The sequence below is a fragment of the Adiantum capillus-veneris genome, chromosome 26, assembly GCF_014529385.1.
Source record: "Adiantum capillus-veneris isolate H3 chromosome 26, ASM1452938v2, whole genome shotgun sequence".
NCBI classification, from domain to species: domain Eukaryota; kingdom Viridiplantae; phylum Streptophyta; class Polypodiopsida; order Polypodiales; family Pteridaceae; genus Adiantum; species Adiantum capillus-veneris.
In genome coordinates, this window is record NC_140956.1 from 29,981,110 (window position 1) to 30,125,288 (window position 144,179).

Genomic DNA, 144,179 nt, shown 5'->3' on the forward strand with positions numbered 1-144,179 from the left:
TCATGTTGCATCGGTAATTCTATCCACTTTCAATCATCACATCGGGTTGACATAGTTCTTTTCATCTATATATAGAGTAGGCCACTAGATTCTTGCAAGGAGTATCACCTTTGCGGTTTTGTCAGCCAAAAAGTGACCTCATGCCAGTCCAACATGTGCTTGCTCAAGAATCAGTAAGTACTCAATATCTGCGGCACAGATTCTCAAGTTGCATTCACCCCTCTCTTATAAAGGTTATTTTCAACGATGACATAGTTTTTTGCTTCTCTCTAGATTGAGCATAGTCTGGATCTACTCAAGTTTCCTGGCAAGACTCCCTGTTCAATATAATGAGTAAGGAGATATTGCAACAACTATGAAAAGGTTTTTGAAAAGGGATAGGGAGCTAGACTAGGAAAGTTGATGTTGCACATCAAGAAAGAGGTTATGGAAATCAAAAGAGATATGCAAGCTTGGGAAGAGAGCAAAAGTGAACTGGGGAACCTTGATCAAGGAAGAAGATGTTTGAGCTATGAGACAAAAGTTGTAGATCTAGAATGAGATGATGGAGCTATGGAGAAAGAGATTGTAGATCTAAAAGAGAAGATGTTGGAGATTTGGAGAAAGAGGTTGCAGATCTGGAAGGAAATGTTGGATCTATGGAGAAAGAGGTTGCAGATCTAAAAGGAGATGTTGTAGCTATGGCAAAAGAGATTGCATGTTTAAAAGGACATGTTGTAGCTATGGAGGAAGAGGTTGCAGATCTAAAAGGAGATATTACAGAGGTAGAATGATTTGTGGTAGGCTACTTTACAAAAAGATTACCTAGCATGAGAAGAGGAGGAGAGAGAGAGATGTCAGGGCGTTTTAGAGAGAGAATGGGGATAAATATTGTAGATCCACACTTTTTAGTATCTGAGGGGAGAGAAAGAGAGCTTAGGATACTTTTGGAGGGAGAGAAAGAAGAATAGAGAGAAGACAAAGAGGGGACAAGAGAGGGAAACTTTTAATATTCGAAAATTGAAAAGGTGCTTTTGGGGGGAGAGTAACTCCAACTAGAGCTAGTAAAATATGCATATATTCTCTAAGAAAATAAGCAAAATTACTTTTATATAGGCATGTATAATCTATCTACCCCACTATACAAATCCCTTCTCAGATGATTATGACACCATAGCACAATCAAATAAACAACCATGGCCTAACCCTCAAAACTCACAAACATCTCCACTATCGTTTCAAGCATGGCTAGAGAAGTTTGCAACACCAGACCTAAACACAAAAGGGGGTGGATATCAAGCCATGCCACGGCAAGAAGCACCCCCAAAACCACCACTCCATTTGCAATACCAGGATGAGAATAGAACGAGAATGCTAAATCTGACAAGGACTGAAGACCACATCAAGAATGAGAACGAGAAGAAACAAGCCGAGTAGAGAAACGATCACTTGCTAGACCAATCAAGAATTATTGATCAACAGCACCACTAGGGAAGGAACATGTACCGTATCCTAGGCCAGAAAGGGCTCATAGAGGAGGAATAGGCGATCCTATGTTTAGAATGATAGATCACAGGGGGATCAGACCTTCTCAAGTCCAAAAATGGGCTAACAAGAAATATTCTAGAAATAGGGATCCAAGGGATCACGTTGGTAGCCTTTGTGGGTGTCATTAGGGTTGAGGAAGTACTAAACTTTCCCACAAAATTTATAGGATTTGGATTAATTCTAGAGGAGGATTCTGCCACCTGGTTTGACTCTGTTGAACGTAGAGATTTTGAGTTAATGGAGGAGAAATTTGAAAATTTTATCGAGGAATTCTCTCAAACAGGGATAACTCATAATACGATCTCACAAATCTATAAGTTCAAGCAAAAAGAGGGAGGAGAATCCGTTAGAAAAGCAGCCTTAAGGTTGAAGCACTACGTAAAATTCTGCACTTTGAAAGAGCTACCAACTCAATCTTTGAACAACAAAAAATTGGCAGGTAAGTGACTCAAATTGAATCTGAATTTGGCAAGACCTTTAGACAGGCTTTAAAACTCTTTGTATTGCAATTTTGTGTCACGAAAAGTAGAAAAAATTGTGATTCTGGTCAAGAAGATAATAATCGTGATTATCATCTCCTAGCATGAAAGTGCACTATTCTCATTCAGTGACCATACCACAACCTACAACATAATGCAATTAGACACTGATTCAAGTTTGAGGTCAGTTGGACCTATAAGTTATCAATTAGCCCTAGATTTCATTGAAGTTTAGAAATAGACACAAAACTAGGCCTATAAAATTGAAAACCAAACCAAACTTCATGAAACTTGGCAAGTGACTTGTTTAAGGGGTAAACATCCAGTACCAGTTCAAAAAGTGGGACAAATCCTTGATTTTGACCTCAAAGATAATAATCACGATTATTATCTCCCCACCTTAGAAAATCGAGTGTTAAGGAAAACAATGTTACGCACTTGATCTGGATTGTTCATGCCAAATCAGGATAATTGGCACCCTAAAAAATCATGTATATTTTCAAGATAAGGGAGAAGGGCTTAACAGACCTTTCCATCCATCTCTTCAGGGATCGTTATAACAATAGCTTTGCTATGATGATTCCAAAGGAGATTGAACAAACAAAATACTAAGGATATTCTCTTTGAGAAGTCATTATGGGAATAATACCTGAAATAGAACAAAATTTGGGGCCAAACAAGAGAGAATTTGGTAGCATGGCTAATCAGTGGGGAAGTATGATCCACAGTAGTCACTTCAATGATGGAAATTGGGGTAGAGATGTGGAAACCACCTTTAGCTAGAGAAGAACAAGTGACACTAGGACAAGAAGAGGTCCACACAAGTCACACCTACCAAGCAACTGTTTTGAAGGCTTAATGGGAGAAACACCAGAAAGGAGACAAGATGCAAAACATCATCATAGAGTCAGACCAGCTAATTTCTAGAAATGGGTCAAAAAATACAACAGGTTAGAGGATCCGCATGACCATTTAGAAAGCTTTAGACAAGTTTTAAGAGCTGAACATATAAAAGACTTCCATACACAACTTAAGGGGTTTGAGATGACTTTAGAAGGAAAAGCTTTGACTTGGTTCCAGACCATACGTCTTGGAACAATAACCAATCTACCAAATTTGGCTACTAGGAGATTTGTTGCTATTTGCTTGAAAATAGGAATCAAGCATAGCACCGTGGCACAAATCTATAGCTTCAAAAAAAAACAAGGAGAAACTGGTAAGGGATTTCATGAGGCAGATGAACAACCACACCTTTGTCAGCTCAAAGAAACAGTGTGTTTGAGAGTGATGTGCCACGCACTCAGTGGGCCTTGAAGAGAATGCCCACACTACAAGAGGTACTTCACATTAGTGACGCTGGCAGTGCGATGCTCAAAAGTGAAAACCCACAGCGTCGCTATGAGCATCGCTAGTTTACTTGTAACTTAGCGACGCTCATAGCGACGCTGACAGGGGTAAAAAAATAACCGAGAACGTCCGAAAACTTAGATCTCAGATCTGAGTTTTTGGCGCTCAAGCAAGCAAAGGTAATCCGCACTCTCCCCCTCTCTCTCTTTCTTCTCAACACACACACACACACACACACACACACACACACACACACACACACACACACACACACACACACACACACACACACACACACACACACGAGGAGAGGAAGGAGAGCCGGGTATGCTCCTTCCCTCTCCTCTCTCTCATGTTCCCTTCCCCTCTCTCTCTTTCTCCCTCTCTCTCTCTCTCACACACACACACACACACATTGTGTTTTTGAGAGAGAGAGAGAGAGAGAGAGAGAGAGAGAGAGAGAGAGAGAGAGAGAGAGAGCATATGCATAAACAAAACACACACACACACACACACACACACACACACACACACACACACACATGCATAAACAAAGAATGCATACACACACATTGAGAGAGAGAGAGAGAGAGAGAGAGAGAGAGAGAGAGAGAGAGAAGAAGAAGAAGAAGAAGAAGAGAGTTTTAACATCGTAGGAAACTATCCCAAGAAACCTTAAAGATCTAGTTGACGAGGAGTTGAACTCAAGAGCTGTTATTCAAGAGGGAAATGGCATAACCAATCTACCACGTGCACACTTGGGTGATAGAAAGGTTATACCATTTTCCTCTTTTTATTGGCGCACACACACACTCGAGAAGATGAGAGTTTTAACGTCGTAGGAAAATATCCCAAGAGACCTTAAAGATATAGCTGACGAGGAGTTGAACTCAAGACCTGTTATTCAAGAGGGAAATGGCATAACCAATCTACCACACTTGGGTGATAGAAAGGTTTATACCATTTTTCTCTTTTTACTGGCACACACACACACACACACACCCAAGAAGAAGAAAGTTTTAACATCGTAGGAAACTATCCCAAGAGACCTTAAAGATCTAACCAACGAGGAGTTGAACTCAAGACCTGTTATTCAAGAGGGAAATGGCATAACCAATCTACCACACTTGGGTGATAGAAAGGTTATACCATTTTCCTCTTTTTATTGTCACACACCCACACCCACACACACCTGAGAAGAAGAAAGTTTTAACGTCGTAGGAAACTATCCCAAGAGACCTTAAAGATCTAGCCGACAAGGAGTTGAACTCAAGACCTGTTATTCAAGAGGGAAATGGCATAACCAATCTACCACACTTGGGTGATAGAAAGGTTATACAATTTTCCTCTTTTTATTGTTTAAGATTAGGTTAGATTTAGATTTACGTTAGATTAGATTTAGGTTTATTAAGGTTAGATTAGATTAGATTTAGGTTTATTTTGAGTTAGATTTATGTTAGATTAGTTTAGGTTTATTTACGCGCGTTAGATTTAGATTTACGTTAGATTACATTGAATTTAGGTTTATTTTGAGTTTAAGATTAAATTAAATAGATTTATGTTCGATGGACCATGCGGACCAGCAATTCCATGACAGTGTAGCGGTGGTGGTTGTTGTGGCGAGGAGCACGTTGTTTCTGGAGCTCATGTGTTGCAGAGTCCCTAGGACACACCGAGGAGTGTCCTTGCTTGTGAGACTGCTCAGACTACACCGAAGGATTATACTGCCTACACATTTGAGAGTGGTGTCCCGGCCACTGCGTTGGAGATGCTGAGGAATGACCCGAACACTCCATCGGGGTCGCCTAGATGCCTGAATGATGAGCATTCATCGGATAGGGTTGCTATAGTTCACGGGAGGGACATGCCAAAGGGATACGCCTACCTCATCAATCGTATGTCCGATGAGATCATTATGACCCCTGAGGGGAAGCAGGTCACGGGCCTCATACGACAGTTGTGTAGATAGGTTTTTTGACACACTGTATTCTGTCATGGTCTCTTGGAGGGCTCGGGATAAAGCCTCCAAGGATTATCTTATTGCTACGCTGCATCGAGAGTTTCCAGTTCCCTCTCTGGAGAATACATTTGACAATGCTTGGATGAGGAGACGCATGCGCGACTACATGAAGCATCGGAGGTTAGATGCACAGATGCCAGACCTGACTGGCTTGAAAGAGAGGAGTGGAGGGGTACCAGGGAGAAGAGGACGACCAATCTAGACAGATGGTGGCTACAACTAGAGAAGAGGCAAAGGGGTTTTGTCCACTACATGCACTATCATGTAGACGTGGGTGTGTAGATTTCTTGTACCCACAAATATAGGCATTGACCAATAAAGATGAGATTATAACCCGATGGTTTTGATCTCTGTGCACCTCTAGACCGAGGTGTGTGGAGATTGGACATGACTAGAGAATGTGAGGTAGTTTACAGTGTGAACAGAGAGAGAGAGAGAGAGAGAGAGAGAGAGAGAGAGAGAGAGAGAGAGAGAGAGAGAGAGAGAGAGAGAGGACAAAGAATGCCAATACAAGATTAAATTTTTTGTCCAGGTTATAAGGTTTTTACCCTCATTATGAGTAGTGACGAGGATGTGGGGCCGTCCAACCGAAACACCTATCTCTCAACGAGGATCTTCTGTCCTTGTAATCAATGCAAGCATGCTGTGTGACAGACAAGAAGTGTTTCTTTGCAGCACGTTCATGAATTTTGCGAGTTCGATCCATCTATTATAGATCGAGTTGTTGCTAATTATAACTCATCGACTCTGACGCTGGCCAACAGGTAGCAATCTTGCAACCCAATAGACGTGTTCGTAGGCACTTTGGTCAAGCAGCATATGTGAGGCCACAAGATGTAGCCTCTGATAGCTTGGGGGATGATCATGCACATCACATTCCCAATGAGGAAATGTTTGAGCCCGAGATCGATGAAATGATCGAGACGATCATGGATTCAGAAAGGCTTATCTATGATGATATGAAAAGTGAAGCCGATACGCCATTGTATGATGGAGCACGTGTGTCTAGATTGAAGGCGCTCCTGGTTCTTCTCAACATGCCAAGACAAAGTTTGGATGGAGTGACACTAGCGTCACAACGCTTTTTAGGTGATCTATTACAATGTGTTACTTTAATAAAAAAACTCTAGATGTATAATGATCTGATAGATTTTTACACAATTGTACCGTATTTTTTTCATTGTGTAGATTGCTCAAAGAGTGTGCTGCCAGCTGATAATGTGATGCCAGATTCCAGAGAGGAAGCAAGAAAGATTTTGTGAAACTTGGGGATGGATTACAATTCGATCCACGCTTGTCCTAATGACTGCATTCTTTTCAGAGAGGAATACATAGACATGGAGAAGTGTCCGAAATGTGATTCGAGTAGATCTCCACGGAACAAAAATTCCACAAAAGGTTTTGCCATATTTTCCTCTGCTTCCTCGCATCAAGCATTTCTTCGAATGTAAGTCCATGGCCGCCCTAGCATCATGGCATGATGAGAATAAATCTTCGGATGGTGTGCTACGGATTCCTGCAGACTGTGCAGCCTAGAAACATATAGAGGAAACATGGTTGGATTTTGCTAGGGAAGCTCAAGATTTGCGCCTAGGCCTGGCTATGGATGGCGTAAATCCATTTGGTCAAAGATCAACATCTTACAGTGTATGGCCCGTTGTCATCGTCAACTACAACATTCCCCCGTGGTTGACTACGAAGAAGGGGCACCTATGGCTAAGCTTGATTGTGCCGGGGCGGTATAAAGTGAAGAATATGGATGTGTATCTTCATCCACTATTGGAAGAGCTACAACAATTGTGGATTAGCATAGAAGTGGTGGATATGAGCCGACACACAGGTCAACAAAATGCTTTGATCAGAGGCATTCTAATGTGGACCATGCATGACTATCCCGGACTAACAGAATGCTCAGGTGATTTCGACTTAAACTCAAGCACTGTAAATCTTGGTTTTTCTCAAGCTTATCTATTATCACGTGTATACATGAAGGGCTTCAAACAAGCGGATACAGAGCATGTGTCACATGTGGACCTAGACTGAATGCACGTTGGGCGCCCTCATTGAAGAAGCAAATCTACGAAGGTCATCAAGCGTATCTTCCAGAGAATCATGTGTTACGCAATGGCTTTTTGGAAAGAGAGCCACCGAGGATGTCTGCACAAGCATGGTTAGAGCAGAAGGAGATGTGTGTGTCAGAAGGCACGTCCGGAGGGTAGCATGGCAGAAGGTTGGCTGGTATCAGAGTCCCTAGTGTACATTGGAGAGTGGCTAGATGGATTTGATAAAGCCCGGGACACGCTATGGAGAACCATAGATGATGAGCGTATATCTGGGATTGTCAAGTGCAATCTCGATGTTGAGAAGAAGATGATGGAAGATCTAGAGGCTAAAATCAACCGATTTTGCATGCTTCACAATCCAGTGATGCAAAAGTAGATTTCACAATATGAGGATGCAAAGCAACAACGACAAAGGGCACGGATCAAGTGGAGACGGGGAAGACGACCACCGATGCACTATCTGACGGGTCTAGAGAGTCTACCAACATTCATGAGCTTAAGATGGTTGCACAACCAATTGAAAAGCGCACAACAGTGCGGTGAAGAAGTGACTCAGGAGGAGTGGGAGTACTCTCAGGGTTGCGCGACCAAGATAAGTTTGCAATGTTCGACTAGTGACTTTCTAGATGTTTGAACGGCCACTCATAATCTTTGTTGGTTGTAGTATAAGTCATACACAGTAGCATGGTGTAAAGGTCGACATTTTAGGGTGGTACGGATTGACAAAAAGCGTTTTACTCAAGATTGTGGAATCATGGCAAAATTTGAATAGTCTAGTCGACGAGGGTCCTCTGATGCAGATCCTGTGGTGGCGGAACTCAATTACTTTGGCACGCTACAAGAGAATTTGAGGATCGATTATAGAGGATTTTTTGTTGACTTGTTGAACGTGCATTGGTTCAAGATAATTATGGAGGGTTGCAACGCCAGTGTGCGTAGAGGAGAGTCTGGTTTTCTTGAGGTGGATTCAACTAAGAAATGGACTGACCTAAGAGACACTTTCGTACTACCCGAGCATTGTGAACAAGTAAGTATGTAAATAGTTAACATCCAATTTTAGAAGTTATGTGCTTGGAAGCTCTCATGTAAGTTATGTGGCTCTGACAGGTGATTATTCATCCTACAAAGTCTACATCAAACTAGTGGTACGTCATAGAGGTAGCCCCGCGTAGTGCACAGACGTATGAAGGTTGCCAGTGCCAATCACAGTGCCATCAATGGAGGATATCGGAGAAGATGCTCAGTCAGAAGCCGTTGAGGTGGTGCCAGATGAGCATCAAGCTGCTGCTACTCTCTATGGGGTGCATGCAAAGGATCTACAAAATGAAACGGAGGACATCTATTTAAATGGAGAGCTCTATATAGATATAGGAAGTTATGATGAGCTTTGCGAGGATGAGAGAGAGACCTCTTAAAGCCATAAATATTGTATTTGAACAATCTAGCTCCGTTTTATAATGTTTATTGTATTCACGTGGCTTTTTGTCCATTTTTGTCTATATGCGTTGTCAGGAGTTTTTTGGAGCAAGGGATTGCGCATATGTACATATACATGCATGGTGCATCAAATAAAGAATTGCCCATTTTTCAGAGCCAGGTGGTTACGTGGGGCCCACATGTGTACAGGTAGGACAAGGTGTACGTAGTGCATCGATTTTCACTATTACCAGTACCACTGTGTTTTTTCTACAATAAGGAGGAGTTGGTAGCGCGTAAAACTTCTCGAGGAAGCTATCCGTGGGCCGACGACATGAGGTAAGCAAGTGCGTCAGATGGCATCGAGTGGCGTCAGGAGGTCGAACGGGGTCAATACTTTCACGCGGAAAAGTATGGACACGACGTGGGTGTTTTCTTGTGATACTTATGCGGAAAGGTCATCATGAGGACTACTTTTTGGGGCCACTTCACGTGGTTGCGGGATGCATTATTTGGAAAAACTGAGTGCCAGATGTGCGGTGGATGCAAAAAGGTGACAACTATGCACTGCGAGGTCAGTTTTTGGCCTGTTCGGGGTCCGTTTGGGGTCATCTAAAAGGCCACGGGTGCCCAAATAATAAAGCTAAGTGTGGGAACTGAAAAACAAGAGAGAAGACCAGAAAAAACGTGGAGAAGAGAGGAGGAACAGCCGCAACTGTGTTTTTGGGGTTTTTGGAGCCTAATTTGGCCGTAAATTGCTCATCCGAGGTCGGATTTGAGCACTTTGACATTGTAGACTGGGGTTTTGGGCCGTTCCGGACGCGATGGAGCTGTCCATTTTGCCGAATTCCTCACTCTTTTTCTGATGTTTTGGCCGTGTAAGTTTCTCCTATTGAGCGAAGCTTCTTCTCCAATTTGTGATTGTATCTGGTATATTTTACCCATTTTGTGTGAGCAATTTGCCCTTGGTGTTGGCCCAAGCTCATTTGTATCTAATTATCAAAAGTTCCCCTCTTTTGAGTTGAGTTTTTTGGGTGTGTGTGTGTATGTGTGTGTCTCTGTGTGGAGTGGGCAAGTGGATAGTCTCTCTCCTCTCACTCCATAGGTGTGTTTCCTGTCTCGGCCAGGTGTGTTGTGTAAGCCGAGTGGTGCCCCGTAGTGTGTGTGTGTATCTTCCCAAGAGTGTGTGTCGGGTAGTTATAGAGGCGCTTTGTGTGTTTTCATCCTGCTCACATTCTTTTGGCGCCCCCACGGAGGATCTTCTTTGAGTACCTTCTGCTTCGAGCTTCAAGCTTCGAGATTCGGGATTACAGGTTGCAGGTTACAGGTTACAGGTTACAGGGACAGGTGCATGTATAGGTACAGGTGATTCACACAGTTACAGGTAGCTGGAGTACAGTGATATACTAGCGATGATGTCACTTGCAGTTGTTGTGGGTATGCATCACTTGGCGCCTGTTTGAGCGCATTGTCTGCTGGATTGTACATTACTTGTGGGAATTGCCATTGTACACCTTTGTGGAGCCATATTTGGTTTTATTTGGCAGTCCCAGCCATTTCTGAGACTTGTTCTGGAAGATAGTCATTTCTGAGACTTGACTATACGCGATTTGCATTAGTCTTCGTGTGAGGGTCGATAGCATGAGGTTTTTATTGAGCTAGGGGATTCTCAAATGTGGAGATCCTTTCGGTGATACAGGTAGATGGAGCACCCTTTTTGTGACCTCACCATAGGCTATGTACTAGTGATTCCTACTTGATGCTCGAGTTCTATTGTTGGCAGTCTATGCTTACACATACAGTCTATATTTTGGGTTCTTACTGCTCTACTTCTGGGGAAACTCCGTCTAAATTTTCCCATGTTATGATGGCTAGTTTTTTGGTCTTTTGAGCCATTTATGCTGTTATGCTGCTGAAATTTTGGCAAAATCAGAGGTTAAGTCAGGTATGCCTTCTTGGGAGCTTCATGGTTGGCTTTAATGGATGATCAAAATGGCCCTCAATTCACTCCATTTCATTTAACTCAAAGAATCTAGATAAATGTTCATGTGTCCAGGAAGAATTTTTTCTAGCAGCGCATAGTCTTTATGTTCGGGCCAAGAAGATTACGAGAGATCTTGGAATGTCCTTTGCCTGTTGTAATTCCGATGATCAACTATGAAAACTCATTTGATGTGCATGTGTTTGTCCTTATCTAAAGTTGGGCTCCATTGAAGTTTCTGGGGATTGGGTAGTCAAAAGTTTTGGGTTCTTGCACGTGTGTTCAAAGGGGTTCTCAAAGCATTGAAACTTGGGTAGCCATGGCTTTCTCTTATCCGGAGTTTCATGGAAGAAGTGATGAAGATGTGGAAGAATTTTTGGAAAAGATGGAGGTTGCCTGCATTAGCAACCAGATTCATGACCCTGCGCAGATGTTACGCCTTCTCCAAATTTGTTTGAAGAGTGATGCACGAGTCTGGTCCAAAACATTTGAAGAGGAGTTGCGTGCAGCGGATCCACCTGTAAGATTGAGTTGGGCCAATCTAAGGCATGGGTTGGAAGTGGAGTTTGTGAAGACAGAAGATCCTGACAAAGTGTGGCAAGAAGTACAAGGTTTGGTGCAAAAGGAATGTGAGCCAGTAGATGCGTACATACGTAAGTTCTCATTGGCATGGGAGCGGATGTGCAAGGCCTTAGCACCACAGGTACCCCCGCCTGACATGATGAAGAAGGACAGTTTCTTGGCTGGTCTTTGGGAGAATATACGTTGGAGAGTGGAGCTAAAGAAGCCTAGGACATATGAAGATGCACTAGAGGTAGCAAGGAACAAAGAGTGGAAGTTGAGGAAAATGAGCCAGTTAGGGGTGGAGTCTTTGCCCATGAGGTCTGAATTTCAGCCTATAGAGTCTTTACAAGGTCGCATGTCAGGGGTTCATCATGAACCAGTGGTTCCTGTTACTACTCAGGTTATGCCAACAGTGGTCACTACATCGGTGCAAGATGATGGGCTAAGGCAAGACATGAGGCAAGTGGTAGATTTGATGAAGAATCTCAGCCTAAACATGCTAGGTCAAGTGGGAAATAATCGAGGTCGAGGGAGGTTTGCAAATCAGCCAGGAGGTGAAGAAAGGCCTAGGAATGGTGTTGGACAAAGCAATGGTAGGTTTTGGAGGCAGACGCCCACATGTTATAATTATGGAGAGTTGGGTCACATCAGCCCGCAATGTGATAAGCCACCAAGGATGGGGGGAGACATGTATCCATTGCCAAGACAGGTGCTAACTAGGTCAAATGATTATGGCATTGAAATTAAGGGAGACGAAGGAACTAGTGGACTGACCCAGGAGGAAAAGGGAAAGACAAAAGTGCTAAGTGTAGTCACCTTGGAGAAGGCATCAAAGCTAGAGGATACATTAGTGATGCCTATTGGGAAGAGGACCACAGAGGATAAGGAAGGAAGAAGTGCCCCAGGTCCTAGTAAGAAGAAAGGAAAGAGCCATGAAGGCAAGGATGTCAAGGCCAAGAGGAAAAGGAGAGCTCGTCGAAAGTTTCATGTTTCAGATTTTCCACTAGAGGATGGGCAATTAAGCTATGACTTGAAGGAGGATTTGACGAGCAGGAAGGAAGATGTTACTTTTGGGCAGCTTATAGAGATGGTGCCTAAGCTAAAGCGACAGTGGAAGAGGACGGTTAACCCAATGGAGAAAGAGCCAGAGAGAGGTTCAGTAAAGGTGTTGGCAATGGATGAGCTACCGGACATTTGTCCAATAGTAGATGTGTGGCATAAAAGGAAAAATTTGGGACAAGGTTATGTGGATGGCGGAGCCCAAATATGCGTCATAACACACTCATGCGTTGAGAAGATGGGTCTCACAGTGGCTGGGGTGTCAGGTTTTCGGATCAGATTGGCAAACCATCAAAAAGTAAAATGCTTGGGTGTTGGAAAGAGCTAAGAAGTGGAGGCATATGATGCAAAGGCAGTGGTTGATTTTCATGTGATGCCAGCAGGGTTGGGAGCATATCCTATTATACTGGGCAGACCATGGTTACGTGCAGTGGGAGTTGTTCAAGATTGGCGACATGGTACGATTAGCCTCTATGGAAAGATAGGTACCAAGAAGCTTTATAATATGGACACAAGGAAACGATTAGAGGAGCTTTATGAAGATGAGGATGAGTCTAGTGATGAAGACTCTTCCACGGTGACAGATGAGGACAGTGATAGCACTACCAGCAGTGATGAGGATGCTGATGTTGCATTTCTTTTGATGGACAAAGAAATCCAGGAGTTTGGTTTAGTTGCATTTGCGAATGAGGTTGAAGATGAAAGTGAAGGGCCTTATGAAGTGATTGAAGGGCTGATGCAAACCAAGGTTGAGTTGTCAAAGAAGCAGGAATTGTTGACACAAATGATCAGTGGAGACCTCTCAGCTATGGAGAAGGATATATATTTGCACATGCTGGCTAGTTTTCTTGATTTGCTCATTACTTCATATGAAGAGATCAGAGGGTTCAAGGGCGAAGAGATGCATATAGAGCTGAAAGAAGGTGCTAAGCCAGTGCGGCAAAGGCTAAGAAGGATGGGTCAAGAGAAAATGGAAGCCTTGCGAGAAGAGGTGGACAAGTTATTGAAGGCAGGGTTCATAGTCCCTGTGGAGACCACAGAATGGGTGAGTCCAGTTGTAGTTAGTCCAAAGAAGGATGGGAAGTGGAGAATTTGTGTAGATTTTAAACCCTTAAATGCAGCCACTAAGAAGAACCCATATCCTCTTCCATTCATCGATCAGATCTTGGATTCAGTGGCAGGTTATGAGAGGTATAGTGTGTGTGATGGTTTTTCAGGCTATTTTCAATTGAAGATTGCTCTTAAAGACCGCACAAAGACCACTTTTATTACGCCATGGGGCTGCTATTGCTACACAGTATTGCCATTTGGGTTGTCAAATGGACCTTCTTCTATCAAGAGAGAGCAAATTGGGTGTTGGAACCATTCATTGGTAGTTGTGTTAAAGCTTTTATGGATGACTTCTGTGTTTATAGCAGTAGGGCTGAACACCATGAGAAGCTGGATGGTGTTGGCTCGATATGATGAATGTGGAGGACAACTAAATCCAAAGAAATGTCATCTAGCATTGGTAGCGGAGAGAAAGTTCTCGGAAGTAGAGCTAGTGATGGCCAGTGTAATATTTGCTTGTCGACGATTTCGTCATTACTTGCTACCACGGCCTTTTGTTTTCTTGACGAGTTATGCCTTTTTTCCACAGTTAATTAATGGTACTAACATGTCAAATGTGGTGAAGAAATGGGTAATTGAGCTGCACGAGTTTGAGTTCTCTTTTCTAGTGGAAGATAGTACAAGGGCTACCCTAGCTGATTTGTTGACCTACAAGGAGAATCCCCTTATTGTTAAGGAAGAGGTGGTGAGAAAGGTAGTTGAAGAAGTGCCACAGATCAGCAATGCACATGTGTTGTTCTTTGATGGTTCATACAGAAAGAGCCATGATGCAGCTTCAGGGGGTATAGCACTTTATGATCCAGAGGGGAAGCTAGTATGCAAGAGAGGGTTCAAATTGGATGCTCATAGTAACAATGAGGCTGAATATGCTACTCTGGAAGCCGGATTACACATTTTTTTGAAGCATGGGGTTCGAAGGTTGAGCATAAAAGGTGATGCCTTGTTAGTGGTGAAGCAAGTGCTGGGTGTGTGGAAGAGCAAGAACACCTCATTGAAGGAAATGTGCTTCAGAATTAAAGGCCTATTAAAAAAGTTCGAATCATGGATCATCAGACACATTGAACGTGCTCTAAATGGAGAGGCACATGAAGCAGCTCAAGGCATGATTGGGGAGCTATTTGTGTTGAGGACCACTTTACCTCTTTATCATGGCCGGGAAAGTTTGGCTCAAGAAGAGGAGTTTTTGCTAACAGGAATCATACCAAAGGAGTTTTAGAAGTCTAAGAAGTATGGCTTTGTGCGTAGAGCATACATGTAAAAATTGATTGGTGATGTCTTACACATGAAAGGGGCTGATCTCGTGTTGAGATGTGTACCTTGGCGGGAGGAGCTTTACAGAGTATTGAAAGAGAATCATGAAGGCGCATGTGGTGGCCATTTTGCTCTAAAGATCACCTTGCATAAGATTTTGCAAGAGGGGTATGTATGGCCTACTTTGCACAAGGATGTTCACCATTGGTGTAGGTCTTGCAATAGGTGTCAAGCATTTGGGAAGAGAGTGTTGAAGCCAGAGCTACGAAAAACCATTTTGGCGTTTGATGTGTTTGAAAAGTGGGGGATTGATGCAATAGGCCCGTTACCTATCACAAGCAGGGGCAAAAGCTATATCTTGACGGCAATGGACTATCTCTCTAGATGGGCAGAGGCTATAGCAGTAAAACAGATCACTGCAAAGGATGTGGCAAAATTTGTGTATGATGAAATATGTTGCAAGTTTGGGGTGCCATTAGAGCTACTTTCAGATAAGAGGCCAGGATTTAGAGCTAAACTGCTAGACTTCTTATGCACAAAGATGAAGATTAGGCACCAACATACCACTCCTTATTACCCGCAGTGTAATGGCTTAAATGAAAGATTCAATGGTGAGTTGGTACAGATTCTTTCGAAAGTGACAGAGCACCAAGGAAAGAATTGGGATTTGGAATTGCCTAGTGCATTATGGGCTTACCGTACTTCGGTGAAGACAGGTACAGGGTTTACTCCATTTCATTTGGTATATGGAAAGGAAGCACTATTGCCTGTGGAAGTAGAGTTGCCTGTAGTAAAGATGCTAGAGAAGCTACTTGGGCCGTCTAGTAATGCATTCAAAGAGAGGCTCTTACAGTTACAGGAGGTTCAGTTGGATAGGATGAGCGCATTGGAGCATTATGGGCAGATGCAGAATAAGGCTTTGGCAAAGATAAATGAAAAGGTCAAAAGTAAGGGTATCAAGAAGCATGACTTAGTTTTGCGTTACAACAGTAAGCTGGACAACACCTTCCAAAAGAAGTTTTAGATTAAGTGGGAAGGCCCTTTCAAGGTAGTGGAGTGTTTTCCAAATGGTACATATCAGTTGGCTAACCTGGATGGGATTCTACATAAGTCAAGGGTAAATGGATTGCGTCTTAAATTATATCATGCCAGGTTAATGATGGTGAAGCAAGATGAGCTGTCTGTGGAGCAAGCAATGTTGGTGAGGGATGAGGAGACCTGTGATGCGGCGAGTCTCATATCTCTCTTTGCTGCTGCTGATCATGAATGATCTAGCAGGCTAGGGGATGGGCAAATTATGTCAGGAGTTTTTTGGAGCAAGGGATTGCGCATATGTACATATACATGCATGGTGCATCAAATAAAGAATTGCCCAGTTTTTAGAGCCAGGTGGTTACGTGGGGCCCACATGTGTACAGGTAGGACAAGGTGTACATAGTGCATCAATTTTCACTATTACCAGTACCACTGTGTTTTTTCTACAATAAGGAGGAGTTGGTAGCGTGTAAAACTTCTCGAGAAAGCTATCCACGGGCCGACGACATGAGGTAAGCAAGTGCGTCGGATGGCATTGAGTGGCGTCAGGAGGTCGAACGGGGTCAATACTTGCACGCGGAGAAGTATGGACACGACGTGGGTGTTTTCTTGTGATACTTATGCAGAAAGGTCATCATGAGGACTAATTTTTGGGGCCACTTCACGTGGTTGCGGGATGCATTATTTGGAAAAACTGAGTGCCAGGTGTGTGGATGATACAAAAAGGTGACAACTATGCACTGCGAGGTCAGGTTTTGGCCTGTTCCGGGTCTGTTTGGGGTCATCTAAAAGGCCACGGGTGCCCAACTAATAAAGCTAAGTGTGGGAACTGAAAAACACGAGAGAGAAGACCAGAAAAAACGTGGAGAAGAGAGGAGGAACAGCCATAACTGTGTTTTTGGGGTTTTTGGAGCCTGTTTTGGCTGTAAACTGCTCATCCGAGGTCGGATTTGAGCACTTTGACATTGTAGATTGGGGTTTTGGGCCGTTCCGGACGCGATGGCGCTGTCCATTTTGCCAAATTCCTCACTCGTTTTCTGCTGTTTTGGCTGTGTAAGTTTCTCCTATTGAGCGAAGCTTCTTCTCCAATTTGTGATTGTATCTGGTATATTTTACCCATTTTGTGTGAGCTATTTGCCCTTGGTGTTGGCCCAAGCTCATTTGTATCTAATTATCAGAAGTTCTCCTCTTTTGAGCTGAGTTTTTTGGGTGTGTTTGTGTGTGTGTGTGTCTCTGTGTGGAGTGGGCAAGTGGATAGTCTCTCTCCTCTCACTCCATAGGTGTGTTCCCTGTCTCATCCAGGTGTGTTGTGTAAGCCGAGTGGTGCCCCATAGTGTGTGTGTGTATCTTCCCAAGAGTGTGTGTTGGGTAGTTATAGAGGCGTTGTGTGTGTTTTCATCCTGCTCACATTCTTTTGGCGCCCCCACGGAGGATCTTCTTCGAGTACCTTCTGCTTCGAGCTTCAAGCTTCGAGATTCGGGATTACAGGTTGCAGGTTACATGTACAGGTACAGGTGATTCACACAGGTACAGGTAGTTGGAGTACAGTGATATACTAGCGGTGATGTCACTTGCAGTTGTTGTGGGTATGCATCACTTGGCACCTGTTTGAGCGCATTGTCTGTTGGATTGTACGTTACTTGTGGGATCTGCCATTGTACGCCTTTGTGGAGCCATATTTGGTTTTATTTGGCAGTCCCAGCCATTTCTGAGACTTGTTCTGGAAGATAGTCATTTCTGAGACTTGACTATACGCGATTTGCATTAGCCTTCGTGTGAGGTTCGATAGCGTGAGGTTTTTATTGAGCTGGGGGATTCTCAAATGTGGAGATCCTTTCGGTGATACAGGTAGCTGGAGCACCCTTTTCGTGACCTCGCCATAGGCTATGTACTAGTGATTCCTACTTGATGCTCGAGTTCTATTGTTGGCAGTCTATGCTTACACATACATTCTATATTTTGGGTTCTTGCTGCTCTACTTCTGGGGAAACTCCGTCGAAAGTTTCCCAAGTTTCTTTCTTCTTTATCACCCCAGTAGAGATAGTGGTATGTGGAGCGTCATCGCTTTGGCGCACCATCGCGCGTTCCTACTCCGATCGCGTCTCCCTCTGTTTCGGAGCATTCAACGCGCTCCGAAGCTTCGGTGTCGACCGGACGATCTTCCTACTCATCTAGGCAGCGACGCTCTAGTGGTGGCGGTGGCGGTTGTTGTGGGGATGCTGCCGCCGATGCCTCGACACTGCCTCGTGTTCGACCAGGCTCTTTACCCTCCCCTTCTTTGCCCACCATGACACTAGCCACGACATCGCCATCTACACCAGGTTTTGTGCGACTGACAACCATTCCTAGCAGCTACACACTACTAGCTACTCCTCCAGGAGTCACTCCAGTCGACACTCCTCGCTTCGGGGCCCAGACTCCAGTGGAGACACCTGACGTTCGTACCCCCATCGACACGCCGCTAGAGACCCCTTCCGGGACACCCAGGTTCACGTGTCACTGGAGAGAGGGCTTGCCTTACTCCGACGACTTCAGCGGCGGCATCTGGGATGATGAAGGCAAGAAGGCGATCTTGCACATGCGTGATCTTTGATCTCAAGTGTTTAGGCACTACATACTAAAAACCTGGAGTGAAGTACCAAGTGATTTAAAAGACAGAGTCATCAGCATGCTTCATGACGAGTTTCCCATTCCAACACGGGATGACCACTTCAATGAAGACGTGATGAAGGTTCCAATGCGCGAATACTGCAAGCACAAGTGTTTCGAAGTGCAAAAAGCACTTAAGCATGGGTGGAATAGACCAGATTGGCTGGCCAAAGAAGATTGGAAGAATGCGAAGAAAGCAGCACGCAAGAATCCCGACAAGTGGAAGCAACAAAAGGAGGCAGCCAGAGCGCGAGTAGGGGCAGGGAGCTCGCACCACTTGGGGAGTGGCGGGTGGGCATCATTTGGGGCCGATTTTGTAAATGTTTTTGTATTTCTCTTTAGATTTGATAGTTTAGGGGTTTTTAAATTCTAACATAATGGATTCTATGTATGTTTTGACAGTGGTCGATGAGAGGACGTGACCCCACACCGTACGAGCACGAGTACGCAGGCAAGAAGGGCTTAAACACCCTGATGGACATTCTGAGTTCTCGCGGCGGCATGGTTAGTATTAGGGTTTACTCTTTTCTATATGTTGTATTGTTTTATAAATTATATGTTTATACTTACAGAAAGCTGTCTTATTGTTTTTTTTTGCAGAATCCGATAGATACGCCGCTTGGACGCGATGAGACGTCTGATTAGACAACGTCAGTCTAGCCGTTGCTAGATAACATTAGTTTCCTTTTGTCATAGCATATGTATCATGAGATGACGTTTATACGTCTTTTTGAAAACCATGTATATTTTTTCAATAATGACAATGGTGTTGTAACTATTACATTTGCAAAGTTTAACAATCAAGTGATTTTGCCTATGATGTGTACAATTGTCATTGATTTACTTTCATCAATTTACTTTTGTCAGTTTTGTATCTTTATTCTGCAAACAATACTATGGATGATGGAGTTAATGGTTATATTGTCTTGTGGGTGACTACTTTGGGTCTATATTTAAGCTTGCACTTTCTTTCAAAGGTGAATCAGTCATTGAAACATTCAATATGGTTGATGGGTTGAATGTCCTGCCACTAAATTTTTTTTCTCTCCGGCATCGCTATGACCGTCGCTATATAAGGCTCTGCAGCATTGCTATAAATGTCGCTATAGGTGGCATGTAAACGTCTCTATGATTGTCGCTATAGGCGTCGCTATATAGCGACGCCTATAGCGACGATCATAGAGACTGTTATAGCAATGCTCATAACGACATTCCTGTATTGATGTTCTTAGCGACGGTCTTAGCGACGCCAGGGAGTATAAAAACCCAATGTATTTCCGTCGCTAACAGTGTCACAAGTGCACACAACCTCTTGTAGTGCCATTCAAAGTCAAAGAAAGTGTTTTGGAATTGTAGGGAAAAACAATTGTGACAATATCTTACATAGTCACTCTATTGGTCTTGTTGCTCCATGTATATGGTTCGAAAGAATGTTCAAGGGTAAAACAATTGAGCAATGGTTATGGTTTTGTAATCATGATATTTTGCATACTCGATCAATCAAAAGACAAGTCAAAGATTTACCTCCTGCTCTGAATGTTTGGCAAGTAGCAAGAGGGACATATATCTCCACACAGGAACTTGCAGCACTGCATTAGAGTGGATTTAGGACAGAGAATGCAATGCTAAATACGCAACCTCTGGGTAGCGACTACAAAGAAGGGGTGGTAGCTCGCGGAAGATAAAGTGGAGGCATGTAATTTCTAAAGAGGCCATGAAGAAATTGGAAGCATGTAATAGTATGACAATTATATTTTTGGATGAAGTGAAAGGTCTCAAGAGCATGTAGTTTCCAAGTTCTCACTGAAAATAGTTATGAGATTCATATAAAAGGGAGTCCATCATGCACGTGTCTGGATTTTTAAAAGCGAGAGAAGACAAAGAAACCCTTTTTGGCATGCAAACATATGTACTATGTGTACACGAAAGTGCTCGGACTTGAACGTAAGGAGCACATGTTTATTCATCAGCCAACTCTCTCACCAATGGACATCGCCTTTATTCTTGGACAACCAAGGAGGATTTCTCCCCCATTTAATTACTATTGGTTTGGTATGCATCTTTCACTAAACTAGATAGTTGTCCTATGATATTAAAGTGTTTTTTTGCATTTATTTTAGTTTATTTCACTTGTGATTATTTATCTTGGAAAAACATTGTTTATGCAGCACAAGATTTCAAATTTCAAGCAAAAGACAGAAGTAACTTATAAGCTATTTGGAGAAAATTACTTGCCTTTTAGAGTGACCATTACATTTATGGAATTTATGCCTTTTTTGTACTCTAATTTTGGTCCTATCCTCTGGTAGTTAAGTGAATATACTTACATTCTCAAACTTACGTTATTTCAAAAAGCTCAAGCTTGGGAAAAATAGTATTGTCTCTATTTGGCATGATTTTTGACTTTATTGCATGTATATTATGCTGCGGATTATTTGACTTTGATGACATGCGTTGCGAACATATTTGACTCTAATGGCATGAGTTGTGGAATGGTGATTTTTTTGGTTTACATTTTCACGTCGTTATGCCCTCTCGGTCTCTCTCTCTCTCTCTCTTTGCATAGTGATATACAACTCTAGAATTTTACTTTGTCTCTCTAAAGATTTTAGAAGAGAAGTCACTCTCTCTCAAGGATAAATGATCTCTACTTCCAATGGTAACGCGCATGGATACTATCTCTCTAGAATTTATACTCTCTCTTCGTCAACCACACATATATGGAGTCTTATGATGATTGAAAATTACATTAAATAGATACTTTATGCTATGACACATGTTTGGTTAAAAAAACTCTAAAGATTGCTAAAATTGTAAAAAAAAACTTGAAATGAAAAACTCTCAAATGTTAAATCCCCGGACCAACTGTGGCATCTCCTATCAATGCTATGGAGTACATGCTTAAGCGCATGAATGACATTATGAATAGCATGCAAAGGATGCCTATAAGAGGGTCGAGACAAGGTCCACCATATGGGCAACCTATGAGAAAACAAAGATCATTGAAATGGTGTGACATTGAAGGGCAATCTGTGGGAAAACACAGATCATTGAAATGGTGTGACATTGAAGGGAAGTGGACAAACAATGGAACGAATGAGCGTTATTAAAAGCCTAAATATGACAAAAATGTCCAGTATGTACCGATGAGACAACAAGGACAATCCATGTATAGATATCCACCTAATATGTCACCAATCTAGAAACCACCTATGGCTTTAAAAAGATCACAACCCGTATTAGCAAGCAACCACCACTACCAGAGAACAATGATGTACCAGTAAAGTACATACTACCTAAAGGGAAAGTGCATGAGAAGGCTCTAGTATTGATCACACAATATAATGAAGTGAGTTCTACAACAGTGGAAGTAGAGGGCGAGTGGCACTCATTCAACTTCCTCCATGGTAGAACAAGTGTATCAGGAACCACCTGATGTAGCACCTATTTACTTCATTGCAAACCAGATAGCTAGACCACCCATGATAAAACCAATGCCTAGGCCAAGAACCAGAAATTTCCATAACATCAAAGCAAATGACCATTGGAAAAATGATTGCCCTAAGTTAAATAAGAATGTTCTAAGTGCATTGTATGTTATACAGTGTACATATAATACACTTTAAACGGGCGTATTATACAACACATATCTTTTTTTGGCCATATTATACGGTGCCACATCAGCAAAAACACCGTATCGTACAATTTCTTAGAATTTTGATCCAAATATTTATTTCAATACATTTATATACCGTGAAAGCGGATTGTTTTCCTCATTCTATTGATCTCTCTTCTCCCTTATCTCAGCTATAGGTGAGCTTTACAACATAAAAAACTATATTAAAATAACCATTTTAAATTTATTAATATATTCTTTTTAGTAAAAAGTTAGAGCGTAGGATAAAAAGTTAAATTAGTTGAATGTAGTTTTTTTTAGGCTATGGAGTTTTGAGTTTAAAATTTATCTGCTATGTGTGAAGTATATCTTACACTGTGAGGTAAATTAAGTAAAGTGGTTAGTGATTACTTGCCTTGTGTAGAGGAAAGTCACACTTGGAAGTGATTTAAGATAGTTAGAGTTAGCAGTTATTTTCTTTGTGTTGAACTATGTTCACACTTGGAAGTAACTTAAGTTAGATAGTTAAAGTTAGGAGTTACTTGTTGTGTGTTGAAATATGTTTACACCTAGAACTAACTTATGCTAGATTTATCTAATGATTGTCTGTCATGTGCAGAGTAATACTCACACTGCAGACAATTTAGGTAGATTAAATAATAATCTCTTGCTTTGTGTAGAGGTATTCTCACACCTAGAAGAGATTTAGATAAGTAGTGAATTTTGATTGCTTGCCATGCGTGGAGTTACACTCACACTTGGAGGTAATTTAGGTAGGATTTTTAAAGATATCTTAATTTGTGTAGAGTTTACTCACACTTGGAAGTTATTGAGATAGATTAAGCGATTTATTTATCATGATTCATGTATAGAGTGAAAGCTCACACTTGAAAAAAAAAATATTTTTGGTATTTAGAATTTAAAGAGGTTGAAAATTTATGTTTTTTTGAAAACAATGGCGAATAAGGTAATGTAAATGGTATGAGAGTTTGATTTTAGATTATAATAAGTAGTGTTGTTTGAGTTTGTAGATCTTAAGAAGATGGTGAAAAGATATGAGTAGAACTATGTAGATGAATTGGTCAGTGGAAAGACTACCTCAAAGTTGAAGTGTAAGACCTGCGGCCATAATTTTAGCGAAAATGCTCACAGGATAAAAGAACATGTGTTCAAAATTCCTGGAAACGTGACAACTTGCAAAACCCCCCCAAGAGGTATTGAAGAAAAATTTACTGAGTGGGCACTCAGGGCAAAGAGAGCACATGTTGAGGGCAAAAAAAGGGTGGTCCCAAAATGATGGCTCCATCTATGGCTAGGGACATGGGTGACACTCAAGTATGATCAAAACCGTCCCTCAACCCCTGCTTATAATCAAGGAGGGTGTCATTCATCCTTTGCCGGGGCTTGTAACTCTAATCCTATGGCAAGCTCTGCTAACATAAGCCGAAGTGAAGCATGGACTGGAGGATAACCTGCACCACGTGGTTCTACTTTGCATCAGGCATTTGATAAACAATGGCTGCTTAAACTCCATCTTAAGTGGACGCAAGCATTTGTTGCATGTAGAATTCCTTTTAATGTCATTTGAAATCCTATCTTCAAAGATGCTTTAATGAGCACAGCGAAGAAGGGTTTTGTGGTACTTGATTATAATAAGATGCATACACAATATTTAGATGAATTGAAAACTACATCAGAGAATATTTTAAAGTGCACAACTCTTGATTATGTGCCACAATATGGATGCACAATCGCTGTAGATGGTTGGACAAATTGTCAAAAGAAACCATTGATTAATGTGACATTGATTCGTCCAAGAGGTTCCATCTTTCTTGAAGCGATCGACACATCCTTGAAAGAGAAAACTAGTGGATATCTTTCTGGTGTATCTGACTGTTCGATCAGAAGAGTGGGGGGACCTAAAAATGTGATAGCCATTGTCACAGATAAAGCACCTAACTACAAAGAAAATGGAAAAGCAATCGAAGCAAAGTATCCAAAATTACATGGGTTCCATGTGTTGCTCACACTTTGAATCTGCTCTTAAAGGACTTTGAAAAAGTTTCTTCTATTAAGCAAACTCTTCTAGATGCAAACCACTTGGTGAAGTTTATAAGAGAGCATTCATTTTCTTACATTTTATTTAGAACAAAGTCCCCAACAAAAAATTTACAGATTTTTTGTGTGACCCATTTTGCGACAGCGTGTTCTGTTCTCTCTACACTACAGCAGGTTAAAGTAGTCCTTATTGAAACAGTGGTAGATAGAAGATGGGACATTTGGCTTGACAGATATCCCAAGTATGAACCCGCTACTTCCAAATGCTATCAGCTTGTAAACTCTCCTGTTTTTTGGAGAAATGTAGACAAAATTGTTACTGTCACAAAACCTACACTCATCTGATATGATTAGTGGACAAAGAAGCCTCTATCTTTGGATGGGTTTATTGGTATATGCATGAAGCATCTCGCAAGTTAAAAGATTCTACATCTTATGCAAGAAAAGAGAAATCCATGATGATGTCATTTGTCAAAAGATGATGGGAGTAGTTGCATACTCATTTACATGGAGCAGAGTTAGTCTTAGATCCCAGGTTCCAGATGAATGATCAATCTTCAAACAATGAAGTGATTAGTGATTTCAAGAAAGTATGTGACCAACTATTAGGCAATGTGGCATACACACAGAAGACAGTCTATACTAGCAGAGAAGGAATGTTTGGGGATTCTTAGCATATAGATGTTGAGAGGCGGAAGTGCAAAAGAGACCCGGTGGCCTCTACACCAAGACTATGCACAATGGCCTCATCATGTGAGATACACAATAGGGGCACCACCTAGCAAGATATATGGCTAGGACACATACATATACACAATCAAACATGCCATGGAAAACAACTTCAATATCCACACCCAAGTGTGGGATGGGGTGGTTGGAAAACAAGATGAGAGGAATGGTGAGTGAGTGAGAATGGGTTTTCTACTCGTGCATGTAGTAAGGAATATAATGAAGTAAGGGAGACATGCAAGTATGCTCACTTCTTATACCAGAGGTGGCGAATCCGCACACCTTAAGATAAAAGTAGCAAGATGATAGGAATATTTGCAGTCCATTATGTCAACTCCTATCCAATGCACTATCACATTGGGTGAGTTTCTTAAGAGAAAAACACATCTATGGAGAGATCTGCGACACCCATGGAAAAGATGGGCTTAAAGAGGGTAGCCTAGGAAAACCTAGAAGAATTGCATAGAGAAGAATCGCAGGCAAAGATTGTTAAATCCATGCCCATGAACAAAGTTAGAGATTATTGTGAGGGAAACGAAGGAAACACGACCCTTCCAATACAATACAATGATGTAACAACCATGGTTTTTCTGGGTAGTGGGGATGGTATAGCCATAGCAACAAAATCAATCTGGTAAGCCTCGGGAAAACTAGTAATTAGACAAACATGAATGAAACTGCAATTGGCAGACGGCTTATTGAGAAGCCAATGGGCCTACTAGAAACCATGATAGTTAGCTCCTATGGAATTGATTACCAGCACACTTTTGCTATTGTAGATTTTGGGAAAAAATTGAATTATGAAATCATTCTGGGAAGACCTTTCATGAGACAATTACAATTGATTCAAGATTGGGGAAACCATTATCTTTACCTAAAACAAGTAGGGTTGATTACACATGTAAAATTGAAGGTGCATTCCTATACGGATGTTTTGAGGATACCAATCCAAGATTTAGATTCAAAAACCTCAACAAAACCTCAACTGCCATCATGGATACATAAAGACACTCCAATCTGGATGTGTGGAGCTTCAGAATGTGGTAGTTTACAAAGAGAAAGTTGCATATTAGACCGAGAGGTAAATGATGCAAAATATGTGCCTGAACCCTTTTTAGAACATTTTTATGAATCGTTTGAGTGGACTATGATCTTGGCCGCTATGGATGTACGAATCCATCCTCATTCATTTTTGTGATGAGGAGGGATACGATATAATTCCTATTCAGATGATATCCATAAAATTGATTGAGAAGAAAAAAGTTTTTTCTGATCATTACTATGATACCACAAATGATTTAGAAAAAGAGAAATTTACCACGGAGGAGTCGGACTCTAAAAAGAAACATGTTAGGGCCAAATTGCTACCCACAAGAAGAGACAAAACATTTTTTGAGTTTTCCAATCAGCATCGTAGATCCCAATAGAGATATCACAAATAACAAGAAAATAAATTGAAAAGAAAATGGTCAATACCACAAATAGAGGGCAAAACTCAATTCTTGATGATGATAGATTTAACATATTGCATCAAGGACAAGGTAACTAGGAGATATCTAGCCATGAAAAATCCGGATCGATGGGAAAAACAAAAACAAAAACTGAGCAATTTGGATGAGACCAAAGGGAAAGAATCTCCAATGACTAAAACAGAATGAAACTAAATTATAAGGAGTTGAAACAAACCTTCAAAGAAGTCTGGACCACTGAGATGGAGTCATAGAGTGATAAATCACGAGTAATCAGTGTTCCTTTGCACTACAAAAAGTACACTTTGTAAGATTGATGGATCATAGTAGAACAACCAATGTGACAGCCTCAAGGAATAAGGGAAATCCTATGAGGGTCCTGAAAAGGCCAAACAAATTGAACTCGCAGTTCCGAGAGAAGACTGAAAGCTAGCATACATAGCTACGGATTTGTCTCAAGAAGAGGAAGAGATTCTCATTCGAACATTAAAAGAGTACAAGAATGTCTTTGCTTGGTCTTACAAAGATCTCAAGGGAGTGGATTTTGAAATATATAAGCATACTATCCCTAAGAGAGATAATGATAAGCCAGGTAGACAATGACCATACATCTATAACAAGACATTTGCTAAGAAGATCAAGGAAGAGATTGAGAAGCTCAAGGAATTTGAGTTCATCTATGAAATTAAAGACACTGATTGGGTATCACCTATTGTGATAGTTCCAAAAAAGAGTGGTAAAGTCAAAGTGTGTATGAACCTTAAGAAGTGAATGCAGCTACTATACGAGATAATTATCCTCTTCCTATCACTGATCCCATTCAAGTTGCTAGAAAGGAGGCTTATAGGTTTTTGAAAGGATTCTTGGGTTACAATCAGCTAGTCATAGATCCTAGAGATCAACAAAAAATGTATTTTGCCACAGAATGAGGAATTTTTGCTTACTGGGTCATACCTTGTGGATTGACCAATGCACTAGCAACATTCCAGCCGCTAATGAGCCATGCATTCAAATAATATCTTACAAAATTTCTTACAAGTTCACATGGATGATATTTGTGTGCATTCGACTAAATGAGAGAGCCATTTTGAACACTTAAAGTGCATCTTTGAGAAATGCCGTATATATAAGATTTTCTTAAATCGGGAGAAGTGTATATTTATGGTTAGATAGGAAAAAATTCTTAGATATATTGTATTCGAAAATGGTATTTCTATAGATGTGGAGAAAGTAGCACCAATTGTTGAAATGCCAAGACCAACCAATGTCAAGAAGGTTTTGGAATTTATGGGGCATTGCATACCGTGGATTCATCTACATGCATGCGGTCATTGTAAAACCCATCTATGGACTTATCACTCATTTTGAATGGATGGAGTGTGAAGAAGCATTTAAAGGTTTAAACAAGCCTTGACATTAGCACCAATATTGAAGAATCCAAACTGGAACAAAGTTTTCCATGTACATATTGATGCTTCAAAATTTTCTATTGGTTGCATATTAGCTTATCTGAAAGATGGTCCAATGGATTTTCCTATCTCTTATGCCAGTAGACAGCTAAACCTAGGGGAGAAGAACTACACCACCACCGAAAGGGAAGGCCTTGGAATGGTGTATGCAATTAAGAAATTTTGACACTACTTGTTAGCCACTAGCATACAAGACTCAGGCACAATACATCATCATGACCACGGATTACTTGACCAAATCAGCTAAGGCAAGAGCCACTAGGAAGAACAATGCTCAAATTACTACAACATTCCTGTATGAGTGCATATTTACATGGTATTGACTTCCTAATGAGCTTAAGCTCTACGTGATTACGGAATTCCTTTCCTCAATAAGGTGACTGACCGAGTTTATCGTGATCCATAATAAATATGAACCCTATCATCCTCAAGCAAATGGTCAAGCCAAACACACAAATAAGATGTTGAGCTCAGGAAGAGCTGATTGTTAGCTCGGGAAGAGCTGATTGGAAAATGCATCTTCATTCAAGATACATTTCCCAATATTCATTTAAGATTGTGGGCTTATAGATTGTCATTCAAAACATCTTTGAATGCCACTCCCTTGAACTTGGTCTATGGACTAGATGCCATATTGCCCATGGAATTCTTACACTCTTAGAGTTGTGGAAAAATTAAAATGGAAAGGTCATGAGTTGTCAGAACGACTAGAGGAATTAAAATGGTTAGATGAATAGAGATTAACGGCCATAGCACATATATATGCACAAAAGAGAAAACAAAAATAATTCTTTGTTTCACATTTGCTAATAAAAGTCTTCAAACAGGGCGATCTGGTATTGTTTTACTCTATGAAATAACACATTCCAAAATTCAAGAAAAAGAGACACGGTCCCTTTTTGATTGAGAATGTTTTAACCAGCAGAGCCGTTAGACTAGCTACAATAGATGGAGAAGTTATGGAAAATTGGATTAGTGGATGTTGACTTCGAAAATACCATCTACCATTAACTAATGATCTCTTGCAAAGAATGCACGCAAAAAATGACGTAAGCTCAAATGATAATAGGAGATTGAAGAAGCTTAAGAGGAAGCACTAATTTGAATTCTAAAGAGAAAATATGCAATGCAACCAGTCCGTGAAGTTATGCCAATCAATACTCTTTAGATTCACCGTCACTACTTTACTCAATCTTTAGTCGAAGATGAAGTGGAAGCAAATGATGAATGATTGGATAGATTAGATATATGAATAACAGTCTCCCAAAAATATGGATTCAAGGTCAAAGAATTAGCTGACACAAGTGCACGACTCAATGCTGTCAACTATTCAACGTACAAAAGTGTGACAACCCAACCCCTGGAACATTGTCAAGCTAAAGTCAAGGAATGCCACAAAGAATACACATGAACATTGGGTTTGATTAATCTCAACATCTTTGTGCATGGATTCCTATGCCTCCACACATTCATTTGCATTCCTAATGAGAATATGAACGAAGATATTGTACTAGGAGTTCCATGGATGAGAACTTATAGAGCTGTCCAAGATTGGGATGCTAAAGTTCTCGAGCTAACACTCAAAGGTGGATAGTTGCGTGTACCTTTTCTCATAAACGTAAAGAGTGAAAAGTTTCTATCAAAACTCCACAACTAGCAAAAACCACGGGTAGCTCAAACCCAATGTCCTCTATTCTAGACCGAATCCATCCTCATAATACCATTATGCATGGAACCAAGCAATTTTGGGTACCAAAAACCCAACTCACCAACAATCCTAAGCAAATTTGGGTGCCTAAACACTGATGAACACTCAGAAAAAGTCCTCAGTTACACCTCCCTATTAACCACAACACTGGACACCAAATTCACAGTCAGCTCAATGGGTATGGAAACCCAAGTAGCAATCGGAACCTAGGCCCAAACCAAAGACTGTATGCAAATGGAAAATCAAGGCAAAGCCACATGTAGTCATGTACCAATGGCTACCAAAGCTATCGCCATTACCAACAAAATCATTATCTACAATGCCGCATGATTTGGGAGCCATTGAAACTACGGATTGTACGTACAACATAATCAAGAAAAGAGCACAATTACTTCATGATCTACTCTTCGAGAGTCAACCAACAAGATGCTTTGTGTCATAAAATCTAATATCTAACTAACCCAAATGATTTTCTCATATTAAATTGATCACTTAATGTGGGAGAATAAACGGGAACAAGTGTTAAGATATAGGTATGTGCTTATAGATCTATCTCAACACGGGGCCAATGGTAAAGGGGCCCAAAAGGGAGATGGTCTATCAAAGAGCAAGGCTAACCAATGGAGCATAAGACCTTAGGGTTAGCTTCATTGAAGACCTCCAATAAATGTGTGTAAAAGTCCTTTGACCTTAAGTAAGCTAGGGCTGAGCTTGAGGTGGGAACCCGGCCCAAGCTCGAGGTGGTTGTCATGCTTGAGGTGCTTGTCATGCTTGAGGTGTTTTTCATGCTTGAGGTGTTTTTCATGCTTGAGGTGCTTGATTAAGATGCTTGAGGTGCTTGATTAAGATGCTTGAGGTGCTTGACTGGCTCCATGCTTGAGGTGCTTGACTTGCTGCATGATTAAAGTACTTGAGGTGCCTTGAGAAGCTTGCCTGAGATGCTTGTGGGAACACCCCCTAGTTCAAGTGCTTTGTCATGCTTGGTGAGTAAGGTGCTTGATCACCTAAAAGTCAAAAGCATTCCTACAAGAGGGGGGGCGAGCCCTTTTCCTAGGGGCTAGAGAGAGAACACCCACTCACACACACAAGGGAAACCCAACTTGAAGAGGCAGCAAGGACACATGTCAGGCCCCTACCCATGTTACCTTCATGTGTTGCTTGAAGCCTATTGGCTAGGCTTCAAAGGGGTCCAATGATAAATTACATGAATTATCTAATTGTTTTAGCATTTATCAAGTCCTCTCTCTCAAAGGGGAAAGGGGGACACTTGTCCCAAGGCTACCCATGTTGCTTGTAATGGCTCTTGCTTGTGATTGGCTAGGCCTGGAAGGGTCCAATGAGCTTCAGGCATGAGCTACAAGGGGGGGTCGACCCAAGCAAGCTAGGGGGGTGCCTAGGGGGTATACTCACCCACACACACTCACAAGCACTCTCATTGTGTAATATGCAAAGTGCAAGAGCTCCCTCTCCAAGCAAGTAGAGGTTGAGAGCCTACACCAACACTCTTGGCTATGGAGTGCAAATCCAACCAAGAGCCATGCTTCAATGCTTAAGCTTGCCATATCCTTCTTCTTCATTACTATGCTATTATGTATGCTAGCAACAAGAGTATGATAAGTGAGGAACTAATTCTTTCTCCTACGAAATGTTTCTTCTTCCTCTTCCCTACCCTCATTCCCTGCTAGCTCTCTCCACCTTCGAAGGTGTTTGAGGTCTTGGGACTGAGGCTTGGGATAGTTAAAGCTTTCTTCAAGTTTATGTTATGTTTGTGGTGCATGAAGCCTTCCATCTTCATGGCATCACCTAGGTCACAAGGAACACAAAGACTGTATTGTAACAAGTCTCTCTTTATGGGAGAAATCATAATACAAATGCCTATTGGAGGGGGGACCGGCTCCACATAAATCCGGTCCTCAATTGTTGTCATGTTCTCTAAACTCTCTCTCTTGCAAAAGTATTGTCTATGCCAAGTTAACTAATTGCTGTGATTATGTTGCTATCTTCAATTATGTCTACCCGCTATGCTCACAAAATCATTTCTTGAAAGTACTCTCATTAAATTCCGCTATTCTCAAATTGAATAGGCAAATTCCATTACACTTTGTCATCGAAAATCCTTGAGTATATTGCTCAAGACCCACCTCTTATACCGCATAATGTTTCAAATTGCATTGACCTCAACAACATGATAGGGCCAATCTCGGCCATGCATAGCCATGACTTTGCCACCCATGCACTACACAACCTGGGATACACTCTATCCTCTCGGAGAACTCATGCAAGGAGGGGGGAAGTGTTAACCCTCACGGACACCCTATCACCTTCGACGGACGTATATTATTTATTTGATTGAGTCATGGACCAGGCTTGTTGGTCCAATAGGTGTGTAGGTGATCGCCGATGAGAGGCGCGCCACTTATCTTATTTTTACAGTAGTTTTGCAATGACTGGCCACTATGGGCACCCATGTGTGAATGGGTCAAAATCTTATAAAAGATCCATTTGACCTAAAAATTCTCATTCTTTGAGGTGTAAGCTAAGAAGTGCTCTTGCTCCATCTCTGTCTCCTTCTCCTTCGTGTATATGTGTGTGTGTGTGTGTGTGTATGCTTGAGAGAGAGAGAGAGAGAGAGAGAGAGAGAGAGAGAGAGAGAGAGAGAGAGAGAGAGAGAGAGAGAGAGAGAGCATTGCAGCGGCATCGGTGGCGGCGAGGCAGTTGAGCGTGGCATCGGCGGTGGCTCCTTCTTCTTTGTAGCACATGATCCTTCATGATGGAAGCATTGAGCGGTGAGTGACACACCATTGTTTCTTTGAGCTTGCTAGGACTGTCTAGTTGTGTGCTTGTAGCCTTTCGAGGCTCGCACACAATGCACAGGCAAGTTCCCAACCTTCGACACGTGCGGGAAAGCACACATTTTTGGCACCACTGTCGGGGACTGCCTTGCACGAAGCTTGATGAGAACTCAATGCTACCCCAGGAAGCCTTCACTTCTGCCATTTCAGTGTTTTTTGCTGAGTTTGTGTAATCTGCTAAGTGGCTGTAATGGGCAAGTTTGTTAGAAGCTGTTAGTGTTGAAATTTGTAGGTTTTCTATTAGATTTACCAAGATATGCAATGTGCAGATGTTAGTAGATCTGTTAGACGGTGTAAATATGTAATGTGCTCTATGAGTGAGCAGTTTTGTTGTGTTAGTTAGTGTAGACAGTGAGAAGGTTGACTGTCTGTGAGTGTGTAGCTCTGTGTTAGACAGTGTGTAAGCAGAGGTAATTAGTGTTAATTAAGTGTGTTAGCTGCAAGGAGGGTAGACAGAGTTACACAGAGCTGCTGTGTGGACGTGTGAGCTCGGCGTCCACGCGCATCATTATCCACTGAAAAAAAGTGTTTTATGATTTTTTTTAATTTTCTTAGAAAAGAGAGAAAAAAACGCTCAGGATATCTAGGACTAAAAAAAACCTCAAAACAAAAAGAAAATTAAAAAAAACTTATCTTAAAAGGAAGGATTGGGATCATTTCACCGATCCCGAGCCCGAGCCGAGGCTCAAGCCTCAGTCCTCAGTCTAATGATATACTATACACACTACTTTATATATAAAGACTAAGACCTCAAGTGAAGGGAGGTCATGTAGGACAAGTTCCTCAAGTCCTCCACCACTCTCTTCACACTCACCCTTTGGACTTACTAATTCTAGTCCCCTTTCCACCTAAGAAAAAACTAATTTTAGGATTCTGAGGGCTTTACATAGCCAAATCGAGGGCTGTAAAGCACAACACGTCCCCCTAGCCAAGACGCTCTTTTTGAGGTATCACACGCCATATTTCATGGATCGGTTAAAAGAAGGGACCAAAATTTAAAAAAAATTTGGGTTGTAAACACCTAAAAAACTAGGTGAGCGGCCTTCACGGGCACTCACCAATGCTTCTAGAGTGTTGAGGTCACATGCACCTACTCTCTGGGCGTATGCTAGAGGACAATCACATAGAGAGTGTCTCCATTTACACGGGCACTCATTATTCCTCCACCTTAGGCTCTAGGCCCTCAGCGGGAACCCAAGATAGTACCACTCAGGACCCACATATTACGTTTAGTGAATCCTCCTCTGACTACGACGTCATGGAAGGTTACCCGATGCCTAATCTCGATAATTTGAGCCAAGACATGCATGCCATGGGCCCACGGTCCGGGCCAAGCGTGCTTAACCTCTTGAAGGAAGCTTTTAGTAGAACCACTCACTCTGAACATGGAGCTAACGAGGTAAATGAAGGAGGTGGGGAAGTAAATTTTCCATTCATGACCAACGTAGACCCCATGCTCCTGGAGAGTGTGCACGTGAATACTCTATTCAGTGCACCCCCTAACTCTTCAGAGATATTCCTCTCTGAGGTTATATTACTGGATGGTAGAAGCCTTGCCGAAGTTCAAGAGGTTGAGCGGTATATCCTTGAGGCTAGGGAAAAGAAAATCGAGAGCCACGAAGAGACCTAAAGGTGAAGGCCCCTATGTCAACATCCATGCTAGGCGAGCAATCGAGTGCTTCTGAATTAGCAACCACTAAGGGTCAACCCATAGAGAGACACATTGCATCTAGTTGAAAGGACACCCCTAGCACCTCAATCCTAGATGGAGTGTTCCTAAATGAGAACTGGGAGTATGAACTTCAAACGGAAACTCTAACCAACCTATACATAGGTCACACCTATCACGTGGGTTGGTTAGATATCCTACAATCCACAACGGGTGCTACTAGTGTAGGGGATCAACAACAAAGAGTTTGTGATGTCATCCATAGGCTTATTGAGCTGGAGAGGAGAACAAAGGGATCCACATGCCTTCAACGGGTCTCATGAGATTCTTGGATACAGGGAAGGCTAAGCAACCAAACTTATTGCAAATGGAGACTCTCTCGGTAAGTCCGATGGATCCTCCATATGTTGTTTCTCCAGGGGTCTCTGTACAATCTAAGCCCACAAGTGAGAGTTTTACCTTTTCAAGTCTAGCTCATCTCTCTCTTGATGACACCATGGCTACCATGCCTACCCTAGTGATGGGCATGACAAAAAACACGCCATTGACCTCATTTGTTAGTAAAGCACCACTACATAGTAGCCCAATGCCTACAACAGTACCTATAAGTGTGTATCAATCATATGCACCTATGGGTCCTCATGCTCATGTAGACCCTACCATTCCCATTGTTTCATCAACTAATGCTCCACAACCACAACACCCAAGCTCTTATTTCAATGGGACCATACCGGCTAGCATTAGCATATCACATCCGACGTCTGCTACGCCTAGGGCTACACATATGAACTTTGGGCCACCACATGGCACAACACTGTAACAAATTTGAAACCCAAAGGATTCCTATACGCCAAACCCAATGCCAACCCCCATTCCACATGCAGTCCCAAGAGCACCTGTCCACACTATACATGCTCACTTAAGTGACTTGGCAATCTTAGCTTTACTTAAATCAAAAATCATATATAGGAGTTATGAAAGGTAAAAAATCATAAAGTTGTCCATCCTCTTTTTTGGGGGAAAAAGTGCATCCTTTGACCACTCTTACACCTCTCTTACACACCCACCATTCTTGGACACATTGCGTGTATCTATTTTTCAAAATGTTAATCGCCTCCATAATCTCATGGCAAATGAAGAGGCCCTCCTACGCCCCATCCTCTTCCTAGTCATTAGAAACAAAAGCAACCATGATGATCAAGAAGCAGAGATGGATAACCACATCAAATCTTGTTTGATTCCGAGGATGGTGACGGAAAGCCTTTAGGCCCACAATGTTGTTAGATTCTGCAAAACCTTCAAAAATGGAGAAATTAGAATCCAAATAAAGAAATGTTTGAAAGGAAAGTATATTTCATGACCTAGTAGGACTAGCTGGGTGTTTCAAGAGGAAATGAGTCGGGAAGCCCGGGTATGTGTAGTCAACGTAGAATAAAAGTACTCTCATTTTTACGTGCCTACTTTGGGAGAGAGCTCTTGGAGACCTTTTTGCATGCAACTTCTGTAGCTTCTAGCGACCACCACAGTACACCGTCTTGCACAAGACATGAGGGGTGAGTTCTTAACCTACTAATGAATGTTTCTAATCATGTCTTTGAGATCAGGGAATCCCAAAAAAACCCTAGGTTAGCAGAATATTCTCGAGGAAAAGCGAGTGCAAAATGATTGTATCGACCTGCTCATCCCACCAAAAGTTACCAAACATAACAAGGGGCATAACAATGACCTATAAAAGATTCCCATGTGACTAGATGACCATTTGACTAGGGTCAGTGGGGTTCTATATATAATCTCAATTTTGGCTCGAGGTCAAAATTCAATTTGGACTTTGCAAGGAGCTTCCCCACAAGTAAACTAGCCAATGTACTATAGTGGGACCGTAAGGAATCATCACTTGATACCTATGGTAACCAAAAAGGGGTCGATGGACGACAAAGCATCATTTTTGAACTACAACCACAAATCAACTCCAAAATGGACAAAACTTCACAGAGTACATCTAGATGACCTCTGGGATGTAGCCATATGCTTGGAGTGAAGAAAACAAACACCCCTCATTAGTAAAAATATGAACCCCAAAGGGACTTTGTAAGAGCAAGGAATCAAATTTTAGTCAACAGTAGGACATAAAGGGGGCGGGGGGGGGGGGGGGGGGGGGGGGATGGATGTCCCATATCTACATACCTCGAAACTGTATCATGTAACATATTTGTGGAAAGAGCTCGGCAATGCCATCCAAATACACTATTGTTTGACAAATTTGAAGTTTAAATGCTCAAGTTATGGCCATTTGGAAAAATGCAAAAACTCATGGGACCGTGGCCACAAGCCCATTCTCATTGGTGTAGAGAGTATATTCCAAAAGCATCTTTGACCCTAAAGGGCCCTTTTGGGGTTCATATATGTGCCAAAGTTAGAGTAGCAAGTCTCAAAATCGTGTCAGCAGCTCAGAAAAAGACCAAGCAAGAGCTACGTATTACTTACTAAGGGTATAGGACAAGTGTGGGTCATGAAAAAGCTAACTAGGTAAAAATTTATATGACTAGATAATAATCTTGATTATTATCTCTAAGGTTAAAATTGGCACCTGCTTGTACTTTTTCACTTTAGCACCCTTCCACATATTGTATTTAGGCCAAAAACCCATATGATGCACAAAATTTATTTGATCGATGACTATAGGATTAAAAAACACATTCACTTTGCACAAAGCCAAAATCTGACACCAAATAACACCCATGTGTCCAAAACGTTAGAAAACCACATTCAGGGCATGGGGACACAATGACCAAATACCCAACAACTTCAAAATTCCAAAAAGTCCAACAAATCCATACTAGGATAATAATCGCAATTATTATCTCTAGGGGAAAAAGGGACTTGACTTGGCAAATTTTGGTCACCACCAACTCAAGCACACTTTGGCAAGTGCACACCAAATTTCCAGCCAACTGGACATTTCAAGAATGTGCATCATCACTTTATTACTTTTAGAATCATTCTAGCAAAAAACTAGTCAGAATCTGGTGTTTTTGCATCCAAATATTTCCAAAAGTGGAATCCTACTAATGTCCTTCACCCAAATGCACACTCAAAACACAAAAAATGAAGCCAGAATGGTGGTCAAGATAATAATCGTGATTATTATTTATGGATGAAAAATTTGCCTGAAGTTGTTTTTGTGTGGTCACATTTTGTTTCCATAGGTTTTGGTAGTAGTATTTTGGATTTCAACTTGAAAATGATCAGTCACAAATCAAACGGGAGAAAATACCATATTTCGACTTTAAAATGCACCTAATCATGGAATTTTGTATGATTGCACCCAGGTTCAATGCAGAATTTGGTGGCTGCACAAAAAAGAAGTCAATGGAGAAAAGATTGTAGGAGCTACCCCCCTACCATCTACAATAGGAATTTAGAGGGGTAGGGAAGAAGATTTATGCGGAAGAATATCTCCTAGAGAAGCACCATGTAGCCATCTTTCATGGGAAGTTCAAGACACCTGATGAAAAAATGGTGGAAATGCAAATGATGCCGAGGGAAATTTATGATGTGGCAAAGGAATCCGCCTTGGTAGAAGCACACAAATGGCTAGGTCTAATGGCTTTTTATGAGGTGGTGGCATGTGGAGTTGATCTACAGAGAGCATATAAACTGTAGAGCTCTATCCAAGAAGATGGCACAACCAGGCTCTCTGACCCAACAGGTAAGGCAGTAGAAGTGCAAATCACCAAAGGGATAATTTTTGAAGCTCTAAAGTCTCCCACAATAGGTGAATCCATGAGATCAAAACATAAGAAAAGAGTGGGTATATCTACAAGGAACACGATGGAAACTACGTTTTTTTATATGATGCACAAACCAACTACAGATATGTCTCCCTGTTCCACCAACACGTCCACTTCACTACGAAGAAGCCCAGCTACTATACCACCCCTGACCATGCAGTAGCATCAGCCTTTACAATAGCCTTAAAAACCTCTACCTATGCCACTCAACCATGCCCAATATGTGCTCAACACACTCAAGAGCACAAAGAAGAGCACATGCATCTCATACTTGGAAGCACCATAAGTTCTTACCCGCATTGCTTATCATGTGGTAGGGATGGCAGACAACGTACCACCTGCCCCCGACCAAAATACCTGGCTCATCACTGGAGTCAAAAATGAGGAGGAAGAGGAAGAAGAACATTTACTAGCACCAAGAACGAGAGGGTCTACAAGACGGAAGGTATTACCTTCTAAAGAGAACAATGAAGAAAGTGATGAAGGGCCAATGGATTACTCTGAAGAGGAAAAACCTTCTGAAAGTGCCTCTGAGCCCTCATATAGCGAGGAAAAAAAGAAAAGAAAATCTAAAGGCAATCAAAAAATAGGAGAACCTACTGCTAATAAATGAAGAAGGGTGCCAACATCTGTTATCATTGAAGAGCCAACACAAAGGGCAGCCCGACTAGAAAGAGAAAGGGAAGCTATTAAGAGGGAAAGATGCATGGTAGGGGATTTTGAAGATTTTTGGAAGTCAAAGCTAGCCAGGCTACGTACTTAAAATCCATGTACCAATCTGGGCAAGATTCCCTTGTTGATCTTGAATGACTCTATGGTGAAGAAGAAAGTGAATACGAAGAAGGAGGAGCCAAAATAGACAATGTTCCCTCTCCTCCACCAAAGTTCAATAGGCTACAAAAATACCTTCGCCCATCTCGGAGGACCAGGAACATAGAGAATCACCTATAGAGAATGTCCAAGAGCCAGAACCTCAGTGAGGGTCACCGAATAATTTTGTGACTATCACGTGAGTGCACTAGAAGGGGTTATTGTTGAAGGAGTACGAGCGAAAGTGCGACGCGAGAGAGAGTGCGAGAAGAAGAGCACGACGATATGGTGAACTGGCTCTACTGTAATGTGTAGAGCATAGTGAGTTCTTATTAAGTTTTAACAAAAGAATATGTGTACATACCTGGCGGCCCGCCCACTTACCTGGGCGACCACATTGGGCTTTATACCCCAACAACCTCCCACTTAAAGTCCAATGTGGTACTTTAAGTGTGAGAGAAGCTACTATACAAGCTAATATACAAGAGATGTAGAGAAGTGATGTACTACCCTACACCTAACTGCTTGCGAAAATGCGCAAAGCTCTCTGAGGGAAGTCCTTTTGTAAGTAGATCAGCAGGATTTTCTGTGGTGTGAACTTTGACAAGCTGAAGTTGCTTATCCTCGAGCATTTCCCTGATGAAATGATACTTCACATCCACATGCTTTGTCTTTGAGTGAGAAACTGGATTGCGAGCCAATTGTATAGCACTTTGACTATCACAATATAACAAAGGCATCTCTTCTTTAATTCCCAAATCTGTTACTAGTCGATTAAGCCAAATTGATTCTTTGCATGCCTCTGATGCTGCAACATATTCAGCCTCTGTAGTAGACTGAGTAACACAATCTTGTAATCTAGAACGCCATGATACTGCTCCACCAGCCAATGTAAAGACATACCCTGACATAGACCTTCGGTTGTCTAAGTCACCTGCATAATCTGAGTCTGTAAAACCCTTTACACTTAGCTCCTGACTCCCATAGCATATACGCATACTCTTTGTAGCTTTCAGGTATCTCAATATTCCTTTCACTGCCTCCCAATGTTTCTTGCCTGGGTTTGACATGTATCGACTTACTACTCCCACTGCAAATGCAATGTCTGGGCGAGTAGCAATCATTGCATACATCAAACTACCCACTGCAGACGCATATGGAATCGTATCCATTTCAGCCTGTTCTTCCTCAGACACAGGACAATCTTGTTTGCTAAGTTTCACATATGGTGGCAATGGAACACTCAGTGCCTTTCCCTTCTCCATATTGAAACGTTGCAAAACCTTGTCAATATACTCTGTTTGAGATAACAAAATCAACTTCTTTGATCTGTCTCTCTCAATGCACATACCAAGTATATGACTTGCCTCACCCATGTCTTTCATGTCAAACGATTTTGCCATCTTTGACTTCAAAGCTGAAATTTCTTCCAAGTGCTTGCCAGCAATCAACATGTCATCCACATACAAAATAAGGATCAGCCAACTACCATCCTTAGCCTTCTTTGTATATAGACAGTGATCGAACTCACTACGCTTGTAGCCTTGAGAAAGCATAAACTTGTGGAATTTATGGTACCATGCTCTCGGCGATTCTTTTAAGCCATTCTTTAACAACTGGCATACCCAATCTTCCTTGACTTTCTCAACAAACCCTTCTGGCTGCTGCATGTAAATTTCCACATCTAAATCACCATGCAAGAACGCTGTCTTGACATCCATTTGGTGCAACACCAAATCTAATATGGCAACCAATGCAAGAAAGCATCTCAATGTAGTCATCTTGACCACCGGAGAGAAGACTCCATCAAAGTCAATGCCTTGTTCTTGCTTAAAGCCCTTGGCAACAAGCCTTGCTTTCTACTTTGGCTGACTATCATGAGCGGTGATCTTATACCCGTAAACCCATTTACAAGGTAGAGCCTTTTTGCCCTGTGGTAATTTAACTAGCTTCCATGTCTTGTTTTTATGCAGAGCTGTCATCTCTGACTGCATGGCCAATTGCCAATTCTCGGAGTCCTTCATTTGCACTGCTTCCTTGTAACATGAAGGCTCATTGCAATCAGTCAACATGATATAGTTCATAGATGGAACAAACCTATCAGGAGGTCGCATGACACGTCCAGATCTACGCACAATAGGTGGCTCAGGCTCAGCCACAACCTGTGGTTCCAATCTATCCTGTCCTTGCTCCTCTTGAGCCCTGACATTTTGTCTTGCTCGTGCAGGTCCATCTTCTTGGAAGACAACTCTTCTAATCTCGTCAACCCTCTCTGGTTTAGAATGATATTTGGATTCATTAAAGTGAACATCATTGTTGCGGACAACCTTTCTAGATTCGGGATCCCAAAGTCTGTACCCCATCTCACCAGAATTACCATAGCCTAGAAAGATGCACTTTCTACTCTTTGGCTCAAGTTTGTTCCTAAATTCCTTTGGAACGTGAGTATATGCCTCACAGCCAAAGACTCTGAGATGCTTGTATGTGGGCATTTTGCCTGACCATACCATCTCTGGCACGGAATCCTTTTGCAAAACCTTGCTAGGAGATCTATTTACAAGATGAACAGCTGTTGATACAGCTTCAGCCCAAAACCCATTTGGCAGCTGTGCATTAGAAAACATACTTCTGACCTTCTCTTGTATGGTCCTATTCATCCTCTCAGCAACACCATTTTGAGGAGGATTGTAAGGAGTAGTAAGTTCATGTTTTATACCATTTGACTCACAAAAGTCCTGAAAGGCCTTTGAAACATACTCTCCACCATTGTCAGTGCGTAAGCATTTAAGCTTCTTGCCACTCTGATTCTCCACAAGTGTCACAAACGTTTTGAAAACACTAAACACTTCATCCTTGTGCTTGAGAAAGTAAACCCATACTTTCCTCGAGTAATCATCTATAAATGTCATAAAGTAAGAAGCTCCCCCTAGAGATAGGTTAGGCATAGGTCCACACAAATCACTATGAACAAGTGCCAATTGTGTATCTCTTCTACTGCTTCTATGCTTATGTGGCTGCTGTGTTTGCTTACCATACAGACAATGTTCACAGAATTCAAAATCATTAAATGAAAAGCCAGGAAAATAACCAGAATGAGACAAGATTTCCATTCCCTTCTTGGACATATGTCCTAACCAACTATGCCACAAAGAAACGTTCGGCTGCTCGGTTACATTGATTACATTTTTAGAGACATTTGATACATAAATCATGTAAAGTCCTCCAGACTTTACTCCATGTGCTACTGTCATAGAACCCTTGGATATCTTCCACATGTTCTGTCCAAAAGTGGTGACATAGCCAGCATCATCAAGTAAACCTGTGCTGATCAAGCTCTTTGTAATTGCGGGAACATGTGTCACATTATTCAGTGTGAAAGAAGAGCCATTTTGAAACTTCAATTGAACATATCCAACACCTAAGATCTCACATGTCTGCCCATTGCCTAGCCGAACATGATCTTTAGTGGTCACATAAGAAGTAAACCACTCCTTGTTTGGAGACACATGAAGTGATGCCCCTGAGTCTATAATCCAGTCACTCAGTGCATTTCCATCAGATGCTGTAAGAAGAGATGAGTCCATTGTATTCTTCAAGAAGTAGATGTCTCCTGACACTAGATTGTCATCCTCTGCAACAGTGTTTGTCACATTTATTTCTTGAATCTTCACTGAGGACTTGTTCTTCTCACCATGGTCTTTAGCTTTCTCTTTGCCTTTTTCTGCTTTCCATTCTCTGCAGTCTCTTTTCATGTGACCCTTTATGCCACAATGGTAGCATTCTATGTCACTCTTGCCTTTAGCAATGCGGGACTTGCTACGAGACAAATTCCTCTTTCCACCTTTATACTTTTCTTTGGTCCTTCCCCTGACAACTAAGGTTGTTCCTTTGCCTTTGTCCATTGTCTTTCTATTGGTTTCTTCACTAAGCAGACTTCCTTCTACACCTGCTATGTTCAAACCATCTGGAGGTGCAGAATTACTCAAAGCTGTGCGAAAAGTGTCCCAGCTTTCCGGCAATGTGATCAACAGGAACATAGCTCTAACAGGTTCATCAAACTTGACACCTTGAGCTGACAACTGACTATAGATTGTGTTGAATTCATTCAGATGATTGGACATAGGTGTCCCTTCTTTCATCTTCAAGTCAACAAGATTCTTAAGCCAGTATACCTGTGAAGCTGCACTCTGCTCCTCATAAAGATCACTCAGCTTTAACCATGCTTGATAAGCCGACATCTCGTATGCTACATTGAAGTAAACGCTTTCTGCCAAAGTCAACATAATGGTAGAAAGTGCCAATTCATCCATTTCGCTCCATTCATCTTCGTCCATATCTTGTGGTTTTATCCCCTTGAGATTTATAGGTTTTATCTGCTTCTTTTGTACCAACACGTGCCAAATCTGCTTCTTCCACAATGGGAAATTGGTTCCATCCGGCTTCTTGATATTGTAAAGAGCAGTGTCCTGTGATCCAGCCATAGGTACGCTTCACAGTGGTCTACTTTCCTGGGAAAAATTCGGCAGAGTTTCCCCTATAAACTGACCTCTGAACCAATATCAACCTGTCAAATGAACCAAGAAAGCTTCAGATTCTGCATAAATTTCGGCAGAGTCTCCTTTGTAAAATGGCTCTGGTGTAGACTCACAGCCAGCAAACCCTCAACAAACATACATCATCTCTGACAATACATCCCATGTGGAAGTACCTGCAATGTCAGGATGAAATCTGGAATATCAAGCAGCAAACACAAGCTACCTGATGAACTGGTGGATGTCGCCTACAGTCTGTGTGTAGATACGCCCGTGTCGTATGTGACACGCCTCCAAGAACTGTGAGCCGTCCTTCGATGTGTAGACAGCCACAAATCAACACTCTGGGAGTGTCGATATCCTCAGCACCTGCAGTCGTAGGCCAAAAACCCCCAATTTGCAGAGTTGGATCTGCACCCGTCGAGACCACGTAGTCGAAAATGGCCTGCGCAGACCTTTGTCGAAGCCGAACGGTGGCCGAGATGACCTCAGAATGAAATTCTGAGCACACCAAGCCCTACGATCGCTCCCACAAGATTTGGGGCCATGTCTTTGCCTGTCGAATTTCACTCCAATCTGAGTTGGTGACTCTAGCCTCCTGCAGTGCTGCCCCGAGCCTCGATCTGAGCTCTGATACATGTTGAAGGAGTACGAGCGGAAGTGCGACGCGAGAGAGAGTGCGAGAAGAAGAGCACGACGATATGGTGAACTCGCTCTACTGTAATGTGTAGAGCATAGTGAGTTCTTATTAGGTTTTTACAAAAGAATATGTGTACATACCTGGCGGCCCGCCCACTTACCTGGGCGACCACATTGGGCTTTATACCCCAACAGTTATTAAATTTCTTTTTTTCTCACATTTTCACATACAGAAGGGTACTATAAAATGGAATTGGGGGAAAAAATTACAGATTGAATAATAAAATGGTGTACTAGTTTATATTTGTCAAAAATTCATAGATAATGAGTTTTAAAAATAGTTCTTGAATGCACATGATATACACAATTTATGCATAGTGACCCCTCGAGGCCAGAACCAGCTGTTCATGAAGAAAACACCAATAAGGCGACAACTACAAAATTAGCACAAGATGGCCAAATGGAAGCAAAGATAGAAGTTGCAACACAAGTTGCTGAAGAATTACAAATAATTTTAGAACAAACACAGAAAGAAGTTGAAGTGGGGCCAAGTACAAGACCGACAACAAAATAAACCATGGAAGAAGCTAATAGAGTTGAAGCAAGAGAGAAAGCAAAAGCTTCCACTTCTGGAATGGTGGACATAGCAGAGATTGTTGAGTACATGCAATATGCTCATCAAATATTGGAAAAGCTAAAAAGTGAAGTATATCATTGCCATAAGCAAGTCGAACGCACTGAAGTCACTCAAAAAACATTGGAAGAGTGATTACAAGTGGTAGATACATTTTTAGAGGAGTACAAAGCTCTTCATGAAACTTCACAAGTGGAAATTCAAAGACTCAAAGAGTTGAATACTAAGCAGCTTGTGGATCTCTCGGAAACGACAAGGTTAATGCAGCAATTGTTAGCTACAAGATAAGGACAAGAAAAGAAAATCAAGGAATTAGATACCACTATCCTTGATACCAACGCACATGCCTAGTGTTTGCAAATGAACTTGACATTGCCAACATGCAAGTGTCACAAGCAGAGGTTTGACTTAAAGATCAAAGTGAGCTGCTAGGTAAGTTAAAGGCAAATCCCATAGTGCTTACACTCCAAGACTTTGACCTCGCCTATCAGAGGTAATGGAAAAACAACACTTGCAAGGATCTCAAAACAAAACTGAAATTGGAGTGGATGCAAAGGAGAGAGCTGTCACTCATCTTCATGAAAAAAAAAGACGACTATCAAAAGAAAATGGCTAAACTCTAAGATGAGCTGCAAGCTATAAAAGTGTATTCTAAAGAAAAATCACTCACCTTTGAAGAAGGAACAGTTGAGCCAGCAGTACATGAAATGGAAGCTATCCAATTCTTGCAAAGCAGGGATTCACTAGGGACCTCCACATCTATCCAAGAGGAAGAAATAGTATATGCAATGACTAAAGGGCCATTGGATAGTTTTACTTCTGAATTTAAAAAAGAATTAAAGGTTCAAATAGATTGGTCATCTGGAAAGAAGCTATGGAGTGGGAAGAAAGGATTTTGCATTCAGCTAATGTAGCTCAACACCCGTCTCAACATATCATAGCTACATGGCATCAACAGCCTTTACCCTATCCTATGATCAAATATGAAATGCTCAAGGTAAAAGAGAGACTTGTCAAGGATCAAAGTGCTAATACTATGGATCCACATCCATTGTGGAGGAAGACTTGTCTCAAGTGGCATCCTTGGTATACGATCCTGTATACTTAAGCTCCGCTGTAGATCCAAAAGGATCAAAACTTTTTCCCAATACCTAAGACCAAAATTTGGGACAGTGAGCAAAAAAATTCAAAAGAAACATCCTACTTAGCTCAACTACCCCAGGCTTGCTCCACCCAAAGGCCAAACAGCTAAAGACTATATGCTAAAGAGGCTCAGTGAAGCGGTGGAGATCTTCAAGTGTATCCCAGATTTGGCATGCATAATGTTCATCAAGATCACCAAAATGATCCTTACATGTATACAGATTTTTCATCATGTAGAGCAAAACAATGCACTATGGATGACATTGTTGGAGGGCAACCAAGGATTATGCTACGACCTATCATATTAGCCTAGTGATGAAGCTATCTATGGACTCTTTGCAAGAGTCATGTTTTTGCCATCACATTATATGAAAACCTTTGAGGAGGCATTCTACACCGGCTTCTTTACATTTCGCTCTTGCATTTTTTGTCCCATGGTGGAAAATCTACGAGCGCAATTTGTGGCATACACAGCCATGAAGCTCAATCATTCCATCAACATACAATTTTTGATAGAGGTATATAAGAAGCTATGTATTAAGTGCTATGATGCCCTTAAAGCTCTTAAGAAGTGACAAAAAGCACAAAATCCCAAGCATTACCCTATTCTTTGAAGCGGTGTCACGAATGACCCAGATTAGGAGGGGGAATGTTAGCATCATAGCTAACAAAGATGCTCTACAGACCAATCTATGATGCAATATTTCATTTTTTCACTCAATATAGACAATTATATCCATGAGGCTTTGTATTTTTTTGGTTCTCAAAGCAAGTGACTATGTAATTATGAGTCTATTCCAATGGGGCTATAAGCTTCCAGATTGTACCACTTAATCTTTAGACTGAGACATAGTTGGCACATCTCTTTATTGATCTAAAACCTTAAGGCAAGATATAAAAGACAAATTTTGTATTATTTTTGTAAGTTCACTTTGGATAATGAAGCTACGTGCAATTAAAGAGAGCTTTGTGTGTTCTGCCTCTTTCTTCTAAAGCTTGCAACTCTCTCACGGATGGTCTGTTTGGAGTATCGTTTCTTCCATTGCACATGCAGGTGAAAGCTTTACATGATATTGTAAGTTTCTCGCAATGATTCTGAGATTTTATAGTGTCTAACCTCCTTCTAAATCTACTCATAATTCACATTTTGTGTTCAAAAGGGAGATTTGAGACCATAGGCACATTCTTTAAACGATTTCCTATCCTATCTATAAGTTTTGTCACGTTTGGACTTTGTTTGCTTGGTGAATTGATGAGATTTTCTTGTGGTGTCGAGTATTTCTTTTTGTAAGTAGGTATAGAATGTATTTTTCAAGAGACTAACAATCTCTTGTAACCTCCATGCGCTAGTCGCATTGACTCCATACCATGGTATGCCATTTATGTCCATGGTTTGCACTATCTCTACAATAAGATAGTTAGGCTTGGCAAGCAAAGGGCCCAATAGAAACTTGGCGGATTGACCTTCTTGTTCATGACCACATCTCCATTTGGGTTGAGCAATAGCACACATACATGTATTCACTGCACAATAAGTTTATCTCTCCTAGTCATCATCGTCAAAGAAGAGGCATCATCACCTTGGCCACCATGTTAACTTCATCAGTGCAATGGGCCAGTATACATCATCGCTACAAGCCAGGACCATTATTTTAAACAGATTCTCAAAGGAGTAAAAGGAGTTTATCCTCTACTAATGGGATTCACCTTCATCAATGTCAACAAGATCTACTGTAAATACCCCTCTTTCTCCCTCTTCCATGTCAATAATGTAGCATTCTTGCTACAAATCCATTGTAATCTTCCTACTTTCCCTCTACCCTACCACCTCTCTTCCCTTGCAAGTCCATTGTAATTTTCCTATTTTCCATCTACCCTACCACCTCTCTTCCCTTGAAACTACTTGTGATCATCATGTTTTTCCCTAAAATAATGTTAGCCCACATGGCTAGTACAACGATGGCCTAGCCATCATAGCATCCCATCATCACCACAAGGCAGAGAATGGAGGAGCACCATAATCATTGCATCATCTTAGTCTAAGTAGAGGTTAGTAGGCCAATAATCTCCTCCCTTGCACCTATAGTAGAAGTCCATCACTATCACTTGAGAACATAAGACACCAAACAATACATTGGACCCAATAGATTAGGCACTCAAGGCTACTAAAGTTATGGCATCTCAAGTGAACTATACACTGTGATCGTGGGATTTATTTGGATTTTAAGTATTTATTCAAATTATTTGTCAAAGTTTGAGTAGAGAAATTCACTGAGGTGGAAATATATTCAACCCATCGTCTCCATTGTATTATGCATCAATCATTTATTGCCAAGGTTGTCTAGTTCAAAATTCTCTCTCTCTCTCTCTCTCTCTCTCTCTCTCTCTCTCGCATTCTCTCCTTGGTCTCTATGAATTTGTATCGTTGACTTTGACATGATATTAGAGCCTTGGTAGGGGAGATCTTCTCACCTTTGCAAGTGGTGCTGCCCTCATCCCTCCTACAATCAAAATTATAAACCATTGGAAGATATCTGCCTATAGTAGCCTATCAAAGCCGCTACCTATTGCCTCACCATTTTGAAAAGCTACTAGAGCTTGAGGGTGTGTACCTAATGCTGCTAGTTGGTTGAGGGCGTTGCATGATGCCATCAATAACATTTTAAAATGCTAGAAGGGCGAGGGCGAGCATCCAATGGCAACCCACCACCATCTCTACCCGTGAGTATCTTGCTACGCTCTCTTGTAGCCCTACATAGTGTCACACCTCACCACCTCCCCTTTGGCAACAAAGAAAAAAATATTCATCTATTTTTTAATATGATTTAGTAAAAAAAAGGCCCTTGACAGTGACACGATAGCATGTCCTCCTACCATTGACCATAAGAAACCTCACCATCCTTGCCATAACATTAACACTACCTGGCAAAGGAATTTGAGTCCTCCCCCTTTGGGCATTGGAGGTGACCCCCCTTGGCAAATTATCTTGGAGTTTTTCTTTGTAGTGTGAATTCACAAAGAAGTGATCCTTCCCCCCTTGAGAAAATCTTGGTTTTTGAGGCAACCCCTTGGAGTGCAAGAAGGAACCCATTACATCCAGATCTAGAAACTTCAATACGCTCCCCCCCCCCCCCAATTTCCTGGAGAGCCAGCAACAATGATGACCAACACGAACTATTAGCTATGGAAAACAAATCGACCAATTCCCAATTAGCGACCTATTCATGAACAAAGTTCTCAACAAAGTAATGAATTTGTTTGACGGACAGAGGCAAAGGAAACCTTAACAAGGATGCTAGTACTAGGACTCAATCAACTGCCTCCTTTGTACCCATGAGGTTTGAAAACCATTGTCATAAATGTGACATGATGTTTTATTTGTCTCTAGAATTTGAAGCCAAAGAAGAAAAAAGTAGGAGCTCACAAAAAGACAAAGACAAAGGCAAGCTAGAAAAACATTACGCGGTGATAAATATTTGACAAAAGTGGTCAACATGGCACACATGGTGGTGACCATAGGGCCATGATGCTAGATTTCTAGTCAAGAGGTAGTTTCCGCCCCTAGCTTTGGAGGAGAGAGAGAGAGAGAGAGAGAGAGAGAGAGAGAGAGAGAGAGAGAGAGAGAGAGAGAGAGAGAGAGAGAGAGAGAGAGAGAGAGGCTTGTGAGTGGCATAGAGGGGTAAGCAGTGTGCTCCCTATAAATAACTGGGACTCTTGTGCCAGAGTTCAAGTTACCAATGTTTGAAACCATGGGGCAGAGTTCAAGGCACATGCATTTGGTAGGAAACTAATAAGGCATATCTAAAACACTATGGATTAGTGCACCAATCTAGTGTTGTTGGCCAAATTATTGACAATGTGTATTTCAAAGTTCATTATCTAGGATTATTTGAACGTGATCTGTTCACAATTTATGAATGGGGATTCTTGGACGTAGAGTGGTCTACAGTTTAATTTTGTGCTTGAGGCAGCCAATGCTCGAGATGACATTCTTCTAAGGTAAAAAATTGAGGGTAGCAAAAACGAGGTATACCCGATGGAAGGTACCTCTACTAGGGTGTCCATGGTAGCTCCTTCATTGTCTTTAAAGGAGAAATTGGCAAAGGCACATGATGAACTAGTATCTCAAAAGGAAGAATATGCTTTGGAGCTACAGAAGAAAGATCTAGCAATCAGTGCCATCCAAGCCCAAGCAATTGTGCTAGATCAACCACCATTGGCAACAAAGATAGAGCACACAAGGATAGACCTACCTCCAATAGAGATTCCAAGAACTTCTACTAAGGGAGGTTTCCATGACTTTGACACCACAAAAGAGACACCAAATGCCAAGGTTGAAATCAAAAAGTGGATCTCAGAGGTGCAAGATCCTTCTCACCGGGAATACATGCAATACAAACTCAAGGCACTGGAATCAGCATCCCTCTTGATGATCAAGCTAGATGAATTGGTAAAGACCTTCGGCCATGTCATGATTCCACTACCACTTATGAAACAAGAGGATCTCTTGTGGAAGAGGAAGTTATTGCCCACTCTCGAGCCAAATCAAAAGGGGGATTACAAAGGTGTGCCTATGATAGTGGACCAGGTACTGGAAATACTAGAGAATCAACCCCTATAGGAGAAGAGATGGCTTGACATGCAACCTCAAGATGAGACAATGTGCAGTAGTGCACCTCAACATCTCAGAATCAACCCCACATATTAACCTATTCAACGAAGGCGATCATGGGAAAACTATCGGTGCTAAATTACCCTGTCTTATCTAAACCGCCAACAACTTTCCGCCATCAAAGAGATAAATGGTGAATACATTACAAGGGATAATCACACACATGCAAGATGTCCTAGATTTCACATGTCAGATGCTGGTAGAAATTGCCAAAATGCTCAAGTCACCTGCATCATAGCATTTGAGGACATCAAGGTGGCAGAGCATCCATGATGGTGGGTATTTATGGAGGGCACAAGAGGCTTATTCTAGAACATGGAAATAGAGATTCCAATCCGCAATGTGATCATGGGATTGTATGCTGACGTCATGTATGTGCCCTCACAATATCTACAAACATTTGAGGAGGCATTCTTAACCGGGTTCTTAGAGATGGATTCTACCATCTTCAACCCCATAGCAAATAGATATTCCAAGCCACAACGTGATCAGGGGATTGTATGCTGGCATTATGTATGTGCCCTCATAATATCTACAAACATTTGAGGAGGCATTCTTGACCGCGTTCTTAGAGATGGATTCTACCATCTTCAACCCCATAACAAAGGATTTTCTTGCCCGTCACATCGCCTACCAAAGAACATTGATGAACAATCCTTTCAAGGGATCGGAAGCCCAAGCAGAGATTGAGGTCCGAGCTGAGAAATTTAGACACCTCACAAAGACGCTAGAAAAAATGACATTTGATTACTAGGGACTCCATTCCATCAATCTGAAGATAGCTGTGCCAAATACAAAACCAGAGACAAAGATGAAGACCAAGATAGAACTTGCACGAGGATGTGCAACGACTAGGAAGGGGGGAATGTTGGCAGATGGACTAGACATGTGCCCTCCTAGTAGATTTCTTCTTCAAGCGCCCTAAAATTTTGATGTTCCATCATTAATTTTTTTAAAAAAACTTGTAATTATTTTGAGAGTGTCTGGGTTTAATTAGATAAAGTCTACATCAGCTTATGCCAACTCCGAGTTGTAAATTCTTTGAATGAGTCTAATCCTTGTAAAGCCAACAACCCCTGGCCAAAAATCCTCCTCCTCTCTATTTCCCTTGGCATCCAAGTTGATGCATGGCTTCACCGCATCCACAAAATTTGGCTCATTAGAGAGGGGGGTTTATGCATTGGAATAGGAACCTTGGCTTGCATGGCTTGGAAATCTTCCTCGGTCACATGCAACTTCTTTGCTAACCAGAACCTCCGCAACAAAAGTGCAATAATGTGAGTAAATAGAGTTATTGAGTGGTAGGAGATTGCTTTCAAGGGCATCTGGCATGTGGTCTAGGGGAAATTGGTTGCTGGTGCATAGCACACTCAGACACTCATCCATGCATAAGCCAAGTGATTTTCATGCAAAAAAAGAAACTCCTCCCCATACACTACCACTGACGATAAGCAACGAGTCTCTATTTCTGGGATTGCATCATGCATCAATGATGCATCCTCTAGAGTGTCACTAGTGCTAGCCACAATGATGGGTTTTTCAACCACTTCCTCAAGCCACCTAGGGTACTCTAGTTGAAGTGCCTGATTTTTTGCTAAAGGGTTTATGGGGACACCCTCCTTCTCCTTGGCATCCTTGATGATGAACCCAACCTGAAGGTGTGGCAATCACACGTATTCCAGATCAGGTTCCTCATTGACAAGAAAGACGAGTGTAGCCAAAAGAGAAAGATACTCCACCCCAATTGGTTCTTCTTCAGCACTAGCACCCCGAGGGCCTACTCATCCAAGAAATGGTCTGCATAAGTGGCAATTTCTTGGATCCATCTTAATCGCTTGAAGAATGGGTGATCACCTGTGTGGATGTAGTACAAGAGATTGCAAGGCACCCAGATCTCTGCATGTGGGGGGATAGTTACAACATATTTTATGATGTGCTCCTCCATGAATGCTAAAATCTTGACAAATGCATCCATGTGGAAGGCAATTCAGGTGTCAAGGTCGGGGAGATGAAAGAAAAAGGTGTGAAGTTGCAACTTTCTCTTGTAGTTGGTGTCTTGAAGGAGGAGGGTGAAGTATGACAAAGGGGTGGATGTGCGTGAAAATTCAGGGGCTATTGAGGCATCCATATCTAGCTCGGAGTGTCAACAAAAGCTGAAAGAGCTCAAGGGTTGCAAAAGTGAAAAGTTAGAATGAGTTATCGAGCCCCCCCTTAAATAATGTTGGAGTTTTTTAAAGAAGGCACTTTCCCCCCAAAAAAGGCGCTTTAACAAAGGGCACTTGTTCCAAAAATGGACTTTCTTCTCATTGTGACCCGTAGATTTCAATAAAAGTAAAATGGTACTGAAACAAGTTGTACACAAGATCGCTATTATAGAACAAAAATTTATATTCAAATTCCAAAATTTTCCAAAGCTAAGCAAATTGATTACAAAGGGGATTTTTTCCAAAAATATAAAGCTATATCAGTGATATCATAGTTCCATCCATACCCCAATCATCTTGGACCTTCATTTTGTCTTCCATTCTCTTCCCAATCTGCAAACATTCAACAGTAGGATGTGTGTAGAAATTAGTCACTTTTTTTGTGTTGTGCAACCACTTTCACTGTAGAGAAGGGTTTTAGGACAGACTTAGATTCTCTCTCGTGTGGTGCAGTTGTCTATCTCTCACCACAGGGCTAAGTTTAGGGTTTAGTGGTCGACTCGTGGTGTGCAGTAGGCATGATGCTACACCTCTCACTCCAGAGTGGCCTATAGGTTGCTCAATTTTAGATCAGCTCAAATTATCCTTTGTTTCACGTACACACAAGAGTTTCTATTCGTCAAACAGAGAGTGGAGAGATGCATAGTATGCCCTCTTCATCTTTGTGTGACGCACTGGTTACTCTTGTGTTTTGAACTCCAAAGACACGTCATTGTTCATCTTCACTAGATGACTTGGTGTTGTCTTGGATGTAGATACATACAATATTTGGCATGCATCTGAGATTGTTAAGTTGTTTGTTGATGTTTGTGTTGTGAGTTCCACACACTTCATTAAGGAGTGGATTAAGTCACATCATGGTTCTTACTACATAAAAATATGAGGGATACGTTTTTCTACATAAGAGTGGAGAGGTTCATACGTATGCCCGCTTCATCTTAGCATGACACGCCTTGTATTTTCTGATCTGTAGATATGCCACTTATCAGTAGATGATTTGATGTTGTCTTGGATGGAAATATGTACGATGTTTGACCACAATCCAAGAGTTTTAAATTGTCCACTCATGGTTGTGTTGTGCATTCCACACACTTCATCAAGGATTAGATTCATTAAACTATCAATCAACATTACAACAACTTCTAGGACTTGTGTCGAGTGTACCTCACACCAGCTAGGTTGTTCACATTTACGCTCCAATCATTTACGTGTATTATGTAGCACACATAATAGGGTTCAATTCTTGTGATGAGCGTACCTCACAGTCCTAGCCTGTTCACCTCTCTCCATCTCTCTCTTTGTGTAGTCTCCTCTCTATTGTACAATGTATGTATTGCATTGTAATATATCGTCGTTTGCTATGAATTACGTCAATTGTGTATGAAATCTGGATTAACAAACATGACACAAATTTGATAGTTTTTCCTCTTCTCTGAGAACATTTATGTTATAAAATTATATCTTGCAGATATGGCGTATATTAAGCTGGCGAAACATCATCGAAAATTCGTCTTCGAAGTGATAATACGTCACTTTTACGCATGTCAGAGCTTGAGCTTCGTCGTTGCCTAAACCCTTCGACTCCGACACAGTACTACCAGTTTACCAAGGCTTTATTGAAGTCTGTCTTTGAGCAGCTTCAACACGCATTTACGCCCCACAATGCATTTGACATATCTTTAAGGACCTTAGATTCATTATCGAACATGGTCAAGAAGTCTATTAAATAGATTGTGAAGATTTTTCAGGATCTACGAAACCCTGAAATAATTACTTTTCCAAGAGTAGCTACTCGCATACAACTTGTGCAACAATTGTGTACTGAGTTCAAGAGCAAGGGAAAGCTGGAAAGAACAGCAAAGTGCACGAGAGTGGAAATCAACTCTTTCGATGCTACTACAGAGCCAGAGACAACGATTAGAGTAGAGACTGCTGCTAGTGCCACTCTCGCACTCGATCAGTCTCAGCTCCCCCGTGTGTTATATCTTTTGCCAAAAATTTTAGTCTTCAACATATAGGCTCTGCAACTGGGAGAAGGGAGATGGGCAAATGTGAAGTGTGTAGGTGTCACACACCCTGCCTTTAAAGAGCCAATGTATGTGGAAAAAATCTTCAAAGTCCACTTGCATGGACCCAAAGTGGATGAGCAAGTCAAGGACAAAGCCACACCTTTGGACATTGCCATGGTCCACCACATAGAGCGTCCAATGCTCATTTCACGTTTTTGGAATGGCAGCCATGTAGAGCAGTGGATAAGAGAGTGCACTGCAGATGGCATAATCGTGAATGGCAGTCAACCTGCCATTCACGATTATGTAACCACGTAAGGAACAATAGAGTTGTTCCAAAAAAACATTTTGCAGATAATAAACGCTCTTCTTCAGACCCTGAAGTATCTACATGCGCACGACTATCTCCACACTGATCTTCACTCTCGCAACATGATGCTTAGATGGCATAATCGTGAATGGCAGTCAACCTGCCATTCACGATTATGTAACCACGTAAGGAACGGTAGAGTTGTTCCAAAATAACATTTTGCAGATAATAAACGCTCTTCTTCAGACCCGGAAGTATCTACATGCACACGACTATCTCCACAATGATCTTCACTCTCGCAACATGATGCTTCAATTTGGATAGAAGGGGGTCTATGCAGGCATTGTGGATTAGGGGTCATGTACAAAGACCAAAACAACGACATCCTTTCCTCCTCTCCACAAAAATGAAAGTCCACGTCTCTTCTTTATTTCACAAGTTCGGTCAGGCTGACAGATGCAGTGGAGGCATGGTCGTGAAGCTGTCAGGGGAAGAAAGATGGCATCTGCAAGGCACTCTCACCTCGTCGACACAACGAGCAAGAAGGTGCTCGAGAACGAGAAGGGCTTCTGACATCCCACTACGTAGAGCCTAGACTCTTCAGGGTAGCTTCGTAGCTAGTGCGAGGTATGAGAGAGCAACGACTGACAGTTGACCTGGCAGTTGACTTGGCGACGAGGGGACCTGGCGACAAATTTGTTGAGATGTCGAGCTCTACACCTTGAGCTGGCATCCACTACGGGTCTTGGCCGCTTACAGCATTTACTCACTGGCGCGTTAGGTGACCGACACGGAGGATCTCTGCCAGTGATTCTACAACTGGACTACACTTATAGTGCCAGCCTAGTACGCTTCTAGCGAGTTCACACTTAGTGACCGCATGTACATATGTGCTACTTTTCAGCTTTAGCACTTAGTCATTTTGTACTCTCTTTTCTGTGAAGAAGAAGAAGAAGCTTTCCATCTCTGTGTGCTTTGTGCTTGTCTTGTGTAGCTCTCTTGCATCCTCATTCTTTACATGGTATCAGAGCCTGGTGCAGGCAAGAGAGGCTAAGAGAACAAGAGCATCACAATCCCTTCGTTCGCAATCCACGAGCAGATGCCGAAGGCGCCTCGCGCAGCGAAATTTTTTTTAGGGGTTTTTCGCACAAGTTTCTGAACAGGTCTCCAAAGTGCAGTATACAGAGATTTACTGTACAAGTACAGTGGTTGTATGTACGCTTGATTGTGGACACTCGTTGAGTGTAGAAAGCGTTACAGGTACCACGATAGCAGGTTCAGCAGATTTGCAGGTTTTTGCAGATTGTCGCTATTTTGTCTTAGTGCTTCAAGATGTCTGACGGTTTCAGTCAGATTGTTACTGAGAAGCTTGAGAAAAATAACTACCCTGCATGGAAGTTCAGAATAACAAATTTCCTAAAAGGAAAAGGTTATTGGGACTATGTAGAAGGAGACAATGAAAAGGAACCTGAGATTCCCGAGGCAAATGCTACAGCAAAACAAAGGAAAGCTTTGAGAGACTGGCAGCAAGGCCAGAGCAAAGTGATGTATTGGCTTTCTATGAGCATCACAGATGGCATGATGGGCTATCTACAGGATGCTGAAACCCCCGCCATTGCATGGAGAAACTTAGGCAGAGTGTTCGAGGTGAACACCAAGGCCAGGAAGCTTCAACTAAAGTCGGAGCTAAATCAGGTTAAGAGGAACAACCTCTCAATCAATGATTATGCCTTGAAGATCAAGAGTATCATTGAGGCTCTTGGATCTATTAAAGTCTCAGTGGAAGATGATGACATTGTCCGTGCATGCTTGGATGGTCTAGGAGATGAGTATGTACATTTTAGGTCTTCCATGAATACAAGAGACGACATCCCCGTGTTCCAAGATTTGATTTCTATGCTTATTCTTGAGGAGAAGAACCTTGACACATCTTCTTCTCATGGCAGAAATAATTCTGAACAGGCCTTCTATTCTAACTCCAACAGAGGTAGAGGTAGAGGTCGTGGTCGAGGCCCAAGGGGTTGCAGGGGCCAATTTCTGGAAGGTCAATCAAATCAAAACAATACAGGTGGTAGGGGAAACCAGTCTCAAGGCAGGGGGAGTCAAAGAGGTCGTGGTGTAGGATCAAGCAGGCAGCAACATACTCCAGATAGTAGAGAATGTTGGACTTGTGGTGAAAGAGGTCACATGTCACGTGACTGTCCAAAGGGAAAAGCAAGTAGAAAGAGAGAACAGGGCAACTATGCATCTACTAGCAAAGATGCAGATGACAGCAAAAACGAGCGCATGTTTGTTATGCAACATGTAATGAATACAATGACTACAGAGAATTCCACCCAAGATGATGTTTGGTATGTGGATTCAGGAGCCTCTAATCACATGACGTCTCGTGGAGAGTGGTTTAGAGATATGCGCAAACCAGATGTGTCAGGCTATGTGCAGACAGGAGATGACACAGCTCACCCCATTGCTCATGTAGGGGACATACCTCTAAATACGAAGAGTGGGAAATCAAAGTACTTAGCAGATGTACTTCATGTCCCAAACATTACAAAGAATCTTGTTTCTGTTGGACAAATGGTTGAGCAGGGTTTGCAGGTTCGCTTCAATCCAAATGGCTGTTATGTAGAAGATTTCCAGAATGGCTGTAAGCTGATCACAGAGGGCAAATGTGTGGGCAGAATGTTTACGCTGAATGTAGACATGCCTGAGGTAAAAGCTGCATTATTTGCACAGGGCACAGGTGTTGTGGCTGATGTTGACATTTGGCACAAACGCATTGGCCATGTCAATGAGCAGAGATTGCGCAGCATGCAATCAAAACAGATTGTAAAAGGTTTGCCCAAATTCAAGGTGGATGGTATGCATAAAGTGTGTGCAGCATGCCAATTTGGAAAACAGTCAAAGGGCTCATTTCCACATGAGCGCAATGTATGTAAAAAGCCACTTGAGGTGGTGCACACAGATGTTTGGGGTCCAACCGATACTGCAAGTATACATGGTTGCAGGTATTATGTCTCTTTCATTGATGACCATACAAGGAAAGTATGGGTCTACTTCATGCGTAACAAAAGTGAAGTGTTTGGTCACTTTCAAGACTTCAAAGTCATGATTGAGAAGGAGACAGATATGCAAATCAAGACATTGAGGTCAGATGGAGGGGGAGAGTACTTCTCCAATGATTTTTCAGATTTTCTGCGAATGCATGGTATACGCAGGCAGTTTACATGCAGATATACTCCACAACAGAATGGGGTCGCAGAAAGGAAAAACAGGCACATTGCAGAGGTTGCACGTGCATTGATGAATGAGAAGAACATGCCTCATCATTTCTGGGCTGAAGCCATAAATACAGCTGTGTACATTATGAACAGGACACCTACAGCTGCGGTGCATGATGTAACACCTGAGGAAAAGTTTACAGGTACAAAGCCTAATTTGGCACACTTGAAAGTGTTTGGCTGCATAGCTTACGTGCATGTACCAGATGAGTTGCGTAGGAAATTGGATCCTAAAGCAGAGAAATGTATTCTTGTGGGATATTCCCTTGAACAAAAGGGGTACAGGTGCTACAATCCTACTACACGAGAATTACGAGTGAGCAGAGATGTAGTCTTTGATGAGATGAGCAGCTGGTACAGTAATGCACATGGCACTATTGGGGCTGATGTAAAAGATGATGTGGTTGTACAAAATGTGAGGCCACAGTCACAGGTTTTGAGTGGACCACAAGAGTCCTCTTCTCGTGGCTCTGTTGCGAAACCATGGAATGGTAGACTACGTACGCAGGTTACTCCACCAACAGGTACAGGGAATGTATCACGAAAAGGAAAGGAAAAGGTTGATGAACCTCCCTTTATGGCTGATGCATCATCAGGTTTTTCACATGTAGACATGGATTCAGATGGTTCTGAACAAAGTCTTGATGAGGAATTTGGAATTCCGGCTGTCAGGACACCTGGTGTTAGGAAAGTACAAGAAGATGCTAGAGGGCAAAGGAGTGACCCAGGACCGCGCAGATCTAATAGAGTCAGAAATCCAGTTCAGAAATTGACTTATGATGGGTATCTAGCGCATCACCAAGCCTACATGGCTAAGGTGATACAGGATGTGGAGCCCACATGTTTTGAGGATGCAGTTGGAAATGTGCATTGGGATGATGCAATGAATGAAGAGATGGCTGCATTGAAAGCAAACGACACATGGGAGTTGGTGCCATTGCCAAGTGGCAAGAAAGCTATTGGCTGTAAATGGGTGTATAAAACCAAGCATAAGGCTGATGGTAACATTGAGCGTCACAAGGCAAGGCTGGTCGCAAAGGGTTATGCACAGACGTATGGCATAGACTATGAGGAGACCTTTGCTCCAGTGGCAAAGATGACGACTGTGAGAGCTGTCATAGCAGTGGCTGCATCTAGAGGATGGATTATGCATCAAATGGATGTAAAGAATGCCTTCTTGAATGGTGAGTTGCAAGAGGAAGTGTATATGGATCAGCCACCTGGTTATGTCGATCCAGGTTACCCAGATTATGTATGCAGACTTCTCAAAGCTTTGTATGGTTTGAAGCAGGGCTCTAGAGCATGGTATGACAGGATTGCCAAGTATCTTGTCAGTATTGGTTTTAGGAGAGCTCATGCTGATCATTCACTCTATGTACGTGAGAGTGATGTGGGGATTGTGGTCATTACCATATATGTAGATGACCTTATTATTGTTGGTGACAATGCTATGGAGATTGACCATGTGAAGGGTCTTCTCAAACAGGAGTTTGAAATGAAAGATTTAGGCGAGTTGCGCTACTTTCTTGGCATTGAGGTGATCAGGACTCCAGAGGGTGTATGGCTATCACAGAGACAGTATGCTTTGGACATGTTGTCAAAGTATGGTATGGATGATTGTAAGCCAATTTCTATTCCCTTGGATGTGAATGCAAAGCTGAGTGCAGAGAAGGGTGATGTTGTTGAGGATGTCAACATGTACAGGAAGATTGTGGGTAGTCTAATCTACTTGACTATCACGAGGCCAGACTTGAGCTACACAGTAGGCTTGGAGAGTCAGTTCATGCAGCTTTCGAGAAAGCCACATTTGGATGGAGTACGACGCACACTTAGGTATGTGCAAGGTACTCTTGACTACGCATTGTTCTATCCAGCAGATGCACCATTAGCATTGTATGGGTATACAGATGCAGATTGGGCAGGTAGCATTGTTGATAGGAGATCTACGAGTGGCTTCATGTTCTCTTTTGGTAGTGCTGCTGTTACTTGGAGCAGCAAAAAGCAGCCTACGGTTGCTTTATCGAGCACAGAGGCCGAGTACAGAGGTGCAGCAGTTGCGGTGTGCGAGGTAGCTTGGCTACGCACATTACTTGAGGACTTGGTAGTGCAGGTGGACCAGCAGATTTTCATCCATTGTGACAACCTCAGCAGCATGCAGTTGGCTAGGAACCCAGTGTTCCATGCCAGGACCAAACACATAGAGGTCCATTACCACTACGTTCGAGAGCGAGTGTTGGCGGGCGACATCGACTTGGTCTACGTCAGCACAGAGGAGCAGATAGCGGATATCTTTACCAAGGCCCTCGGAGCTGAGAAGCTTCGACGTTTCCGGACTATGCTTGGACTTTGCAACATGCAGAGCTCGAGGGGGAGTGTTGAGATGTCGAGCTCTACACCTTGAGCTGGCATCCACTACGGGTCTTGGCCGCTTACGGCATTTACTCACTGGCACGTTAGGTGACTGACACGAAGGATCTCTGCCAGTGATTCTACAGCTGGACTACACTTATAGTGCCAGCCTAGTACGCTTCTAGCGAGTTCACACTTAGTGACCGCATGTACATATGTGCTACTTTTCAGCTTTAGCACTTAGTCATTTTGTACTCTCTTTTCTGTGAAGAAGAAGAAGAAGCTTTCCATCTCTGTGTGCTTTGTGCTTGTCTTGTGTAGCTCTCTTGCATCCTCATTCTTTACAAAATTGAGAAGGTCGTGCATCATCAGGTGGACGGGGTAGGCGTAGACCTTCGTCTATACCTGACATGGGGTTAGAGTAAGGGGATCTACGGCCGAGCGCTTTTTCGACGCGGGGGGGGGGGGGGGGGGGGGGGGGGGGGGGGGAAGCTTTTATAGTGTAGTCGTCGCTATTATTCAACTAGTCGCGATAGGTGGGTTGGATAGGGAGCGCTAGTCCTGAATGGGACGTCGGGCGTTCGAGTCACGACGTGATGGCGGGGGGCCTAATAATATTTGCCTCATAGAGATGAAATCAACGGTGGATTGAATCTCTGCCGTAGATCCCTCAACTTTCGCCCGTGGCCTGGCCTCTATAGAGGACATGCATCCTTAGAGGGAGTTTGACAGAGGCAAAACTCCTACTTTTTTAAAATTATACGCATCACCATACGATCAGGCAGAACTGGGCGAGATGGTTAACACCGATGAATTTTGCCAGCGTCTATGTACAGGAGCACAAATCCCATGAAGTTTTAACTGCGTCGCCTCACCAATGTAGGAGATGAAGGGGGAATCTGACATAATAGATCAGAGTAGAGCGAATACACAAGGAGTTGAGGCGTAAGTAATTCTGGGATGCATTTTAAAGCATAATCAGTATGTAATAACGATTTTGGAAAATTCCTTTAAACAAGAATCTAGGAGATGCTGTTGACAATTATAGCGGCTGCCTTCACAGATGCACCATTGCAAGCATGCATGCATGCAACATCCTGTAGTAGGTGCTCTCTCCTCTCTCTCTCTCTCTCTCTCTCTCTCTCTCTCTCCACTCGCCAACCTAGCTTCCGGAGCTGTGTCCATCATTTGTCTCTCAATTCAATCTGCCTTGGCTCCGTGACAGAGGCAAACCACTTTAGTTGACGATACACGGCGGATAGGAGTCAGGATAAGCTCCGAAGAGGAGACCGATGCTTGCGCCATGAGGAGGGGGAGAGAGAGAGTTGCAATGGACGTTGCGAGAGACCTGCATGCTCTGCCTCTTTGTTTTTCTCCAACACACGTAAGGCCTGCGCCTCGTCCTTGCTCACTTGACCGAGCGAGATTCAAAGCATCTTTCTCCTATTGGATTTTATTTTGAAAGCTCCCAGTATCAATAAGTGTGACAAATATTTGAAGTGCTTAAATGAAAGGAATCTACAGCGTGACAAGTTTTTGAAGTGCTTAATTGAAAGGAATCTATTGAGATGCTTCCATGGGTTTCAAGAGAAAAAACTAGTGAATGGCAGGTGAGAGAGAGAGAGAGAGAGAGAGAGAGAGAACATGTCTCGGCCATGTGGAAAAGACAGAGAGAGTACTGTGCACGGTTGATCAGGTGTGGTCTGCCAACCACACGACTAAAGAACATCGGGTCTTTAATGAAGACCTCGTTATGGGATCGACAACATAGGTGACACATGCGCATCTCGAGGGCGATCGACGACCAACAAAAATACGGGGTCAACGTCCGTTCGATGATTCGAACCCACAGCCTAGGCCATGACAGTGAGATGAACTAACCACGCAGGCTCATGCATTTCGTTGCTATCAAAGCGCAAAATAAACCTTATATGGTAAACTCACGCAGGCAAAAGTAAACTCGGACTCGTCTGTTTAAAATCGGACGGCCGAATTTACCTCTGCTTTTGTGCGCACACTCCCTTGCCATGGATCCCATGACGGGGTCTTCATTGAAGACCCCGTGTTACTTAGTCCTGAGGGCCTGCCAATGGTGGATTCCTTTTTGTATGTGGCGATCATCTTGATGGTGTGATCGCGAGCTGGAATGGGTGCAGTCCCAATGCTGCCTTGCCCTGTGATTTTGGAACCATACCAACTCATGGAGCCGGGCCATATCTCTCTCTCTCTCTCTCTCTCTCTCTCTCTCTCTCTAGTCTGTCTGCGCACAAATCTAGATTTTCATTAGATGCTTAAAGAACATGAATCAAACTAGAGAAAGAGACATGTGAGGGCCGAGGCACAAAAGAAGAGAGATGGGGCGATGGCGATCATGCATCAAGCCAGAGAGTGCGACATCGAGCTCGTTCCGCGGCAGAAAGGCGTGTTGAAGATGAGGGGGGACGACTGCGAAGGACTGTTGATCTGCAAACTAGCGCGGGCAACAGACCGAGTGGTGGTTTTGGGGGGGTGGGGGGGGAGAGAGACAGAAAAGAGAGAGAGATCAGAGATGCAATGTGTTTCCACTGGTGAGGTGAAAACGGGCATAAAGAGAAGTTTTTGCTCTGCATGATCGGGGCAACGCGCAAATAGGGATGGAAGAGTGTCATTGGGTCGTTCATGTTGCACTGTGAGACTAGCTACAAGGCATTTCTTGTATGGGGGTGAAGGGCCTTGGGTGAGAGGTATGGGGTGTTGTGAAGGTAGCGGGGTAGGCCTGCACAGAGGATTGAAGCCAGACAGACGTAGAGAGGTATTCTACAGTAAGGAATTTCTTGCTGTTGAACGGAAGGCGGACAAGGAGGAAAAGATCGTAGGCTTGCCTAGGAGTGTAGCTATGGAGCAGCGCGCTGTGGAACCAGAGAAGGGGAAGAGGTTGCGATCGTTTGGGGACCCGACTGCAACCTGTCCTGATCTCTCTCTCTCTCTCTCTCTCTCTCTCTATAGTTTGTCAACCTGCTAGAGCAGACGGGGTGGAGGGGGACATGAGAAAGTGCAGGCGATTGGTTAAGGAGTTTTAGACCAATTGCCACCTAGGCCCTTTTCATTGATTTGCTAGATTGAACTAGCAAATCTATAACAAAAATAGAGGATGCAACTGGCAAAAGTGAGGCCTTGCTATATAGGCCTTCCTGCAAGATCGCTATATAATAATTTAATGTTTTTGTTAGATGGATCTAGCAAAATCGGGTTGTTTTTTGGCATGGCAAAGAAAAGCCCTAGTATTGGGTCAGCTTAGGCGTACTTTAACTGATGCAAGTAGCTTTTGTACTTACTTTAACTGATGCAAGTAGCTTTTGTACTTTAACTGATGCAAGTAGCAAAAGCGAGGCCTTGCTATGTATTTGCTAGATAAAAGTGAGGCCTTCCTACAAGATCCCTATATAGTAATGTAATGTTTTTGCTAGATGAATCTAACAAAATGGGATTGCTTTTTGGCATGCTAAAGAAAGATCCTAGTATTGGGTCAGCTTAGGGGCACTTTAACTAATGGCGTCCATGTGGACGGCCATTATTTTTTTAGGCCTTTGGGAGAAGGCGTGCGAGAGTAGGTTGTTGTAGGGAACTCGTGAGGCTTGGGCTGAGACTCGACGGCTCAAGGCAGAATTTTGCACGACTGCACCTTGAAGGACGCAGAAGTCAAGTCTGCCTGCAATAGCGCGTGCGAGCTTGATGTCTCCTTGCGTGTTGCATCACCTCACGTTTTGTGCAAGCACTTCACTAAATGCACCTTATCTTCCTCCTGCAGACCCTCATCTGGTTTCGAGTTTACAGACCCTCATGTGCAAATCCAATCACGCAAGTCTGCCTGCAATGGCGCGTGCGAGCTTGACGTCTCCTTGCGTGTCGCGTCACCTCATGTTTTGTGCAAGCACTTCACTAAATGCACCTTATCTCCCCCTAATCCGATCACGCATGCAAGTTAGATATGGAGAGGAAGAGAATGACACGATTGCCTCAAAGAGAGAGAGAAAGAGAGAGAGAGAGAGAGAGAGAGAGAGAGAGAGAGAGAGAGAGAGAGAGGTGTGGTCACTCGCCTGTGTGCGTGGTTGTGTGTGTGTGTGTGTGTGTGTGTGTGTGTGTGTGTGTGTGTGAGAGAGAGAGAGAGAGAGAGAGAGAGAGAGAGAGAGAGACTATCATCTGGTTTCGAGCTTATAGAGCATCTCCAAATCCCCGCTCTAAAGATCACGCGTCAGATATGGAGAGGAAGAGAAAGACGAGAGAGAGAGAGAGAGAGAGAGAGAGAGAGAGAGAGACTATCGGTGTTGGGAAAAAATCATTTTTCGAAACAAGAAAAATTCCTTTCCTTGAGTTTGCCAAAAGGACATTTTAGAAAATTAGTATTTTTGCATGGATAGTGTCTTGGCCAATGTTCAGGGAAAATCTTTTTCCAAACATATAAAATTCCTCCTTGAATTTGCCAAGAGGAAATTTTAGAAAATAAGGTAACTTTTTTAAGGTTTTTACACTGTTTTTCTCTATTTAGAGGTGGAATTCCTCCTTTTTCCCTTGCCCTAAACAGGCATTTTTGAAATTGAAAACAGTACGATATTAAGCTGAGACACATGTTCATGCTCATGCAAAAACATGTAGTTTTGAGCACCATGTTGAAACATGTATTTTTGAACACCATACAAATAGCGAAAGGACGAGCCTAAAATTTCCAAGCATACAAAGCTTCTTTCCCTTTCAAACTTTCTTTCCTTGATTTTGTGAAGAGGAAATATTTATTAAAATCTAGCCTTTCTTCGTGGCTATTCAAACTACTTTTGTCGATTTTTGGGCAAAATTTCTTCTTTTGATCGTGCCCCAGTATCCGAGAAAAATGTGCCTCAGCTTATTATCGTGCCATTTTCAATCTCAAAAAATGCCGGTTCAGGCCAAGGGGAAAGGGAAAAATTCCGCTCCAAAACAGAAAAAAATAGTGTAAAAGCTCAAAAATTTAACTTGATTTTCTAAAATTTCCTCTTGGCAAATCCAAGGGAGGGAATTTTGTATGTTTGGAAAAGTGCTTTTCCCCAAACACTACAGTGCCCTCAACCGGCATTTTTTGAAATTGGAACTGACAGGCTATTAAGATGAGAAAACTTTCGCTCCAAAATAGACAAAGCTAGTGTAAAAACCTGAAAAATTAACTTGATTTTTTGAAAGTTCCTCTTTGGAAGTCCAAGAAAAGGAATTTTGTATGTTTGGAAAAAAAGCTTTTTTCCAAACACTATCGCGACCTCAATCGGCATTTTCGAGATTGAAACCGGCATGCTACGAAGATGAGGCACAATTCCCCATGAGCACTAGTTTTGGAAATCCTTCTCCTCCAAGTGCTCGGCAAAAATCATCTCATCCAGTATGCAAACTTCTTCTCGCTGAGTTTGTCAAGAGGAAATTTTAGGCTCGTCCTTTCGTTGTTTCTGTGGTGTTCAATGCATGAGCAGGGTGGGAACCCTAGACTACCAACACAAACTCTTGGATCTAACTCAACTTGGCACCTTAAATTGCACAGTCTATGCAGAAGAAGAGTATGAATAGATAAAGTGGAGGTACCCTTTCTTATTTGTGTACCTTTGTCCACTAGTTCATTAATGCCTTTGAATTTGATGTTCTCTTGCATGTGTCTAATATGTGTCAAATTCATTTATGTGTCAAATCCATTTAATAGCTCTGGTAGTAGATTAGCCTGAAGACTTAGTAAATGCTGAGAAAGAGAAGGGAGGATTGTAGTATATAAGTAGTGTTGGTGTTGCAAAAATTAGTTCAAGACTATCCCTCTCGATCTAGGATCCCTGTGACTTTGTGACTTTGTGAAGTATTATTTCTATGAACTTATTTATCCTTTAGCTAAAGAATGTTATTTTCTCTTTGCTTCTTTTGAACAAGTCAAGTAATAGTTGCGTGAACATTATTTACCATCATCCCTTAATATGGTTGCCTCTTTCTCCTCGTGAAACCCACTCGATGGACATTACGTTGGCTACGATGACAACCCGGAACCTATGTGCAATGAATCTAGGGACGTTCGCTCGATGGAGTTTGAAGATGGTGACTCAATAGCTTGATAACTTATAAAAAATACTTGATGTATGCTTGGCAATAATGCAATTTTTCTTTCTATAAACCCGATAGTAGCCTCATTCTTGATCATGTTCCTCCACTCCGCACGAGGAGCGCTTCGAGTCTGCCTAAGCTTGATGTTTTTTCTTCTCTTGGAGTGGGGCCCAAATCGCTCAAGCGTGTGAATCAAAGTGGTGCGGTTGCACGTGCACTTTTTAAGACTTACGAGGGGACAATAGAGCCAAGTAAGGCTTGCTTGCATCCCATAGATATTCTATTGTTGTGTCCAACCCTTACGAGTTTGGTTTTTTGTTGTGGCAGCCAACCTTTTTCTGGAGGGTCCATCGCCTGTGCAGCTGCAAAAAACAAGAGCATTGCAGAGGGTGCCAGACTAGATGGACATACTACTATTGAGTGTTACCATGGGGATGTGATTCCCGCTAGTTCATCTTCTCTTGCGCCTTATATTCTCACTAAAATACCTCTATTGCGCATTATTGACATCATTGAGACTTGCCTTTAGTTTGCATTCGAGGGGTGCATACTAAACTGATATGGGACTTACAAACAAAGCCAAGAAATTGTTAAGTATATGCGCTACCTTAAGGCAGACCTGTTGACCCATTCAACACTGACACCATCACTTGCATTGTTAGTGATCAATTTATTGCACAATTCATTGACACTCTTGCTATAGGAGACTTTGTGCACATTGAGAATGTGACTATGAAAAAAAAACTAAGTCATATGGTTGCACGTCTCCTTATGTACTATTCTTCAATGCTTCCACGGTTGTAGAAAAGACAAAGCCTTTTGAGGTCAACCTTAGTTTCTACCCATAGAGCAAAGTGCGTCAATTTTTGGATGAGGCACAGTCCTTGCATGCACATGGCATCCATACGCACTTTGGAATTGTAGCTTTTGTTGTTATATAGGGCCATGCTAGCACTTCAAAAGCTGGTCTTTCCCAAGGTGATCTTGTTGTTGCGAATGGGCCAGCAGCTGAGGATCGTGCCACTGTAAGACTTCCTTATCTTTGCCCTTCTATAGATTTGTTGCTTTTTAATATTTTCCCACTCTTGCCATCACAACTTAGCTTCGTGAATGCAGGAAAAGACGATTACCATGCTATCTTTCGTGCTCTTGAGATCGATGTGCATCCTATGTTTGTTGCATGTAACATAGGTTCCTTCACATGCCGAAGCAATACACTCTCAGTCTTAGATATTACTATCCTAGCACGCGTCAAAAGTTCTCATCTCAAGCATTGGTTGGAGGAAGAATATAAGGCCCATATTCTTGATGTTGGTCACAATCAAGAAGTAAGTATTGATCCTGCTTTTCCTTTTTCACCGTAATAGCTCAAGAAAGCTCTAACTCGTCAAGTGACTATACATAGGTGACTGGCACATTGCACTTTGTGAATGTCAACTCAATTTTGGTGGAACGTTTTTGCGGTCAATGCAAATCTACTAAGATTCATCACCAACAAGAGAAAGACTTTTGCTCTATCTGCTCAAAATCTACAACTATTGTTTTGGTGCCCAAGCTTGAAGGAAAGATTTTGACCAGCAAACCTTCCCCAATTGACGTTTCCTTAGCGGGTGACGTAGTCGACAAAGTACTGCATCTTGAAAAAAACTTTGTCAACTTATATGCTTCTAATGTACTGGATGCACGTGAGTTCTAGCCTCCCTTGTCCAAACTGGCAAGTTCACCATCAACAAGTTAGGCCTTGTCACATATTTTGTCGAAGAGACAAAGTAGCATTCCTCCTCTACAACATTGAAGCTCCATCACCTCCATACAGAAAAACACTCAAGCTATATTATATTGATTTCATTCATTCCTCATCTTGTAAATTCCCATCTCTCTCTCTCTCTCTCTCTCTCTCTCTCTCTCTCTCTGCGTTACATTTATTCGATCAAATAATGTAATTTATATCGAATAACTCACCATTATTCGCGTATTATCGTAAAATACGTGGTATTTTTAAATAATTTATAAACAATCGATCGATACGTTATGATCGATAGTTTATCGATCAGTATAGTATCGATCGATACGCTAGATTTTTTGGAGCTTTCTAGTTGTCACAGAGCTCACACTCTCTACCTCATACTCTCGAGACGCATTGTATTCTCTCTATGTTTATGGCAATGAATTTGTTATGGAATTGCTAATTGATGACTTTGTTGAGAGTCAAGCAATGTCCTTTTATTTGATTGCCAAGCAATGTCCTCAATACTTATGTCCCTATCACACAGGCACCAGGTCATCAACCTCTTCATTGTCTGAACATTCTGTAGCCACTTCCCACTCCATCTTATCGTCGCTATATCTCTGTTCCGTCACAATTTCATGAGTTTGAAGTACTCCAAAGTGTACTTCGGTCGCACGTGTGGCTATCTTTGTGGGTGCATGAACGAGACACATGTTACAAAAGACGTACACAAGGTCTGCGGCACGAGTAGGACTTAAGCGATTTCTGTGCTTTGAGTGCACAAAGTCATAAGAAGACCAATTGTGCTCACAACTACCACTGGATGCCGCGACCGAAAGCACCCTGGTCTCCATGTGTTGTAACTCAACTACGTCTCCTCCATATTCTTTCCATCATACTGGGCATGAAATCTTTTTTACGCTAGTAAGAACCCAAGGATCTCCGAAAGTTCCTCTCCTGTTGGCATAATCCACCCTCTACTGGAATGCATCCATGCCATCGTCGCCTGGCAACAACTGCGAGCATACGTTTCTAAAGTCTCTCATCACCTCTTTGTTGGAGGCTTCTGCATTCATTTGGAACTTTGGATCCAAGACAAATGCAGCACCATGCAATGGTGTGTGCATTTGAGCCATAGTTTTTCCACAAGATGCACGATTTGTGATCTCTCTCTTGAATTTTAGTGGTTGTATTCTTTGGTTTGACGCAACGCCTCAGATATGATCCAATAAACGTTACCAATAACAAACTTATCTGTGTCGACAACCCTTAGTAGTTCCACATAAGGCTTACTAACCCCAACAAGTTTGTCAATGTTCCACCAAAAGAGAGGAGATTGCACCAAGGACACACATTTTTGAGCTGCTTCGCGATGGCTTGGATACTTGCTGAGCCAAGCCTCCCAACGGCGATCTGCAACAGTTTCTGTAAGAGCCGCTCGTACTTCAATGAGATTATTCAAAACATAGTATGATGTAGCGAACCATGTGGCACAGAAGATTTGAAGTGCTTTTTTCAGAGACTTGGAGCAAAATAAAGCATATGTAAACTAATGTTCCCGTATAAATTTGACTATGTGATTGGCATTGTGAGCAGGATGGAAAAACACACAACGCCTCTATAATCAACCGACACACACTCTTGGGATTATACATACACACACTATGGGGCAACACTCGGCTTACACAACCCACCTGGCCGAGACAGGGAACACACCGATGGAGTGAGACGAGAGAGAGTACCCATTTTCCCACTCCACACAAAGATGCACACACACACAGACACCCAAAAAACTCAGCTCAAAAGAGGATAATTTTTTATTTTTAGATACAATTGATCTTGGGCCAACACCAATGGGGCAGATAGCTCACACAACATGGGTAAAATATGCCGATACAATCACAAATTGGAGCAGAAGCTTCACTCAAAGGAGAGACTTACACATCCAAAACAGAAAAAAAACTGTGAGAAATTTGGCAAAATGGACAACGCCATCGCGTCCGGAACGGCCGAAAACCACAGTCGACAATGTCAAAGTGCTTAAATCCGACCTTGGATGAGCAGTTTATGGCCAAAACAGACTCCAAAAACAGCAAAAACTCGGTTGTGGCTGTTCCTCCTCTTCTCTCCACGTTTTTTATGGTCTTCTCTCAGGTTTTTCATCTCCCACACTTAGCTTTATTACTTGGGCACCTTTGGTCTTTTAGTTGACCTCAAACGGACCCCGAACAGGCCAAAAAGTGGCCACGCAATGCATTTTTGTTACCTTTTTGCATCATCCGCACACCTGGCACTCAAATTTTTCCAATAATGCATCCGGAAACCACGTGAAGTGTCCCCCAGATACAGTCCTTATGATGACCTTGTTGCATAGTTATCAGAAGAAAACACACACGTTGTGTCTGTACTTATCCACGTGCAAATATTGACCCCATTCGACCTCTTGACGCCACTAGATGGCATCTGACGGGCCTGCTTACCTCAAGTCATTGGCTCGCGGATAGCTTCCTTGAGAAGTTTTACGTGCTACCAACGCCATTATTATAGAAAAACCACACTGGTACTGGTGATAATGAACATTGATGCACTATGTACATGTTGTCCTACTTGTACACATGTGGGCCCCACATAACCACCTGGCTCTGAAGAATGGGCAATTCTTTATTTTATGCACCATGCATGTGTATGTACATATGCACAATCACTTCTTCCAGAAAACTCCTAACATAGTTTGCCCATCCCCTAGCCTGCTAGATTATTCATGATTAGCAGCACCAAAAAGAGATATGAGACTCGCCGCGTCACAGGTCTCCTCATCCCTCACAAACATTACTTGTTCTGTAGACAACTCATCTTGCTTCACCATCCTCAATCTCACATGATACAATTTAAGACGCATCCATTTACCCTTGACTTATGTAGAATCCCATCCAGGTTAGCCAGCTGATATGTACCATTTGGAAAGCACTCCACTACCTTGAAAGGGCCTTCCCACTTAATTTGATTTTTTTTTTGGAATGTCTTGTCTAGCTTACTGTTGTAGCGCAAAACCAAGTCATGTTTCTTGATCCACTTGCTTTTTACCTTTTCATTTATCTTTGCTAAAGCCTTATCTTGCATCTGCCCATAATGTTCCAATGCGCTCATCCTATCCAGCTGAACCTCTTGTAATTGTAAGAGCCTCTCTTTGAATGCATCACTAGGCGGCCCAAGCAACTTCTCTAGCATCTTGGCCGCAGGCAACTCTACTTCCACAGGAAATAGTGCTTCCTTTCTATATACCAAATGTCGAAATTGAGTAAACCATGTACTTGTCTTCACCGAAGTACGGTAAGCCCCTAATGCACTAGGCAATTCCAAATCCCAATTCTTTCCTTGGTGCTCTATCACTTTCGAAAGAATTTGTACCAACTCACCATTGAATCCTTCATTTAAGCCATTACATTGGGGATAATAAGGAGTGGTATGATGGTGCCTAATGTTCATCTTTGCGCATAAAAAGTCTAGTAGTCTAGCTCTAAATGATGGCCCCTTATCCAAAAGTAGCTCCAATGGCACCCCAAACTTGCAACATATTTCATCATACAAAAATTTTGTTACATCCTTTGCAGTGATTTGTTTTACTGCTATAGCCTCTGCCCATATAGAGAGATAGTCCACTGCAGTGAAAATATAGCTTTTGCCCCTACTTGTGATAGGTAATGGTCATATTGCATCAATCCCCCACTTTTCAAACACATCAAACTCCATAATGGTTTTTCGTAGCTCTGGCTTCAACACTCTCTTCCCAAATGCTTGACACCTATTGCAAGACCTACACCAATGGTGAACATCCTTGTACAAACTAGGCCATACATACCCCTCTTGCAAGATCTTATGCAAGGTGATCTTTAGAGCAAAATGGCCGCCACATGCGCCTTCATGATTCTCTTCCAACACTCTATAAAGCTCCTCCCACCAAGGTACACGTCTCAACACGAGATCAACCCCTTTCATGTACAAGACATCACCAATCACTTTGTACATGTATGCTCTACGCATAAAACCATACTTCTTAGACTTTTGAATGTCCTTCGGAATGATTCATGTTAGCAAAAACTCCTCTTCTTGAGCCAAACTTTCCCGGCCATGATAAAGAGGTAAATTGGTCCTCAACACAAATAGCTCCCCAATCATGCTTTGAGTTGCTTCATGTGCCTCTCCATTTAGAGCACGTTCAATGTGTCTGATGCTCCATGCTTCAAAATTTTTTAACAGGCCTTTAATTCTGAAACACATTTCCTTCAATGAGGTCTTCCTGCTCTTCCACACACCGAGCACTTGCTTCAAAACTAGCAAGGCATCACCTTTTATGCTCAACCTTCTAATCCCATGCTTTAAAAAAATGTGTAATTCGGCTTCCAATGTAGCATATTCCGCCTCATTGTTACTATGCGCATCCAATTTGAACCCTCTCTTACATACTAGCTTCCCCTTTGGATCATAAAGTGCTATACCCTCTGAAGCCGCATCACGGCTCTTCCTGTATGAGCCATCAAAGAACAAAACATGTGCATTGCTGATCTGTGGCACTTCTTCGACTACCTTTCTTACCACCTCTGGGATTCTCCTTGTAAGTCAGCAAATCAACTAGGGTAGCCCTTGTACTGTCTTCCACTAAAAAAGAGAACTCAAACTCTTGCCGCTCAATTACCCATTTCTTCACCACATTTGACATGTTAGTGCCATTAATTAACTGTGGTAAAAAGGCGTAACTCGTCAAAAAAACAAAAGGTCGTGGTAGCAAGTAATGACGAAATTATCGACAAGCAAATATTACACTCGCCATCACTAGCTCTACTTCCGAGAATTTTCTTTCTGCTACCAACTTCACGCGGCTTGCACAATACACTGGCCTCATATAATGGCTTCCCTTTCCCTTCGGCAATAACATGTCTCTAATGGCATCATCCCCTACTGATGGATTTACATAAAAAACTTTCTCCCAATCAGGAGCCTGCATGGCTGACAACCCCCCTAACACGTGTTGTAATGGATTAAGGAGTTGTGAAGACAATGGAATAAATCGTGCCATTTACTTCACTTTGTGTATAAAGGTTGCCGATTGCTTTGTACTCATAGGTGATGGAAGAAGAATAACAGACTTAACCTTGTCTGGATTAGCCTGAATGCCATTTTCTGACACCATGTGACCCAATAACTTCACACTTGGCTGTGCTAGATGACATTTCTTTGGATTTAGTTTTCCTCCACATTCATCATATCAAGCCAATACCATCCGTAGCTTCTCATGGTGTTCAACCCTACTGCTGTAGACACAGAAATCGTCCATAAAAGCTTTAACACAACTACCAATGAATGTTGTCAATACCCAATTTGCTCTCTCTTGATAGAAAGATGGTCCATTTGACAACCCAAATGGAAATACTGTGTAGCAATAACAGCCCCATGCCAGTAATGAAAGATGTCTTTGTTCGGTCTTTAAGAGCAATCTTCAATTGAAAATAGCCTAAAAAACCATCACACACACTATACCTCTCATAACCTACCATTGAATCCAAGATCTGATCGATGCATGGGAGAGGATATGGGTTCTTCTTAGTGGATGCATTTAAGGGTTTAAAATATACACAAATCCTCCACTTTCCATCCTCACCCATTCTGTGGTTTCCATTGGGACTATGAACCCTGCCTTCAATAACTCGTCCACCTCTTCCAGCTAGGCTTCCATTTGCTCTTGACCCATCCTTCTTAGCCTTTGTCGCACTGGCTTAGCACCTTCTTTCAGCTCTATATGTATCTCTTTGCCCTTGAACGCTCATATGAAGTAATGAACAAATCAGGAAAACTAGCCAGCATGTGAAAATATATCTCCTTCTCCATAGCTGAGAGGTGTCCACTGATCATTTGTGATATCAATTCCTACTTCTTTGACAATTCAACCTTGGTTTTCATCAACCCTTCAATCACTTCATAAGGCCCTTCACTTTGATTTTCAACCTCATTTGCAAATGCAACTAAACCAGACTCCTAGATTTCTTTGTCCATCAAAAGAAATGCAACATCAACATCCTCATCACTGCTGGTAGTACTATCACTGCCCTCATCAGTCACTATGGAATAGTCTTCATCACTAGACTCATCCTCATATTCATAAGGCTCTTCCAATACTTTCCTTGTGTCCATATTATATAGCTTCTTGGCACCTGTCTTTCCATAGAGGCTAATTGTACCACGTCTCTAATCTTGAATAGCTCCCACTGCACGTAACCATGGTCTGCCCAGTATAATAGGATATGCTTCCAACCCCGCTGGCATCGCATGAAAATCAACCACTACCTTTGCATCATACGCCTCCACTTCTAAGCTCTTTACAACACCCAAAAATTTTACTTTTTGATGGTTTTCCAATCTAATCCAAAAGCGTGACACCCCAGTCACTGTAAGACCCATCTTCTCAACACATGAGTGTGTTATGACACATATTTGGGCTCCACCATCCACATAACCTTGTCCCAGATTTTTTCTTTTGTGCCACACATCTACGATTGGGTAAATGTCTGGTAGCTCGTCCATTGCCAACACCTTTACTGAACCTCTCTCTGGCTCTTTCTCCATTGGTTTAAACATCCTCTTCCACTGTCGCTTTAGCTTAGGCACCATCTCTATAAGCTGCCCAAAAGTAACATCTATCTTCTTTCTTGTTAGATCCTCCTTCAAGTCATAGCTTGATTGCCCATCCCCTAGTGGAAAATCTGAAACATGAAACTTGCAACGAGCCCTCCTTTTCCTCTTCGCCTTGACATCCTTGCCTTCATGGCTCTTTCCCTTCTTCTTACTAGGACGTGGGGCACTTCTTCCTTCCTTGTCCTCTATGGTCCTCTTCCCAATAGGAATCACTAATGTATCCTCTAGCTTTGATGCCTTCTCCAAGGTAACCACACTTATCACTTTTGTCTTTCCCTTTTCTTCTTGGGTTAATCCACTGGTTCCTTCTTCTATCTTAATTTCGATGCCATAATTATTTGACCTAGTTAGCACCTCTCTTGGTAATGGAAACATGTCTCCCCCCATCCTTGGTGGCTTATCACATTGTGGGCTGATGTGGCCCAACTCTTCACAATTATAACACGTGGACATATGCCTCCAAAACCTACCATTGCTTTGTCTAGCACCATTCCTAGGTCTTTCTTCACCTCCTAGCTGATTTACAAGCCTCCCTCGACCTCGATTATTCCCACATTACCTAACATGTTTAGGCTGAGATTCTTCATTAAATCTACCACTTGCCTCATGTCTTGTCTTAGCCCATCATCTTGTACTGCTGTAGTGACCACTGCTGGCATAACTTGAGGAGTAGCAGAAATCACTGATTCATGAGGAACCGCTGGCATGCAACCTTGTAAAGAATCCATAGGTTGAAACTCAGACCTCCTGGGCAAAGACTCCACCCCTAGCTGGCTCATTTTCCTCAGCTTCCACTCTTTGTTCCTTGCCACCTCCAATGCATCTTCATATGTTCTAGGCTTCTTTAGCTCCACTCTCCAATGTATATTCTCCCAAAGACTAGCCAAGAACATGTCCTTCTTCATCATCTTAGGTGGAGGTACATGTGGTGGTAAGGCCTTGCACATCCTCTCCCATGCCAATGAAAACTTACGTATGTACGCATCTACTGGCTCACATTCCTTTTGCACCAAACCTTGTACTTCTTGCCACACTTTGTCAGGATCTTCCGTCTTCACAAACCCACTTCCAATCCATGCCTTAGATTGTCCCAACTCAATCCTACAGGTGGATCAGCCACACACAACTCCTCTTCAAATGCTTTGGACCAAACTCGCGCATCACTGTTCAAACAAATCTGGAGAAGACGTAACATATGTGCCGGATCATGAATCTGGTTGCTGATGTAGGCAACCTCCATCTTTCCCAGAAAATCTTCCACATCTTCATCACTTCTTCCATGAAACTCCGAATAAGAGAAAGCCATGTCTACCCAAGTTATGATGCTTTGAGAACCCCTTCGAACACACATGCAAGAACCCAAAACTTTTGACTGACTCAATCCCTAGAAACTTCAATGAAGCTTGTCTTTAGATAAGGACAAACACATGCACATCAAATGAGTTTTCATAGTTAATCATCGGAATTACAACATGCAAAGGGCATTCCAGTATCTTTCTTAATCTTCTTGGCCCGAACATAAAGACTATGCGCTGCTGGAAAAAAAAATTCCTGCACACATGAACATTTATTTGGATTCTTTGTGTTAATTAACACTAGAATGGTAACATGACACTTTTATGTCCTTGGACACTTTTGTGTTCTACCATTTTGCTTGAATTATTTGACTATGGAAATGAATTTCTAGGTGCTATATATCCACAAAGTTGTCTTATGAGCTAAAAAAACTTGACATTTCTTTTGGAATATCGATCTCACCATTAACCTTACTCTTGCACAACATTTTTCAACCTAAACTGTGTGAAAAAACGGGTCTTGTTTTTTGTTTTTTTCTTAAATTTTTGCAACTATATCACTCTAAACTTCATGTTTGTGAGGTTTAGATTGCTAGAGGATAAGTCTTCATAGTTATCAACATGTTTTAATGCTTCTAGGGAGAACTAAGTGTTAACACTAGAATGGTAACAGGACACTTTTATGTCCTTGGACACTTTTGTGTCCTGTTAAGTGACCATTTTGCTTGAATTATTTGAAGAGTGAGAATGGATTTCTAGGTGCTATATATCCACAAAGTTGCTTTATGAGCTGAAAAAAACTTAGCATTTTTTTTGGAGTATCGATCTCACCATTAACCTTACTCTTGCACAACATTTTTGAACCTAAACTGCGTGAAAAAACGGGTCCTATTTTTGGCTTTTTTCAAATTTTGGCAACTATACCACTCTAAACTTCATGTTTGTGAGGTTTAGATGGCTAGAGGTTAGGCCTTCATAGTTCTCAACATGTTTTGATGCTTGTAGGGAGAGCTAAGTGTTAAAATTGAAAGTTATGACCAATTTACAAGAATTGCATAATCCTGTTTTTTGGCCAAAATTAGCACTTTTATGATTTTTTTGGGGGCTTTCTTGATATCCAAATTCAATTTTGATTGTGTAAGTGTAATATATAACGTAAAGCTAATCTTACTTGAGTTTTGGGGGACCTAATATGCTATATAGCATAGTATATGATGATGGTTGAGTTTTTTGATTGCTGAAGAATACGATACATTTTAGAGTAGCAAGTATAACTTTCTCAATATTGCTAGTTTCTTATGCCAATTGTGTGTATTTTGTAGGTAGTAACCATATCTAATCATAGACTACAAACTTGGCTAGATATTGAGTAGTTTCTATGGGTTTCTAGAGGTCATAATGCTAAACCCAGTTTTTTCATGTTTGCTGTATTTAGCACTTTATCATTGCCCCCAAGGTTCCAATTGTAAGAGATCCATTATCCTTTTGACATGCTCCATGGCTCCTTTTGAATCCAAAGGCGCAAAGGGAACTAAGAAAACATGTATATAGTATCTGTATTGAGCGTGACTATAGAAACTTTGATGATAGGTCCGCAGAATGGCAAAAATGCAACTTTTTTGTACCTATGTTTTTTGCCCAAAAAAAAATTAGTGAGGTAAAAGAAACCATATGTTTTGGTCACCAACCCATTGAAGTTAACGGGGCATTTTATCTCATGTCCTACAAAAATCCCCACTCTTATTTATATGCAATCAACCGTAAGAAATTGCTGTTATGGGCAAAATGCACTGGTCCATCAACTTTGGAGGCTTGTAGTGACCAAGGGATGAGAAAAATTACAAGTTTCTCATTTTTTACATATGTAGTAGTTATTGAACTATAAGCTCATGAAAGGATTTTTTTAAATGAGTGGATCTAATATGGTTTTGGAAATTTTTCCCAAAACCCTGAAAGGACACTTTTATGTCTTGTTAGGTTACCATTCTAGTGTTAAGATTGAAGGTTATGACCAACTTACAAGAATTGCATAATCTTGTTTTTTGGCCAAAATTAGCACTTTTATGGTTTTTTTGTGGCTTTTTGATATCCAAATGCCATTTTGATTGTGCAAGTGGCATGTATAACATAAATCTAATCTTCCTTGAGTTTTAGGGGACCTAATACGCTATATAGCATAGTATATGATGATGGTTGAGTTTTTTGATTGCTAAAGAATACGAGACATTTTAGTGTAGCAAGTATAACTTTCTCAATATTGCTAGTTTCTTAGGCCAATTGTGTGTATTTTGTAGGTAGTAAACATATCTAATCATAAACTAAAAATTTTGCTAGATATTGAGTAGTTTCTTTGGGATTCTAGAGGTCATAATGCTAAACCCAGTTTTTTCATGTTTGCTGTATTTACCACTTCATCATTGTCCCCAAGGTTCCACTTAGTAAGAGATCCATTATTATTTTGACATGCTCCATGTCTTCTTTTGAATCCAATGGCCCAAAGGAAAATAAGAAAATATGTATATAATATCAGTATTGAGCGTGCCTATAGAAACTTTGATGATAGGTCTGCAGAATGGCAAAAATGCAACTTTTTTGTACTCCATTTTTATGCCCCCCAAAAAAATAGTGAGGCAAAGACAACCATATGTTTTGATCACCAACCCATTGAAGTTAATGGGGCATTTTTACAAGTTTCTCATTTTTTCCATATGTAGTAGTCCATGTACTATAAGCTCATGAAAGGATTTTTCAAAATGACTGGATCTACTATGGTTGGAATTTTTTCTCAAAACCCTGAAAGGACACTTTTATGTCCTGTTAGGTTACCAGACTAGTGTTAAATGAAAAGGAGTGAATTGAGGTCCGCTTTGATCATCCATTAAAGCCAACCATGCAGCTCCCAAGAAGGCACACATGACTTATCCTCTGATTTTGCCAGAATTTCAGCAGCATAACTGCATAAATGGCTCAAAAGACAAAAAAACTAGCCATCACAACTTGGAAAAATTTTGGCAGAGTTTCCCTAGAAGTAGAGCAGTAAGAACCCAAAATATGGACTGTGTATGTATGCATAACCTGCCAACAATAGAACCCGAGCATCAAGTAGGAACCACTAGTACATAGCCAATGGCGAGGTCATGAAAAGGATGCTCCAACTATCTATACCACCAAAAGGATCTCACATTTGAGAATCCCCCAGCTCAATAAAACCTCACGCTATCGACCCTCTCACGAAATCTTATGCAAATCTCGTATATTCAAGTCTTAGAAATGACTACCTTCCAGACCAAGTCTCAGAAATGGCTGGGACTACGAAATAAAACCAAGTATGGCTCCACAAAGGCGTACAATGGCAGTTTCCACAAGTAACGTACAATACCAGCAGACAATGCGCTCAAACAGGCGCCAAATGAAGCATACCCACGGCAATTACAAGTGAATTCCACTTGCCAGTATATCACTCTACTCCAGCTACCTGTACCTGTGTGAATCACCTGTACCTGTCCCTGTAAACTGTAACCTAAAATCTGCAATCTGTACTCTCGAAGCTGGAGGTACTCGAAGAAGATCCTCAGTGGGGGCACCAAAAGAATGTAAGCGGGATAAAAAAACACACAATACCTCTATAATCACCCGACACACACTCTTGGGATGATACATACACACACTATGGGGAACCACTCGGCTTACACAACCCACCTGGCCGAGACAGGGAACACACCGATGGAGTGAGAGGAGAGAGACTACCCATTTGCCCACTCCACACAAAGACACACACACACACACATACCCAAAAAACTCATCTCAAAAGAGGATAATTTTTTATATTTAGGTACAATTGAGCTTGGGTCAACACCAATGGGGCAGATAGCTCACACAACATGGGTAAAATATGCCAGGTACAATCACAAATTGGAGCAGAAGCTTCGCTCATAGGAGAGACTTACACAGCCAAAACAACAAAAAAATAGTGAGAAATTTGGAAAAATTGACAGCACCATCGCGTTCGAAACGGCCCAAAACCCCAGTCTACAATGTCAGAGTGCTCAAATCCGACCTCGGATGAGCAATTTATGGCAAAAACAGGCTCCAAAAACAGCAAAAATTGAGTTGCGATTATTCCTCCTCTTCTCTCCATGTTTTTTCTGATCTTCTCTCAGTTTTTTCAATTCCCACACTTAGCTTTATTACTTGGATACCTTTGGCCTTTTAGTTGACCTCAAATGGACCCCGAACAGGCCAAAAAGTGGCCACGTAGTGCATTTTTGTTACCTTTTTGCATCATCCGCACACCTAGCACTTAAATTTTTCCAATAATGCATCCCACAAACACGTGAATTGGACCCCAGATATGTTTTTTATGATGACCTTTTTGCATAAGTATCACAAGAAAACACCCACGTTGGGTCCATACTTATCCACGTGCAAATATTGACCCCATTCGACCTCCTAACGCCACTAGATGCCATCTGACGTGCCTTCTTACCTCATGTCGTCAGCCCGTGGATAGCATCTTCGAGAAGTTTTACGCGCTACCAACTCCTCATTATTATAGAAAAAACACACTGGTACTGGTGATAGTGAAAAACGATGCACTATGTACATGTTGTCCTACCTGTATACATGTGGTCCCCACGTAACCACCTGGCTTTGAAGAATGGGCAATTCTTTATTTTATGCACCATGCATGTGTATGTACATATGCGCAATCACTTCTTCCAAAAAAATCCTAACAACGTCAATAAGAACCTGTTTTATGAATGATAATCTGTCCATATCATTTAGAAGTAAATTTAGGGTGTGAGATGCACATCCAATCCATGTAATTTTTGAGTACTTTTCCATAATGGCTAAACCCACTCCTTTGTATTTTGAAGAATTATCTGTAACAATAGCTGTCAACTTCTTCGGTCCACCCAGTCGAGCAATAGCTCGCTCATATGCCTTAGATGTCTTCTCTTTCAATGAGGTATCAATGGCCTCCAGAAACATTGCACCTTTGGGAAAAATTACCATAACATTAATCAATGGTTTTTTCTGACAGCTGGTCCATCTGTCGAGGGCTATGGTACAGCGAAATGCTAGAACAAAGTCAAGCACTATTCGCGTGAGAATGGCTTCTGTACTGCTCTTGAATTTGTCAACATACTCTGTTCGCATTATTATAATTAGGATAGATGAATCCTTTTTTTGCATTTGACATTAGGGCATCTTTGAAAATAGGATTTCTTATGACATTAGGGCATCTTTGAAAAAAGGATTTCTTATGATAGTAAATGGGATTCCACAAGCCATGAAAGATTGTGTCCACTTTAGATGCAATTCGAGCATGTCCTGTTGAGTGAATGCTGCATGTAGAGTCCCAAGCATACCGGCTCTGCTGGATGTCCCGGGACTAGCATCTATCCCTTCCATTGCACCATTTGGAAAAGTATAAGGACTTTGAGGTGTTCGTGTTGTTCCCATTGAAGGTCCTTGGTTAGCTCGCATGTCTTCTTGATCCACACTCACTTCTTCTATGTTGACAGATGACGCACCTGTCATGCCCTTCTATCTCTTAGGAAGAAGTCATGTTTGTTTGCATTTCTTTACATACCTTGCAAAATGGACCCATATGTCATTAGGTGGTACTCCACATTCTTTCACATTGGGACTAGTGCCGAATAAATGTTCTTTGATGTGAGTTGCGTTGCCGTGCCACTTATGTCCACAATGTTTACATTCCAAAAACAAAACTGTTTTGTCTCTCTCGTTTTCCTCCACATACGACCACTCTTTTCCTCGCACCATGCTTTCTGACTTCAACAAAATATATCCTACAATCAATAGATACACTATGATTATAATTTTTCACCATAATAGAACAATGAGAAAGATAAAAGGTTATAGATATGATTTGCTAAATTAAAATGATGAATGAATAGGGTTAAGATAATATCTTAGGGAAGATCACCAATGGATATATCATTCTTGGCTACTAGGTGGTAAAGAGCGAAGACAACCTAGATGAGCGATGGAGCCATCTCACATTCCACTATCTATGTCTCTTGGAGGTAGGAGCTACTGCTCAAACACAACCAATCGACCCTAAAATAAATGAAGTCTCTAATTTCTATATCAACATAAAGGTAAGAGCATGAGCTCGATAACATCCATGTGACTCCCAAGTACTATGCATGACTAATATTCACTAGGAGGTAAGAGATTTTTCTCGATCACAACCTAGTGAATTCTATAGGTAATCCACCATACTCACTTAGAGGTAAGAGCATAAGCTCGATAACAACCAAGTGAATCCTACTTCTTACCTTAAACCTCACTTGGAAGTAAGAGAATCATCTCATAACAACCAAGAGGCACTAAGTGGACCTATTCTATGCAACCAAGTGAATCCTACTTCATACCTTAAACCTCACTTGGAAGTAAGAGAATCATCTCATAACAACCAAGAGGCCTTAAGTGGACCTATTCTATGTCTATATGGAGGTAAGAACATTTGTTCATGACAACCAAAATACCCTACATGTATGTGTATATGTTCCAAAATGTATGAATTAACACTATTATTTGTGCACATATTATAGCTATGATAGATTTTCACCATCAAATATCACTTTTAGTATCTATCCTAAAACAAATAGAGCTAAGAGTATAGCTTCTAATGTTTAGATTTATACATTTTCACTATAGCTAGAAAAGTAGCCTATAATGCATACAATTATTTATTTATCTATTCTTAAATAAGTAGAGCTAAAGTATAGTCTCTATTGCTTAGAGTAATTTATTTAATCTTATCAATAGAGTTAAACAATAACTTCTATTGTTAAGAATTATTAGTGATTCAAATCTATATCATTATTTTATTTTTAATATATAAACATTAAAAATAATATTTTCTTAAAAAATCAAAGATTTTTTAAGTTGACAACTCAACCTTTCTATGCCAAAGGTAACCTGACACTTTGGTGAAGGGAATTGTAGCTAAAACACGCAAATTTAAGCTTTATATACTACTACTGTATCGACTGAAAACATATAGATCGATTTATACTATTGATCGATATTTAATCGATCGATAGTTTATCGATCGATATGTAAACAATAAAACGTTTTTTTGAAAGAAGCTGACGTGGCAGCGAATAATACGCACGAATAAATCTTTAGAACGTATTAATCGACCATTATTTATGAATAAAATGAATGTCGAATAACGAATCATGCAACCCAGCTCTCTCTCTTTCTCTCTCTCTCTCTCTCTCTCTCTCTCTCTCTCTCTCTCTCTTAGTGTGTGTGTTTCATTTACTTGTCTTCCTCCCTCCCCATAGCCAAAGGAGGGGAAAACGCATGTACATGGGTTTCTCAAGTAACCAAAATGCATCTTATTCAGAACGATATCGATAGTGCTTTCCTAGCTAGTCACCCATGGAATAATAATGTTTTCCTCGTGCTCAATAAAATAATAAAGTCACGCTCGCCATTGCAAAAAATTAACAAAATCATGCTAGACACGGTGAGAGTGTTGTTGGAGCAAACACCAATGATGACACCTCCTTTGGTGCATTTGGCTTCCACTAGATATGATTCCTCCATTTTGACCCTAGTATTGAATAGCCACACATCATCTATTGGTGTTGCACTTTATATTATCCATGTATTCTCCTTTAGATTTATATTGCATGTGATGTCCATATTTATGGTGTGATAATAACTTCACCCAAAACGACAACATTCAATAGTGGATCCAATCCAACAACATTGCACAAAATCATCATTTTCGATAGAAGTGGTTGCTTGTTTTTTTATTTGGGGACCAACCGATGCTCACGCAAACGCAATTATCGTACCTGGGACAAAGAAGAAACAAAATCATTGAAAGCTTTGCTTCTCCAGCAACCGAATGAACTTTCTTGCTTGGGTGATAGGACCATCCTGGAAATAGGTGCAATAACAATAAAAATTAAAAAGCTTAAAAAACAATTACACCCCACAACTCCTTTGAACATAAACATTGAACAAGCCTCCCCACCAAACAAAGCTATACAATAGTACATAGAAATAGCGAACGATTTTTCTATATATCATTGTTGTAAATGTGGACGTTTAATGTTCTTTTTACGATTAGCTCGAAAAGAGCATAGGTCGGCACTTGGGAGGTCTAGAAACAACAAGATACATGAAAACTATGTATGCACTTCATGCGGCCGTAAAAGGCAAGATCATGGTGCACTACTCACCCGATTGAATTCCATAGGATCTAACCTCCCCTTTCCTGTAGTAGAGAAGTTAAACCATTTAGAAAGCCACCTTGTTAGCGCTAGGCTACCTTTCGTCAAAATTAGGGAGCTTACATACAATGGTCAGTTTGGATTACGAGGTAGCGTTGTTAATGTTTTGTCATTCTTGGGGAGAACACAACAAGTACTGTCGAGGTTTATTCAAGATGAAGCCTCAATACTAGTGGGTATTAAATGCCGTTTATAGTACAATGATTGCTACCTTTTCGGGGTTGTTCGGACATTTCTTACAATGAAAGCCATTGCTAAACTATTGCAAACATCTTTATACAAGAACAAAAAAATTACTCTAAACAACGAGTGGCTAAGCCATTTCCATAGTCTACATTGCCCTTTGCCTGATGATTCTGTCGACAATAATCAACCACCAGAAGAAGATGATCTAGCCATAGATGTCATGCTCCATGGAATTGAGTCATCACAACAAGTAGTCGATCACAACGACAAAATCTTCTTCGTAGCTCCTACTGAGGGAAATAGTCCTTTGAGTATTTTCAAAGATGAATACTGTGAAGTTTCCCTACTATTTCTAGAGTGAACCCCGTAAATACCATACACTTGCTAAGCATAAGAATCAACATGTGGCTCAATGGAAACTTATGCACAGTGATAAAAGATTCTCACTAAATATAGAGAATCTTTTTTTCAAAACAGTCAAAGTAATGACTCAAAAAATCATGGGATCCATTTGGATCCATATCACAAAGGCAAGCCAAATCACAATACACTTGTGGCCGGACAAGTTGTTGGAGATACTAACATTGAGAAAGTCTTGTCTTCCCAACTTGGATATCGTGACTTTGAGGCATTGGGAACATCACCTGACTACGAGGAAAAATTGAAAAAAAATGCCTTCGCTATGATTAGATAGCTCGGACCACCAACATTATTTGTCACATTTTTTGCGACTGAAAAATGTTGGAAACCTTTGATTTGAGCATTTGCTAAGCTCAACTCCATTGTTCGTGCAAGCACACAAACAGAAGCATCATATATACAAGATTTCGTACGGTCCGACCCTGTAACAATAGCCCGCTTTTACTTGAGCTGGTTTAACGAGATGAAGAAATTGCTAGCCAAAGATATAACCATATTAGGAAAATTCAAAGATTACTTTTTGTAATCGAGTTTTAGAGCCGGGGTATCCAACATGATCATGGGCTGCTATGGATAGAAAATGCTCCTATTTATGGAAAAATCCCAATGAAGATGTTGTGGATTTCATTGATAAGTACATAACAACTGATTCCATGCTTCTTCTTGTAGATTTACAAGAAATTCAAACACACAAGCATAAGAAGTCTTGTTTAACACTAGGTTGGTAATGGGACACTTTTATGTCCTGTTAAGTGACCATTTTCCTTGAATTATGTCAAGAGTTTCAAAATGGATTTTGAGGTGCTATCTGTCTAGAAATTTGTCTCATGAGCTGAAAAAAACTCGACATTTTTTTCGAATATCAATTCCATCTTTAACCTTGTCCTTGCACAACATTTCACAACCTAAACTGTGTGAAAAAACGGGTCCTGTTTTTGGCTTTTTTCAACTTTTTGCAACTATACCACTCTAGAATTCATGTTTGGGAGGTCTATAATGCTAGAGAACTATCTTTAGTAGTACTCAACATGTCCTGATGCTTCTAGGGAGAAATAAATGTTAAAGTTGTAAGTTATGACCAAATTACAAAAATTTTAAAATCCTGTTTTTTAGCCAATTTTAGCTCTAATATGATTTTTTTGGTGGCTTTCATGATATCCAAATGCAGTTTTGATTTTCTATGTCGCATATTGTAACAGAAAGCTAATATTCCTTTAGTTTTGGGACACCTAATACCCTATTTTGCATAGTAGACAACGATGGTTGATTTTTTCAATTATAGAAGAAAACGAAACATTCTAGTATATCAAGTATAGCTTTTTCAATATTGTTAGTTTCTTGTGACAACTACATGCATTTTGTAGGTAGTAACCATATCTAGTCATAAGGATCAAATTTGGCTAGATATTGAATAGTTTCTATGGGATTCTACAACTCATAATGTTGAACCCAGTTTTTTCATGTTTGTTGTATTTAGCACTTCATCTTTGTCCCCAAGATTCCCCTTGGTAAGAGATGTATTATTCTTTTGACATGCTCCATGGCTCCTTATGAACCTAAAGGACAATAGGGAACTAAGGAAACATGCATATATTATTTGTATTGAGCGTGGCTATAGAAACTTTGATGATAGGTTTGCAGAATGGTAAAAGTTCAACTTTTTTGTACCTATTTCTTTTGGCAAAACAAAAAATAGTGAGTGAACCAATCATATGTTCTGATCACCAACCCATTGAAGTTAACTAAGGAATTTATCTCAAGTCCTACAAAAATCCCTAATCTTATTTTTATGCAAAACGTAAGAAATGACTGTTTTGATGAAAATGTATTGGTCCATCAACTTTGGAGGCTTGGTGTGACCAAAAGATGAGAAATTTTACAAGTTTCTTATTTTTTCCATGTGTAGTAGGCCTTGAACTATAAACTCATAAAAGGATTTTACAAAATGAGTGGATCTACTATGGTTTTGGAGGTTTTTTTCAAAACCCTGAAAGGACACTTTTATGTCTTGTTAGGTTACCAACCTAGTGTTAAGAAAACGCAAGGGATACCGCTTTGACTTCCTCCGCAACCCGATGCCCTTCACTATGATTTTAGAACCTTGTCGTTCTCAACATAACAATATCCAATACAATAAAAAGAAACAAAACAAATCAAAGATAATCTATTACTACTAGATTATAAAGCAAATATTACATCTAAACAATGGCTCCTATCTATGGACCTTCAATTTGAGGAATACATCCAAGCTATAGCATCCCCAATCTCATACCCAACACTTTTGTTAAAAGGAAATATCAAAGATATTTACACAAATAATTTCAATCCAACCATTTCAAAGCTTTGGGATCCAAATTCAGATATACAATACATTTTAATGCACACGGAGTAGCTACCTATTTCACCTCATATATAACAAAAATTTGATAACACGCATCAAAGCAATCAAAGAACAATTTCACTCTTGCATTCAAAACAATGCAACTACATTTGATAGACTTCAAACAATAGGAAACACAATACTAAACACACAGCAAATAAGCTCACAACAAGTAGTATATATTGCACTTTCTTTACCTCTCTAAAGTGCAACTCGAGAATTTATATTTATAAACACAAGCCCTCTCCAGAGAGATCAATTCTTCTCAAGCGAAAACACCTCCTGCAAAACATAGACCCATCTAACACATAAATCTATTATGAGACAAGCATAGAAAAATAATGTACACGTCCTGCCCAGCTCAATACCATATCATTGGTAGAATTTACCTCCACATACACTACAACAAGCAACACATACAAAAAATGGACCAAACAAAAAATTATACGATATGTCAAATATAATGCCGCAAAGAACCCAGATAATTATTATAGAGAACAATGTCTTCTATTTCTACCATGGATAAATAATGAAACTCAACATCTAACAAATGGACTCACATGTAAAGATGTATACAATCAAAATAAACCTATCATTGATGCAAATGAATCTAAATACAACAAAACCACAACACTGAAAGACAACCTTAACACCAACTCATTAGGCACTAGTTCAACTTCGACATCTATGACACTATCTAATATTTATATTCATGTTGACATCACACAAGACCTAAATATGCAACACCGCCAACTGCATGCATACACTATACCAACCATAAAAATACTGCTACGACCAAATGATACATATTACAAAAGCATTTTACTACTTAATACCCAACAAAGACTAATATTCGATGATATTATGCTGAAAAAATATATATTTTCCACAGAACCAATCCACATTTTCTTGACTGCAAACACAAGAAAAACTTTCACCCTTCTTTTGATTGTCCAAGGGCTTCTATGTTTCTATAACCACAAATCACATTCTAGCCCAACAACTACAAAATCTTTACTAATGGCATACACAGGCAAGGCTGCTTTAAACATTGGTGGAACCACTATCCACTGGGCCCTCCACTTGCCACTGATCACATCATCTAGCACTTCCCTATCGCTTGAGAGGCTGAATGAGCTGACTACTTTATCGAGACCTACAATTAGCATTTTTCATGAAGTCTCCTTGATTGGAACCAACATCTTCGGTATGGCAGACTCTCGTCTGCGTGCAATAAAAACAACTACGACCTTCCATTCGGTGGTGTTGATGTTGTCTTGTGTGGCAACATTTGCCAAGCTAGTCCAGTACGCGACTCTTGGGTTTTTTCCACAAAACCTCAGTTGCTCGAAGCTATCTCACCCTCTTTCTGGCATAACCGCATAAAGTGTTACGAGTTAACAATCACCATGAGACAAACTAATAAGACATTCATCGATATACTGAACAAGATACGCATTGCAAAACACACCAACGAAGACATTTTGTTCTTCAATACGCATTACATGCGCACAATACCTCATCTAGCCATGGTGTCCCACCTTTACTATGCGAATAAAGATAAAGACCTGCACAACCAACATATTTTCAGCACTGCCATAGGAACACCACTACTTATTGAAGCACAAGACATAAGGGCAAAAACTTGCAGCAAAACTATTCAAGTACCAATAGATCCAAAGTTGACAGCAAGTCTTCACAAAAAAACTTCACTTAAAACCAGGCCTAATTGTAGAAATTTGTGCTAGAAATATTGACATTCTAGATGGCCTAGTCAATGGATCCGATGGTATATTTAATTACAAAAATCTTCAAAAAAGGGGACTTAGTTTTAGTCTATTCCCTTAAGCAACACATTCCCAATTTTAAGAAAAAGGAAAACTGACCGTTTATCATTGAATATGTACCTCCAAGTGGAGCAGTTAAGTTGTCCACCCTAGATGGTGAACCAATGGCTAGTTGGATTAGTGAATGTCGTTTAAAGAAATAAAGTTTTCCGCTAACCAATGGATTGCTAGAAAGAATGCATGTAGCCAAGAATGCATGTAGCCAAGCAAAGAAAGATAAAATGACATGTTATTCCATGTAGTCAGTTATTCCATGTACAAAAAAGCAACAAGCCAGTCTCTAACAGTAGAAATAGCGACTATCAAAGGACGCAACAAGAACGCAACACCAACATTGGGAATAGTCAACTTGAATGTGATAGTAAGCAGTAACATAAAACTCCACGACACAAACCATTTGAATTCACTTTCAAACAACTAAAGTAGGCCAAAAAACTAGATATGAAAACCAACAAATATACATTACATCAATAAATTGACAATGGACACCAATCCAAAAAATAGCACATGAGTTTCAAATAGGGAAAAACTTCCTAAACACTCTTACTAGAACACAATTCCCAATTCAACCTACACCTGCTAGAACCATACACCGTGCACAAGGCTTGACACTAGATACCTTGGCTTTCGATCCAACCAACATTCAAAGTCACGGCCTTGTGTACACTGGCCTCTCCCGCGTAAGAGATCCCAACAATATTTACCTCCTGACAGAATTAACTTCCAACAATATTAAAGTAGAACAAATAGTTCTAGCTAAGCTACACTGCCTCAAAACACATGCCACTTGGCAACCTTCACAGCTTGACCTCCACTCTTTGCCCGGAAATCACTTGATAATACAATCTCTTAACATTGTGTCCCTTAAGAAACACTACAACAACCTTATTCATGATAATAACTTAATGGCCTCCCACATTCTTTGTCTCCAAGAAACAAAGCTACAACATCCTAACACAGTGGCCATACATGGTTACACACACACTCAAACGACTGGCCCCATGGGCTCTTCACATCAAAGAAAAACATACATCTACAACACCACAACATCATTTCCACGAATGAAATAGAATGCTTACAACACTCTTCAGTACGCCACATAGTCCACCAATAACCCTAATAACATTGTACCGCAGACCCTCAACTCCACTTCCCTTGCTCCTGCAAACATTGACCACACTACTCACACCTCACCTCCAACACACCCCTACCATTTTACTCGGTGACTTCAACATCAATGCTAACTACCAAACCCCTGAATACCTTTCTATTTCTAACCTTCTCTCCACACACAACATGACACAACATATAACCCACAGCACAACAATCTACGATTCAAATTTGGAGCACATTTGGACTACAAATTCCTTCACTAACATAACAGTAGGCACTAACTTCTCATTTTGGTCAGACCACTCCATTATTTACTTACTACTTCCATTAAACTCCAAAAACACATCCCAATGCCCCCCTCTTCCTACTTCCTAAAAGCACCTTCACAAATCCTTCCATTGGCAGGCCCTCGTGATCCTCACCTTGTTTATTACTGTATAGTAAGGCATGGGGTGCAACATTTCCTACATAGTAATAGCTGCTACACATTTCCTCTCTAGTAAATTAGTGCAAGTATATCGATGGATATACAAATTTCTCGTTTTTAAATAGAAAAATGTGTGTTCTTATGAAATTTCTATGAGCTAAATGTTCTGTTGTCACTCTCTCTCTCTCTCTCTCATAGAGATTTTCAACGTCTCTCATAGACATGGGGCCAGCACAATGGATTATGTTTTGGAAGCCCAGTTTCATACCCTTTATTCAAGACTTTACAATTGGGACCATGCGTATTGGTGTAACAATAGATCATGCTTCCTCGCCTTTATCATCTCATTCCAATTCAGCACAACTTGACTGGCACAGACACCTACGCATACCCTACATACTTTTACTTCAGAGACTGCTTCTGTCTACATAGATGGTATCTACAGACGCTTTTGCACAAATGATCCAGAGAGACCTTTAGGGGAGCTCACTTATATATTGACAGAGAAACAGAGGCATACCCATACACTGAGCCTGGGCCGTGACAATGTTTTGGGAGCACACCTCAACATAGCTGGTGTGATAAGGAGTGCAGAGAGACCAAAGCCCGACTTTAGAGGGAGGTACTTCTAGGAGTCATTACTCATAGGCAGTCACCGATTGCCAGGGATTTCATTAACGTAATCACGATCGGGTGATTACGTAAATAACTATAGTATTTACATTAAAAAATCACGCGATCACGTTAATTGGTAACGTGACTTTGATTTTGACGTGCAAAAACCTATAGAGATGGTTAGCCCTTCGAGCTTTTCCAATTTCCCTACAAGGCCCACCGGGCTCCTTTATTTTCCCGGTGGGCCCGCCGAGTATATGCAATAGCCCGGCGGGCCCGTCGGGAAATTGAAAAGCCCGACGGACATAATTATATAGTAAATAGTGTGCTAACCCCGGTCTTTTAGCTAGGCAAATCCTTGGGGAGTGTATCCGAGTGTCGGGTATTGTCATCTCCTTGTGAATTGACCTAAGGTTACAGAGTCACAAGTCCTTTTTTTGGGCGGAACGTGATTCTTAATTCGGTAACCACTTCTAAAAAATTTTAATTCGTTTACCGACATAAAGGTACGAAACCAAAACAACTGAAAACTTGGGGAATCATGCTCATTGCGAAGAAGCCATTGGTCCAAATGAGAGCTGTAATTGGTTTTAAAAGATGAGCATATGTAAATGACGAGTCGATAGTCAAGGGTCGGATATCCTCTACTAGTGTACCGGGCATATAAAGATCCTTGAAGTCTTACATTTGAGTTGATTTATAATATAAGAGCTATAATCCTTGATTGGGTTAAAATAGCTTTTATATATTGAATTGGTTGCATGGGTGGGCTACAATCCTTCACTGGGTACAAGTAGTCCCCAATTGGGTGATTATATTGAAGATTTATTTGCGTTAGTTCATGCATTGGTTTATACAGAGAGTGCATTATTTATCACAATAGATTATTAGTGCATGAAATGACCAATCATATATTTTATTACTTTCGTTTGTTTTTTTGTAGCAAATGAAATTAGATGTGTCTTATTGTTTGCAAATCAAAATGGACATATAAATAATCATTATAATAATAATTGCATAGAGAGATTCATAGCATTGTTATGTTTATTACGCCATGTATAGACTACATTGCAATGTGTATGGTTTCTCACAATATAGGTGATCGATATGTGGATTGACTAGAGTGCATTGAAAATCTCATATTGTGCATCATGGTTACTTTCATATTGAATGGTTTTTCAATTATAATATATACTGAAAATAAAACAAATGTTTTTAGAACTGAACATCTTGTTCTTTTCTCTTCAGTTTTAATTTAAAATCAATGGAGCAAAATGTGGGCACAAGTGGTACGAAGAAGCCAAAGAATAAAAAAGCTCTTGGCAAAGAGTGGGATTATGATCACAACATATGCGGCCGATATATGGAGTGGCAATGTAAATTTTGTCACACAACAAAATCTCGCGGTGCACCACGTATTAGAGATCATTTTCTGGGTAGCGATAAAAACAATTGTAAAAAATGTGAACATTCTCAGGCACCTACAGTTGCAAAGCGTTTGAGAGAAGAGCTTTCCAAAAAGGGTGGCAAGAGACGACATATATATAGCTCTGTGCCTTCAAATCAAGAGTTCCCGAAGCCAAATATTAACTCCGCAGATCCTGTAGTGACGCAAACTAACCTTGGAGAACAACCTGCGCAAGGAGAGGAAATTCCAGGCAATGTTCCTTTTAAACGTCACAATGAAGGTGGACTTTATTAAATGCATAAAAAATCATTACATCAAAGCTTTCAAGTGCAGTCTCTAGAAGAAGCACAAACAACACTCGGCAAAGCAATATTATTTACTGGAAGTGCTTTGGTCATGGTAGACAGCAATCATTGGAAGGCTGCTTGGAAGAAAATCGGTGTGTTTGGTCCAGGATTCCTTCTTATCACACAATAAGAAATGTTTTCTTGGACAAATGTTACATCGAAGTCAAAGAGCATGTTGGCAAAATAATACTTGGGAATATTTCGCTTTCAGGATGTACGATTGTGAGTGATGGCTGGTCAAATGTTCAGAGAAGACCGTTGATCAATGTAATGCTGGTTTTTCCAAGGGGAGAAACGTTTATAAAGGCGATTGATAGTTCTGCTGCAATTAAAAGTGGCAAATGCATTTTGAGGTCTTGATTAATGTAATTAAAGAAATTGTTGTTGAACATGTCATTCAAGTTGGGATGGACAACGCAAAGAATTGTAAAAATGCCAGTAAATTAATAAAGAAGTGCCTTCCATACATTTTTGCCAATGGTTGTAATACACACAGCTTGAACTTGGTGCTGAAAGATTGGTACACTAGTGAAGAAACCACATGGTTCGCCAAAATAATTGATACAACACTTCAGGTTGTGAAATTTATCTTGAAACGACAAAGAGTGCTCAATTTGTATAGGATGCGCATGTCAGTGATGCTGAAACTCGGTTCTGCACACACTTTTATACCTTGGAATCACTTCTCCGTAATAAATGTGCTGTGATTGACACATTCAATTGCACGGCCTTTGATGAGTGGCAGCTTGAGCAGAAAGAAACAGTCAAAGATAAAATTACATGTCTACGTGGAAATGTAAACAAGGTTGCTTGGTGGAGGAGTGTAATGGATGCATATCATGTAATGATGCCCGTTATGTTCGCGATTCGCAATCTTGATCAAAGGGCCCATAACTTGGGCAAAGTGTGGATGACATGGTGGTCAGTCCAACAGAGTCTTGAAAATCTTGAAGAGCTGAAAGTCTGTAGTAGAGAAGGAGTGGCGATTACCATTCTCTAGCAAACAACGAAAAATTTTGTCTAAGTATTTTCATGCAAGGTGGAAGAGCTCTCATAGTCCACTCCATAGCGTGGCTTACATGCTTGATCCAGAGTATTGGAATTTAGGTCTGATGTCCAATACAGAGGTGGTAGGCAATTTCTATCACGTGGTCAACATGTTCTACTCAAACGTTTAGGATCGAATTGATTGCATCAAAGATCAAATGAGTGCATTTAGATTAAAATAAGGTCCTTTTGCGAATGATTTTGTACAGGTAATGGCAAAAGAGCAACCTGCATGGAAGTGGTGGATGATGAATGGTGGAGAGCATTACTCTACCTTACGTCCTCTTGCAATGAAAGTACTCGCACAATGTGCAACAAATTCAAGTTTAGAGAGAAATGTACAAGTATGTTCACAGCACTATTCGCAACAGACTATTAGCAGACAAAGCAGTGAAATTAGTGTATATATATTGCAACAAAAAGATACTGAATCACATCGAAAGTGCTGGCTACGAGGAGGAAATGCCAACCTGGTTGTATGATTGTCAAAACGAAGATGAAGAAGATCTCAATGTGGTGTGTCTCAATGCACTGTAGACGAAATAGAAGAGAATTTGATAATAGATGTGGAGGTTGAATTACAAGGAGAGCCACAACCCTCAGACTTAGAACCAGATAACAACTCAACTGATTCAATATAGCTTGAGAGTAGAATGAGTAAATGTCAAAAACCATTGTAAAAGACCTTGTATTCAAATGTGTTTTGAGTAATTACAATGCTTCATATTCTCGATAGTACATAGTTTGTCACGATATTACATAGTTTGTCAATCTCAGTTGTGTTACTCAACTGATTCAATATAGCTTGAGAGTAGAATGAGTAAATGTCAAAAACCATTGTAAAAGACCTTGTATTCAAATGTGTTTTGAGTAATTACAATGCTTCATATTCTTGATAGTACACAGTTTATCACGATATTACATAGTTTGTCGATCTCAATTGTGTTGCTCTGAAGCAGCATCTTGCTCATCAAACAGATTTATAATTGTGCTAGGGGTATTTGGGCGTGCTTTCTTGAATTTATATTCGTTTTCCATGCCAAACATAATATATATTCCTTGTGGAATATCTTGTGAACAGATTGCACATCGACTACTGTTTTGCATCAAACGAATAAGACAAACTAAATGATAATAGTGACCACATGTCAATGTATAGTACCCACTCCATCCATCAAAATTCTTGTAGCAAACTGGACATTGGGACGATGAGGATGCATCTGAAGTAGACGAGGGGACCAACTCCGGATGCAAGACAAGGTGGCTGATGTGCGTCCCTTGTACAGGTGTTGGATTCACTCGCTGTGTTAGGTTTTGAACGTCCTGACTTAAGTGGTGAATGCTTTTCTCCATCCGGACTTGTGAGGGTTACGATGTCTGGGTGGCTATAGAAAGACATGTTATTTTTGCATCTTTCTCTGCCAACTGTGTCGTGTAAATACCCTTCTCTCTCTTTAACTATAGGTCGGCACCTTCCACTATCAATGCCAGCTCATCTCGGGTGAAAGTGACATAACTCTCCCTTAAATCATGAGTGGCAACAGTTGTCTCCTTTGACGAGAAGTCTATTGGTCGTTGTTGCACAAAGTGAACATATAACATTTTGGCAAAATATAGCGCACAATCTGCATTGTGTAGGGGATGGCCATAAACCTCCAAATAAATCCTATCATCGTTATCTTTGATACCATCATGGTTGCACTTCGAAACCTTTCACTTGCCTTTCTTGATCTCTGCGTCCTCACATGGCCATATTGTCTTGATCATGTCCTTTGTCACTTCTTTATTGATCTCTTTCCACTGCATATGGTTTGGATTTGTCCACTTTGAGAGTCGACGAGCATGCGTCACTTGTTGTGCCGACATGCCGTGTGCCAGAGACTTCATGCGCTAAAATGCAAGCAGCCGCTTGTTGTTGATCATCAGGCAATGATTGGGTGCCAATATCTTGTTCTTGATCGGCCATTTTCTCTTAGAGCTACAGTCAACAGAGAGGAAAATATTCAATATCATTGGCAAATATATATTCTCACTCATTGGGACACTGCACGGAATCCACTAAATCAAACCACAACAAATGCGACTAATTGAACCACAAGGCAAATTTGAAATACTGACAGTAAAATGACAAATTTGAAATGATTAAAGATAATTGACTCAATTAGGTGAACCACTTCAAACCAGATAATACACTTCAATAAAAAAAGAATACACTTGACAAGAGATGTATATCATAGAGATTTTTAAATCGGATAAAATGATGGTGCAAGTTCAACAAGTGGACGTTGCACAGGGTTAGGGTCTGTCTTTAAATGTTCTTTGAAAAATATCAACACGTCAGAAGCCTTCCTTCTTTGTTCTGGCTCTTTTAACTTCATCCAACAATCTACTTTAATTTGAATAGCCCTCATAACATCTTCGTCCGGGTGGTGAAAAACTTCTTCTGGAAAATAAAATTTTCTTGCTGCACTCCAAAAATCTGCCAGCATGTCGAACAGGTAGCCCAATGCATAAATGTCGCTCGCTTTTTTGTATGCATCTACGCACTGTGGATCGTATAGTTCGGAAGCAATCCACGGTCTCTTAGCCATCTCGGTGTTCCCTGCTCTCTATGCATTCAAAACTGCTTCGTCCCACTGTGCGCTTGGAGATAAATAATTATTTGCTACGTGCTTAGCAGTGTTCTCAGCATCATACCCCAATCAATGATACCGATGCGGGGTTTATCGACGCGAGTAAAGTCCAACATTACATTGAACAGGTGCAGGTCACTGTGCACTATACAGGCCGAGTGGGCAGCCGCAACGTCGTAGATTAATGTTGGAATTAGGGTTGCAGAGAAACACACACAGCTTGGAGAAGACGAAGGAAGCTCAAGGCACACAATAGAGAGTGTGTTACTTAGTGTGCAATGGAAAGATAGATAGCCCTAGAGTGATGGGCGTATATACAATGCTCGGAAGAAAAAACCTCCTAAAGAGGGAAAAAATGTCCCGGCGGTCCTAGTGTGTTCACACACATCACTACCACATGTATATGGTAACAAATCCCCCCTGGAGTGATGCGGTGAACGAGAGCTTGCACATGAGTAAAGGGAAGTGCCATGCTTTGAGGACATGATCAGTCCACAAAGGGGAGTAAGCCCAAAGCTTTGCGGAAAGCTTCAAGCTTCTCACGAGACAATGTCTTTGTGAAAATATCTGCAAGGTTGTCCTGTGTTGGCACATGAGCCAAGCTGATCTCTCCTGTTGAGAGCCTCTCCCTGACATAATGGTAAAGCACCTCAATGTGCTTTGCGCGAGCATGAAAAACTAGGTTCCTCGCAAATGCCAATGCGCTCTGACTGTCAGTGTAGTTAGTGTTGGCAGTGTCTTGTCCAACACCCAAATCAGCCATAAGGTGTCTGATCCATACACACTCAACCGTAGCTGTGAAGACTGCCCTGTACTTAGCCTCACAACTCGAAGTGGCCACAGTAGGTTGCTTCTTGCTCAACCATGATATTGGCATGAACTGCCAAGCATGAAACAAAAACCACTTGTGGACACTCTTGTATCAAAACAACCAGCCCAATCTGAGTCCAAAAAAACATGTAAGTCTGGCGGCAATGATCCCCCCTTGGGATAAAACAAGCCAAGATGTAAAGTGCCACTAAGGTAGCAGAAAATCCTCTTGACAACCTGCCAATACTTAGACCCTGGGCTATGCATAAATCTGCTGACCTGTAAGACTGCAAATTGAATATCCGGCCTCGTGTTGCATACATAAATGAGGCAACCAACATCAGTTTGGTAAAGAGTGACATCAGCAGGATCGCCAGCATCATGTAGACTCAACTTCAAACCTCTTTCCATGGGAGTGGCAATAGGTTTGAAATCCTCAAGTCCAAACTTACATAGCAAGGTCTCTATGTAGCTTTTCTGACACAAGGCAATACCACCATCACACTGCTTAAACTGTATACCCAAGTAATGATGCAACAACCCCAAATCTTTCATCTTGAAAGTAGCATTCAAATCAGCCTTAAATTCAGCAATATGTCTCTCATTTGGTCCAGTGATCAGCAAATCATCAACATAAAGAACCACAATGAGAAGTACATCACCCTCACGCTTTACATACAATGTGCTTTCTGTTGGACAGTTACGAAAGCCTCGTTTAACCAAATCAGTGTCAGCTTTCTCATACCAAGCACAAGGAGATTGCTTCAACCCATACAAAGCCTTCTTACATCTGCACACTTTGTCCTCTTGTCCTTTTATGAGAAAACCGCGAGGCTACGTTACATAAACTTCCTCAAATATGTCACCATTCAAGAAAGGAGTAACAATGTCTGATTGATGTACATCCCAACCAAAATGAGTTGCCAATGCACATAGAAAATGCACAGTAGTCATACGACAAGTGGGAGCAAAAGTCTCCTCATAATCTATGCCTTTTTGCTGTGCATAACCCTTTGCAACAAGTCGAGCCTTATGGCGATCAATCTCACCATCCGGCTTGCGTTTCAACTTGTAAACCCACTTCGTACCAATGGACTTTTTACCAGGAGGCAAATCACATAAAGTCCATGTGTCATTTTCTATGAGTGCATCATATTCTGATTGCATGGCAGCCATCCAATTTTTTGAATTATGTTCTTCATCAAAAGACAGAGGCTCCTCAACATCATGTATGCTAGACACAGCCAAATCATAACAATCTGATGCACAAGATGCATGGCGAGAGCCTGAACGAGTACGACTAGACAAAGGTGCATCCAATTTACTGTCACGCAAATTGTGCACCAACCATTTTGGCATACCTCTAGCCTGCTCATTTTCAGCCCTTTCCTCATCAAGTACATCATGTACATCTGCATGAGTAGTAGGCTCATCTAAAACATTTACAGAAACCCCCATAGGTTGTACATTTGCCTCATTGGAACTTACATTCGTATTTCACCACTGAAAAGAGGCAACAAAGTGTCATAAATTTCCTGTGAGCCTACATTACTGTCTCTAGTACATGACAACAAGGACTGAACAGAACCTTCCACAAACACTACATCCCGTGAAACCAGAATACGTTTTGTTTGCGGATGATACAACCTGTAACCTTTGCTTTCAACACTATAACCAACAAAAATACATTTGACAGCCTTATCATCCAATTTTTTGCGCTGCACTTGTGGCACCAAAGCATATGCCAAACAACCAAAAACACGCGTGTGCTCAATAGAAGGCTTTCTATCATGCCATGCTTCATATGGAGTAATAGACTGCAAAGCTTTCATAGGACACCTGCTAAGTACATAAGTGGCTCACATGATGGCCTCAAGCCAAAAAGAATGCGGCAAAGCTTGACTTTTGACCATACATCGTGCCATTTCCGTCAGTGACCTGTTTTTCCTCTCAACAACACCATTTTGTTGAGGTGTATAAGGCACTGTACATTGGTGTTTTATCCCACGACTAGCCAGAAATGCATTAAATTCATGAGACATATACTCCCCCCCTCGATCGGAACGGAGGGTGCCCATAGTACATTTTGAGACATTTTCAGCCATAGCCAAAAATTGTTTGAAGCACATAAAATACCCATGCATGCCTGGAGTAATCATCAATGAAAGTCACGAAGTACAGGTAATTGCCCAGGGACGGAGTTTGCATGGGTCCACAAACATCACTATGCACAAGCTGCAACCTGCATGTGGCCCTAACTAAACCATCCTTTGGAAACTTAAAACAATGCATTTTACCCAGAATACAGCCTTCACAAACATGTTTGACTGGTGCTTCAAGAGGCGGCAAAGAAGCAACCATATCAGATTTCTGCAAACGCAGCAAACTGGCAAAATTCATATGACCAAAACGTCCATGCCAAAGTTTTGCATCTGAAATAGCCCTTGAATCTGCAATAGCATTTGCAAAATTCTGTCCACACTTGTCATACAAAGTGAGCTTATACAGCCCATGGCACAAAAGGCCAGATGCAACAATTTCATCACCAAAACTGAGATCATGAAATGTACATTTGTCATCCACAAATTTGACTACAAATCCAAGTCTAGCAAGTGCGGATACAGACAAGAGAATCTTCTTGACCCCAGGTACATAATGTGCATCAACAAGTGTGAAGGAGCTGCCATTACCAGTAGTGAGCACAATCTTTCCAACTCCCTGAACTGGATAAGAGGCATTATTAGCACAAGTGACTGAATTCCCATGAGGGACAGACTCGAGAGAGGTAAACAATTCACTATGTGAGGTAATGTGCTTTGTAGCACCACTGTCGAAATACCACACATGTGAATCTGTAGCAACTAACAAGCATGCATCATGGATAGCAGGATTGTAAGTGCACTCTACGCTAAAAGCCCATTCTGCATCAACATCAGCATTACAGTCTCCTTTCACAGAAGACTCAACAATGGCTGCATTTGTAGTGGAACCAGCATTTGCAGTGGAACCACCCTCTTTCTTCTTAGCCTCTTTGGGCTTCAACTTAGGACACGACTTGATCAAGTGATCATTAGCTTTACAATAATGGCAACGCATCTTCTTTTTGCCCTTATCACCAGAATTTCCAGACAAAGTGCTGCCAGTAGAAGCATTAGGAACAGTATTTTTGCCGCTCGCAGCAGAACCATAAGAAGTGGTTGCATTGTTGTTACCACCCTTTCTTTGAGAAGCAATAAAAGCCTGTTCAACTGCACAACGCTGCCTAGTCTTGTTTTTTCTGGAAAGTGACTCTTGCAACAGCAATGTGCATAATGCATCAAACTTGACAACTTCAGGATTTCCTTGGGTCATAAGTCTCCAAGTACTAGCAAAAGTCTGGTAAGAATCTGGTAAGGCATCAAGAACACTCTGCACAAGGGAACTGTCTGAAATGACTTCACCTGCAGAAATAAGTTTCTCATTGATATCCTTGACACTAGCAAAGAAAATGTCCATATCATCTTCCTCATGCATAATCTTCGACTCCAACTCTTTACGCACCAAAGCAATTTTAGCCTCATTGCGACTTGCATAAAGACCAGCCAAAATATCCCAAGCCTGTTTTGCAGATTTTACTGAACGGATGTGAGGAACAATGGTGCACTTCACAGACAACGCAATTAATGCATGAGCCTGCGCATCCTTAACATCCCAACGAGCTTGTTCTGCCGTAGGCAAAACAACTCTAATAGCAGCAATCCTTACAGCAAGACCTGCAACATCCTCAACATCGCCTACATCTTCAAAACCAGGACGTACACCAATGCCCTGCACAATGTTCCAGACGCCCTTTGACACAAGAACATGTTGCATCATATAAGCCCACATAGGGTAGTTGTCTCCATCCAACCTATCCTCAGCAGGCAAACATCTTGAACACATCTGTGTTGTTGTTGTTAGCCATGGTAAATGTTACACTTGATGTGAAAACTGCCCGAAAATAGGAGAAATGGAGCGGGAACGACACGTGCTATATAGCACAAACCGTAGAAGACTATAAGGCACCTGTTATGCAAAAAATGGCACTGACAAAAATTCTGCACAAAATGACGAAATAGCCTGTGTAGTACTGCCTGTAGTGGAAACGGAGGCCAAAATGAGCCAAAATCAAAAATCTTAGCAGACCATGCTCTACGAGCTTTCCCAAAGTATTTGTCAACCTGCAAACGCTCGCCCAACCTCACTGAAATCGGAGAAAGTGAGCAGGCGTGTGCTGGAGCAGCTGGCGACTAAGCCCAGGAGGATGCAACCTGCTCTGATACGAATTGTTGGAACTAGGGTTGCAGAGAAACACACAATAGAGAGTGTGTTACTTAGTGTACAATGGAAAGATAGATAGCCCTAGAGTGATGGGCGTATATACAATGCTCGGGGGAAAAAACCTCCTAAAGAGGGAAAAAATGCCCCGGCGGTCCTAGTGTGTTCACACACATCACTACCACATGTATATGGTAACAATTAAGGCATGACAAATTGCCGGAATTTGCTCGACCAGTGCTTTGATCCGCACCATGTCTATCTCGCTTACAGGGTTGTTTGCTACAGGCAATGACCTCCAACCGTGTTGTAGCTTGTGCATGTGTCATCTGAACAATCCGTGAGCGAACGATAAGCGGCACATAATGTTGCCCACGGTACCCCCATTGTAGTATGGGAATATCGTGATCCAAGGAGCTTTTGTAGTAGTAAACCCAATGCACCTTACAATGGAGGGGTGAAGCGTTTGCATTCCTTGCTCTGTCTGAAAGCTGTCAAATTTCGCCTCACTCCCTCCCTTGTAACATTTTCCCACGTATGTAATGTGGTCTGGAAAAAATGAGATGCCTTTGATAGTGTACAATGTGCACAGACCGAAGGAGCCTGATCCAATCCTCATACCTTCTACCAAGGCTTCGTGAGGGATGCCGACAAGATGAGCGCACTTTGCATTCAAAGCAGTGCGGATGATTGTGCCGGTGCCGTTGGCATCGGATCGACCTCCCAAAGCTGCTTCCGCATCTTGGGCCATCTTCAATCTCTTGGGTAAAGCTACTTGGTCCTGCACTTTCACATGCTTCATCTTTACCTTATGTTCTTCACACAATTTATCCCAGAGCTCAAATTTTCACATGTCGCAAGCAGGTGGGATATCTTCCTTTAAGTCTCTGCAACATACTTTCATATTGCCCAACACCGTCCTGACCTTGTGATGGGGGTCAAATTCTCGTATCCCAGCTGGACTCAACAACTCGTATTGGCCTTCAAGTCGCAACCTGCTCTCTGTGTTCTCCCATATAGCGCTAGTGATGTCTTTGATGTAGACATCGCTTTCACTAATCTGTTGTATGCGATCAGCTGCACATGATGAGATTGCCAAAATACATTCTTTACGAATGGCACGCATAATACATTTCTTTTGATCTAGTGTCATATTTGCACTGGACAATACAAAAATAACATATCAAATACAAATTCATGGTTGCGAATGACACTACCACTCTCACACTATCTCAGGTAAACTCTTAACCACCACTTGAAGACTTTAACAAATGTGCAAGGAAATATTGATAAAAATTGAATATAATCTTCACTTAAAATTGCAATCTATTACACGTGTAAAAAGCAGTTCAAACAAGTGGTTTATAAGAACTTAATTCAGATCAAACAATACATGTTAACGGTCTTTAACATTTCAGCATATATTGAATTTTTAACTTATATTTTTCTCCATGCGCACAAACTAATTCAAACAAAGCACACACTGACTTAAAATCTTTAAAAACATTTAAAACATTGGAAGTATACAAATTGGACTAGCAAATTGTGTTCACACAATTTTTTACATAGAATTTATGTAAATGTAGCAATCAAAAAGCAATGATAATTGATGCTCTTTAAAAAGATACAAAAGAATATTCAACATGCAAATGGTATGTATTTAGTTCTTTTGCAGAGAATTTATGTAAATGAAACATTAAAACTAGCGATAATGCTTGAGAGTCCTTTAAAAAGATTAAAAACGAATATTAAACAAGCAATTTGTGTGCAAATATTTTTTAACATGTAATTTATATAAATGAAACATTTAAAATAGCAACGATTGATAAATAAAGTATTTTATATAAATGAAACATTTAAAATAGCGATGATTGATGAATAAAGTATTCTATATAAATGGAACATTTAAAATAGTGATGATTGATGAATAAAGTATTCTATATAAATGGAACATTTAAAATAGCGATGATTGATGAATAAAGTATTCTTTTGAATATGATTAGCTAATATATAATTTCAAATGGACAGTTAAAAACAACAAAATCAAACAATTCATACATTTTGTATATGAAATACTCTTCACAGCCGCGTTACCGACCAAGTATTTCATATACTTAATACTTAAAAAATTAATTTCACATGCACATACAAATTATATGACGTTTGTACGGCCGGGTTAACGACCTGATTACCACATTTATGCAAAAACATATGCTTCTAACAAAAGACACTCTATTAGCCGCGTTACCGATCGCGTGCCGCCTGAATCTAAGGAAAAACAATGGCCTACATACGAACATCATATAGACGCGTTACCGACCGATGCCCATATGTTTTTTGGGAAAGGGGAAGGGAAGTTGACTTACCATAAGGATACTAGATTCACCGCGTTACCGACGTAGTACCCAAACAGTAAGCCAATACTTACCACAAGGACACCATCTTCCCCGTGCCACCGAGGTGATGCCCCCGTGATAAGCATTGTTCCGTGGAACAGCTTACACACACTCCCATTGTGTGGTAAGGTACCTTATTACTGTCATGCACTATGACAAAAGGCACACTACCACACAGCACATACACACCACACACAACACATACCCGGATCTGTGGTCAGGTACTCTACTGTTGTCGTGCACTGCGACGCAGAGCACTCTCTCTCTCTCCTCTCTCCTCTCGACGTACCTGCAAAGGTGGGGCAAGCGCTCTCTCACTCTCTCTCTCTCTCTCTCTCTCTCTCTCTCTCTCTCTCTCTCTCTCTCTCTCTTTGAAGATGAAAGCGCTAATACACCTAGTGGGCGCGATTGGGCCCACGTATATATAACGCTAATAGCCCACCAGGCTTTTCAGTTTCCCCAGCGAGCCCACAGGGAAAATAATAAACCCCGGCGGGCCCGTCGGGGAAACTGAAAAGCCCGACAGGAATTTTGTGGGTTTGCAAGTCACCCTAAACCGGTTTCTCTGTGATCATGTTTACTATGATCATGTAAATGTGTCAATAAGACCTTGTGATCACACAAAATTTGACGTAATTACGTAAATATTAAACCCTGCAGATTGCTTCTCAGCATTTGGTACGACGGAAGAAGATGGCACATCTAGCTCGGCTAGAGTGGGATTTATATCAGTTGTTTTTGAGACAGGATTAGGCGAGGCATGGCGAATCTTCCATGAGCACTCCCCCCACTAGTCATCACTTCTACGGAGGTAGGGGGTCAGTATGCATCATCTCTCTACACAATCTTGGGGTAGCCACCTCTTCTAGATCCACCAAATCCATATATGCCCACACACATGTGCTTTCTTTACCACCGAGATGGTAAAGAAATCCATTGACAAGATGAAGAGGAGAACATATGACCACCATGTCCTGGTAGCAGAGCATTTAATACATGGCAAAGATTTTCTTGTAGATCTTTTAGCGATGATGTTCAACCGTGCCATGTGCAAGCGCGTACCTGATACTTGGAGTTTGTCCACGGTCGTACCTATATTCAAGTCAGGGGACCCTATGGAGCCTGGGAACTACCACACTATCATTATTGGACACACATTGTCACGGTTGTACACATCCATCTTTGAGCATCAGTTGAGTAGATGGGCAGAGAGAGAGGGTCTATGGGCAGCTGGACATGCGGGTTTCATGAGAGGTTTCAACTTTCCTTGCATTTTGTTCTTTTAGAATTCCAAAGTGAATGTTCACCTTGCTATTGATTGGTTTCTGACACTCAAAGCCATTATTGACAAGGGGAGATTACGTGGGAGACTTCTCTATTGTTTCTTTGTGGACTTTGGCAAAGGAATCTCACTATTGTTAAATGATTTTGATATTGTGTTAATTTACGACTCCCCAGAGGGGATGTGTCAGGACAAGGGAAAGGTCAAGGAGTCATGGACTGGGCCAAGGGCAAAGGGCTAGGAGCTTGGCCTATGTAGTAGGAGGTTGGGAGGTGGATTCCAGGCTCTAGTCACCCCTAGGGTTTACACTGGTATCAGAGCTCAGCTTATACATCTCGTTTCTGATAATGAAATAGATCAAGTTTTATTGTGTTACTCATTGTCTCATTTTCTCTCTAACATTGAACATTCCTCAATGGCGCATGCTTCTTTCTCATCTCTTCCACCACCAATGGCTACTTCCCAACAAGCAAAGGTTGCTAGTGATTTAAAAATTTTATTTAAGGAATTTCCCGATGTTTTTCCTAATGATTTTCCACCACGATTACCGCCGACACGATCGGTGCAACATAGCATCGATGTGGTTGCAGGCAGTAAACCTGTCAGTAAACCACCCTACTGCATGAGTTACTTTGAAGCTACTGAGGTGGAACTTCAGCTTGCTGACTATCTTAGCAGAGGGTTTATTCAACCCAGTTCTTCACCATGGGCTTCTCCTATCCTATTAGTGAAGAAAAAATACGGCAATTTGCGCATGTGCGTAGACTATTGTGGCTTAAATGCGGTTACTGTGAGGAACAAGTACCCATTGCCACACGTGGATGAGTTGTTCAACAAGCCTCACTCATGCTTGTATTTTTAGGAAAATAAACTTGCGGTCAGGTTGTCAAGTACGTATTCGACTTGCTGATATACCCAAAACTGTATTCCGAACAAGGTTTGGACACTACGAGTTTTTGGTTATGCCTTTTTGGGTTAACCAATGCGCCCGCAACATTCATGACACTTATGGATAGTGTCCTGAGACCATACTTGGGCAAATTTGTCATCGTTTTTCTTGATGACATTCTAGTATACAGTGCTTCTGAAGAAGAACACTTACAACATCTGAGGCAGGTGTCCCTCCGAGCCTGGGGCTCCAACGGAGGAGGGATGGCAGCAGGTCCGTGGTCGAAAACGGCAGGGGACACAGAGACAGCCTGGCACTCAGAGTGGTCCTCAGGCGCCTACCCAACAGCAGTGGGTTCCCACGGGGAACTGTTTCGGTCTTCTTGAGCAGGATGAGTTCCCTGCTCCAGCCCCCACCACAGCTTCACCCTCGACAACCCCTCCCCCCTCAAAGTTCCCCCCTCCTCATTGTCCTCCCCCCGCCTCCTGCTCCCGCCACCTCCTCCCCCCGCCCCTCTTCCTCTACTGCTCCCACTCGCCCCTCCTCTCCACCTCTTACCCCTGCTCCTACTCCCCCCCCTCCCGCTCCAGTTCCACAGCCGACTTAGGGGGCATGGCCATAACCGGTTGCTAGGAGATCTCTTGGCAGCGCCTTTGCAACGAGTCACTTGGCGAGAGAGGGACAACCTTTCTTGTGACCCCCTCTATAGGTACAGATGTCTCCTTTTGCAGCTATCCCTCGCGGTCTAACGAGCATCGACTTGCGACACCGATGGGACTTCTTTGACTACAACTTCACTCGTTTTCTCGGTAACCCATCAGCAGACCATGAGGCACCCTGCTTCAGGGTCCATGTTCTGTTCCTTGCAGCTAAGGGGATAGAGGCCTTGGACTCAGTAGTTGGCTTTTCGTTTCCCCTTGCGGCAAGGACCAGACCGAGTTCCCCTTGCGGCAAGGACCAGACCGAGTGGACTCTTGACTCAGTGTTGGGGTGGTTACACACACAGGTCCTAGAGTTCTCTCACCACATGCGAGAACTAGGAGTTACAAACATGCTTAAGACTTTGTGGCCACTGGCCAAGTTTGTGGTGACCCCTCCAGATACAATAGGATGTAGACACATTGTGGTCTACTTCTTTGCCGATACGCAATGCTTGCCATGCTATGTACACATTCATGAGGACTCCTCGACAGAGGAGGTTTCTTTACGGACGGCTCACTCTACTTGGGCTTGGGCCAGGCACTCATTGCAATCACACCTATCTAGAGGACGCTCGGATGCGGATTACTCCTCATCAAAGCCAACCTCAAAGATAGCACGTTTAGCTGCTGCGGCAGCATCTGTTCTCTCTCGCTCCCCATGAGGATCGTCTCATGGAATGTGCAGGGACTTGGTGGGCCCCAGTTTCAGTGTCAGCAGGGCCGACTGTGTTAGGAGCTTCAGCGCTACCTTGTGGGAGGAGAGATTGATCTCCTTATGCTTCAAGAGCACCATCTGTGTGAGAGCTGCATTAGACGTTGTGGTCAGCTCTTGCGTGGACGATATGATACTGTTGGTCAGTTTATTTTGGACCTGGAGGCATAGAGGGTGGGGTATGTATGACTATTATGGATTCTTTGCAGCAGGCCATTGTGGGTAGAGGGATTATTGTGCCAGGCAGGGTTCTGTGGATTACTATGCTGGTTCAGTGTTGCCTTGTGGGCTTCTTGAACATCTATGCGCCCACTGTGGCGAGTGCTCGAGCAGAGTTTTGGTAACAAATAGTTGAGTCTCTGCCCCACAGGTAGAACACCGGTGCATAGGGAGGGACTTCAACATGTTGGAGGACCCTTCTGACAGGATTGGTGGTAGCCATGCTATTGTGCATGGAGTTGAGCTAGCAGCTTGGGAGAGGTTTTGTATGACTCTAAGGGTCTCGGATGTATGGCAGCACTCTAGTTTTGTGAGGCCCCCAAACAGCCTTGCCTTCTCTCATTCGGACCGCAGAGTGGGAGGAGTGAATCTATCATGGATAGATCGCTTCTACACTAGTGACCATTTCAGTGACTTGGGAGGGACAGTTGGCATTCTGGCAGGGACTTCCTTCTTGGACCATGCACCAGTGATCCTCACACTAGCAGACAGGGAGAGGAGAGGGAGCACGATGCTTCACATCCCAGAGAGGGTCTTGTTGGACTCTGCACTCAGAGAGCGAGTAGAGGCTCTCTAGACAGAGAACTTGGATAGGCAGGATTCTCCTGCTGACAGAGTGGGCTCAGGACTAGCTCAGATTAGTCATTTCTTTCTCCAGGAGTCTTTGGCTAGCCGGGCTGTACCAAGAGAGGAGGAGCAGCATCTCAGACGGGGCATTGCCTCATTGCAGAGGATGCAAGAGCAACATCCAGACAGTCCTTGGTTGGAGGAGCAGCTATAGCAGGCTCGCTAGGAGCTTGTTAGCATAGAGGAGAGGCGACATGAGTTTGCTTTCCCTCGACAAGCATCTCAATGGACACAGGTGGGCGACAGAGTGGCTGGTGCTTTCTTCGAGGCACTGGGACCTCGGCATTCGCATGCCAAGGTCAGTCGGTTGAGGAGGCTTGACGGGTGAGTTGCTTCTGAGCCCGAGGATATGCGTGCAGTTGCTACTGACTTTTACCGTGAGTTACTATCTGCAGAGCTCAGTCAGAGCGTCAAGATGCATGCAGGGAGCAGATGTGGACACAGATGTCTTGCCTTGTGACTGAGGAGATGTATCAGAGGCTTAAGTTGCCACTTCAGCTTGAGGAGCTACGCACGGCTATTAGTGCCCTCCCCCGTGGTAGCTGTCCAAGTGAAGATGGATTGACTCCCAGTTTTTTCTTGGAGTACTGGGACTTGCTTGGCCCAGATCTCTATAGTGATTTTCAGTACACCTTGCACACAGGAGTGATGTCTAACAGCATGAGTGAGGGCTTGATCTACCTCATTCCCAAGGAGGGTGGCTCCTTGGATGAGATTCGACAGTGGCGCCCCATCACCATCCTCAACTCAGCCTACAAAATTCTTGCCAAGGCTATGAGTTTGAGGATCCAGCCACTTCTAGAGAGCCTTAATATACATGGGACTCAGACAGGTTTTTTCAAGGAACGCAGTATCCTTGACAATATCTTTACTTTTTGGGAGGCTTCTACCCTAGCGCGGCTCCGTGGTGAGGACCTGGTGAGTTTTTTCTCTATTTTGAGAAGGCATATGACAGAGTTGACTAGGACTTTCTAGAGGGCACTCTATGCAAAATGGGCTTCTTGGATGCTTGGATCAGAGGGGTGTCAGCTTTGTATAGACAGGCTCACAGTCAGGTACTTTTGGCAGGAGGTAGAGGTGATCGCTTCATGCTCACACATTCGGTCAGACAGGGCTGTCCTCTTGCCCCTTCCTCTTTCTGTTCTATGTGGATGTGATGAGCAAGTTTTTGGTGTCGCAGCAGGTTGGTCAATGGGGCTTAGCACTCCCTATACGGGGAGATGAGCTACTGGACGTTGAGTTTGCCGACGACTCAGCCTTGTACTTAGATAGCAAGGAGGCCAACCTTCAGGTGTGAGCAAGCTCTTGAGGCCTTTTGTTGTGCATCTGGCACACTAATCAACTGGAGAAAGATAGCGGCTTTCTCGGTTGGTAGTGCTCCTGTGCCCGACTCGATGCCACGAGAGGGTTTTAGGTGGATTCCCCTAGGAACTATAGTTCGGTACTTGGGCTGTCAGGTTGGTTTGGACTTGTCTCCCGAGCAGCAAATTGCTCCCCTTCTCCTATCTATCGTTGACGTGCTTAGGTGGTGAGATAGTTGGCAGAGTGGCTAAGACCTCCTTTACCTTGTTGTAGTGATGTTCGCTTTCCTCATCCCAAGTGAAAGTTGATCTTTGAGTGAGTTGTTGCAGTGGTAGAACAAGTTGTGATAGTAGATGCATGAATCTACTTAAGTACCTCACCTTCTGTAGAAAAGAGACCAGTTGACGTGCGGTCGTTGGTGAAGGTAGGGCTATGAGTGCGGACACCTTACTTGGGTCGGCGTTGATACCTTTTGCTGAAATTTCATGGCCTAGTAGAATGACTTTACTCTCCCCAATGTGGCATTTATCCACATTTAATTGCCCGCCTAGGCTCTGCAACCTGGCCAAACCTTCAGTTACCTTTTCTAAATGTGAAATACGGGAGCTATATATACAAAAATCATCAATGAACACTCCTATGGATGTTCCAAAGAACGGTTCAAAAACATATGTGACATATCTTTGGAATGTGGCAGGTGCATTTGTGAGACCAAATGGCATAACCCTGTATGCAAAACAACCCCATGGCGTGATAAAAGTGGTTTTTAGCTGATCTTCCAAGGCTATGCGTATTTGAAAGTATCCAGAATAACCATCACAGACGGTATAGCATTCAAAACCCGCTACTTCATTCAGAATTTCATCCAAGAAAGGGAGAGGAAAGTGGTCTCTCTTTGTAGCTGCATTTAGTGGTTTGTAGTCAACACAGACCCTCCACTTACCATTCTTTTTAGGCGTCACCACTACGGGTGACACCCATTCTGAGTTTTCTACAGGATAGATGAATCCCGCCTCCAGCAGTTTCCTTACCTCGGCCAAGAGTGCCTTTTCTTGTATGACCCCCAGTCGTCGTAGCTTTTGCACAACTGGTTTTACCCCTTCCTTCACCTTAATATGATGTTCCACCACTGTAAAGCCTGTGATTCTTTCATAGTTGTCAATGAACAGGTTAGGAAATCCCATCAACATTTGCAAAAAACTATCTTACTCCTCAAGTGTTAATGCCGTAGACAACATACCCTTCAACCTACTTCCTCCTAGGCCAGGTGATTTGCTCTCCTCTTCATTGGGTTGCCCTTTTGGTGATGGATCACCAGTTGTGCTTACCCTTTGTGGATCCTTCATAATGATACCCATCACATCAATGGAACTGTCACTTTTGTCGGTGGATGTGGTCTCCTCCTCAGAACTCGAAGATTCGCTAGTGGTTTCATCTACCGATGTTTCCAGATTCATTTGCTTCTGCTTGCCAATCCTCATGTCGTAGTAGATTGTCTCCCCTTTCTTACCGGTCATGCGTAGAAGGCCAGTACCCCAATCTTGTTTTGCCTTCATGGCCATCAACCATGGCCTTCCCAAAATTAGTGGATAGCCCTCCCCCTTAGTAGGCATTACAAAAACATCTACCTCTACCTCAGTGTTGAAAGCTTTTATTTTCACGGCACTTACCACACCCACACACTTTACTTTTGCGTTGTTTGCCATCTTTGCCTTGCATGGAGAAGGCCTGTCAACCTCGAGCCCTAATCCAAGCATCATAGCTTCGCTCATTACACAGATTTGTGCACCTCCATCAATGTAGGTGTTTCCAACCCTCTTTCCTTTTATGTTTACGTCGACAATTGGAAGGATGTCATCCATGTTGCATCCCGAAATTGCTCCGGCTACCTTTGTTTTGGAGTGTCTTGTACTTACCATTTTAGACCATTGTCGCCTTACTTTAGGTACAAGATGTAGCAGCTGTGGCCATGTAATCTTCGGTCCTTGCTCTGCCACATCCAATGTTAGATCATAGGGCTTAGAACTTTCCCCTAGCTGGAAGTCGGTGATGCCCAATTTCCGTCGTGGCCTGGATGGCCTCTTGCTAGTTTCTCCTCTCATGCTTCTCTCATCATCTAATTGTGTAGCTTTCTACCTCCTAGCTCTTTTCACAGTCATGGCTTCAAGTGGTTCTAAAAAGGTTACCTTCTCCTTACCCTTGTCCCTCTCCTTTGCTCTGGGTGGATCCACTACTACGGCTTTTCCTTTCTCTTCTAGCCTTATGATGTTTACAGGGCGATCAGGTGGTGGGGCTGGTGGAAGAGGTGGGATGGATGCTTGTAGTGGTGTCTGGGGTGGACGTAGAATTTGTGTTGGTGGGACTGGTGCTCGGGGTGGGGGTGTTCTTTCTCTAGGGGGTGACAATTGGTTCCTCCTACCTCCTCTATTATAGTTTTGTCGTGGTTTGGGACAGTAGTACATACCGTGACCGTCTTCTCCGCAGTTGTAGCAATGATACTCCCTGTTTTGTCGTCGTGCTCTTCCAGGGTCTTGATCTCTTTCTTGACTCCTCCCTTGCTGTATTAAGTGGACAGAAAAATTCTGCAGTTGGTCAGTAATATGGGCCAACATATCTTGTTGGTCATCTCTTACCCCAAGAGCCGGTGGTGGTGGTGGAATGGTGGTTGTCGTAGTTGCTGGTCGACGTGATGTTGTTGTTTCTGTTGACTCGGTTTCTTTGGCTTTCATTCGCAGCTTCTTGTCCTTAAGGCGAGCAATCTCAACGACAAACTCGTACGTAGCCGGGAATCTACCTTTTTCACCTTCTCCTTGAGAAGCGGCCATAAGCCATTCGTGAACCGATCTTTTTTTAGGAAATCGGGTGCAGCTTCCCCCCTTGCCAGTGACTCAACCCACCGTTCCCACAAATCCACAAATTTGGACTCATAGGTGGCATATTCTAAAAGACCCTCCTACTTCAAGTCTCTCAACTTGTCCCACAAATTTTTTGAAGTGGCACCTCCCCCAAAGCGCCTCTTAAAAGCGGTTTTTAAGGGTTCCCAGTCATCCTTGGTTGCTTGTGGAAGTGCATTGTACCATGATCTAGCTTCTAGCTTCATGAGATGCTTAAAGATTCTAACCCGGGATTCATCCGTATCTTTGTTGCTCACTACACATGCTACTTCAAAGTCATCTAGGAAGTCTGTTACCAAATCCTCCCCCTTCTTTCCTTTAAATGTTGGAAATGCTACACTTGCCATGATTACTAAGAGAGAGCTAGAAAGACACACTACTTAACTTGCAAAAGTTTTTTTTCTTCTTTACAAGGAGGCGTTGTCAGGAGTTTTTTGGAGCAAGGGATTGCGCATATGTACATATACATGCATAGTGCATCAAATAAAGAATTGCCCATTTTTCAGAGCCAGGTGGTTACGTGGGGCCCACATGTGTACAGGTAGGACAGGGTGTACATAGTGCATCGATTTTCACTATTACCAGTACCACTGTGTTTTTTCTACAATAAGGAGGAGTTGGTAGCGCGTAAAACTTCTTGAGGAAGCTATCCGCAGGCCGATGACATGAGGTAAGCAGGTGCGTCAGATGGCATCGAGTGGCGTAAGGAGGCCGAACGGGATCATTCCGATGATCAACTATGAAAACTCATTTGATGTGCATGTGTTTGTCCTTATCTAAAGTTGAGCTCCATTGAAGTTTCTGGGGATTGGGTAGTCAAAAGTTTTGGGTTCTTGCACGTGTGTTCAAAGGGGTTCTCAAAGCATTAAACTTGGGTAGCCATGGCTTTCTCTTATCCGGAATTTCATGGAAGAAGTGGTGAAGATGCGGAAGACTTTCTGGAGCAAGTCGAGGTGGCATGCATAAGCAACAATATGTGTGATGAGGAGAAGATTTTGAGGCTATTTGGATTGCTTTTGAAAGATGAGGCCCGTGTTTGGTTCATGGATTTGGAAGCTAAAGAAGCAGTGGCTTCTTCTTATGGTTTGAGTCTTGACAAGTTTATAGAAGCTTTTTTAGAGCGTTTCCAGGTTTTTGAAGATACAAATGCAGTATGGAATGAGCTCAATGCTCTTAAGCAAGGTTCTTGTCAAGGTGTTGATGCCTATGTACACGGTTTTACAGATTTATGGACTCGTTGGTGTGTTGCTCTTAAGGATGAGACCCCTCCTTGTTCATTGAAGAAAAGTTTTTTTGTTGATGGTTTGTCACCTTGGTTGCGGTTCGAGGTTGAGTTGAAGAGGCCCGAGTCTTTTGAAGATGCGTTATGCATTGCAAAGCACAAGGAATGGAAGTTTAAGCGTCTTGAGGAACATGGTATTAGTACAGGTACGCATGTGCAAGATGGATTTGATATGGAAGATGAAGTTAAGCCTAAGCAAGTGAAAAGTAGCCTATCCTATGATGTTTCTCGTTTCTTCCCAAGGTCTATTGTGAAGCGTAAAGAGGTCTTGCAGGTTGACAAGTTTATGGAAGAGCCTAAAGAGGTGAGTAATGCTTTGGATACAGGATTGAAAAGTCTTGAAGAGGATGCATTGGCTACTTGTGTACCTTGTGATTCTGGGTGTGAGTGTGAGGTTGAGGTTATTGATGATGAGCACGTATCTTTGGATACTAGTTCCTTGGAAATTAGGGAAGAGGGCAAGGTTGAGAGCCATTTTGTGGATTTGTTGGATGTGGAGCCTGTGTTGAAGCCATATTTTGATGTATGTGCAGTGATTGAACCGATTTGTGAGCATGATTGTGGTTTAGAGCAGGGATCTGTATTCTTGGAGACTGATGAACCCATGCTAGAAGCTATGGATAGTGGTGATAGCCATGATTATGATGTGGATGAAGTTATGTGTGATGATGAGTATGCTTATGATGATGAGAAGGGGTTTGGCATATATGAGTCCAATCTCGGCTATGTGGATGCCTATGCTAGGGATATGTGTGCTGCGGGGATACTTTTGTGCTTTGGATATCAACAACTTTACCTTCACAGAATGCTTTTAGCTACTTGGGTGCATGATTTGCAGGTTGTTGCTATGGCTGGTGAAGCCAAGATGCCAGGTGATGAGTCACTTGAGTTGTCTCTATCGGTTGGGTTGAATGTGGCATGCAATATTTATGCTTTTAGAACTCCAGACAGGGCGGATGTGTTAGTTGAATATGCCTATGGTGCATTTTGGTTGATTGTTGACAAATGTAGGTGTGGTGTTATGATGCTTCTTGTGAATCAGGCAATATGCCTTTGGCCTTTTGATCCAGGTGGAATGAGCATCTACTAGTGCTGCTGCTGAGCATGAATGCTCTAGCAGGCTAGGGGGTGGGCAAATTATGTCAGGAGTTTTTTGGAGTAAGGGATTGCGCATATGTACATATACATGCATGGTGCATCAAATAAAGAATTGCCCATTTTTCAGAGCCAGGTGGTTACGTGGGGCCCACATGTGTACAGGTAGGACAGGGTGTACATAGTGCATCGATTTTCACTATTACCAGTACCACTGTGTTTTCTCTACAATAAGGAGGATTTGGTAGCGCGTAAAACTTCTTGAGGAAGCTATCCGCGGGCCGACGACATGAGGCAAGCAGGTGCATCAGATGGCATCGAGTGGCGTCAGGAGGCCGAACGGGGTCAATATTTGCACGTGGATGAATACGGACACAAAGTGGTGTTTTCTTGTGAGAGTTATGCAGAAAGGTAATCATTAGGAACACTTTTTGGGGCCATTTCACGTGGTTGCGAGACGCATTATTGGAAAAAATCTGAGTGCCAGGTGTGCGAATGATGCAAAAAGGTGACAACTATGCACTGCGAGGTCAGTTTTTGGCCTGTTCGGGGTCCGTTTGAGGTCATCTAAAAGGCCAAGGGTGCCCAAGTAATAAAGCTAAGTGTGGGAACTGAAAAAACTGAGAGAAGACCAGAAAAAACGTGGAGAAGAGAGGAGGAACAGCCGCAGGTGTGTTTTTGGTGTTTTTGGAGCCTGTTTTGGCCCTAAACTGCTAATCCGAGGTCGGATTTGAGCACTTTGACATTGTAGACTCGGATTTTGGGACGTTCCGGACGCGATGGCGCTGTCCATTTTGCCAAATTCCTCACTCTTTTTGTGCTGTTTTTGCTGTGTAAGTTTCTCCTATGAGCGAAGTTTCTGCTCTAGTTTGTGATTGTATCTGGCTTATTTTACCCATATTGTGTGAGCTATTTGCCCCATTGGTGTTGGCCCAAGCTCAATTATATCTAAACATCAGAAATTCTCCTCTTTTGAGCTGAGTTTTTTGGGTGTGTGTGTGTGTGTGTCTGTGTGGAGTGGGCAAGTGGATAGTCTCTCTCCTCTCACTCCAGAGGTGTGTTCCCTGTCTCGGCCAGGTGTGTTGTCTAAGCCGAATGGTGCCCCATAGTGTGTATGTGTATCTTCCCAAGAGTGTGTGTCGGGTCGTTATAGAGGCGCTGTGTGTGTTTTCATCCCGCTCACAGCGTGTATACTCTCTTCTACTAGGACATAGATTAAAACTTCAAACGGTACATTGCCTTGTACCAAAGGTAAGACAAATGGCTGATCTGATGCCAGAACCTCAAAAAATCGCTCCCCACCCAGCATGGTGTCAATGACGTGCTGGTAGTGAGCCTTCAAGTCCAGTATTACCTTGATTGAGCGTACACGTGTTGGTATGTGTGATCTGTCTTGAGGTAGGTTGTACTATTTCATGTGAAGCTTAGAGGTGCTTAGTCACTGTCCAAGCTTGTGGGAGAGGGTGGTGTTCTTTCCTGAAACAAACTCAGTAGATCCCTAGTTTCTCTAGTGAGAGTGTGAGCCAATGATTCCGTTATCTGTGCTGCAGCATCAGGTGCGACTTGAAAACTGACTGTGATAATTACCTCGGTGACTTGAGTTACCCGATTCTCAAAGTAGAATAGTGTTGATTCTCTATTGTGCAGAGCTCCTTCCATTTTGTTGTTGTGGGTTGGTTGTAGGTTGCGGACATGGTTTCGACCTTCTCCTTCTTCTTCTTGGCACTTGGCCTATGTATATCCACTGGGTTTGGCGTGTTGGTTGACTCTCCCACTGCAAATCGATTACCGTTACACCTGGCACTCGAGCTTCGATGCAGATGCGGAGTTCGTCTAGTTGTGCTTGGAGCTCTTCTTCTTCTGTCGTCCAGTTAGCAAATCCTGCTAGCCATTCATCCATTCACAATAGTTTAGGGGTTTCAGTCTTGTAAACTGAAGGGTTTCATGAAAAGATCCTCAGTGGGGGCACCAAATGACGGGAGCAAAGCGAACCCCGAACCCCGACGGCCTCTAAAACACCGGGGGACCGAATGGCGCGCCTCGAGCCTGTCATGGTAAAGCAAACAGGGGGCACCACCTAGCTTCAGTGGCTAGGACGCAAACAACACACCACCATAACAAAGTTTTCATCCAAGAGAGATGGATGCTTGGGAGTAATGATGAAGAGGAAATGGAATGAGATCAAGTGAGAGAGAGAGAGAGAGAGAGAGAGAGAGAGAGAGAGAGAGTGGGAGGGGGTATAGAGGCTTAGTACTTAGGCACCACAAAAGGATGGCAAATCTGCACACCCTTCACACATACACAAGCTCACTCCAAACACAAGACTAGATGGCGATTCCGCACACCTCACATGGGCAAAACATTGCAAGAAAACATACTCACAAAACCTCAATCTTTATTTAGAGAATAAGGCGATGAAATGGGGAGCATAGGGTAGGGGAATGAGAAGGGAGAGAGTGGTAGAGCACATGGCGGATAGGTGGGAGTTGATGGCGAAGACTCGCACGAGGGTTATGGCCATCATCCTTCATTTAGTTGCCCTTCATCTTCCATAGCCCAAGGGTGTAGAGGTCATGCTCAAGACGAGCATGGTGATTGCGGTGATGGTGATGGTGTGGGTGTGTGTGTGTGCACTAGGCACACACAGTGCATAGTGTACTCTTTGGTGATGTTGTGTGTATGTTTAGTGTGATGGTGACCCCTCTTTATATAGGGGAGGAGGGGGGAGAAATTCTAGAATTTAGAAATGAAGAAATCATTATCTACATAGGCCATGTGACTGTGGGCCCCACTTGTCTGGCTGTGTGTATATGTGCCAGAACAGCAGTCTCATGAGAGAGAGATGGGTTGATGAAAAAAAGTGAGAGGTGACATGGAGAATAAAGTAATTACAAGAGGGGAGAGAGGGGAGTGTGTTCAGAGGTGAATCTGTGTGCAGATGTGTGTGAACACAAGAAAAATCAGGTAACCACCGGGTGGGGATGGGTCTGTGGACACCTTTTTTAGTGAAACTGAGTGTGTGTGAGTGTGAGGGAGGTTATTTAGCTACAAGACAAGAGACATGGCGCCCTTTAGAGAGAGAGGGGGGTATTTGGGTCATGGGATATGATAGGAGAGAGAAAGGGGGGTGGGGTATACTATTTTGGAAGATAGGGTAAGTTGCATGTGAGTTAGGGTGCATTATTGGTGAGTTAGAATGCATTATTGGTGAGAGGTGGGGTAGCTTGAGGGGAGAGAGAAAGGAGAAAGGACAAGGGGAAGAGAGAGGGGTTGACCTTTTGAGTGGAGGAGAGGAAAAGGGACACACGGTGGGGCAACAGTGAAAAAAAAGGAGGCAAGGTGGGAATGGGCTGCCCCGCATGCATGAGGTGGCCTATTTTACCTTTCTCATATATTTACATAATCATAATTTATTTTTTTCTTACTTTTTTTCAATGCCTTTTATCACTCCCTCCCTAAGAGGGGGTTTTCATGGGGTGGGGACGAGAGAAGAGGGGTATGGGAGCTTGGCTTGTGAAAAGCCCCCCATCACCGGCACTTCAGTTTGAGTCATCTTCCACCAGTAGGATGATAGTGATGCAAGAGGGGCGACCTACACTCCAACCTGCCACAAAGCTTACTCCACAGGAGTGGTGCAATGAGAGAGAGGAGTGTTGGGAGCTCATCAGTGGTCTGACACTCTAGTTTATCTAGCGGGCCCGTTGCTTTCGCATCTTTGAGGCTCGCCTTGTGCCACCAGTAGAGACTGTTCGTGATCTTTGGCTAGAGCCGATTTACACTCTCAAAGGACAGCTCGAGAGACTACAGGACAGCTCCGACCGCATGCGGGAGCACAGAGAGGCTTTCCTTCAACCATGGCGTCCTGGGCCTTTCTAGACCATGGTCCAGGGTGTACTGCGATGGCACTACCAACCACCTATATGGCTTTTCCCTCCCCCCATTTCTTGATTTAGCCCCATTGTACATATGCTGGTTTTTCATTGGGAGAGTCTCCCCATCATGGTTGTTGTAGCCCTCTCTTGAAGAGGTGGTTGTAGCCCTATGGGCAGTTTCATTAACTAATAGAAGGATCTTTTTCTCGAAAAAAATAAAACATCTAAGGAAGGTGTTCGAATTGTTACAAATAAATCAATTATATACCAAGGAATCTAAATGTGATTTTTTGAAGGAATAAATTCACTATCTTGGGCATGTTATTTCAGCTACTGGGCTACATATGGATCAATCCAAAGTGGATACAATTCGGCAGTGGCCTTCTCCTAAGAATCTAGAAGAGTTACAATTTTTTTTAGGATTTGCAGGTTTTTATCGAAGGTTCGTTAAAAACTACACTAATACTGTTGTTTCCATGACAGACCAACTGAAAGGCAAAGGCAAAGCTTTTCAATGGGGATCCGCTCAACAGCATATTTTTCATACGCTCAAGGATGCATTAGGTACAACTCCAATACTAGCTATTGTAGATCCTTTGAAACCATTTGCTTTGGAAACGGATGCCAGTGACCGTGCTATTGGAGCAGTCCTATTACAAGACAGACAGACAATTTCATTTGAAAGCAAGAAGCTTGATGCAACACAGTAGAACTACTCTGCTTATGAACATGAACTCTATGCAATAGTGTCTGCCTTGAAAACATGGAGACATTATTTGTATGGCGCTCAGTTTGAGATTGTGTTTGACCATGGAAGCATCAAATGGTTTACACAACAAACCGATTTGAAGGTTCGAAAAGCCAAGTGGACTGAGATTCTTCAGGAATATGACGCCAAGCTTCGGTATCGTAAAGGACGATACAATGTGGTGGCTGACGCTCTTAGTTGTATGCCAGAGATCAATTCTCTCTTGTTCATGGAACTTCGTAGTGAATTTTTGGATTCTCTAACACAGTGGCCATACATGGTTACACACACACTCAAACAACTGGCCCCATGGGCTCTTCACATCAAAGAAAAGCATACATCTTCAATACCACAACATCATTTCCATGAATGAAATAGAATGCATTGCAACACTCCTCAGTACGCCACATAGTCCACCAATAACCCTGATAACATTGTACCACAGACCCTCAACTCCACTTCCCTTGCTCCTGCAAACATTGACCACACTACTCACACCTCACCTCCAACACACCCCTACCATTTTACTCGGTGACTTCAACATCAACGCTAACTACCAAACCCCTGAATACCTTGCTATTTCTAACCTTCTCTCCACACACAACATATAACCCACATCACAACAATCTACGATTCAACTTTGGACCACATTTGGACTACAAATTCCTTCACTAAACATAATAACAGCACTAACTTTTCATTTTGGTCAGACCACTCCATTATTTACTTATTGCTTCCACTAAACTCCAAAAACACATTCCAATGCCCCCCTCTTCCTGCTTCCTAAAAGCACCTTCACAAATCCTTCCATTGGCAGGTCCTCATGATCCTCACCTTGTATAGTAAGGCATGGGGTGCAGCATTACCTACATAGTAATAGTTGCTACACATTTTCTCTCTAGTAATTTAGTGCAAGTAGATCGATGCCTTACTATACAGTAATTTATTACTGTATAGTAAGGCATGGGGTGCAACATTACCTACATAGTAATAGTTGCTACACATTTTCTCTCTAGTAATTTAGTGCAAGTAGATCAATGGATATAAAAAATTCTTGCTTCTATATAGAAAAATGTGTGTTCTTATGAAATTTCTATGAGTTAAATGTTCCGCCGTCTCTCTCTCTCTCTCTCTCTCTCTTTCTCTCTCTCTCTCTCTCTCTCTCTCTCTCTCTCTCTCTCTCTCTCTCTCATAGAGATTTCCAACATCGAGTGGGCTCACTTGTTCTCCTCATAAACATGCTCACTTGTTCTCCTCATAAACATGGGGCTAGCACAATGGATTATGTTTTGGAAGCCGAATTTCATACCCTTTATTCAAGACTTTACAGTCAGGCCCATGCCTATTGGGGTAGCAGTAGATCATGCTTTCCTCACCTTTATCGTGGAGCATTCCAATTCAGCACAACTTGACTGGCACAGACACCTACCCATACCGGATACAGTTTTACTTTAGAGACTGCTTTTGTCTACATAGATGGTATCTGCAGACGCTTATGCACAGATGATCCAGAGAGACCTTTAGGGGAGCTCACTTATATATTGACAGAGACAGAGGCATACCCACACAGTACTGAGCCTGGGCTGTGACAATGTTTTGGGAGCACACCTCAAAGTAGCTGGTATGATAAGGAGTGCAGAGAGACCAGAGCCCGACTTTAGAGGGAGGTACTTCTAGGAGTCATTACTCATAGACGGTCACAGATTGCTTCTCGGCATTTGGTACGACGGAAGAAGATGGCATTTCTAGCTCGGCTAGAGCCAGATTTACATCAGTTGTATTTGAGACATGATTTAGATGAGGCATGGGGACTCTTCCATGAGCACTCCCCCCATTGGTCATCACTTCTACGGAGGTAGGGGGTCAGTATGCATCATCTCTCTACACAATCTTGGGGTAGCCAACTCTTCCAGATCCACCAAAGCCATCCCCACACACATGTGCTTTCTTTACCACCGAGATGGTGAAGAAATCCATTGACAAGATGAAGACTAGGAGAGCATTTGATCACCATGTCCTGGTAGCATAGCATTTTATACATGCCAGAGATTTGCTTGCAGATCTTTTAGTAGTGATGCTCAACCATGCCATGTGCGAGGGCCTACCTAATACTTGGAATTTGTCCACGTACGATCGTACCTATATTCAAGTCATGGGACCCTATGGAGCCTGGGAACTACCGCACTATCATGATTGGACACACATTGTCATGGTTGTACACATCCATCTTTGAGCAACAGTTGAGTAGATGGGCAGAGAGAGAGGGTCTACGGGTAGCTGGACATGCGGGTTTTAGGAGAGGTTTCAACTTTCCTTGCATTTTGTTCTTTTAGAATTCCAAAGTGAATGTTCACCTTGCTATTGATGGCTTTCTGACACTCATAGCCGTTATTGAGGAAGGGAGATTACGTGGGAGACTTCTCTATTGTTGCTTTGTGGACTTTGGAAAAGGGATCTCACTATTGTTATATGCTAATGATAGTGTGTTAATTTTCGACTCTCCAGATGGGATGCAACATCATTTAGATGCTTTGTACACATTTGCCCACAATAGTGGATTGTCTGTTAAGCTTAGAAAACCAAGGTTAAGGTGTTCAACACCACACCACAGTGGGCCATGAGGTCTACACCTACTTTTACATGTGGCCAGGAGATGATGGAGTGTACAGATGCAAACACCTATCTTGGGGTAGTCTTCAGTGGATCGCGTTTTCATTGAGGAGAGTAGCAGGACTAGAATGATGAGAGCCTCTGCAGGTTTGGGAGGATTGGAGAATACGTGTTCGTAGGTTCAGTTTTAGGAACCTGGAACAAAGCTATGGATTTTTGACACTCTAGTGGCTTCACCTATGCTCTATGGGGCTCAAATTTAGAGATTCAACCCTCACTGGACCACTAGAGCAGATTTGGTAGCACTGATGGATGGAGATGTATGGAGAGGCCTCTAGTCTCTATGATCTGTCAAATGATTTCAGCTAAGGCCTCAGTGCCACATAAGATTACTCGAGCTGAACTAGATACCAAAAGCACATAGATACAGCCGGTACAAGAGTTTCTTCAATAGCACTCAAGGGGTTTTTCAAGACTACTTCCTTAACACTCTGTTTCAATTTTGTTTGTCGTACTAATTTGTATGGTTCTTGTTTGGTAAGCTTTGAGATTTGGCAGCTGCCTTTTTTTTGAAGCCTCCGAGTATGGCCTCGTGTACAATTATAGGTTCCATATAGGAGGTTTATCCACCAAGGAGTTGTTGCTAGCGTGTCCATGGTAGCTTCTTCGTTGACTTGGTCTTACTATTGATGTCCACTATGAGCTGCAAAGAGGGTGTTAGAGTTTTGACATCTCAAGTGAACTATCAATTTGATCCCATTATTTATTTTTTCGTTTAGGTATTTATATTACTTATTTGTCAAAGTTTGGACAGGGCAATTCACCGAGGTTGCTATATAAGCAACCCTCATCCTCCATTGTATCATCATCATTTCATTGCCAATGTTGGTTGCTTCCAGAGACTCTCTCTCTCTCTCTCTCTCTCTCTCTCTCTCTCACACACACACACACACACACACACAAGTAAGAGTCTTGTGTTATGTGGCAAATCTTTCTTGCTATCTGTCTCCCAAAATTTACCAAGTATTGTACCTCAATGGTTTTCAAAACACACAATCATAGTAAGCAACATATCTTGGGGTGTAGCCACTACTATATTTACTTAACAAATATATTAATAACTTGAAAAATGCACACGTATTCTCTCCTTTTCTAAAGGCAACGAGCTAAATAAAAGGGCGTCAATGTACATGCTGCAAGAAAACAAGACGTTGCTTGGTTTGCAAAAAGGGGAGCGTAAAGACAGGGGACCCCGGTGACATGCAACGAAGTGTTAGGGAGAACATAGCGTGGCTGCAACAATTGGGGACAAAAGAAAAAGCGGCGAGCATGTAATTGCAACCAGAGGATGATCATTGGGGTTTTTTGCAAGGAGCGGACAACTCAAAAATGGCACAGAGCATAGTGCGGTAAGAGATGTGCATGCATGCATAGCCCCAAGATAAATAACATTCAAGCTCCACTTTACGATAGTGGCTTCATAATTATCTTCAAAATTGGTTCTTTTTTAGATTAATCAAAGATGAGACCCCCCTATCTCATTGTTGTCACCATGCTCCAATAAAAGTGTGTGAGGTCTTTGGCTAGGCAAACTCTATAGTCGAAATCTTACAATTTTTTCCAAGGAAAAATTACCAAAATACCCCTCTAATTGTGAAAATTCCCAAAATACCCCCAACATTTTGTCATAAATTTCCAAAATGCTCTTCAAATTTTCCAAAATTCCCAAAATACCCCTGGTTGTGAGATTATATTTCTCCAAAGATAGAAAAATTTGTAGCTTTTCATAAGAAGACTAATTGTCTATCAATACAAGATGCTAAAACTAGAATTTGATTTGGTTGCGAAGGCTTTGGAGATGAATCACTTCATTATTTTTAGACATAATTACCTTTTTTGTGAGGTAATTTGCGACAAATTACATGTTGGGCACTAAAAAACGGACCTCAATTGTCAAAAAGAATGAAGATTAGGAAATCTTGAACAATCCAACTAAAATAGATACAAGGGTATTTTGGGAATTTTTGAAATTTCAGGGGTATTTGGGAATTTTAACAAATTAGAGGGATATTTTGGTAATTTTTCCTTTTCCTAAATACTTTCTTAAAAATAAGTTTATTTCTAGGCCGGTTATTGGCCTCCTAGGCAAACAAACGAAGGCCAAGAATTGAGCTGGCTCCCGCCATGCGTGCCGAGCATAGAAAGAGAGCCTAGGTCTACGTTGTCGACGCCCTTGCGCTCTTCTGAGGCTGAGAGAGAGAGAGAGAGAGAGAGAGAGAGAGAGATATCAGCTATTGTAGTCGCGGTCTGTTGAGTCAGCTGTATGTTGCTCGCGGTCTGCTGCTGTGCCCCTATGGCTGCTCGCCCTCGACTCGAAGGTCGCCCTGATCGCGCCGTCTCTGGTTTCAGGTTTTCTTTTATGAAAAAGTACTTAATTTAAGGTTTATTTTAAGGTTTTCTTTAAAAGTTATTCATTTTGGGATGGCCTTCAAACCATATACAATGACATCATATACAATGACATCAGTGTTCACCAAAAACTTTTTTAGCGACCAACGGAAAAAAGGAGAGCATTGAAAGATCTCTATTTTTACTGAAAGCTTTAGAGGTTTTTTAGGTTATTACACTAAAACCCTCCAATTTAACCGATTCCATCAAGATTACCTTCCAAACTACTCGAGAATGTTTAATCTTTTACCTTTAAAAATCTACTAACATAATCTGGCGGAAAGGCTCCCCTTTACACGTGTCGCAATCTGCGACCTGAAAGCTAAAGTCCAAAAAGAAAAAAAACCCAATTGCATGCGATAAAGAGGGAGAGAGGGGGAGAGAGAGAGGCCGCCGAAGGCGACCGGCCATACTAGTACACTATATGCCGGTTTTCTGTGAACTCTGCTGGCCCCCAAAATCACCCTTCAATTATATATTGCTGTCTCCCAATTTCCAAAAGATAGTATACCCCTTAAAGCTTTAAAACTCTTAGACTGTCCCTCCTATTCTACCAAACAATTCCAAAATGCCCTTAACTTTTTTCAAAAATCCGGAGATACCTCTTGTAATTGGATGTAATTGTGTGTGTGTGTGTGTGTGTGTGTGTGTGTGTGTGTGTGAGAGAGAGAGAGAGAGAGAGAGAGAGAGAGAGAATGCAAAATTTGGAGCAATCCAGCCAAAATTGTGTGTGTGTGTGTGTGTGTGTGTGAGAGAGAGAGAGAGAGAGAGAGAGGAAATGCCAGATCTGGACCAAGAAGATGTGTAGGCTTGAGAGTGAAAGGTGAATCCCTATTTAGAATTACTACTAGCCAACCAAAAAATTGACCATTTTCTAGCAGTTAGCTCCTCCCATGCTTGGGATTCCAACTTATAAATAGCAGTGCTAGTGGAGGTTGTGTCTTTATTATTACAAACCATGTTGAAATCCTCTCCCACAAAACCAGCGGGAAAATCAACACTAGAAAGCCATTGCCACAGTTCTCTCATGAGCTTCGGATTAATATCAGTATAAATATTACCCACACTCTTAGGGCCACATTCTATATCAATGGAGAAAACTGCACCTTTCACTAGGGTAATCAAGTACCCACTGAGGATTGAGAGATGCTATGGGCACTTTGTGAGCATTTCATCTTTTATTAATTCAATCGGTTGCCACGGAATAATATGTACCACCTGGCCACACAAAATCACAGTGGGTGCAAAGAAAAGCCATTTTATCCTCCGCTTTGAAGAATAGAACTTCCAATAGTCGAGAGCCAAAATAAAATAATTTATCTACCATTGGGCGTTTAAATCTTGCGTTAATTTTTGTGGCTATGATTGCTAGATCAATTAGTTTCCTAGTAAAAAATAACACCACAGCACGTTCACGAAATACTAAAAGAAGCTGAGACCACACCAAAGAAGATTGCAGACTCACTCTATGTTTCCCCTTGATTTTTGGTTCAAGGGTGAGGGACTCCTTTAAAATGTCAGCCATGATACCCAACACAGCATGACCGGCAGTGGTACAGGGGTCAAGATGGAAAGCATGGGGAAGGGCTATAGTGTAAAAGAACAAGTGAGGACCTTATAGATGAAATGTCGAGATGCTGGGCGTTGGAGAATCACTCCTTGCATTGAGAAGGACGAGTCCCAAGCGTAGCTGCATGTTTGAGTCAGGTCGTTGCGAAAGACGACGAGCAAAAACCCTAGATCGGCTCGCCCATCACTCCCCCTCTCTCTCACTCTCTCTCTCTCTCTCAATTTAATTGTAAAGTCCTAAACATGATAAACCAACTTAATATCTTTTAATTTATTGCTAGATTGTAATTTTTTACCTTTGCTATGTAGCAAATAGGACATCCAATAAGTAGATTACTGGTAGATTGTACTTTTTTACATTTTGCTATGTAGAAAATAGAACATCCAATTATCTAGATTATTGCTAGATTAAACTAGCAATGCAAACTAGTAATTGAGAGAATGTGCTAGTTGGGATCTAACTAGCAATTTCTCACTATATTCTTGTCATTGACTTACAATACACTTGCCATGTGGGAAATGTGCACTTGGTATATGGTAAGTCACTTACCATATAGTGAGAGATTTGTTAGTTTAATGTCTAGCAAATTCTCACAGTTGCTAGTTTGCACTCTTGCTAGTGTAATCTAGCAAACATCTTGCTATATTATATTTTTTTGCTACATAGTAGTTGGTCCAAAGCTCCTTGTGACTTACGTTGAGGAGGAGGTTTAGTGCGCAATGAACCGCAATGAGGAATGCAATCAAGACCTTGGTCAAGAGACATGGGCAAGGCAAAGGGGGACCAAAGTGCAAGGCAATATCCATGGGCTGTCCACAACAAAGGGGAGTGCAAACGAAGCAGGACAGGGTGCAGAGGCGGACATGCAATTTGATTATGTTTGTGGTGCGAACGATCGTAGCTAGAATGCCTCATGTGCACGCTACATCTCTTTGAGCGCACTCAGTTGTTGCAGACCACAGTGCACACTACTGGAGGTGACCGAATGAAGGAGGAGTCGACACTCTTGGGAGGGGGGATCCCTCTTCCTTTTATAATAATATACATATGAAAGCTTCCTTTGGCTTCGTATACTTCACTTTCCTTTGGCAATTGAAGTGCCTTTGTGAGCTTTTTCCTTGTCTAGCAACCCTCCTAATGGCTCACCTAAAAGGTGAAATTCCTAACACCCCATTAATTTGTTAGCGAAGTTCGTTTACGAATCTGGAATTCGAAGCAAAATTCCTTCTGCAAGTTGCCATCAACACCTTATATAGGCTCTCCACGTCGCGTTTACAGACCCTCCCTACTCCTTGTACCTGCGTCTTCCTTTGCACAAGTTCGGTACCGCCTCCCACGTCCTCCCTATCCTTGTCTTGCAAGTCTGCCAGCGATGGCACTCAACACACAAATGACTGCACCACTAGCTAGTTGCACTATCATGTCTTGCGTTTTTTCCTTCCCTCGCAAGGCCGTTAGCTGTCGCGCAAAACTTAGAAAGCTATCATTGACCATAGCTTGGCCATGCACTGCTCCCATTCACCAAGCAATGGCACCGACTTGTCCTCTCCTGCTATCCGCTCTCCTTCGTCAAAGCTTTGTTGCCAACTATAGCTCTCTCTGCTCGATAGCCCGCACACGCGCACATTCTTGCTCCCTCTCGACTGTTCGCTGTCACCTGCAACTCTATCCTTGGCAACATGTGAATGCACAACCTCCATCCGCTGACTCTCACCCTCCAAAGCTAATAATTAGCTCCAAGCCTTCATTTCTGTGAACGTCCTCTATGCAATGGAATCATCACCACCTCAGTGCCCTCACAACACACACGCGCGCCCACGCGCACACACACAAATTACGTCATAGGAGAATAGGATTTTGTTTTGCCTTGACCTACGTTTTCTAAGTCTAATACTGAGCGAGAGAGAGAGAGAGAGAGAGAGAGAGAGAGAGAGAGAGAGTTCATTTAATTAATGCGTCTGCTCTCCATATGCATCACGACGAAACGCCTCACCTAAATTAGAAAAAAATCCTTGCTCTCTCCCCCCCCCCCCCCCCCCCCCTCTCTTCTCTCTCTCTCTCTCTCTCTCTCTCTCTCTCTCTCTCTCTCTCTCTCTCTCACCCGTCCTTCCCTTCGTTTTTATCCTCAAAAGCACGAAAGAATCTATGGATATTCGTACTAAAATTAGATCCGCTTCGAAAATTGGTAGGACCTACTGGAAGTATTTCACACACATTAGAGTTAAATTCTGCAAATCAATGTAAATATGTTGACTCTGGAGAGATTTTTCAAGGCAAATATAACTTGCACAAGTCAATGTGACTATTCAATTTCACAAAGTTATATCTACCACTGCCGTCGGGCCCACGGTGGGTGGTGGGTCAATTTGTATAACCCCGATAAAATTATCAATCCATGGGACGAAGCTGACTCGACTAGTGCATAGAGGCTACAAGAGGTTGTCCATCTCTCGGAAAACAACTAACAACTCGCATCTAACTCAAGCTACACTCAAGTGACTGAAATCGCCAAAAGCCAATCGCTCATCGGCAAATAAATCACATCCGTTACAGCATCAAATGACATCCAAACGTAACGAAACTTCTAGAACAAGTTTATAAGACCTAAGCATACATACTTATGGTCTCAAACCCCACTTTATATCAAGTTCCAAAATCGCGATTATTAACAGCAAAGGATTTTTGACCTAGTTGTTTTTGACCCAGAATGCATCTAAATGCTTAACAATGATGCCCAATACCCTGCCTATGCTTAATTTTTTATTTGAACATGTAAATTCTTAGTTATGATGAAATTAGTTTGCGGGTCGGTGATGCCAAAAGCTACGAAATACTGTGATTTGCTTACATCAATGCATAGAGCTCTTACCTGCGGTTGCAATGCAACAAACGCAATCGTAATGTGACAACCGGAGAGGGAGTAGGAAACGCGAGAAGGAGAGAAGTGAGCGCTGTTAGCTCACACTGTGTATTTCTTATCCAAAAACATAATAAAATCTTTACAAAGTTGGCTTTTATACCTTAGCGAAGATCTAAAATATATAATGTCCGGCGCCCAAGACCTTTAAGTCTCCACACTTATTGTATCTGCAACTTAGATACACTAACTGACCTATGATTTACACCTTGGAACTCTTATTGAGCCCGTAACACGTTACAATTATGAGCTGGCGAATCCGCTGTCGCATCTCAGTCCCGACTCTATCCATGTCAACATAACCATCTCCCTGTACAGTATAGAGCTTGGAGGCACTAGGATCGTGTGCCCCCCAAGGTGTCCGAGGTGTGCCAAGAGGTGTGTCGAGAGGTGTGGCTGGGTAAGATGGGGGTCGTGAGCGAGGAGGGGTCGAAGCATCTGTGGACCCTCCTCCACAGCAACCACCACCTTCACCTGACGATCGCCGAGATCGGCGAGTGCGCCTGTGCTACGGAGATGAGGACGTACACGCCTCTCCCCCACCCCTAGGTGTCGAAGCGGCTGTGATGGGAGAAGTAGGAGTCGTACCCATAGGCGTCCTGAACCCCGTAGGCGTCCCCCCCCTAGGCGTCGGACCCTCAGGTGTGACGCCCGGAGGCGTAGTACCCGTGTCTCTGGCTACCCAGTACTAAGAAGCCTCTGCCATCTGAGCAGGCGTCATCCATGTAACGAAGCCCATGAATGCATCTGCACTCATGGAAGCGGAATCTGGAATCTCGTATGCCATACTAAAGTCCTACACAAAGAAAGTAAAATAAAGCATCAGAACACAGTTTTTTAAATTAACTTTAAGCTTAATTTTAAATCAAAGTCTTCACACAAACACTTACAGGCCTAGGCCTCGACGAGTGAGGCATCATCGATAAGATCTTGCACCATATCATCGTCTATCTCTAATTGCAAACATAACTCTGCTCCAACTCGTTATGGCAGATTGTCTTCATCCATTGCATCTTCATCTATAAGTGTCAATTCTGGCTCGTCTGTGTTATCCCTCGTACATCTGTCAGCTTCCTCTGCCATACCTTCGTCCATCTCATCTAATGTCACAGTAGTATGGACGTCGTCTGACTGACTTTCCTCCAGGAGATCTTGCCCTTCAAATACTTGTTTATTTCTTGGAGCAACCTGAACCACAAACCACCATTGTCGCTCTCGAGGGTCCGGTACAAAGACCACTTGCTCGCAATGTTCGGGGAGAGCAAATGTGTCGCTCGCATCTGTCCAAGTCTTTGTAGAATCTATTTGCACAAGTTTGTTTCCATCTCTACGTACCGTTGCATTGCGACCAGAAGTAATCACCTTGAACCACTTCACATCCAACAAAAACATCTCAAACCGCGTGAAGCTTGCTTTCAAGATATCTGACACCAGACCACAGTAATCCAGGTTGCTAGTGCTCTCATTCGTGTCTCTAGCACTGGCCCTACTCTTTTGCATGAAACTAACCATTACCCCACTGTCAAACGTGTTTCTTCTGCTGTCAATTTGTTGTGTTCTGAAATGCTTTCCATGCGACCACAGTGCCATGTATGTATGATACTTCCAGTCACATCCAATAGCCAGCTCTTCCTCTTCTAGAGATATGGGTTCTCCGATCTGTCAAGCTGCTCTCACTGTCTTGTCCAACCATGCCATTGCAGGGAATTCAGGTAGAGGAGCGAGATAGTCTGGCAAGGGTAAGCCTCTAGTCATTCGACTTCGCCTGAAATCCTGTCGCTCTAAATTGCGTGTCTCTTTCTCTTCTTCGTACCTTTCAAGCCATTTTTGCATCGGCGCTGAATTTAGTATACAGAACTTCATGATCTTTTCTCGCATGGCCAGGTTCATTTTCTTCGGCACCCCTTGCCCTTGTGGCTCCTCTCCCACCAGTCTTGCATCCTTCTCATTGCTCCACAGTCGAGGCATTTCTGGGTCAGAAACAGATAGAAATTCGGTTGTCAATACAAGAGACTCTTGCACCAGCCATCCTGCCATGCTCCCCTCTGGACGCGCTTTTTGGCGAACAAAACCCTTAAGTGTTTTCATGAACCGCTCTAGAAAGAACATCCAACGGCTGTGGACTGTACCTGCCACTGCAACCTCATCTACTACATAGACGAGCAAGTGCATTTGGATAGTTAGGCAGCTCGTGGATAGATACTTCTCAATCATGCAAAATGCCTCAATGGAGTTAGCCCTTGCGACTGCAATAGATTCCTCACGTATCTCCATGGAAGAGATCCACCGCACTAGCTCTGAAATCTTGTATATGCAGGTCCGCACTTCCTCCGTTAAACACCCCTTGATCGCAATTGGAAGAATGAATTGCAAGAACTTATGCCAGTCGTGCGATTTCAACCCTAACAGTTGATCGTCACGAGTGAATGCTGTCTTGAGACATCGCATATATCATGTTGGCGTCCTGAACTCTGAAATCACCCTTTTCACTTGTCGCTCTTCGTTTTTTAGCAATACCCATGGCGCTCTTGGAAGTTTTGTTTGACCAGCTGCATTGGTGAAAGGCCACAGCTCTGGTATCTTTCCAACCGACTGCAAATCATCTCGTGAAGCTCGATTGTCTTTCATTCCCATGATTGTCTTCCAGAGGAGCTCTCCCACATTCTTGAATATATGCATTGGATCCAGCAAATGGTTAATTAGTAGATCACCCCAGTACGGCAACGTATGGAGAATGGACAAACGTTTCATTCCTGGAACAGGTTGCCCCTCATGTTGCTCCCATCGGCGACGCCACTCTTGTACATGCATAGGACGACATTCGACGCGACCAAGCTGGCCTTCGCGCAAGTGATGGCCATCTGGAAGATAACTGTGGTGGCCTTGATAAATTGTCTTTCGAAGAGAGGTATAATAGCGCACATCCAAAGACTGCCCGCAAATTGGACATGCATTGTATCCCGAAGTTGTTAGTCCTGCATATATCAAAGCATGAATCAGGCCAAGGCAAAGGGCTTGCGAATAGCGAGAATTTTGTAAATCAATAACCATTACCAGAAGCTTCTCCGTACCCTGGCCAATCATGCATAGTCCACATAAGAAGTCCATGGATCCTTGCATGTTGTTGTCCTACTGATTCAACCGCATCTGCTATGTCGATCCCATGCCATAACTCTTGGAGCTCGTCAACTAGTGGAGCTAGATAAACATCCATGTTTTTTGCCTTGAACTTACCAGGTACAATCAAGCTTAAAATCAAATGACCCTTCTTGATAGCCAGCCACAGCGGGAGGTTGTAATTGATAAGGCACACAGGCCAAGTGCTCCATGACGAGCTTCTCAAGCCAAATGGATTGACTCCATCCATTGCCATGCCCAAACGCAAATTGCGTGGTTCACTCTTAAAATGTGGCCAGGTATCTTCAATGTGCCTCTAAGCCTTCGAATCAGCAGGCACCCTAAATGTTGCGTCAGTGGATCTATTCGTAGAATGCCACCGCATCAACTTTGCAATGGAACCACAACGAAACATGCTTTTTATCCTAGGAATAATAGGGAAATGCCGCAACACTTTAGCTGGCACTGTCTCGCCAACTGCATCTTGTTTGTAGCGCATTGCTCCGCACTTAGGACACGACAGACAATCTGCGAATTCATTGCGAAAAAGAATGCAATCATTTGGACATGCATGAATCTTGTTGTAGTCCAAGCCAACTGAGGTCAGAAGTTGCTTTGCGTCTGGCCTGGAGGGGGGCATTTCATTGCCAGCCGAGAGAAGTTGTTCAAGCCACATTAAATTAAAAAGCTCTCCGAGCAAATCACCGTTGCAATCGAAAAATATCTTTTGTAAATTACGTGCCTAAACAAAGCAGTGACGCTTGCATCTGACCACCCGTACACTGACTGAAGATTCAAAAATGCCAGACAAGTACGAAGCACATATATTTTGGCGCCTTCATAGATTGGTTCACGTGCCAACTTCCTCAACATGTCTTCAGGAGATAGGCGCACGGCTTCTGGTGCTGCTTCGTTCGCGTTCTCCTCGCTTGTCTGGAAGAAGGCATCCAGCATCTCCTCCATGAAGTCGTCTTTTGTCTGTAAGCCCTTTTCTGCTTCCATCCGTGGCTCTATATTGGTCGGACCTTCACGCATAATCTTTTTTCTCTCTCTCTCTCTCAGATGTAGGTGCTATGTCGCGGAAATCAATGCCCGTTCCGTAGGAGTCGTATCACAGATTCTGTACGGTTTCTCTAGCAAACTCTCCGTACTTGTGCACATGCTCATTACATATCCTACGCTTGCGCAGGATTTGATACTTGCAGAGCGTGCACGAGCATGCAATCTTTTCCTCCATGTTAGTTGATGATGTTGCCATCTACAATGATTATGAATGTTGTTTTAATATATATATATATATATATATAGATAGATATATATATATACTCCTCACAATGTAAACTACCTCGCATTCTCTAGTCTTGCCCAATCTCCATACACCTCAGTCCAGAGGTGTAGGGAGATCAGGACCACCGGGTCAAAATCTCGTCTTTATTGGTCAAATCCTATATGGGTAGATACATACGTGCACTCCCAGGTGTACATGGAAATGCATGTAGCAGGCAAAACCCCTTTGCCTCTTTTAGTTCCATAGTTTCTTCTCTGTCTACGTACCCTATCTCTCGTTCTTTCTCTCTCGATCTCGCTCTCGCTATCTCTCTCTCTCTCTCTCGATCTCGCTCTCGCTATCTCTCTTTCTCTATTTTCCTATCTCTCTCTATTTCTCTATTTTCCTATTTCTCTGCCATAACTCCTAGAGCTCCACTTCCCTATCTCTCTCTGTCTATATATATATATATATATATATATATATATATATAACTCTCTTTCTCTCTCTCTCTCTCTCTCTCTCTCTCTCTCTCTCTCTCTCTCTCTCTACTTACCTCTCTCTCTCTCTCGCTCTCTACTTCCCTATCTCTCTAATGATCGAACGAGCGACTGATCTAGGGAGATCTAGACGCCCACGACTGCGGAGGACTACACAACATCGACAGAGGCTGCATCAGAGGATCTAGCTAGGTCACTTTGGCTCGACATGCACAACGTCCGGTCAGAGTACTGACCATGGAGCAGATCTACCTATCCCAACTACCTCGTTTAGCCGTTTAGTCCACACCCAGCAGTTTAGGATTCCATAATATTTTATTTTGTCATCTTCTTACTCTGACTTTGTATCAGATCCATCACATTGTAACTTTCTTGTCTCATGTCTCATAGGTCACTTTGGCCTTTCGAAGACATTAATATAACATTTCATTTCATTTCTCTCTTTAATTTTTTTTCTTTAGTTTTAATTTCCTAAGCATACATTAATTCTCTCTTGATCTCTCTCTCTTTGATTACCTACACACACACACACACACACATTTCTCTCTCTCTCTCTCTCTCTCTCTCTCTCTCTCTCTCTCTCTCTCTCTCTCTCTCTCTCTCTCTCTCTCTCTTTCTTTCCTACACACGCACACACATTTCTCTGTCTCTCTCTCTCTCTCTCTCTCTCTCTCTCTCTCTCTCTCTCTCTCTCTCTCTCTCTCTTTCCTACACACACACACACACGATGTAGAGAGAGAGAGAGAGGGGTTGGGGAGGGTGGAGATGGACATAATACCTGCGCAGCAGGTTTCGGCCAAGACCCGAGCAGGCGAAAATGGCCCCTGCGTGCGGGTTTCGCTTTCTTCCCCCAATTTTTTTCACGTCGATATAAGCGTCGCTATACGCATGGAAAACAAAGCCTTTCCACGCGTATATTGACGCACATTGCGACGCGTATAGCGACGCCCGCTAATGTCGTCGATATACGCGTGGAAAGGCATGGCCGTCGATATCTTCATTTAGTGTTGTAGTGAACATTGGTTTGCCTGTTGTAGTCCACTCAAGGTGCATAGGTGGAAGCAAAAAAGAGTGTCTAATGCATATATCCAATGGTGGGACATGCATCCTATTTATGCATACACAGAAATGCATGAGAAACAATATGATGTGCAAGCTGATTTTGAGGGGTAATTCAGAAAGATGGTGTAGCTATAAAATCATATGACATGGCTTTGCAAGATGGCACCCCTTTAAGTATGGTTTTTGTTGACGAGGATATGTGCTCTTATCTTACTGTGCACTGTGCGTGAGTGTTGGACTCTATGACACGCCACCAACTGTAAGTTAATAGACTTCGACTCTTATACTCATCTCATTCATCTTGAGCGACATGACTTTAGATATGCTCAACTCTTCCAGCTTGAGCGTAAGCCTAATAACTACGATTCTAATTAGCACAGAGTTTAATATGACTTGAAGCTTTGTGACTAATGCTTTGCTCATTTTATGGCTCAGCAGCCCGACTTTGATTATGCCAAAGAGTGTTTTTTGCACCCTGGCGACTTGACTTTTTACATTCTTGTGCTTACTACAAACATTTCTTCAGGTAAAAGTAAGCTTGAATCCTCAAAAAGAAGATTATTGAAGGACCAAGTTGGCATTGAAGGTTTCTTTTGCCATACCTGTTTTATCATCTTTGAATCTGCATTCATGCTGGCTGGGTTGTGCTTCTTTGACTGTGAAGACTCCATTATTTGTTTGATTCTCCAATTAGGCATGTTGATAGGAGTCTTTGATGTTGTTGTAGGCCTCTGCTGGCTATCGGCATTTGGCTTTTGACTAGGAGCATTGAAAGACTTAGGAATCCAAAACTCTTGATGACCTTTGTATCTCCACTGTTGCCTTTGCTTTGCTCTAGGTCTTGTTGAGTTCTTGAGATCTTCATGCAGGTCTGATGTAGTTGCAGCTGGCTTTCGGTTGACTAGTAGCCAAATCTTTGTATAGCATGTATAGAGTCCTTGTCCAAGAGGAACATTCCTTGAGATCCGTCTTGTTCTGTATCCTCTTGAGAATTATGGTAGACTTTAGAATCTTTCAATGTTTTTTTGTTGTATACCTGCTTCTTAGGTATTCTAGGATATTGTCGAGGTTGATACCTTGTGGGCTTTCTGTCTTGGGAGGGACTTGACGTTACTTCATATGCCCTAATCTGCGGTTTTGGTACCCATATGTGTCTGTTACCTCTATAGTACTCCTATTCCTTTAAGCTCCAGTGTGATGCTATCCATCCCATGTGTTTATCTTTCTGTGTTGATTTCCCGTCTTTAACCCAAATCGAATCATTGACTTTGACTAAACTGCTCGGAACAAACATTTGCTTAATTTTTCCTTGCTTTCTTGAGTACTTTGGCTGATACACCTTTGATTTTCTGGGTGTCTCCTTAGAGGTTTCAATTGGGTCAACAATTGACTTGAAGTTTTGAAAGCATGACTTGCTTGAAGAAGGTGATCCATGAGGGCTCTTTGATGTAGAGTCATATGCTTTCAAAACTTTTGTGCTAATCGATGGAACTTCTACTTTAATTTTACCTTTGTCTGCAATATTTGACTCTTGTGACTTTTGCAACTTCGAATCTAGCATTAACGGTTCCTGTAAATGTTGTTGGCTACCTCTTGGAGAAGAAAGTAATAGCATTTTATCTTCTCTGTAGGCCATGTGTTGTTATAACCACTGATGTCCAAGGATGACATCTGCAAGCATTTTCTTGGAAGGATTCACCTGAAACTTTACCTGTTCTTCATAAATTTGGATGCTAAGGGTAGCAACCACTTCTTTTTTACTTGTATGCAAACTTCGCATTGTTTTCCTATCAGGTTGTCTTGCTCTTGCTCACTTTTGGTTTGAATCACCTTAAGCCGGGCATCAATGGTATCGATCCTATTTGGGTATGGGGAAAATTAGTTGCTATATGAGTTGGCTGCCTGTTAATGAAGCTTTTAATATGTGCACGTCGGCGTGTGGCACATGAGGGGTCTCTGTTTTTTTATGAAGGAGATCAATGTGAGGAGTCAAATGTAGCCAGATAGTGAACATATGCCGGGGAAAGTTGGAAAGCAATGTCCGACGCTCTAGTACGCCTAGCCATTTTCCATCAGAAGTATGGGCATGTCTTGTGTACTGTAAAAGTTCATGCAGGAGTCCTCTACCAGCACGTTGTCAGTCATGATCACGATTCACTAAGTACATTAATGACAACATTCTCATCTTCTTGTTGGTTAGGTATGCCGGCTTGATGCATGTGATGGCATCTCTAGCTTCAGCGCACACCGGCGTGCGATGCTTGTAGAAGTGACGGGCATGGGGATTTGAGGTATGGGCAAGTCAAGGGTACTATTGCAACCTCAAATAATTACAGTCTGTGGCATAGACGCTTTTAGTAGTTGCTACTACTTACAACTTAGGCACTTTATGGTATTCTTGCATCCTCAAATAGTTGCAATCAGTGATGTGGTCAACTTTAGTGGTTGATACTACTCATAGCTAGGGTATTGTCACAGCCTCAAAAAGTTGCAAACTTTTAGTGGTTAGTTGAAAACGTCAATTTGGGGTCTACTCATAGCTAGGGTACTTTATTGTGCAAACGGCAGGATCATACCCATCCAACAACTTTTGGCGTAGCTATTGTTACCCACCCTCCATACGCCGATCACCATGGTCACCATTCAATAGGTGGTTTTTGCATGCAATTATTAATAGGGGTTTGTTGGGCCTTAGTTATTTGGATGCAAAACTATGCACCGTCTGGCCACACCCAAACTGATCCAATTGCCATTGCAAGCTCGTGAGGATGCATCAAATCTTTTAAACACGGGTAACTCGCTGCCCATCTAGTTTTTTTGCACATTGCTGACTCCTGGCATACATTGGAGATGCATGCATGCATGCGAGAGAGAGAGAGAGAGAGAGAGAGAGAGAGAGAGAGAGAGAGAGAGAGAGAGAGAGAGAGAGAGAGAGAGAGAGAGAGAGAGAGAGAGAGAGAGAGAGAGACCCAAGGCCTCTAGGGACTCTGCACGAGGAATGACTGCACTGCAGCATGTTCTCATGGTGGCCTTAAGATTAAATATTTGAAATTTATTGCTGGCAAAAAGGAAATCAAGATTTTGCATAGTAGTTCTAGAAAACCCCAAAGCTAGAGGAATGGTCTCTCCTACAGCTAAGGGACAATAAGAAGTTTGAGTTCACTAATAATAAGGGTTGGATAAATCTCCCTATGGCCACCATCTTTTTTGGCAAGCAGGACATCTCATCTGTAGGATTTGATCTTCTTAGATCAATCTTACGAGCTTGAAATCAATATAGTGGCAAACTAAGAGTCAATGTTCTCTCTAAACATAGCAACTCCATCCCTCTTTTTGACTCTATATGGTTTCCTCTCATCTTCCAATCTCCTGCTAACCAACTTAGGAGACCAATCATTCTACACAATAAGGGGTTATGTTCTTGGCACCAGCTTTGGGACCCAATTAATCACAAATGGCTGTCTGATTTGGAGTTATCATTAAGGGTTATAATCTACCCCTAGGACCTTACCATTTCAAGAGTAGAATCTGGGGAGTTTTGTGTTGAACTCAAATGGACCCTTTAGATAGATCCCTCCCTTGACCTTAGAGCCTACACTTGGGGTTGGAGGCTTTAAGTTATCTCATCCCACCTAGAAACTTCATGACCTTATACCCCTCTCCACCCCACCCTTAACAAAATATGGAAGGTGGACCTCACCTGGAAGCAATGGGAATGCGAATTCTCTTCTATCTAGTGTGTACCAAAAAGTCTTCATGGCTCCTACATAGGAGGGGGCAAGCATTGAAAGTAGGGAACGAGAGAAACACACACACACACACACACACACACACACACACACACACACACACACACTCACAAGCTTCCTTTACACAAAGGGAATGAGGGACACATGTCAGCTCCCTAGCCCAGATGCCCACAAGGTGTACTCAAATCCTATTGGATGGCCATGGAGGTGGACCAATGAGAATTAGGCTAGAGTAAATCTAGTTCAATTAATTTAAAAACACTTAATAAAAGAACCAATAAGAACTAAGCTCTCTAGAAGACTATTGGACAGTCTCCCAAGGGGTCTAATGAGCATTCAACATCCCAATGGCTTGCCTGATTCCCATTGGCCAGGCGACAAAGGGGTCCAATGAGAGTTTAGTTGCATTAATTAATTACCTTTAAATCTCTCACAAAAGGGGAAAGGGGAACACATGTCAGAGGGCTATCACTTATGTTCCTTAAATCCTATTGGCTAAGCCGGGAGAGGTCCAATTGGGTGGTAGCATGAGCAAATAGCAAGAGGGGTCCACCAAGAGAGAGAGGGGACTGAATTTTACAAGGCATTATTGCATACACACTCACACTAGTTCACGTGTGAAGCAAGAAGACTCTCTCTCTCCTTCTCAAGCTTTAAGGGAAAGCTTATCACCTACTCCAAGCTTGTGAGAAGGGAGGCCGACACCAACAACTTTTGGGTTTGTGATGCAAATCCAACCAAGAGCCAGGCTTCAATGCAAGCTCATCTCCTCTACCATGCTAAGTACTAAGCTAATCTATGCTAATATGAGTGATTATGTGAGGAAATGTACATCTTTCTCGTAAGACTACTCCTTATTCCTCTCAATCTACTCTCAGACCCCGCTAGCTCTCACTATCTTCGAAGGTGTGTGAGGTCTTGGGTCTGAGGCCATGAGGGAATTGATGTTGTGTTTTATAAGTGTTTTTCTTAGTGCTTGAAGCTTCCATCTTCATTGGACTAGCTAGTATTGAAGGAACACAAAGAATTGTATTGTAAAATGTCTCTCTTGATGGGAGAAACCTATAGTACAAAGCCTTTTGGAGGGGGGACCGGCTCCATGTAAATCCGGTCCTCAACTGTTGTCAATAGCTTTATTTCTCTCTCTTTTGAAGTATTGTTCATGCTATCTAACTAGGTGTTATGGTTTTTGTTGCTCTCTCCACCCAAACACTCTTGCTATGCTCATTAGGAATCTATTTTAATGAAATGCTAACTATGTTCATGCTCATTTCCGCTACACACAAGTTACTAGGCCATTAAATGTTACAGAATCCATGAACCCGTTGGCTCAATTTTTGAAGGGGGTACACATACTTTGAAAGCATTCAAAAAAAACTGGCCTAATATTTGAGTTTATGCACAAAAGAAGCCAAACCTGTAGCATTGTTGGGAGACTCCATCAAAACCAAAGCCTTCACCTTTTTTTGGATATACTTCAATATCATTCTGGGAGACCACATGGCCCAAAAGATGAGCTTGTGATTGAGACAACTTGTAATTCTTCGGGCTCAACTCTCCTCCTTCCTTGTATAATCTTTAGAAACACAGTTTCAACTTGGACAAGTGCTCCGCTCTGGAACTATAGCAACCAATATCATCCATGAGAACTTTGATAAAATTTCCCAGGTATGGCTCGAACACCTTATTCATCCAATCTTGAAATGTAGCATACGCATTCATCAATCCAAAAGGCATCCGCCGGTAAGCAAAACATCCCCATGGCAAAATGAATGTAGTTTTTAGTTGATCCTCCAAAGCTATGCCAATTTGAAAGTAGCACAAAAAGGCATCCATAATAGAATACCGCTCATGACATCCAACCTAGTTCAAAATCTCATGCTAGAATGGGAAAAGGTAGTGGTTCTGCTTGGTAGCACCATTTAATGGCTTATAGTCTACACAAACCCTCCACTCCCATTATTCTTCGGTGTAATAAGAACAGGGGAAACCCACTCAGCTTCTTTCACGGGATAGATAATACCTGCCTCCAATAGCTTGTTGATTTCCTGCCAAAAATCTTCCTTTTGAATATCTCCCAACCTCCTCAATTTCTGTGCCTTCGGCTTGCATCCGGTCTTGAGTAGAATTTGATATTCCACCCCTTTAGCTCCCCGTAAATCTTTGTACTCCGTAGCCAAAAAATTGGGATATAATACACATAACTCCACATAGTTTTCTTTTTCCTGCTTGGTGATATCCCCTCCTAGCATATCCTCTACTTCTTCAGCCTCTAGACCACAAATTGGAGTTTGCATACCTTCCATGGGCTTGGCAGAATCCACCATGACTCCAAATAAATCTGTGTCCACAACTTTAGCAGGTCTTCATCACTCTCGTCCTCTTCAACACTTCTTGAACCTTCGTCATAAGTCAATTTTGTCTCATACTTGTAGTTGGTACTAGATCCTTCTCAATCATCTTTAGCCCCTCGGTGAAAATGGCTCTCCTTGGCCTTTAAGTCGAGCACAATTTTCCCACCATTCTCACAATCTGGCAAGGTAAAAACCTTGGCTTCTCAATTGTGTTTGGCCCCAATCGCCAAAATCCACGGCCTCCCCAAGATGAGTGGTAAGAATTTTCAACTGCTTTCATAACAAAGAATTCAATGATGCACTCTATACCCATCACTTTTACCTTCACATCCTGAGCCACTCCTAAACATCGAGCTTTTGCATAATTGGCTATCCTCATTCAAACGTTAGATATGACCATAGACTTGATACCAATATCTTTCATAGCAGACTCCATTATCACATAGCCCTGAGCACCACCATCAATATAGGCTTGCACCTGCTTCTTCCTTTACACCAAAATCACATATGCGGGACTCCCCACCCTTAAGGCTAGATTCTACACAACATGTACAACACCTCTTGCACGGGGTAGCCTCGTACTAACGTTAGTTGACCAATTTATCCTCAATCTGGGGTTCAATGCAAAAAATTGTCTAAATGTGATATTAGCTTTTTGGTTTTGAACAGCACTCACCAGATCATATCCGAGATGACCAGCTTTGACCATTGTCTTAGATCTGCAACTCACTCCAACTTTGAATAGCCATATCTTTCGCCCTATAGCTCCGTTTGAGGAGCAATCTCGACCAGCTTGTAGAGCATACTGAGGGCCACCTATGTCACTCCCATTTGTGCACTTTCAACACTTCAACCATTCACCTTTTACAGGCATCATAATATAGCATTTAGGCCCTGAAAACCACATATAATGTACATAACCGGTGCTCCTAGAGCTGCTCTTGACCTTCACAACTTCTCTAGCACCTTGGCATGCCCTTGAGATCCCGTACAACTACACTTTTCACTCTTTGTAGCACCAACTAGCTTTGGTTACACCAAGACCATCGCTCTTCAGCGAATCCCATCTCTCCTTGGCCCCCAACCCATCTCTCCTTTACCAGGCACGTGCACACACACACGCCTGTGTGCGCGCACACACACATAGATAGATAGATAAATAGATATATATATATATATATATATATATATAGAGAGAGAGAGAGAGAGAGAGAGAGAGAGAGAGAGAGAGAGAGAGAGAGAGAGAGAGAGAGAGAGAGAGAGAGAGAACTTATCAATTTAGGGTTCGGGTAATACTTTTAAATGGATTAGAGTGCTCATTTCTCTTCTACGATACTGTATTCTTTAGGTTTCAATCAAACTCAAAAAGAGGTCAATGATCAATTTGATCTCTTCATTGTCCTTCATTGCTTCTTGAGGATCTTTAATTGTCATGTTTTCAGAGAGAGAGAGAGAGAGAGAGAGAGAGAGAGAGAGAGAGAGTTTGGTAAACCAATCAAGGATGGATTAGGCTTGCATGAAGGCTCAATGTCTAATTCTAAGACCTGATATTTCGTTTCATCATCCATTGCATCACTTTTGCTCTCTTCTTTGTTAGAGTAGTTGTCTTGTGCTAATGCTATTACGAGATGGGAATGCATAGAATTCGTATCGTTCTCTTGAGTTACATCATTAGAGATTCCATCTGAGTTGTGGTATCCAATATCCCACGTCCTCGAGGATTGATAGGCACGACTTGCCTCCATGGACTGAGAGAATCTAGACAATTGTAAAAGAAGGCCTGCTCACAATGCACTGACAAAATATATGGTTCTTGTGTTGTCTGTAATGGTTTTGAAGAGTCAACTTCCCGAAAACCAGATGGCTCTTGTCTCATTGTGTCTCTAGCCCCTTTATACTCAACATGGAACCAATCAATCTCCAATATAATTTGTTTTTAACATAAGATAATCAAAATGCCTTAGACAAAACTTCGAAGTTAATAGCATCCATATTTGTGTATATCTACAAAATCTCATTACTCGCTTTTGCAAACATGGAAGTTGAGTTCATAAATACCAATTAAAATTTCCACATAGTCAATCTTCTCATCAATAGGGTTTGTATCTCTTGCACTTGCATGTGATTGCTGCCTAAAAGATGAAACAATGCAAGTCTTGAGTAACGTATCGTTGATCAATTTTGTCAACTCAAAGGTGTTTTCCATAGGCCCATGTTGCTATATGTGGATACCTAAAAGTATATAGTCGAGTACATAAACTCAGAGTAAGAATATTAGAAATTCAAACGACTTCATGATATACATTCACAGAGAGATTCAAACAACTTCGTAAATGTACATTCATAGAAGATTTTAATACTTCTCTATCACAGCCAAATCCAACTTCGTAAATATACATTCATAGAAGATTTAATACTTCTCTATCACAACAAAATCCAATCTCTCTTTGCTCATCAGTAATGTCTTCTCCCTTCATAATTCCATCTCTGATACATATAGAAAACCATGAAAGAA